Here is a 144179-nt window from a genome sequence, read left to right as displayed (position 1 = left end):
GGAGGAAATACAACTATAAGAGAGAGAAGACACAAAGTTAATGACATGCAATGGTGGCATTTGAATTGATATAGGAGAAAGGAGAGAAGAGAGGAGCTCAGTTTATCAATAAAGGTCCCCCAGCAGACTAACCTATAGCAGCAGAACTGAGAGATGGTTCAGAGTCACCTGATCCATCTCTAACTATGAGCTTTATAAAAAAGGAAACTACCTTTTCAAGAATTTTAGAGATAAAGGGTAGATTGGATATTGGTCTATAATTCACTAAAACCCCTGAGTCCAGAGTAGGCTTTTTGAGTAGGGGCTTGACTACAACTTTAAAAGCCTGTGGTACGTAGCCTATTTGTAAAGATAGGTTGATCTGATCTAATATGAACGTGCTGATCAAAGGTAAGACATCTTTGAGGAGTCTAGTCATGATGGGATCTAAGAGACATGTTGATGGTTTAGAGAATTTCATTGCTGAAATTAATTCAGAATGATCTACAGGGAGGAAGCAGTCTAAGTATGAGCGTGGTCTTACAAATGAATCTAGAGTCGTACAATCCATACCATATGCAGGGAGGATCTGATCATTTTTTCTCTAATACTTATGATTTTATTTGTAAAGAAATTCATGAAATCATTGCTGCTGAGAGTTGAGGGGATCCTAGGCTTGACAGAGCTATGACCCTTTGACAGCCTGGCTACAGTGCTGAAAAGAAACCTGGGGTTGTTCTATTTGCCTTTATTAATGAGGAGTAATATGAGGTTCTAGCTTTACGGAGGGCTTTTTTTTAATATATTATTAAACTATCTTGTCAGACTAGGCAATATTCATATAAATTTGTGGAACGCCACCTCCTTTCCAGCTTACGTGATCTTTGTTTTATATATATATATATAATATACATTCACCTCAAACTTTATCTGACTGTGAATACAAATAACTGCAATCTCTCCTCTTCTCTCTCTTTCCCTCTCCCTCTCTCTTTTCCCTCTTCCTGTCTCTCTGTCGAGCTACACGTCATTCCACCCTTTGCCCTCTGGACCTGGCGCCCAACTTCTGGCTGGAGATCTCGTCGCCTGGATCTACCCTTTGCCCTATGGGATGCGTTTGGAGACTGGATTGGTAACAAGCTACTATGATGTCGGTCCTGGCCTCGGTGGACGTCGGAAGCTGTTTCTTGGAGGTCTCGACTCAACGCTCGATAGTCAAGGAATGGAACAAGTCTGCCTGCAATAACTAACTGGACTCCATATTAACTTAAAAGACATTAACTGTTATACTGGACTGCCTGCTGCCTACACAGCATATAATCACCCATATGAGGATGGGTTCCCTGTTGAGTCTGGTTCCTCTCAAGGTTTCTTCCTGTTGCCTTCTCAGGGAGTTTTTCCTTGCCACTGTCGCCCTCGGCTTGCTCATCAGGGACAATCTGATTATTATGATTCTTACACATTCACTGTTCATGTACTGTTCCTTGGTTGTGTAAAGCTGCTTTGTGACAATGTCAATTGTAAAAAGCGCTCTACAAATAAAATTGAATTGAATTGAATTGTTTTAAGCTACGGATTTGTGAATTGTACCATGGAGCTAACTTCCTCTGATTCACTAGCTTCTTTTTCAGAGGAGCAACAGTACCAAGTATTGTTCAGAGTGAGGCTGCAGTACTATCAACAAGATAGTCCACTTGTGCTGGAGTAATGTTGAAATGACAGCCCTCCTCTGTGTTGTTACATAGCTCTGAAATAAAAGATGGAATCAGTTCCTTAAATTTATCAACAGCATTTTCACATCATCACATCTACTGTAGTGAATCTTATCCATAGGTGTAGTAAAGTTTGGTACTGTAAATTCGAATGTTACTAAAAAATGGTCAGATAAAAGAGGGTTTCGGGGAAATACTATTAACTGATCAATTTCCACACCGTATGTCAAAATAAGATCAAGGGTGTGATTAAAACAGTGAGTGGGTTTATATACATTTTGGGTAAAGCTGGAAGGGGCAGGAGTGGACGGACGACTGGCTGCATGGACAACCGACTACCGACTACCTCACCAACAGGCCACAGTATGTGAGGCTACACAACTGTGTGTCAGAGGTGGTGGTTTCCAGCACTGGGGCTCCTCAGGGGACGGTGCTCTCACCGTTCCTTTTCACCCTTTACACATCGGACTTCACGTACGACACCAGCAGTTGTCACCTCCAGAAGTTCTCTGACGACTCGGCCATTGTTGGCTGTGTGTCGGGGGGGAACGAGCTGGAGTACAGGTCAGTCATTGTGGACTTTGTGGACTGGTGTGAGCGCAACCACTTGTGCTTGAACATCAGTAAGACAAAGGAGATGGTGATTGACTTCAGGAGGAGAACACCACAACACACACCGGTGAGCATCCAGGGTCTGGACATTGAGGTAGTGGACAGTTTTAAGTACCTGGGTGTTCACCTCAACAAGAAATTGGACTGGACTCACAACACTGATGCCCTGTACAAGAAGGGCCAAAGTCGCCTCCACCTTCTGAGGAGACTGAGGTCCTTTGGAGTGTGCAGGCCTCTCTTAAGGACTTTTTATGACTCTGTGGTAGCCTCTGCTATCCACTACGGCGTGGTCTGCTGGGGAGCAGGCAGCACAGACCGGGACAGAAAGAGGCTCAACAAGCTGGTCAGGAGGGCCAGCTCTGTCCTGGGCTGTCCACTGGACTCTGTGGAGGAAGTGGGTGAAAGGAGGATGTTGGCCAAGCTAACATCCATCATGGACAACACCACTCACCCACTACATCGGACAGTGGAGGCACTGAGCAGCTCCTTCAGTTGCAGACTGTTACACCCTCCATGTAGGAAGGAGCGGTTTCGCAGGTCATTCATTCCAACAGCTGTTAGACTGTACAATGCCACAGTTTAAATATACATGTACAAAACCGGTTATCATGCATCCATAGCCCACCTGACTGTATTGTTTTTTACTTTATTTATTTTATTATTACGTATAACATATTATATATGTTAAGTCGTAATAGTGTATATAGTTGTAGATTCTCGTTAAATGTTTATTACTTTTGTATTTTTGCACACCCTTTCATTCTTTTTGCACATTACTGTTGTTCTTTTTGCACTGACCTGCTGTAGCAATTGAATTTCCCCAATGTGGGATCAATAAAGAATATCTTATCTTATCTTATCTTAAAACCAATGTAGTCTAATGGTGAATTAAATGCAGTGTTGAGTAGTTATCATCAACATCTACATGGATATTAAAGTCCCCCACTATAATGACTTTATCTGCACTAAGAACTAAATCAGATAGAAAGTCTGAGAATTCAGTTAAAAACTCAGAGTATGGGACAGGAGGACAGTACACAATAACAAACTACTCCTCCACCTGTGCGTCTAGGAACATGATAATTAACATGACTTGAGGGGGTCGACTCATTCAGATGGACAAATTCATCCTGCTGCAGCCAGGTTTCAGTAAGACAAAATAAGTCTATTTGATGGTCAGTTATCAAATCATTCCCTAACAGGGATTTAGACGAGAGAGATCTGATATTTAACAGTCCACATTTTATTGCTTTCTTTTTATTTTGTTCTGAGAGAGGAGTTGTCTTTATTTGTATTAGGTTCTTATAAATCACTCCTCTTGTGTTGGTTTTTGATATAAATAATTTAGGTAGTCGGGGAGCAGACACTGTCTCTATGGGGTTATGGTAGTTTTGGGGGGTGATGGCTGTAAGGAAGCTGCAGAGAGGTGTGCATCCTGGGCTTCAGTCTGAGATGTCAGGGTTTAGGTTGTCTAATAAACATATTTCTAGAGAGCAGAGACGAACCATCTAAAGTGGGATGGATGCCGTCTCTTCTAATCAGCCCAGGTTTAGTCTCTGTAGTTTACGCTGTTTGCGGGACACCACTTAGACAGCCAATGGTTAAATGACGTCACTGGTCAGCTTGGGAAGGGGTCCAGAGACAACTACGGAGTCTGACATTGTTTTAGCAAAGTTACACACCGATTCCACATTCATTTTAGTGACTTCCAATTGGCGTAATCGGGCGTCATTAACTCCTGTGTGAATTATCATTTTACTGTATATCCGTTTACCCTTAGACAGGAGTTTCAAATAGGATTCAACGTTGCCCGCTCTGGCCCCGGGAATACACTTGACCATGGCTGCTGGAGTCTCTAACTTCACGTTTCTTACTATAGAGCTGCCAATGACCAGAGTGGGTTTCTCAGTGGGTGAGTTGCTGAGTGGGGAAAATCGGTTTGAAACATGAACCTGATCATGGTGAATCTTGGGCGAGTGTCTAGGGTTATGCTTCCTACGAACCGACACCCAGCCGGCCTGACTTCCCGGCTGATCGGGAACTGCCGGAGGACAGCTAACGGGAGCTTGGCTAGCTGGCTTATTTTTCACGGGAAAAGAAGAGGGAGAAGCAGTCATGGCTAACAGAAGAGCTAACAGAACTCAGACATTCAAAAGAGTATTTAGAGTATTATGAACGGTCCTCAAGTAAAACAGGTGTAAAGAGCAACGGTGATCACGATAACTTATTCTCAAAAATTTAAATCATCATCTTTAGGAACTGGGTCTATTTTGTCTGTCCTTAAAAGGTTTGCTTTCTTTTTTTTATACAGCTTTTAAAGAAAGCAGGTTAGAGCTCATAAAGAGACATGCAATTTTTTTTCTCAAGTAAACCAAAATAACATATTTCATGAGCAGGTCACGAGTTCTACGAGTCTTCTAGACAGAGATCTCAGATGTTCTTCTTGGGATCTGCTGGAGCCACTCTCCCAGTTTGCGAGTTACAGCCCCCAGTGTTCCTATCACCACAGGTACCACTTGTGCCTTCATCTTTCCCAGCTCTTCTTTCAGCCCTTAGTACTTCTCAATCTTCTCGTGCTCCCTCTTCCTGATGTTGCTATCACTTGGGATTGCTACATCTATTACTATAGCCTTGTTCTCCTTTTTGCCCACCACTACTATGTCAGGTTGGTTGGCCATTACACCCTGTACACCTCAGACTTTCAGTACAACACTGAGTCCTGCCATCTGCAGAAGTTCTCAGATGACTCTGCAGTGGTTGGGTGTATCAGCGGTGGGGAGGAGACCGAGTACAGAGGTCTGGTGAACAGCTTTGTGAAGTGGTGTGGGAACAATCATCTCACCTTGAATGTAAGCAAGACCAAGGAGATGGTTGTGGACTTCAGGAGGAAGAAAACTGGCTTTGACACTGTGTCCATTCTGGGTGAGAAGGTGGAGGTGGTGGAGAGGTACAAATACCTGGGTGTTCACCTGGACAACAGACTGGACTGGAAGTTCAACACAGAGGCTGTATACAGGTAGGGACAGAGTAGACTCTACTTTCTGAGGAAGTTCAGGTCCTTTAATGTGTGCAACAAGATGCTGCAGATCTTCTACCAGTCTGTTGTAGCCAGTGTGATATTCTTTGCTGTTGTCTGCTGGGGCAGCAGCATCAGAGCCAGCGACACTAAGAAACTGAACAAGCTGATCAGGAAAGCTGGCTCTGTGCTTGGGGCTCCTCTGGAACCTTTAGAGCAGGTGGTGAAGAGGAGGATGCTGCACAAACTGCTGAGCATCATGGAGAACAGCTCACATCCTCTCCACAGCACACTTGTCAAACAGCGGAGCAGTTTTAGTCAGAGACTTCTCCAGCTCCGCTGTGACAAGGAACGGTTCAGGAAGTCATTTGTGCCAACAGCCATCAGCCTGTACAATGACTCCCTCACAGAGAGTCAGTGTCCACGCTGATGGTTTAACAATGTGTAACTAAGTCACTTTACATTCAAGTCCTACTGTGTGTTTTGTTGGTATTACTGTCTATTCTCTGTGTTATTCTTGTACTGTGTCTCGTGTATTGTTGTGTAGATCATGTTACTCAATGTTCAAATGTTTTTGTGTGTAATGGCTGCTGCAACACCAAAATTTCCCCTTGGGGATCAATAAAGTATCTATCTATCTATCTATCTATCTATTACCAGTTTGTCAGTCTGTTTCTGGAAGTCCCACAGGATCTTACCTCGGGGATTCTCAACCACCTTTGGAGGTGTGTCCAGACTGTACTCAGCACAGATGTTCCTGTACACTACGCCGGCCACTTGGTTATGGCTTTCCATGTATGCCCTGCCTGCTAGCATCTTGCATCCCACTGTTATGTGCTGGATTGTTTCAGGGGCATCTTTGCACAGCCTGCACCTGGGGTCCTGCCTGGTATGGTAGATCCCAGCCTCTATTAATCTTGTACTCAGATCCTGTTCCTGTGCTGCTAGGATTAATGCCTCTGTGCTGTCATCATCATCCATTCTAAGAGGTTGATAGGCAAACTGGAGTGGATCAAGTAAGGGTTTGACCAGAGGTCGGAGGGACTCCAGGATCAGTCTTTTAAAAGCCTTCATAATGTGTGAGGTCAGAGCCACTGGTCTGTAGTCATTGAGGACACTGGGACGTTGCTTCTCCGGGACTAAGCACAACTTTTTTAACCCAAGAGGAACTCCCTCCAGATGCAGCCTAAGATTGAAGATATGTTGGATAACACAACATAGCCGGGGAGCACAGTCCATCAGCACCCTTTGGCTCATTCCATCTGGCCCTGCAGCATTTGTTGGGTGATGCCTGTTCAGCTCCTCACCTGATCTGCTGAAATGGACATTAGCAGAGTCGTGTGGGGGACTGAAGAGCCTGTAGTAAAGCTGAAGTGCAAGGGGCTCTGGGGCTCAACCAAGAATCTGTTGAAAAACTTATTACATATTTTGGCCAAGTTCACAGTCACCTCGCTGCTGGATTTTTAGTGGTGACCCAGAGCTTGTTGTTGAGAAAGCAGCAAATAATCTTTATGGGTACACAGAATGTGTACACAAACGTCCACACAGAAATTGATGTTGTCAGTGATGCAGTCTGTCAGTCCATCAATGTCCACACCAAAAGGCTCACAAAGAGTCTTCCACTCTGTAGCTTCAATTACTATCTATCTATCACTTCCCCCACACCTTACAGTGGGGGGAGGAATTGTACAGATTGACCTCCTGTGGCGCTCTGTGGAGCACTTAATGTTAATAAGTCTTTGGCTGAACGTGCTCCTCTGTCCAGCCAACACACTGTGCAGTGGATGGGAGGGATTGAGAGGAGTTTAGACAGCATCCTCCTCTCAGCTACAACATGTAGAGGGTCCAGCTCCACCCCCAAAACAGAGCCAGCCCTCCTAATCAGTTTGTTTAGTCTGTTAGTGTGTCTGCCACCTTCATGTTAAAAAAATGACACTAGCCACCACAGACTCATAAAACATCAGCAGCATGGTGCTGCAGACGTTGAAGGACCTGAGTCTTCTCAGAAAGTACATCTGGCTCTGAGCCTTTTTGTACAGTGCTGAGGAGTTCTTAGTCCAGTTCAGTTTGTTGTCCAAGGCGACAGTGGAGAGGAAAAATTCCCTTTAGAGGAAGAAACCTCCAGCAGAACCAGGCTCAGGGTGGGCACCTATCTGTCTTGACTGGTTGGGGAAGTGGAAAGAGGAGAGAGAAAAGAACAGTAGGCAACAAAAAATCTAAATAGAACAAAAAACAAAAATAACAAGCAGCAAAAACACTGGGCAGGTTGGTAGGACCAGTAACTGCACTATGGAGATATACAGCTCCGGGGCCAAGGATACCTGCAGAAAAGTACAGAGAGAGGAAAACAGAGATAAGAAAGTGTGGAACTATGGAAGAGAGATAAGACAAATTTAATGACATGGAATGGTAGCATTTGAATGGATAGACAAGAGAATAGAAGTGGAGAGAAGAGGAGAGCCCAGCAGACTAATTAATAGCAGCATAACGAAGAGATGGTCCAGAGTCACCCGAGCCATCTCTAACTGTAAGCTTTATAAAAAAAAGGAAAGTTTTAAGTCTAGTTTTAAATGTAGAAAGGGTGTCTGCCTTCCTAGCCTGAACTCGGAGCTGGTTCCACAGGAGAGGAGCCTTATACTCCAAGATGGCGGCGCAGCAGTAGCTCGCAGCGGCCTCTCCAGAGACCAACAATTGTGCTTTTTGTGGTTTTCCGCGTTTTTAGCACGACCACACACAACCATGTACACCAACAACAGTTGTGTTCGGGTTTACGACCGCCAGACGCTGCTTCAACTCAGATATAATGCACCGACCAAGCTGCATGACGATCTGCAGGACGACCTCCGCAACCTCGAGTTACTACGACCTCGGCCACGAACACCAGGCTCCCAGTCGCCGGCCTCACCTGAGGGCTTTGAGGACAGCGGAGACAGCTGGCGCATGTGGCAGGGCATCCAGGCGATCACTAACTACAAGATAACTCCACCCGTCTGTGACAGCGACGCCTCCCTCCCAGATGTGCTGAATGACTTCTACGCCCGATTTGAGGTACAGGTAAAGAATAACACGGTAGCTAAGAAATCCACCCCTCCCTCAAATGATCAGGTGCTCTGTCTCTCCACAGCCGACGTAAGGAAGACTCTATGCAGAATCAACCCACGGAAGGCTGCTGATCCACACAACGTTCCTGGCAGGGTCCTCAGGGAATGTGCAGAACAGCTCGTGGATGTCTTCACTGACATCTTCAACATCTCCATGAGCAGCGCCGTGGTTCCTACATGCCTCAAGTCAACGACCATTGTGCCGGTGCTGAAGACGTCTACTGTCTCCTGCCTCAATGACTACTGCCCTGTTGCACTCACACCCATCATCATGAAGTGCTTCGAGAGGGTGGTCATGAGGCACATCAAGTCCCAGCTTCCACCTTCACTGGACCCTCTGCAGTTTGCATATCGTCCAAATCGTTCACAGGACACATATGTTCGAATGCTGTTCATAGACTTCAGCTCAGCATTCAACACCATCATTCCCCAGCAGCTGATTGGGAAGCTGAGCCGACTGGGTCTGAACACCTCCCTCTGCAACTGGATCCTGGACTTCCTGACTGGGAAACCCCAGTCAGTCCGGATCGGGAACAGCATCTCCAGCACCACCATGCTGAGCACGGGGGCCCCTCAGGGCTGTGTGCTCAGTCCACTGCTTTTCACTCTGCTGACTCACGACTGTAGCAATGCACAGCTCGAATCAGATCATCAATCTTGACACTTCTGCCATCAGGGAAGCGGTTCCGGAGCATTCGGGCCCTCACAACCAGACTTTTGAACAGTTTCTTTCCCCAAGCCATCAGGCTCCTCAACACACATACAACAAACTGAACTGAGCACACACACACAATCACTTGACTGTGACTTGATAATCATTTAACTTTGCTGTTATTGCACATATCTCAGATGTAAATTGTACATTTCCGCTACTGGTCGCTGCTGTTTTGTGTTTTGTGTTTCTGTTTTTGCACTGTCTTCAGACGTCTGTCTGCACTTTTTCTTTGTCTTCTTGCACTGTTTCCACTAGGTTGCACCGCATGCACTTTATGTGGCTAGGACAACTTAGCAGTCCTCAGCTCCATGTTCTGTCTGTTACTGTCTTATGTAGCACCATGGTTCTGGAGAAATGTTGTCTCATTTCACTATGTACTGCTTCAGCTATATGTGGTTGGAATGACAATAAAGCTTCTTGACTTGACTTGACTTGACTTGACTTGATAGCTAAAGGCTCTGCCTCCCATTCTACATTTGTAAACTCTAGGAACCACAAGTAAACCTGCACTCTGAGACTTCTGCTGGGAAAATATGGAACTATGAGGTCTTTAAGATAAGATGGAGCTTGATTATTAAGTGCTTTATATGTAAGGACAAGTGTTTAAGACTCTCTTCTGGATTTTACATCAGGTCCAGTGTCCTCTCCCCCCTGGTGGGACAGCTGACAAACTGGGTAAATGTTGGAATTGTCTTAGTGGGGTTGGTGTGATTAAAGTCTCCAGAGATCATAAAGAAGGTGTCAGGGTGTTTGGTCTGCAGATTGGTGGTGACCCTCTGACTGACGTCACATGCAGCAGCAGAGTTATGTTAAGAAAAGGAAACAGTAATTAATATGGTGTGTGAAAAGCCAGCAGTTCAATGTCAGGGCTATAGACATGCTCTTTCACAGTTACATGACCAGGATGGCACCACCTGTTGTGGCACCAGCTCATCTGACCAGTAATCAACTTAATGTCTGGTAACTTAATTACCAGAAACTAGACTCTAACAGTATTAGTGAGTGTTTTTCCTCCTCAGGTTATCTTTATTTCACTCTTGTAGGTTATATTTTAATGACGATAAACCAGAATGTGTGCACTGCTGTAGACAAGAATGTTTCTAATGCACAGGAAAAAAAGGGACAGGACATATACAAGTAATCATAGTTACACACATACATACAGAAGTCAAAACACCTACACACTTATGTATTCAAATCACAACAAAAATCACCTCATTTGGCATAGTAGAGTTAAGACTTGTGTAGAAACCCAACAAATCTTCTTAGAGCAGCACTACCCAACTTGAGAGGAAAAACTCCCTCAAACAGAAAAAATCTCCAGGACAACAAGTTTCAAGGGTTTCACCATCTGTCTCAATCGAATGGAAAGTGGCAAGTTAGTAGGGTCCACAACACACAGGAGGGATCATTACTGACACATTTGTTAGTTCTTGCTGAACTTTCAGCCATTTCTCAAGGACTTGGATGGAGTACTAGTCCTGGAGATGTTATTTTTTATTTGTGTATTTATTTATGTGTTTATTTACCCCAAATAGGTGGTTAAAATTAAGTGTTATCAAAAACACTTAACTTTAAACCTTAACCTCTTCTCCCTTCAACTCAGGCACCGAGTAGTGCTGTGTGAGCTGAGGGTTAACAGATAACTACCAGTGCTCTAAAAGATAAGTCCTGCTATTTCCCAAACACTAGAATGCAACAATTCCCACTGTGGTCCCTGTTAATTGTGTGGCCTTTATCTCAACGCACTTTTGGAAGATCAAGTATGGTACTATGCTGCTGGCAATGTTTTATCAAGAAAAGGATGGGAGGTAGAATTTCCTAGTTCCTCTCTATACCTCCACATTGCTATCAGCTCATGATGCAATGAGCTCAGTGGTCAATATGTTGGCGCTTTGAGCTACTTTCTTATAATTAAAACTAATAAGAGAAGCTAATATCATCCCTCGTCTTTCAGCTCTAGATCCCCTCCCGTCCACTGCTCTCAGCCAGCGAACGATGTCTGGTGGTACCAGCCCCACACAGTAGACACCAAGGAAAACTCTTCAGCTCAGTGATCCCACGATGGTGGAATGAGCTGCCAAACTCTGCACGCTCAGTGACCTCACTTTAATATTTAAAAAACTGCTGAAAACAGAACTCTTCCACATCTTCCTTTGCACTTAAAAAACAACACACTTTTCTGCTCTCTTGTACTCACATCTCATGAAACAGAAACACTTCTTTGATAGCACTTTGCTTTGATATTTTTCTCCTTGACTTAGATTTTTGCTTATTCTTTTAAGACTGGAAGGCTATGAAAACATTTTTCAATCTCCTGACAAAACTGGCAACTAAGAAATCCTAAAGCACTGAACGATGATTAAAATCAGGCCACAGGTGTTAATGTCCCTCTATTTTGAGGCCATATCCTAACTGCTAGGGGCAGAAACTGGAAATAATCAAGAGGGGAAAACTAATTGTCTCAGCTCTGGACCATAATCATAATGAGTTTCAGACTGAAATTAGCCCAAACAGATTTGGCTCCCTCTATGCTCTGCTGAAGCGACTATTCACCTAATCCTTTCTCTCTGCCACCCCCTCACACAAACACACACACACATAAAGAAACCTTAGTCTAGGTTGAGTGTCTATGACCTTGACCACCTGATTTGGGATCAAAACACCACAATTCATGTCAACCTTCACGCTGTATATTGTATGTACAGAAGATAGGTCTATGTAATGTTTTTATTATTATTATTATTATTATTGAACTAAATACACAGAATAACCATTTATTTGTAGCTGCTTGAGTTCAGTGTTGTAATTGTAAATTATAACTGTTAACAATATGATCTCCAAATGACACACATCAGCTACAGAATAAACTTACAAATAGGTCTGAAATCATTAATTATTTAGGCCTTTGTTGACTCTGGAGCTGAGTTCATTTAAAAAGATTTGGTTAAAAAGCTTAGCATCCTCTAGACTGTGGTCCTGCAGCCTCCATTCCAGGTAACCTCCCTAGAGAACCATTTGATCCATCCTTGTTCTCCCTAATCCTGTGCATGTGTCCATTGAAAACCACCATAAGTAAATTACTTTTCATGTTATCAGATACTCCCAGCTCCCTTTGGTTCCTGGAGGCACCGAACTCCGAAAACACAATTTGCTAATTGAATAGAGCACTGGGAGAATCTTGGGCTGGGGGGGGTAACCTATTTAAATTCCTGTCTCCGTGGTGCAGCTTGGAGAGTTATCCAGACCTGTCAAAGGTGCCTCAGGAATATTTAGATCTCAAGGAGGTCTCCAACAAGGTGAAAACTACCTCTCTACCTCCTTAATGACCATATGATTGTGCCATCAAGCCATGCAACAATACCTGGATAATGTGTTTGCTGCAGGGCTCATCCTTCCCTAGCTGGAGCTGGATTCTTCTTTGTAGGGTAGAAGGGTGGAGGTCTCAGACCATGTAGACTTCTGTGGGCTCAATCACATTACCAAAAGAAAAATAGGTACCTGCTTCTTATCATTTCCTCCTCATTCAAGTTGGTTAAAGGAGCCAGCATCTTTCCCAAACTGGACCCCCGCAATCACCTAGTTAGAATCAGAAAAGGAAATGAGTGGAAAACAGTTTTAAACACCCCTGTTGGACATTACGAATACCTTGTAATGCCATTCTACAATTCGCTGTGTTTCAGAACTTCAATAATGTTTTTGGAGATGATAAAAAAATGTGTGTCTTTGTTAAACTGGATACCATCCTGATCTTCTCCAAATCTGAGACCGGGCATGTCCACCATGTATACAGTGTGTTGCAGATGTTGTTACAGAATTATTGGTTTGTTAAATCAGAAAAATGTGAAATCCATTCCAGTATGGCATTTTTTGTGCTGTCAGAAGGTGAAATCAAGACGCTTTTAAGTATTGGAGTACATGTGGTCACAAAATCACTCTCACGTGCCTTCTCCCGCCGCCTGTCCCTTGCTGAGAGAAATTACAACATCTGCAGAGAACTGCTGGCAGTAAAGTTGATTTTTGAAGAGTGGTTTCAGGGGGAACTGAAGACTATCATCAGACCATAAGAACATTATCTCTCCAAAACTGCTAATTTACTTAAACCTTAGTAGTAGTAGACTAGTAGTGGGCAAAACCTCAAAATCAGATGCATCAAACCTGATGCATGAATGTTTATGTCACTAATGTCACACTATGTACTATATATCCAGTGGTGCTTGGAATTCTTTGCAGTTCTAAAACTTGATAAAAACCTAAATAAACAAGTGGGAAAAAAGACATTTTGCATTTATTGATTTATTTAAAAAAAAAAAAAACATGCCTAAATTTTTGTGTGTGGTGAATGTATGTAAACCTCTAGAATTATCAGTTTATTTGAAGAAGAAATTAGATTTTAACACATTCTAATACTCTTCATAAATGTTGAATCTAGCCGCTGAACGATGAACTGTGGAGTTTCTAGGATTTTCTACAAAAAGACGGAGAAATATTGTCCATGACTCTACTAATCGTAACCCATACATATACAAGAGAACAGCTTTTGAATAGCTGTCCACTGTAGTGACCACTATCCGTGAATGGGTTAATGTTCACCAGGATGGAAAGGGTTAAAAACATTCTGAAGCGTCTGGACCCCACCAGTTGACTGTTGGGTAGATTCTAGACAAATGGAAAACATTCTACAACCCTGTTACATCTCCAGGAGTGGACACACAAAGAATAAGGTGTGTAGCTGTGCAAAAGATTTACTAGGAATAACATTGAGAAAACCTAGCTTGCCATCATTAAGTTCAGCAAACAAATTCTACAATTAAATATCTTAGTTTATTTAGCGACAAATCACCAGAAAGGCCATCTCAAGGCACTTTACAGTGTAAGGTTTAAGATCTTATAAAAAGATCCTTATAAGATTCCTTATATAAAAGCAATGTCGACTGTCTAGTCTTAAATGTAGAGAAGGTGTCTGCCTCCCCAACCTGAACCAGAAGCTGGTTTCTGAGGTGAGGAGCTTGATAGTTAAGGGCTCTGCCTTCTACATTTGTTAACTCTAGGAACCACAAGCAGTATTGTTATACTGGGAAAATATGGTACTATGAGGTCTTTAAAATGTGATGTAGCTTAATTATTAAGTGATTTATATGTGACAGGTATTTTAAATTCAGTTCTGGCTTTTACAGGGACCCAATGGAGAGAAGCTATTGTAGGAGAAGTCTGATCTCTCTTCCTAATTTCAGTCAGAGCTCTAGCTACAGCATTTTGGATTAACTGAAAGCTTTTTAAGGAGCTACTGAAACATCCCATTAAGAGAAAATTATAATTCTACAGTCTAGAAGTAACAGAACAGGATGCTCTTAATTTTAGCAAGATGTCTCAGGTAGAAAAAGGCACTTCAACATATTTCTTTTATGTATGTGTCGTAGTTAAGATTAGATCATATATGTCTTGGAGTGCATTATATATTAAGGTATAAGTTGAGTATGTTACATCAGGAATTGTCACACTCACACACGATTCGCACAGAAGTTCTGGCAATTACCAAAAAAGGGAAAAGATAGAAGAAGAATGTATTATAAAAGAGGGGGAAGAAAAACATGGGGGAGAGAGCTCTCTGACTTGCTGCAGCAGCACCTCTTCTTGCACTTGACTGTTTTTTTCTGTTTTATTTGTATTATTTACCAGATTTAAACCAGCCTATTGTTGTTCCTTTAACTAAAACGTTTATGTAAAGAAAATGTTGTGATCTATCCTGTTGAATGTAGCATTAAGATCTAACAAGACAAGTATACAGTAGAGAGAAGTCCATTGTCTGATGCTAATAGAAGATCATTAGTAATCTTTACCATGTTTTTTTTGTGAAACGTTTTACTACTCATCCAAGTAGCTTCTTCAGTCTGAAGATAGTTGGTTGGAGCCCACAAGTGTATATATTTATCATGCTGCCCCTTTCACCCATCCCCAGAAAGATCAGGCGCAATTCACACCTGCACCAGGTTGGTCACACCTAACTGAGTATTTGAACTTTATGACAATTTCATTCAGAGTCTTTGAATAAAAATTGTTGCAATGTTGCAATATGACTTAATATGACTGACTGGGGTTAGGCAGGAATGTGACAAGAAAAAGACAGAAACAACATAGGTTTGACGTGCTGTATGTTTCTGTCCAGGTTCTATCACCCTCATGACACACTGTGTCCCATTGTCCACTAGAGGGCAGCACAGTTTTGCTCTTTCGTCAGTCTGTGACACTGCCCCAGCGAAGAGAGATACTGTCCCCTGAGTTGGTTTTATGTCAGTAGTTTATTATTTTTGTAGAAATTTTAATTTATTATTAGGTCTGTGGGACATCTGAATTCAACACTATATGCCTATGTTTGGTTTGGTTGCCTGCCGCCAATGCTGGTAGACATACTGGCCATCAGTCAGACAGACAGTGAAATGATGAGGGGCTTCCTGCTGCTGGAAACATTTTCACGTTATGCACCATGTCCAATTCTATCATCTGTGGGAGGGAAAAGTTGCATTATTCACGGTAAATTTGACATTAATGTTTTTATGTTGAAACTTTCTGAAAACACAGTTGAAGCGTAGCGAGACCCCTCACATATAGAAACCAGAGCAGCAGGGTCTCCAGGATGTGACTGACAGACCTTTGAACTTAGCCCTAAATACCCCAGGCAGGCAGCTTCAATGGATGCCTGACTACAAGTTTTGAGTTCTTTATGCTCCTCAGTTGAATATTTACAACTGAAACACAAATATACATTAAAAAAAACTATATTCATTTCTTTACATTTTTAAAGTATAGTTGTATAGTTGTAAGTAAATCTAACTTTAATTAAACTTATATATATGTAATACAATTTTCTGCATAATGACTAGTTTTATTTTTGGTACTGAGTAGTTTTCACTTATGCAACATTTTGAATGCAGAACTTTTACTTGAGTGTTTCTACACTGAGATATCAATTCAATTCAATTCAATTCAATTCAATTCAATTCAATTCAATTCAATTTTATTTGTATAGCGCCAATTTACAACAGAAGTTATCTCAAGGCACTTTACAGTGTAAGGTTTAAGACCTTACAGAAAATATTTATACAAAAAATTATAGAGAAAACCCAACAATCCCATTTGAGCAAGCTTTAGGCAACAGTGGAGAGGAAAAACTCCCTTTAGAGGAAGAAACCTCCAGCAGAACCAGGCTCATAGTGGGCGGCCATCTGCCTCGACCGATTGGGGTGAGTGGAAAGAGAAGAGAGAAAAGAACAGCAGGCAATAAAGACAACAACAAGCATCAAGAACATTGGGCAGATGAACTGGATTCTGGAGATGTACAGCTCCAGGCCGAGTATACCTGCAGAAAAGTAAAGAGAGAGGGAGACAGAAAGGAGGAAACACAAGTACAGGAGAGAGAAGACACAAAGTTAGGCAGAGCCTTTAGCTACCAAGCCCCTCTCCTGTGGAACCAGCTCCCAGTTCAGGTTCGGGAGGCAGACACCGTCTCTACATTTAAGAATAGACTTAAAACTTTCCTTTTTTATAAAGCTTATAGTTAGAGATGGATCAGGTGACTCTGAACCATCTCTTAGTTATGCTGATATAGGTTATTCTGCTGGGGGACCTCTACTGATAAACTGAGCTCCTCTCCTCTCTCCTTTCTCCTGTATCAATGCAAATGCCACCATTGCATGTCATTAACTTTGTGTCTTCTCTGTCTTTTAGTTGTGTTTCCTCCTCTCTGTCTCCCTCTCTCTGTACTTTTCTGCAGGTATCCTCAGCCTGGAGCTGTACATCTCCAGAATCCAGTTCATCTGCCCAATGTTCTTGATGCTTGTTGTTGTCTTTATTGCCTGCTGTTCTTTTCTCTCTTCTCTTTCCACTCACCCCAACCGGTAGAGGCAGATGGCCGCCCACTATGAGCCTGGTTCTGCTGGAGGTTTCTTCCTCTAAAGGGAGTTTTTCCTCTCCACTGTTGCCTAAAGCTTGCTCAAATGGGATTGTTGGGTTTTCTCTATAATTTTTTGTATAAATATTTTCTGTAAGGTCTTAAACCTTACACTGTAAAGTGCCTTGAGATAACTTCTGTTGTAAATTGGCGCTATACAAATAAAATTGAATTGAATTGAATTGAATTGAAATTGATTCAGAATGATCTACGGGGAGGAAGCAGTCTAAGTACGAGCGTGGATCTAGAGTTGTTGTATAATCCATATGCAGGGAGGATCTGATCAATTTTTTCTCTAATAGTTATGATTTTCTTTGTAAAGAAATTCATGAAGTCATTGCTGCTGAGAGTTGAGGGAATACTAGGCTCAACAGAGCTATATCTCATTGTCAGCCTGGCTACAGTGCTGAAAAGAAATCTGGGGTTGTTCTTATTTGCCTCTATTAATGAGGAGTAATATGAAGTTCTAGCTTTACGCAGGGCTTTTTTATATATTACTAAACTATCTTTCCAGGCTATGCAATATTCATCTAAATTGGTGGAACGCCACCTCCTTTCCAACTTACGTGATTTCTGCTTTAAGCCACGGATTTGTGAATTGTACCATGGAGCTAACTTCCTCTGACTCACTAGTTTCTTTTTCAGAGGAGCAACAGTATCAAGTATTGTTCCAAGTGAAGCACCAGTACTATTAACAAGATAGTTCACTTGTGCTGGAGTAACATTGAAATAACTGCCTTCCTCTGTGTTGGTACATGGCTCTGAAATAAAAGATGGAATCAGTTCCTTAAATTTGTCAACAGCATTTTCACATAAACATCTACTGTAGTGAATCTTATCTGTAGGTTTAGTAAAGTCTGGTACTGTAAATTCTAATGTAATTAAGAAATGGTCAGATAAAATAGGGTTTGGGGGAAAAACTATTAACTGATCAACTTCCACACCGTATGTCAGAATAAGATCAAGGGTGTGATTAAAACAGTGAGTGGGTTTATTTACATTTTGGGTAAAACCAATGGAGTCTAATAGTGAATTAAATGCAGTGTTGAGGCAGTTATCATCAACATCTACATGGATATTGAAGTCACCCACTATAATGACTTTATCTGCACTAAGAACTAAATCAGATAGAAACTCTGAGAATTCAGTTAAGAACTCTGAGTAAGGGACAGGAGGACGGTACACAATAACAAACAGGACTGTTTTTTTAATTTTTCCAGTTCGGATCAGAGAGGCTAAGAGTGAGGCTCTCAAATGAATTAAAACTATATTTAGGTCTGGGGTTGATTAACAAACTTGAGTGGAAGATTGCTGCTACTCCTCCACCCCGACCTGTGTTTCTAGGAACATGATAATTAACATGACTTAAGGGGGTTGACTCATTCAAAGAGACATATTCATCCTGCTGCAGCCAGGTTTCAGTAAGACAAAATAAGTCTATTTGATGGTCAATTATCAAATCATTTACTAACAGGGATTTAGACGAGAGAGATCTGATATTTAACAGTCCACATTTGATTGTTGTCTTGTTTTTTTGTTCTAAGAGAGGAGTCGTCTTTATTTTTATTAGGTTTTTATGAATAACTCCTCTTGTGTTAGTTTTAGATATAAATAATTTAGGTAGTCGGGGAGCAGACACTGTCTCTATCTCTTTACTACTACTTAAATAAGTAAAAGTGGTAAAAGTACATCCAGTGCAGGTACATTGATGTAGCAGTAGTGGTGGTAGAAGTACTCAACTCATTTGTGGTAATGACATCATTGTTTATTCATATAGTTAACACAGTTTCTCTAATTATTCAAGTCAGTCTTGAAAAAGAAAGATAAAAGAAATGACACATAACAGTTGTTGCATAGTCTGTTTTTGTTCAGTTGAGTTGTCAGCATTTGATAGACCATTATGCAAAGACAGGAATTTCAAACTGCTTGTAGTTAAGTATGCATTAACTGTTCATGTCTGGATAATGGCCCACACACACACACACACACACACACACACACACACACACACACACACACACACACACACACACACACACACACACACATTGTGCAGACACTGATGCTTCATCTCAACCTGTCAGCTGTGAATAATGCAGTGTCTTATCAAATGAACTTAAATGAATGCATGCACCACATACTATACATGCACACACATGCACATATCACACTGATGAGGATCCTGAGGCATCTGTTAAATAATGCAGAAAAGAAGCAAACCAGTATCACATAGATTTGAACTAAGGAAGACTGCTTAGTTTACAGGCCCCTCAGGCAACAGTGACTCACCGCTGTTTTATACTCGTATAAAATTATCTTTACTGTGTGATAAATCAATAACACTGATGTAACATTTGTCATGGTTTTCCTATTTGCATCAAAGACCTTTGTAACAAAATCTAGTGGTGGTGTTTGTGGCTGCTTCCCTGTAACTCATTTGCTCTGTTATGAGTAGACACACACACACTAAGTAGACTATTGGCACATCCTCACTAAAAACATTTATTTCTCTGCCCAAATTTTGCACTCAGTCTAACTAACTTTTAACCGAGCCCAGAATCAGACATTTGACCTGCCCTCTCCATCAATTTAAATGAGCTTAACAAGACAATGGGTTACCTTTGACCTTTGCCATTAGCTGCCAGTGGGATCAACCTGGACAGACAGGTATGCGGTGTGTCCTGGGACTGACCTCCTGGATACTAAAATAGAAAAATCCCTCTGAGAAGAAGGCAAAGCACAACACCACCTGGTAACACACAATCAGAAATTGAGGATACTAATATAATGGTCCTTAAGGGCCTTTGCTTTTTCCAGCTATCCCTGCTCTACTCACTGTTGGAATATACCAGTTCACTTTGTCTTTCCTACTTCACCCTAACCTAACATTGTTTCAGTTTTGGGTAGAGCAGAGACAGTTGGAAAAAAAGCAGGACAACGGACCTTGATGAATATCACTACTGCAAAAAACTGGATAGCACTGAATATGTTTTTAGTGACTTGTTTAAAGTTGAGAGTTTTCCCAGTTTTGCTCTTGCACCATATAAACAAAGGATGCAATAAGAGCAAATTAAACCTCTTTATCTCACTTGCAGACATGTTGTCTTTTCTTTCATTTTACCAGCGTTGGACGCTTCAATGCTCCGGTTATCAATCAAATTCATTTGTAATTCTGTGTGCTGCTGCTCAGCTAAAATGACATATGTAGTGTCACAACATCAAGCTGTCATTTCGATTCAAACTATATTTGTTGGTAGGAAAATAAAAAGTTGATTCATAGTTTTTTAATAATATCCCACAACAGTAAATACAGAGGTCTGTCGCATTATTTGAGTCATAACCAGAATAGCTGCAGTGATTCAGAAAGCACTTTTGTCTTGTATAATACACACACCCTAAACTGAAGATTGAATTTTTTTCCTGTCTTTATGTTCAAGAAATCCAAGGTATTTTTGGGTAGACAAAATGTGAGGTGGGGCTATCAACATGTGCAAAGCCAGAGGGCTTTAGAAGCCAGTAATCTGAAGAAATATGTTGGGCACCCAACACCCTTGGCAAAGTATATAATCCTCTGTCAATCAAGTGATGGTTAGAATTTTGAAGAAATTATAATGTTAGACTTTTGTCCCATCTTGTGTATGTGATTACCATAGGTGATGTTAGTGAGTGGCATGTTTATCAAGCCCAGCGACTTCTTTGGCCTTTTTGATTGTTACACTCACTCCTCAGTCTTTTCTTGTTTTCTGTCACAGAAAACTGCTTAATTCTGTCATCTGTCCAATGTCTAGCATCAATATCAAGAGTTACCCAAATAAACACATATCTATTAATATAACCTGATTCAATTAAAATGTATTTTACTGTGCTTTTAATCACATTAAATGCTAGAAAAAATAGTATACAGTATAAAGTCTAGATGTAGATGTGTATTGTGCTGTTTGGATTTAATTATTAAAAAGTAATAACTTTTAGTAGTCTATAAAACTGAAGAAGTGTAAGGCTAGCTTGTAACCCTAGCTAACCCAAACTCAAATGCTAGATGGGAACTGCTAAAGTAAAAGTCTTGTATTGTTTGACAACTCTAACCCTATCCCAGTCAAGAACTATGCAATAGCTAAATGAACAACGTTGTTTCTGCACAGGAAAGATGAAATTAGATTATAGAGAAACTTGACAAATATTGTACCCACACTGTTAATGCAACTCTGGAGACATATTCTTTTATGCAGAAGAAAATCATTGACACCTATAGAGGAAAGGAGCAAGGACCTATAGAGAAAGTCGATTGTTCTCTCCTCTGCTTTGTTATTGTATCCATTCATACACTGTATCTGAAGTGGGGTGGACTATGATGCAGGGAAACATAGATAAAATTAAGGTATTTAGGATGTACATATGTAAATATTGTTTAGCATTCAAGATAAATAATATTTGCTTGTTGGCATGATTGATCATAAGCAGTGGTTAACATTATAAGTTTCTCTATTAAAATCATGGAATGGTTCCCGCTTGTCCGTCTGCTTTCGGGTCCTCCATGCCGTGTTCACACAGCTGTGACAATGATGAATAGTGCATTTTACAAACCTACAATTAGGTTCTTAAAGGCACTTCTTTGATGATCCTCAAAGTTCTGTGGCTTTTAATCCCCTTCCATTCTGGGTAGCTTGCTCTTCTCTTCCCAGTATTACAATGCTCTCTGAAGTGTGTGCACAAGGGAGGACATGCATACCATTAGCTTGGCAGAAAATCCGGGGTTTGAGTTAGAAGTACCTGTTGTGGGGTGCAGAAAGGGAATATGGGGGGGTTGGCAGAACTGGAAGAAAAGTGGAGCGTCTTGACAGCCTGATGGATAAAGCGGTCCTTTAGTTTTGTCCTTTAGTTTAGTTTTGCTTGTCCTTGCCCGGCAGGGCAGGACAGTCACCAGAGACTGAGGAAAGTGTGCGACGGGTGGATGAAAACCCACTATGCTGAGGGCTTTGCAAGTAAGACGGGTCCTGTAGTCTCTCTGCCCCCAGAAGTACAATACACATAGACTGCTCATTTCTTTTACTTTATAGCCCCTAGCTCCACACCCGTGAGTACACGCCACCATTTGTGCTTCTCCCCTCAGCTCCTTGATCCTTATCACTGGTCTTGAGCTTAATTTGCTTACAGTCTGTACAGCATGGTACACCCTGTTTGTAGACCCTACAATCAGATAAGGACAAAATATTAAACAAGAAATGTAAAGAAAGGTATTTTACTATTATTTCTGCTTTATTGTGTCTCATTTTTGTTTCCACAACAATATTACCTATTTAGATAATTGTGTTAAAGCTTTGGTGTAGAGGATTAGACCTACAGCACTACACAGTTTGACCAGTCTGTCTTTTAATTTGTTTATCTCTTGTGTACAGGTGAGAAGCTACACAGTCCAACCAATATCCACATTTTGTGGTTATGTACAGTTTTTGCCATTTGCTTAAACACTTCCAGTGGCAGAATGGTATTACAGTAACAAAACGTTAAAAACAAACACCGCTTGTGGTTTATCTAATACTGTTTATTCTTTTAGTCAGTAGTATGTATGACAACAAAATCATACACACTACTATCAATATAATCTTCTTCTACCTTGTGTGAGATACACCTGTGCTTCTTGCTGATTGCTTTACATAATTATAGCATAAGACAAAAATGGCAAGCAAGCAACGTATGGCCTGAATTGTACTCTTCTCTCCCAAGCGATTCTTCTGTGTTTATACTATATTTGTGTCCATGTTTTTGGTCCATGAACTCTCATTGACCTACAGAAAGCATCCAGACTAGACAAATATGGACATTCAATATGGCCCAATTTCCACTGTATTCTTTCTACATTGACAAACAAGAAGAATAATTGCAAAATAAACTGTAATAGTACAATACAAGAACTAACAGGGGACTGGCTCAGGCTGCAGGCCGTTAATAAAGATCTTCCTAAATCAAAGACAGAGTGCTGCTTGACTAATACTCTATATGAGGAGGTGAAGGGGAACATAATCACAGCCACAGAAACTCAGGTGACACTGGTAGGTGTCAAAACAGATTTACAGATTTACATTTACATTTAGCAGACGCTTTTATCCTAAGCAACTTACAAGTGAGGTACAAGGTACAAAGCCAAAGCAGGGTAAGCATAAAGAGGTCTTGTCACAGCTGGGATTTCAACCCCAGGCTCCCGCATGGAGGTCAGCTATCTTATCACTTCACTATCCAGCCACTGCCAGCTTCCAGCTGCCTGGAAGCAAACACACCAAAGAAACTAATATATAAAATACTTATCAGTAAATTAGCAGCTGTGATGTACTGAACAGAACATTAACCTAGTTGTAGCTGGTTCCTTGTATATTTTTAATTTTGTTATCATAGTTAAACTCCCAGGTCACCGAGATTAAGTCGCTATAATTCCGAAGTCTAACAGGTGTGTTTACTTTCTATAGTTAATCTGTTTATGGCACATAGCAGTTCTGAATTACTGATGAATTTCACTCAGAACGTTTTAAGATTGAGAAAACTGGTGGATTTATTTGTTCAGCCTGTTGTTGCACGAGGCTGAATAGGATTTGGTGACTGAAAGCTCCACAAGACATGTGCATGTTGCAGAGCAGTGTTTTATGGCGCCATAAAGATGGTGGGTGAATTGTTACCATATTCAATAGAGAATAAAAGGAGTTCTCGTGTAAAGGGATGCTGTGCTGCATGGATCATATTCCATCGTGTCCAAATTGCTCTGGAATGTGGTGCCTGAATTCTTTGGCCCTAACAATTTACCACAGACAAGCACTCTGCAAGAAGATTCCTTCAGGCGAGTTGAAGCATGAGCAACACACACACACACACACACACAGAGAGAGAGAGAGAGAGAGAGAGAGAGAGAGAGAGAGAGAGAGTATCTACATACAAATGAACGGTGTGGAACCATCAAATAAATCACAGGAAGCCGACAAATAAAACAGCCTCAGAGAGTGAGAGAGAGAGTATTTGTATCTATATGTATACACACACACACACACACACACACACACATACACATACACACACTGTTAATACTTCAGGTTGACCTTGTCTCATTGTGCAGGCTAATGAGTGCAGTCTCATTAGCCTTGTGGCTTTGAACCAGGGAGGATTAATGTCATGGTCACTTTTCACGGTCTACACAGAGTCTGGTATTTGTGTTTTGTATGGCTACCTTTGTGGGGACTAGTTTGAGTTTTATGTGAAGATATTTAAGGAAAGTAAGGACATTTTGTTGAGTCCTCATGTTCTAACATGACTTCAAAGGCCTGTTGGAGAGACTTGCCTTTAGAGTTGGGGCTGCACTGGTGGGGTTGAGTTTTTTTGTGTACTGGTAAGAAAATCCAAGAGGTCCAGCTGAAGGAGTGTGTGCTAGACATCAAAACGCACTGTAATGTAATAGAAATGCAGCGTTAACATTACACAATAATCTACCAGGAATGTTTGCTGGCATCTACGGGACTGGTCAGCACAGCATCTTGCTGGATGATGAACGCGATCAACCTTGTTCTCCGCCTGAAGATGCATCATTTTGGCAGGGAGCTCCTGCAAATGAATGTGTTTTATCACACAGAGTGAAAGTCTGTCTGAACGCGGCCTAAGGGGCCAGGGAATGCATCAGTGTCCACACAAAATGCCTATGTGCTGGGGGAGTTGGTGGACTACCTGGCTCTAGTTGCTCCGATGCCTTTATACGGAATAATGCTGATATGCAATATGACAACACACACCTTTTTAAACTAAACTCGTCTTTATCAGAAACAGCTTTGAAACATAGTGCAGATTTTGTCTTTGTGTCACAGATAGTTAGGAAAGTTCTGGGTCCTTGTGAGGACTTAAGTCAGCCAGAGGGGCTGCAACTCCGGGGGGGAGGACAGAAAGCGAAGAAAGGAGAAATTTGACTGAGCATATTTTCCAGGTGTTGCATGCGGGCCCGCCTCCGCCCCTTCCCTTCCTCCATAGCCCCGGGGGCTACGCCGCAGACAGCCCAGTAGGGGGGGCGAGCCGACACACCGACACTCTGATGCTCCTGCAGTTCGCTGGGACAGTGGGAAGACAAGCACACGCACACAGAGACACCGACAGGACAAGCAGAACCCAGCTCAGCTCAGCTCAGTCGCAGCTCCCTGCCTGCACACACAGGACCAGTCCAGTTGTTCCTCACTAGTCTCTGCTCAGTGTGAACTTTGTCTAATCCCACTCCAGCCGCACCGCGGAGCCTTGTGCGCTCAGACAGGATGTCGGAACTTTCCATGAATGACCACCTCGAAGGGATTTTATCAGATTTTGAAGGTATGTAGGTTGTAATATCAAATGACTTTACTGCTACCTGCTATTGAGGGCATGTAATAAACCAAGTGTGGGGTTACAGCTGCAGGCTGCTTTACCTTATCTACTGCCAAAGAACATTTGTGCATGGGTTGTGCTTTCCTGTTTAGTAGTTTTCCCTTAAAACACAACAGATAACTTTACCAACAACAGCATCCATTCAATATCTGATTGTACCTCTCTGTTTTTCTGTTAGAACAGCAAACATTTAATCTGTTACAAGTGGATCAGTAAATGGGCAGTAAATGAAACGTCTTGGGATCTGAAATGAGAGCGGACAGTCTCTTAGTGGCTAAAGAATTTCTATGATAATTGATAATGGATGGAACTAGTTGATGTGTCCTGTCTTCTATAGCTGGGTTTTTCTTGGTCCCCTCCTGAATACCCATAGTTACATTTCATAGATCTAAAGTAATGAAGATAATTAAGATATATTTATATATGCAGGATCAGTTACAGTCATGACAGTCATACATGTTTGTCTTGACACACATACTGTCAGTACATTTACATGACACATTTACAGCACTTGCACTGATGCTTCACATCATCTGAAATTGAACGTAGAGCAAATAAAATGGCTGACACACCCCTGTTCTACACTGTCTTGACTTCCAAGTGGTTTTGTGTGCATTAAATGATCATATAACTACTGGCGTCAGCTTGGAAACAGCTTGGGCAGGAAAGAGAGCAGGACAAATAAGACCGAGCTGTGAAAAGCGTTCTGTGTGCGCAGACTGAAGTTCCTGTGTGCATGTGTATGCGTATGTCAGAGAGAGGGGTGTGTGTGAGGGTGTGTGTATGTGTAGAGGCTGGGGGTAGGAAATAAGTGTATCCCATCAGCAGACAATAGCGTCTTTTTAGAAGCAGTAAATTCAGCAGTCTGTGTGGTAAGACTCCTCCTGGTCCTCCTGACAAAGTTGAGCCTTCTTGGCTCAACTCCATTGAGAGACTGAGGGATGACTTACACTGACTTTTTTCAGTTATTGTTTTTTCAAATGTGTCTACATCTATTCTAATAATGCAGTGAATATAATATTTATATAAAATGATTAGTCTAACATTAACACACAAAAATGAAGAAAGGAGCAAAACATTTAGAAACACGGATGAATGAGGGCAATTCTTGTTTATTGGGAAAAGTGGATTTTCAAGTGGATTTTTGAAGTTAATGCCAATATTTATATTTTAACAGGGCTTTTATGTGCTAGCATTACTTTTCAGTGAATCCTTTTCAACAAAGATACAAAGAGTACAGAGTGTAGCATGTCTGGGATGAATAGAGCACTACTCTTTGTTGGTCAGAATGGAGCTGAATTGGTGCTGGTGTCAAAGCCTTGACCCCCCCAGACTTGAATATTCCTGTAACCATGTTCCACTTTGGCAAAGACAGCTCTCTGTTGACAGTGAAGTCACCTTTTTTTCTAAGTACTTTTTAATTACTGTGGCAAAAGGGCTAACATTCTTGTGTTGTTTGATAGACCTATGAGTAGTTATGCATGGATGCACCGCACCTTAGTGCATTCAACTTAGTAGTCTAGAGCACCACTATAATGATTTCTCTTATAGCGATTCTGAGGAGTTAATTGTAAAAGATGAACTGCATTATTAGAGGCATGTTATTATTATTTTATATATCACTTAATCAAAGATGAGTTCTCCTGCCAGCCTGTCTAACCTGGAACCTTTAGATAAGCATATATGGCTCCAGGACTTACACCACATGGAGTGAAGACTTGAGGTCAGTAGGTCAGGGCAGTTCAAATATTCAATCAATGTCTTTGCCAGTCTGACACAGATGGATGGTACATGTTAGTGAAGTTTATTGTTGAATTCACACAACACGGGCGTTTGGTCAAAACAAAATAAAATGAAATAGAAATGAGTCCATACTGTGAGAACTGAAACTAAGTGAACTAACAGTAGCTGACTCTGAAAACAATTTCATTATTAAAAGAAAAAAAATTTATACATGCAAAACTAATATTACCGTGTAGGGAAAATGTGAGGACGGCTGGATGGGTTCACTTCAGATTCTAACACGTTTTTTTCTAAACCATCATTACAATTGTTCTCCGTGTGTTTATTATTGTGGTTGTGACAGGGGTCCCTTACCTTAACAAAGTACCTATTTACTTTACTTACAAGTACTTACTTGTTCTTGCTCAGAGCAAACTGTCATATCCCGGGACCCTGCAGGGACACTACAACAAAAGCGTCCCTCTCTCTAACATTCTTCTGTTTAGACAGGTGTTGATCTGTTCCCCCTGAACTGAACAAATTAGTGTTGTCTTTAGCTGCAGACCACTGCTGTAGCTGACTCTTCAAACCAGAGGCACAGGACAGTCTGTGCCTTTACACTTTAAAAGTGCCAGATAGCTCAAGACAAGGGATGGCAGAGGGAAAGGGTAGGGATTCGGAAGATTGTACTTGTCTATGTCTAACAGACAAGTATACAGTATATCTCCCAGAATGATCCTGTGATGGAGTTAGTGAGTTGGTTCATGCCGAGCCTCAGCTGTAGAAGCTCATCAGATGTAACGCATCTAAATTTTATTTGGTAACAGGGGAGTGATTGTTAAAGCTGGGCTGTCTCATAGTGGGCACTTCTGTTTTAGTGAGATTGATACAAGAGCCACCAACTAAAGGCATGTGACTTAAGGAACACAATTTAAAACAGAGATTTGTTTCACACTGTTTAATGTGCATCATGAAATAATCCTGGCTTTTTAAAAAATCAAATAGATGGAGCATAACTGTCCAACATGGTTTTGCATGTCAAGAACAGAACTACCTGTATATTCCTGGTGAATCAGAACCTTAAATTTTTTTAACACAGTGGATGGTTTTGTCCAGATTGTATATAAATATCTGGTGCCTGTTGCTGTGAATATGAGTTCTCTGAGTCCTACATAATTGAATTACATGTAGCACAAATATCCACTTAGACTTATGCATAAACTTAATCTAATTCAACCTCCAGTACATTCAGATATTCACAAAATGCAAGATGCTTTATGTGTCTACCAACACAAATTATACCCTTTAGCATCACTAATTGTTGCACTAGGTACATAACTCCTTGATGCCAAGGAACGATGTCTGGCTATCTGTCGGACCTATTGTCCCAACAATTAATTACAGAGTAACAACATCACAGTTTGTTTGACTTTGTGCACAAAGACAACTGGATTCGGGTTACACATAAAAACGTCAGGGTTAGGTTAAGCTAAAAGATAAAATAACTGCTTCCTGGAATTGTCTTGTGTTTCACATAATCAGTTGACGTTGTCCATGTGTCTTAAAATGACGCCATCATGTTATACTGTGGGGTGAGAATAGGCTTACAACCTCATACTGTACAAGCTCAATGGGGTAATTCAATGTTATTGATTAGATCTTTAATTGACAGTTTAATGAGATAAACTTTGTCTAGATGTGAAGGAATAAATTATCTTGTTTTGGCTCACATTGGACACATTACAATTTTGGGATGTGTGAAAAAGTGAGAAAATTGACTGTATCAGCAAGTAAACTGGTAGCATCTAGACAAATATAATACAAAAGAAATGGCTATAACGTGCTGCATACACCTGTGCACAAGCTTCCCTGTGCAGTACACACTGTCTGCAGTAGTCTTTGTGTGTCGACGTGCATGAACTGTACTCTCATCTGCTTGGGCACTGTTGCTGCTCTCCAGCACTGGAACAGTCTCTGTGCTGATGCTATAAAAAGAATGCAGAAGGAGCTGAGGTTTTGTGAAGCCTGCTGCATGAAGCATGTTGCCACTTCAGTAAAGGCTGTGAAACTCTTGAAGGGAGAAACAGAGCATTATGACCTTTGGGTGGCTGCCCTTCACAACTCTGTCAAGTCCTGGTACTGCACTCGAGTGGGGTGCAAGCTTGCAAAGGTCAGAGAGGGTCCTATGACTTACTGACCCACGAACTGCACACACACACACACACACACACACACACACAGCTCATTGTCATTTCTCATGACACGTGGTGGTCTCCTTTTGACATTCCAGTCTGCATTAACGCAGTGAGGCATAACATTCTGGGAAGTGAGGGAATGTTTTCACTTCAATAAGATGGTTGTACGCACATGGACACACATACCCTCTCATGTTGCACAAACACTTTCCCATGCCCATGAGAACGAGTGTTTCCCACGTGTTAGCCTTAATCCCCTCTCTGTCCTTAACCCGTGATCACACACACACACACACACGCAGTAGCACTTGTTGCTAATCGTTCTTTCATCATGGATCTGAATTTGTTAAGAACTCAGTGCAGACTGTCTGGTACTCAGACATATATGAAATTGCCAGGCCCTCTAAGAAACACGTAAAGAAGAAGGTCAGATTCAGTCTCAAGAGCTGAGTTTGTAATCTTTGTCTTTAAGTCAAAGACAGACATCACAGAGGGTAATTGGAGGAAAATTCTGCTTCCATCTTCTGTGCATTAAGCACTGGTAGTTAATCTCTGTAATGTTTTTCAGGCAACAGGTGCTTATGAGGCAAATAGTAGCCACATCTAAAATACAGTGATGTAAGCACAAGTTTGTGTGTGTGTGTGTGTGTGTGTGTGTGTGTGTGTGTGTGTGTGTGTGTGTGTGTGTGTGTTCGTGTGTGTGTGTGTGTGTGCATGCATGTATGCATGTGTAAGTGAGTCCTCAGGCACTGTGTTATTTTCTGTGTTACAACACTGCAAATGACTGCTTGGAATGTGTCTTCCAGATGTGCTTTAAGCAAGTGGAAATGTTTTAATGCATTTGTTTATGTGTGTGCGGATGGATAGTACGTTCCACACAGTACCACGACAAGTGTATATGCAGTTCTGTAATGACTTTTTATGAATTTTACTTCCACATAACTCTTTGGTGTTTTCAGCATGTGGACGTATGTGTGTGATTGCACATGTCAATGTACAAGCTCTCTTGTCTGTCAGAGAACTTTATGGAATGTGCCACTTTAGGGGTGTGGTGGTGTACATGGACTTGTCCAAACTCAACACCCTCTTGTACTGTATGTCCACAGGATAGACTGGTCCTCCGGTCCCCCCAGCGCCTACTGGTTCTCAAATCAACCTTTCTCAGGCCATAGCTAGATACTCATCAGTGGGCTTTGATTTGTTAGGAACACAGAGAAACCTTCATTAAACTGACACATAGAGAGCCAAAACAAGGAAACCACACACAGATGTTGAAACTGTAAAAATTGTCTGTGAGGCTTGTGAAACTTTATAATACTCTATAATACGAGGACATTGTGGCGGAGATGTGAAATGATGTGAAAATGGTTTGAATTTCTAAAACTGCATTAAAAGTGCACTGATAACTGTTAATATGTTACCATCCCAGTCTAGTCTAAATTTCAAGATGCCAGCTGCCTGCAGTAACATCAGTTCCAACCCCAGCGGTGGTAGCTTATGTTGGGCTTCGCACTTATAATCTACGCACAAAAGAGCAGGGACACAGAGGAATCCACATTACACATGCTACTCATCTGAATACATTACATATGTCATTGAATCATTGACTCTTTATTAGCTGTATCAGATAAATGAATTGAAACGTAGTCATATTGACAAATTTGAAAAGAAAAAATATCGTCCAGCTGTAACCTGTCAGCATTTTACAGCTCACTGATGAGTGTTTATGTTGAGTAACATAAAACTACACTGCATAACAGTAATTAGATACTATACTCATGAATAGTGTCCTAATTTATTAATTTTCTTTCTAATAACCAGGTTTACTTATATTCACATTCTGCTTTTGGGGCCAAATAGGTAAGACATGCAGTGGACATGGGAATGTAAGCAAAGCAAGTGTGAAGTCTTGAGCCCAGAGTTTATTCCCTGAAAAAGGCTCTGCATACAATTTCCCTATATTTTTGTAAACATAAACACACACAGAGTCTCGATTTTCTCTTGGAGGGAATGTGATCTTGACCACCTAAAGTGGAGACCAGTTATTCCATGTTTTGCTTTCTCTGTGGTTCTGACTTTCTGCCACAATCTGTAACAAATGTAGCTCTTCACTTGTTTACAGATGTTAGAGCAACAAGACACACAGTTCCTTGCTGACACTTACATACAAAAGAGGGGAGCAATTTGTGTCAATACCTCAGTCACCTTTCTGTAAAAGCTACTACAGTAATCAGTAGAGGTCAGTCCTGTAGCATTTCTGCTCACTGCGTACCACTTTCATCACAACACAAGTCTGAATTTTTCATATGACATCAATGTGAATGTGAAACAAACATGTCATACATTTCAATTCAATTCAGTTTTATTTGTATAGCGTCAATTCACAACAGAATTCATCTCAAGGCACTTTACAGTGTTTAAGGTTTAAGACCTTACAGAGAATAATTATACAAAAAATGATATAGAAAACCGAACAATCCCATTTGGGCAAGCTTTAGGCACCTACACTGACATTAAGGTTTGACTGGTGGATTTTTACTTTGATCATTACTTTTAGGCTTATGCTACTTGTAAGGTGTCAATATGTGGAGCCAATATACTTTTACAGAATACAATAAACATCTTCTTCCATCTTCTATCCATATTGGGCTGCAATGAATGTTATTACAGTTTGCCATACCAGAATGAGAAGACAAAGAATACAGAATACATTTTTTGTAGATGCAAATGACCTCTCTGTATCTGGCTGTGACATTGCTTCCAATCTGACCGCCCTTCCAATGACTGCCACTGTGCTTCACCCTAGTAATATTATTAGCCAAGTGCTTGAGTTGTACATTTTCTGTCATGACAACAGAGAAACTTTGTACTCATCTTTTCCTTGAAATGCTGCTTGGCAAATTCGAAACAGCTGTCATATACCTTTTTACTTAAAGTGGTTTCCTTCTGACGACTGTACCATAAAGGCCTGAGTGATGGTGTGTTGCTGAATCTTCCAGTAGGTTTCCCCATCTCTGCAGAGGACTTCTCAAGCTCTCACATATGAAGCACCACATATGAACAGAAAAACACTCAATTTCTGAAATTTTTGCAGATTTATTTAAAAAGAAAAACTGAAATAGCACATGGTAATAAATATTCAGACCCTTTGCTCAGTATTTAGTAGAAGCACCTTTCAATACAGCCATGAGTCTTTTTGGGAAAGATGCAACAAGTTTTAAGTCAGGGCTCTGGCTGGGCCATTCAAGAACAGTCACAGAGTTGTTGTGAAGCCACTCCTTCGTTATTTTAGCTGTGTGCTTAGGGTCATTGTCTTGTTGGAAGGTGAACCTTCAGCCCAGTCTGAGGTCCTAAGCACTCTAGAGAAGGTTTTCGTCCAGGATATCCCTGTACTTGGCCGCATTCATCTTTCCCTCGATTGCAACCAGTCGTCCTGTCCCTGCAGCTGAAAAACACAACCACAGCATGATGCTGCCACAACCATGCTTCGCTGTTGAGACTGTATTAGACAGGTGATGAGCAGTACCTGGTTTTCTCCAAACATACCTCTTAGAATTAAGGCCAAAAGGTTCTATCTTGGTCTCATCAGACCAGAGAATCTTATGTCTCACCATCTTGGAGTCCTTCAGGTGTTTTTTAGCAAACTCCATGCAGGCTTTCATGTGTCTTGCACTGAGGAGAGGCTTTCGTCGGGCCACTCTGCCATAAAGCCCCGACTGGTGGAGGGCTGCAGTGATGGTTGACTTTCTACAACTTTCTCCCATCTCCCAACTGCATCTCTGGAGCTCAGCCACAGTGATCTTTGGGTTCTTCTTTACCTCTCTCACAAAGGCTCTTTTCCCCCGATAGCTCAGTTTGTTGGAAGGGTTCTGGTCATCCCAAACGTCTTCTGATTAAGGATTATGGAGGCTACTGTGCTCTTAGGAACCTTAGGTGCAGCAGAAAATTTTTTGTAACCTTGGCCAGATCTGTACCTTGCCACAATTCAGTCTCTGAGCTCTTCAGGCAGTTCCTTTGACCTCATGATTCTCATTTGCTCTGACATGCACTGTGAACAGTAAGGTCTTATATAGACAGGTGTGTGGCTTTCCTAATCAAGTCCAATCAGTATAATCATAGACAGCTGGACTCAAATAGAGCTGTAGAACCATCTCAAGGATCATCAGAAGAAATAGACAGCACCTTAGTTAAATATATGAGTGTTACAGCAAAGGGTATGAATACTTAAGACCATGTGCTATGTCAGTTTTTCTTTTTTAATAAATCAGCAAAAATTTCAAAAATTCTGTGTTTTTCTGTCAATATGTGGTGCTGTGTGTACATTAATGAGGAAAAAAATTAACTTAAATGATTTTAGCAAATGGCTGCAATATAACAAAGAGTGAAAAATTTAAGGGGGTCTGAATACTTTCCGTACCCACTCTATGTGTGTGTGTGTGTGTGTGTGTGTGTGTGTGTGTGTGTGTGTGTGTGTGTGTGTGTGTGTGTGTGTCTGTGTGTGGTTGTATGTATGTATGTACAGTGGCAAGAAAAACTTTGTAAACCTTTTGGAATTTCATGGTTGATCAATGACAACAATCCGTCCAGGCCCTGAGGCAGCAAAGCAGCCCCAAACTATGATGCTCCCTCCGCCATGTTTTACAGTGGGGATGGGGTTTTGATGTTGGTGTGCTGTGCCTTTTTTTCTCCACACATAGTGTTGTGTATTTTTTCCAAACAACTCAATTTTGGTTTCATCTGTCCACAGAATATTTTGCCAGTAGTGCTGTGGAACATCCAGGTGCTCTTTTGCGTGGTGTCCTCCCATGTACATGCTGAACTTTCTCCATTTGTAGACAGTCTGTCTTACTGTGGACACATGAACATCAAGGCTTTTGGAGATACTTTTTTTCTTCTTGATCGTAGGTCTTCTGAGAGCTCTTTTCTGCGAGGCAGGGTTCATATCAGGCAGTGCTTCTTGAAACCAGTAAACCCAAAACTGGTGTGAGTTTTTAAAGGGCAGGACAGCTTTCAGCAACACATCCAATATCATCACACTGATTGGACTCAAGGTTGGCTCACTCCTGGCTCCAATTAGCTCTTGGAGAAGTCATTAGGCTAGAGGTTCACATACTTTTTCCACCCTGCGCTGTGAATGTTTCCATGTTATGTTCAATAAAAACATGAAAACATATAATGTTTGTGTAGTATCATTTTCAGCAGACTGTGTTTTTCTATTGTTGTGAGTTAGATGAAGATCAGAGTACATTTAATAACAAATTATGCAGAAAACCATAAAATTCCAAATTTTCTTGCCACTGTATGTATAAATAACCATTCCACTAATGCTGTGGGTGGACCACTAATCACTCAACCCTTTACTAACACCCATACATATTTTCCAGTGAACTAACCTGCACTAGCCATCTAAGGGTGCCTCACACATGCATATACAGTCTACCCCTGAAACGCAGTGAGAAGAGTATGCTTTGGTGTGTACTGGCCTCTGTGTGTATGTGTAAAAGAGAGAGACATAGAGAAAGTTTGGGCATCTCCCTTTATCAGATAGAAGGGGAATTGTGTAACAGGAGAGGATTATGATCTGTGAGAACAGAGGGAGTGGGGCTGAACACACACAAAAACACCCACAGGTAGAACAGAGTGGAAATGAGGTGCACCCCTGCCACCATAATTATTTCCCCAGCATGTGACAAGGTGCCAGCAATTACCTGATACCTAGACTCTTTATCTTTCGTAAGGAGGGCAGGTTCACACTTGCAGTCTCTGCAAACCCAGGTGAACCACCCCTCCCCTCCTTCCCCCCAACACACATACACACCCAAAAAGATATATACACACAACCCACCCCAGCCTGCCTGGAGCCTTCAGAGGCTGTAAGCCACTAGTTCCTCTGTTAGAAAATAAAACAAGTTAGATGTTTGGGCTGCCATAGATCATCTTCAATTGATATTTTTTTACACCACTTCATATTTTAGTTTATAAATTGACAAAAATCAGTTCAAGGCATCAAATGTTGCGTCCAACCAACAGTCCAAATCACCAAGAGTTTTAGTCTACATTTGCAGGAGAAATTAAGAGATGTCACTTTAGGAGAGCTGTGAAGGTCAAGATGGGATCTGGAAGACCAAATAAACTCTTGGAGAGAACTGCTCAAAAGTCCAAAGATGCAAGCTGAACACTTTGGAATGGCCCTGTTATGAATATCACTGATAATCTACGTAGGGTTCCCAAACTTTTCTTTATATAGTGTTTTTATTTTCTTTTAATTTCCTCAGTCAAATCCATGAAAAGTAACTATGCATATTTTTGCTAGAGTATGTTTGCCATTTGTAATAAAAAATATCACCAAAATATTATTTCTCAAGTGTGAATGTGCTGCTATTTGTGCTGCAGTGGTTTTATGTTTGTAGCTCTGGCTTTCAGTTCTCTGGGCCATGACTTCATTATATTCGTCAAACAGATTGAGAAATACAAACTGACAGTAAACTGGCCTTCATCGTGTAGTGAAACTACTTTGATCACACATTGATTGATGGGAAAAATAATTGTATTCTAAATATTTAGTGATGTTGTTGTGATTATACTATCAAAGAGATGCTTAGGTGCAAATTCCTCCAAATGAAGCAGGTTGCAGCTGTGGATCACTCTGGATGACATCTTAGTTTTCACTTCTCCCTCCTCCTGCATACCACCCACCCATTCATTCTCATGGTGTGTCACATTGCAGTGGTTGTTTTTTGTAACTGAAAACCCCACTGGACATCTTGACTACAGCTATAACCTCAATCTAGCCTTTATGTGTGTTCACCGAAAGAAGAGAGAGAGAGAGTGTGTGTGTGTCTCTGTGTGTGTGTGTGTGTGTGTGAGAGAGAGAGAGAGCAACAGAGGAAATTGACACTGTTCCTATACACACAAACCCAAGAGGCTAACATAATTCAGGGCCAAGAATCCAAGAGAGGATGGGAGAGATTTTATGTGATGTTTGTGAGCACATTACACACATTTCTATTTATACAATTACTGTATTATGTGTTGTAACAGCTGTATGATTCCTAGCTTTAGTTGCTTAACTGGATGATGGTCTAAAAAGAAGTACAGATATAGATTTAATAGCTCTGGACTTGGGTACAATATTCGCTATGTTGGATTCTTTGACCTGATGGTGACATCACAAAAAATACAGTAAGTCCATTAGTCAAGAAGGGCAATCAATCAGATGATCATACAGGTTGTAATTAACTCAAAGTGGAAGCAAGTTCGTACATGAAAGAGTAGCAGCATTTTAGGAAGAGACATGTTAATGACTGATATTGGACGTATAAAAGATTTTTGGAGATATACAATATTGTCTGACAATGTATGTGTTTTTATTCCAACTGAGTCCACATGGACTTCAAAAGATGTGAATATAACTTTTGTCTAGATGGACTGTTTAGATGTTAGAACAGAGGCATGTTATTATTTAACATGTATATTGTTTCTTTCTGCCTGCAGCGTTGAAGAGATCTTTCGACATTGAAGATGTGGACGACGTACCATCCTTCTCCTCAGCTTCCCCTATCTCCACCCCCGTTTCCCCCTCTTCCTCCCATTTCTACCTCAACCACAGCATAGCCAGTGTAGGTTGTGGGGGAGGTGGCCAATCCCCTTCATTAGCCTTCAACAACAACAGCCTGGGCTCTGCAGCCCACCGCTCCTGCATTAGCCTGAGTTCCAATCCCAGTCCAGTTTTCAAGTCGCGTACAGTAGTCAGCAGCCTATCTTTTAACCGAGGAACCATAAACAAGCCAGCCATCCATAACAGTGGCTCCTCTGTGACCAGAGCTGCATCCTTTCAGAGCAGGTTAAACCCTAATAATTATTCCTTGGCATCTGGACCAGGCAGTGATAATGACAGCCTTCACAGCTCAACATCCAGCCTTGAATATTCAGGAGGGTTTGGAGGTGTACCCTATCTTACCAAGATAGGGTCATATTCTAGCCCTCCATCTCAAGGGGGGTACCACCGAATGCAGCCCCAGATACCACAGCAGCACATAGGAGGTGTCAATTTGCAAAACTCCCCCAGCCTGAAGAAATTCTCCTCCCATGGGAGTGTTTTTCATTCAGAGATGGAACAGGGACCTGAAAGGATTCTGGGTGTTCCAGGGCCTCAGGAAGTGAACCATGGCTCTATGCCCAGCTTAGACCTCAGGGTTTGTGATGGAGGAGGAGGAATGGTGGATATGCAAAGACATGGTGGCAGGATTTCTCCAGGAATTCAGTATGCCAATCCTGATTCCAACTGGAATGATCATCTTCATAATGACACTTCATCTGAGGTGGAGGGCTACAATGGCTCCAAAAACTGCCAGCAGCAAGATCCCCATGTTATTAGTTTTCCCCAGCCAAGGGCCAAAGAGATACAGCGTCTCAACAAGTTTCCCTTGGATCTGGACAGCTTGGTAAGCATCTGTTCAACCACCCCTCCCACCAAGTCACAAGGAAGATCCATGAGCCCTAACCCTCCTAAGCCTACTCCAAGAAGCACAGGAAGCCACCTTCACACCAGCCTACCATCCACCTCAGCCAGCCCTTCATCTTCCCACAGCAGTCTGGAGAGTTCTTCTGACACCCCACCATTCTCCCTCCACCATCCCTTTTTGACCTTGTCCCCACATTCTCCAACTCACTTGCAGGGATCCATTCCTGTTCCAGAGAAGAGTGGCTCCCCAGTGCCCCTCTATCCACCTCAGAGCCCCCAGCTGGGGATTCTCTCAGGGCCCCAAACTGTCCAGCTCCTTCCAAACAGCCCTTACAGCCATTCGAGCCCCAGAATGATTCGACCAGTAGAGGATGGCACAAGTTATGCTATTGATAGTGTAGGCTCAATCTTACAGAGGATTGCCTCCTTCTCCCGGTCTGCCATTGTTACAACCCAAGCAGCAATTACCCAGCCCCCTGAAGTCCAAAGAAAAGATCATTTGTCACCTGCAGTTGGGTGTCCTGCTGAGACATTGTCCATGCCCTTAAGGAAACAGAAGAAAGAAGAAGGTAAGTCCTTTTTTGAAAGTGCTTAAGAAGTAGCATTTGCTGTCTTTCTCTAAACTAGATAACAATGAGTGATTTCACATTTCATTCATTTGTCTGTGCCTGTGAGTTATGAGATGTCAGTCTTGGCAAATAACTGTTTTAGGTGTCTTTTGTGTGTAGTCAGCATTTGCATGTTGTAAACCTTCATCGTCTTTTTTTATGAGCACTCGACAGGACCACAACACTGAGAGAAATATCATACACATACACAAAAGTTAACGTGTAAATAGCAAAAAATTCACACAGCAAAGCATGACCAAACAAAACATCTTCACATAATGGATCATTATATTCAAAATAATTACTCTGAGGTCTCACCAAACCAAGAACGAAAGACATTCTCTATTACTGACTAATATACATAAATTATCAGAATTATGTCAGAAATCTTGATGATTGATCTGTTGCTTGTGGCTAGTGCTGTGAGCTGGGTGCATTATGTGGTGTTGAAGTGTTGAATGTGTTTTAATTACTATTTCATGTGTCTTTATTGGTTTTATGTACTTTTTGTACATAGTTGTGTTTGTGGGAGAGACCCTGCCTGGTCGACCTGGACCTTGTAGAAGTTCAGCATAAACTTAGTATTCCTGGGAATGGTAATAGCTGTAAAAAGGCAAGGGCTGTGTCTGCTTTTCTGCAAAGTTTAGTTAGCCTAGCTTAGCTCTAGTCTACCTACTACAGCTGATCTGCACCAACTGTAAAACATTTTTTTTTTGCGTAGTAAGGTGTAATTTCATTAATTCAAAGAAGTATTGCCAAGGTTTTTGCATTGGACCTTGGACTCTGGCTTTTCCGTTGTTCTTTTACTGGAACAGGATGTTGACTTGTTATGCACATGTCTTGAGAGCGGTCTTGAGATGCCTGTCTCCCCTTAGTAGGGCTTCTGTGGAGGTGGGGATGTTTTGCGCTTTATGGTTCAGGGTCCTGATGCCTCTTGTTTGTGTTGTAGTGGATGATGTGAGTCAAACACAGCATTCAGATCTCGGGTTTCAGAGAAGCTGAAAATGATTTTTAGAAAACACAGCATACCTGTCTATTTCAAACCCACCAACACACTGATGCAGGGACTCGTCCACCCCCAAAGACTCCTCCTGCTTCCTCTGATAAGTCAACTTTTCTCTGTCTCAATGCATATTGTTTTGCCCATTTTGATTTTATATAACAAGAAGACCTGGGTGTTAAGATGAGAATATTCTCTCATCCTGAGCATTGGCAACAGTGTTGTCAGAGTACAATATGTTCACAGGGTAAATAACACACTAATGTGTGGTAATTGGTGTTCACAGTCTAATGATTGTTTTGCTCTATCCAGTACTTTACTCAAATGGTTTGTTTCCCATAAAAAGCATGAAAACAAAAACGTGGCCCCAGGGCCTTTTCCTCTACTCCCTTCCTCTGCTCTTAGAGAAACACACAGAGGAAAAGAAAAGTCAGGCATTGGAAGAAAGCAAAGGATAATGAACCAGCAACTGTTGAGCCTGGTCAAGTCAAACTCACACTGATGTGGGTGTTTAGTTTTGTCTTGTCAGTAATTTAACTATAGCAATTACTCCTGTGTATTGCCATGTGCTGAATACAAATTATTATTGTACTCTTTGTTTCCCAAAACCCTCAGGTTATTTTCTGTCCATGTCTTCTTCTTATGTCCATATCTTCTCCACCTTGGAAAATGATTCTTATCTCTTCAGTTTCCCATATCTCGTTTCTTCATTGTTTCTGCATTCCTCATTATTTGCTAACATCACCCTGCAGGGTCCAAATCACAGCCACCACCATCATTACTTACAAGTGAGGAACAAGGCAAGCAAACAAAATCTAAGTCAAGGAGAAAAACATCAGAGCTAAGTGCTATTAAAAAGTGTTTCTGTTTCAAGAGATGTAAGTACAAGAGAGCAGAAAAGTTTTTTATTTTTTTTAAGTGTAAAGAAGGATGTGGAAGAGTTCTCTTTTCAGCAGTTTTTTGCAAGTGAGGTGGCTGAGCGTGCAGAGTTTGGCAGCTCATTCCACCATCGTGGGATCACTGAGCTGTTTATTTGTGCACTGATTCATAATATATTACTCACATGCTAAACCCAATGTTACATTCTTAATGTAAAACCTGCACACAAACAAAGTGATAGGTCCTCTTATGATAAAAAATGATAAGAAGTATCATATTTCTTGAAGTCTAGTATGCTCATCTGCCTTAGGTTGGGTGATCCAGCTCATACAAATGCTATAGATAAAGGAAACCGGATCCTTCTGTAAGGGAACCTCCTCTCTGGTTGTGTTTGTTGCTGTTTCAGCTCGCTAGTTTGTCCTTCCCATCAGCTCAGATTAGAACCCAGCTTCCTGTCCAGTTGTTTGGTTCAAGGTCCTGAAATGTGTTTCCTGCACCAGATAAGATTAGCTCACCCTCCCTGTTTATGCTTGTTATATGAACACACATTTAGCCACACACATCTCAGGACATTCAGCAATGAAGACACTGGTGACAGACTTAGACTTAGAAGTGAGGGTCAGTAACAATGACCTCACTTTGTGAAAGTGTCCTAACACAGAGAAGAGTCTCTAATAGTAACTTCTATTTTAAATATGGAGAGAAAAAAGGCAAGATAGTGAAGAGGGATGACTGAGTAGGTAAAGGTTAGAGTCAGTATATCAAAACCCCATCAATCATCACATGGTGGATTAAAAGCTTTTAAGGGCTTCAGCATTTCACAAAACCGCCATGGTGATGAGTCACACTGATGGTAAATGGTCCGCACTTATATAGCGCTTTTCTACCTAGCAGGCACTCAAAGCGCTTTACACTGCATCTCATTCACCCATTCACACACACAAGCACACACCGATGGCAGAGCTGCTATGCAGCTGACCTGACTCACCGGGGGCAACTAGGGGTTCAGTATCTTGCCCAAGGACACTTTGGCATGTGACGTGGCAGCCGGGAATCGAACCACTAATCCTATGATTGGCAGTCAACTGCTCTACCTATTGAGCCACAGCCACACTGATCATTGCGTATACTTAGTCTTACAGCTGGTGCACACATAAGTCACATGAATCAACATCTCTGTGGACAATAAAATACTGAAGATTCAGATGGTTGACTGCGAACATTATTCCTGAAATGTACTAAGTTCTTCCGATAGTCCCATTAAAGATGCTCCATGACACAGCCGTTTCCATTCAACAATTAAGGAATAACAGCATTGCAGTTGCAATTCAATGCCTCCACCATCCAGTGACACTGTAGTTTGCATGTATTTCCAGCCTCATATTCTAATACATTTATATATGAGTCCAAGTGAGCATTTGAGTCAGATGTAATTAAATTCTCTTTAAAAAATGTATTCTGACCTTGGAATTCACCTCTAATCTCTTTGGAAGTTGTTCTAGGCTCTTATCATTTCTATGATCTGTCTAATCAATTTGTCATCAATTGGCTACAGTCCTATGCACCTTAAACCTCTGAATAATATGACTGTGGTCAAAGGAACATTAAGCTGCTTTTATTTTTTTCAAGCTCTCTGTGGTCTATGTTCAGTATGCTACACAATATCATACCAAACAGCACAATGACTACCTTTCACCCTTTAAATAGGCAGTCTGACTGCTAATTACAGAACAGACTTTAGTTGTGTGTTCCCATGATCAAATTATTTTCATCTTTTCCAAGGCTACCATCATTTTTGTCCAGGTCAGTTTTATTAGTTTTTTTAAATAGTTCTGTTAAACTACAACTCAAAAGCAATGTCTAATTTTCACGAGTTAATTTTTATTACATTTTTCTTTATTATTACTTTTGTCCATTTCAAGCTCAAAGCATTTGTCAAATACTGGGTGGGTTAATGTCTGATTTAATTGAAATGCATGTGTAGCTCAAACAAATGTCTTTAATTTTTGTATTAGATGCAAAGATGCTTGACAAAATGTCAGTATTTGTTGCCATCATAATGAGGATGGGTTGAAACTTGATGAAAGGTTTGTGTTACTTCATGCTTTTGCTAGCCATATGAATTGAAGTTCTGTGCATAAATCACGAAGACAAGACTAAGAGATTTATTTTGTCTGTTAAATATATTTAAAGATTTACTTGAAAAAAAGGAAGAAGAAGAAAGAAATAAAATCCCCACAAGCTGCATGGAATCATTGAAGCACCTCACTGAGTACACTATTAAAACTACTAGCTTAATAGCAGTGTAAATGAATACATGCTGTGAGACTATGCAGCTGTTCATCACATTGTGTCTTCCTGTATAGCTGTTGTATAAAGTGAACAGCTGTTCACGTTCCGTAGGTAAATTCGTCACACTGTTGTGTTGGGAATATTCCATGCCTCTCTTTCAAAGTAGTGACAGTATTCAGATGCAAGCCTAGCAGAGCCCGTTTGTGGTGGGTGTAGAGGACATGAAGGAGACAGTACAGAGGAAACACTCTTCCCTGTTTTGCAAAACTGTCGACATGTCTCTTGTTTCACACATATTAGCTGTGTTGCTGTTTTCCTGCTAAGAGGATGGTTAATACATGTCCCAGTGGTGTTGAGAAAGGTCAGAAAAACACAGGTCACGGATGTATCTGACTCACTGCAGCCATGTGTGATGGAATGAGGGGATTTCTGGTGTGTGTGTGCGTGTGTGAGTGTGTGTGTTTAATTGACATGGGGTGGGGGATTGTGAGTGTGGGGTTACGTATGTGTGTATGTGTGTTATGTAAAGAAGCTGCAGGTGTCTTGACTTGAATTTGTTTTCAATCTGTTCAGTTATCCTAACAAAAACCCCTTGGGCTTGTCCAATTAAAAGCAAGAGCGGTGAGAACAGTCCTTTGAGCTCTCTGCAGCTACTGAGCTAACCCTGTCTAACAAAACTGCAGTCTCAGATGTGCTTTGTATGGTCATATGCACATGACAGTGTCAAAGAGTAGAGAAGAGCTATAGAACCCCGTAGTGAAAAGTAATGTGAGTCATTAAGAATATATACTGATACGCAGTATTATAAGCTGATGTCTTCAAAGCACTTTAAGTGGGATGGTTTTTGCATGTAGTAATGTAAACAGCAAGAATAATGCTTTCATTATTATTTTGTATGCAGTTTCTTCCCATGCTTTGCCTTGGTCTGCACTTATTAATTAATAAGCAGGAAGGAAGGGAAATGTACATCAGAGGAAACATGTAATGCCAGAGCAGTACTGCACTTATTAATTAATAATAATAATAACAATAATAATAATAATACATTTCCCTTTCCTTCCTCCTTTTTTTTTCTTTTTGTGTCCATTTTGACAATTTTTCCTTAATTATTTTGACCTCCATAATGTACAGTACTATAAAAATGCATAAATGATGAAATTATCTGATAAATAATCACACAGTTATAATCAGTGAAAATATTTAATGCACAGTGACTATTAAAATATTTACTTTCATGTCAAAGTGAAAAATTAACTTTATAATCTTAATTAAATAAAATGATAAAAAAAAAAACAATATATTATTACTTAAGTATTCACCCCCTTCAAGTCAGTATTTAGTAGATGCAGATAGGTCCCACTTAACTTTGAACACAGTTTTCCCAAATTCATCTCTGTAGTGTTCAAGTTGGATTTCATGGAGATCGTGAGTGAACAGGCTTTCTTCTCTTTGCCACTCTCGCATAAAGCGTAACCTTCGTTCTTTGGTGAAGAACATGGACAACAGTTGTTGACCAGAGAAGTCACAGGCACCCGCCTCCTTCACTGGTCCCCTTCTTGCAGGGCCACTCAGTTTTTGAGAACTTCTTTCTGTAGGACAATTTACACACGCTGCATTCTTCCATTTGGATTTAACTAAAAGTTACTTAACGGCTTGAAAATTTTCTTGTATGACATTTACTTTTTAATAAGCTTTTAGAGGAATTACTGGAGAGTTCTTCGTTCTCTTCATGGTGATCTTAGTGGTGTTTTGTCCAGGATATACAAATATAATATACAAATACAGGGGAAAAAAATCGGAGAAAGGAGGAGAGTTATCTTTCTCTTGTGCCACAGAGGGAGTAATGTTGTTGTCAGCAGTTGGCGAGTATACCTAGCTCTGTCGTAATCATCTTTATGTCTTTGTGGGCACAGTGTGTGTGATTTCGTACGGAAAGCTTTTGAGTGGAAAGTTGATGATTTATAATGTGCTCCAGTATTATTCTATCAGAGACACCCACTTAATGAGCTGCGAGAAACATCAACAGGCTGTCCTGCCCTCACTAATTGTTTTTATAATAAATAGCAGCTTAAATCCGACAGTGTCTCTTTTTGTTGGCTATTCGTGTTCAGAGCAGTTGTAGAAGGTCGGCTGCTGATTGCTGGGTCGCAATGTTCTTTTCTTTAACTAATTGTCAGCAAACAGGACCAACCCAGATCAAGGGAACCAGCTTGTTTTGAGCCAGTTCCTAATTTCAAACCATGTATTTTATTTTGTCAAAGAGCCAAAGAACCGGATCACAGCCAGGTAAACTGGTTCCAAACTGGGACCAAATCTTTGGAAAAAAAAGAGCTTGAATCAGGGCTTAGAGCACGATTATTGCAACCAACTAAGTAACTAGAACTATGGATGATCATAATTACTGGCTCTCTAGCAAGTGGAAAAGCAGTCCAGTTCTTAGATGATTTGCAAGTTGAACCAACTCTGAACCAGCACCTTGGGTTAAACGTTTGTATTATTTTTATTGCATATTATTATTATTACACATAGATACAGTTTTGTGGTTTTGTGTCCACAGCAGCATATATATACTTGGCAATAACTGTTTGTAAGTTAGAGTTTTTTTATACTATCCTAATATTCCAAGACCAGGTCTAGGATTTTCAAACAGTGTGCATGTTATTCTGTCTGGAAATAATAAAGGCAAAGGATGGTGCAGCTTTTGGTGAGATATGTGCTAAGTGCTCTCTGTGATCCTAATTGTTAAACATTTAGAAGTTATCCAGCTGCTGGCCAGTGTTGTGGCCCCACACAGTACTGTACTTAACTTCACATAAACAGGAAACTGTAAAGCTACAAGTACCACTTTAGAGCCTGACTCATATTTAATAGACCCCTGTGTCTGTAGAAGTCAGTGTGTTCATATTTTATAATATACTGTGTGTGTGTGTGTGTGTGTGTGTGTGTGTCTGCGCAGGAGTCCAATGGGTGCTGGAACACAGGCACATGTTTGTGAGATAACCTCTTTTGTTTAAATAAAGATTGTTCCTTGGGTTCAATTAAGACATTTAAAAGGACAAACTGGCTTCACTCTTTAACTGGTAAGCCTGGAGTGTACTTGGAAAAAGCCCATACCAGCTTTTACACTTTAACATTGCCTTACTACTTAAAAGAAGGACTACTCAATCTGTTAAAAAAATTTGTATAATGAGTTCTGTAGCTCTGGAGTCTGGCAAGTCTGAAAGGATAACACTGATGATGTCATAGTGCTATGTTAGAGTAATGTCGGCTTGGTCACGTAGAACCAAAGTGAACCAAGTGGATTAAATTCAATTCAATTCAATTTTATTTGTGTAGCGCTTTTTACAATCGACATTGTCTCAAAGCAGCTTTACACAATCAAAGTAACTATGGAAGTTTACATGAACAGTGAATGTGAATGAATCATGATAATCAGATTGTCCCTGATGAGCAAGCCGAGGGCGACGGTGGCAAGAGGAGAGGGGAGAGCAGAAGAGGAGAGATAACAGTTAGGTATGATCACAGTCACATAATGTATGAGTTGAATGTATATTTAGTGTAGACTGCAAGCAGGAACTCCCGCAGGACTAACTATGAAAGCTTAACTAAAAAGGTGAGCCAGAAGAAAACACAGACATCAGGGCTCCCTGGGATATAGAGCAGCCAGTCACTTCACAGTCAACAAACCTGAGTGATCAGTGAGAGTGGGGAAGACAGCATCTAAACATACCAGTTCACTATAGTGCCATAGTCTTTCCCTAAGGCAAATCTATTTACAGAAATGCTTGACTAAATAAATGGGTTTTTAGCCTCGACTTAAACACTGTTTCCCTGACACTATTTGGAAGGCTTTTCCATAACTTTGGGGCTTCGTAAGAAAAAGCTCTGCCCCCAGCTGTAGTTTTCATAATACGAGGTACTGACAAGCAGCCTGCATCCTTTGACCGAAGTAGGGGTAGCGGATCATAAGGCACTAGCAGTTCACTCAGATACTGCGGCGCGAGACCATTTAATGCTTTACATGTCAAAAGTAGTATTTAAAATCAAGATAAGTTAGGGGTGATGTGATCGTATCTACTGGTCCTTGCTGCTGCATTCTGAACTCACTGATGCTTGTTTATGCACCTGGTTGAACAACCAGACAGTAAGGCATTACAGTGGTCCAACCTAGAGGTGATGAAAGCATGAACTAATTCTTCTGCATGGTTTAGTGATAAAATATTCCTTATCTTGACAATATTTCTGAGGTGAAAGATAGATATCCTGGTGATATTATCTACATGAGCTTCAAATGAAAGACTGGAATCTAGAATCGCACCAAGGTCTTTTCCTGTTGCACTAGATGTAACAGAATAGTAAGGCCATTCTAGAGTTACAATGTGATCTAAAATGTTGCTTCTAGTTGCATGTGGTCCTATGACTAGTACTTCTGTCTTATCAGGTTTAAGCATAAGGAAATTAATTAGCATCCAGTCTCTTATATCCTTTATACATTCAACTTTATTAAGCTGTTTGATCTCATCTGGTCTTGATAAAACATAACCGTCTCGTCAGCATAACAATGAAAGCTAATATCATGCTTATTGCTACCATGATTCTAACCTATTCAGTCAATCAGTGCTGCGACTAAAGCATTATCAGTAGTCAATCAGACTACAATCAGTAGTCTGCAGTGTTTTCACAAAGTACTATCCACTGAGTTGAGTGGAGCCAGTTCCATGCTGTGGAACTGTGCTGTCCCTGAATGCAGCACATCAAACCTACAGGTGGCTCATACCATCTCTTCTATATTAACACAATGTTACATTTTTTAATTTAAAACTAAAACTGCACAAAAGCAAATGATAGGTCTTTTGAACACAAGAAATATCTCAAATTTTAATTTCTTACTTTTAATATGCTAATAATTTTGCTTTTAATTGTTCTTTTGGACAGCTGCAGTAGATGACAGTGCTACTGTGAAGTGTCTAAATTAATTTAGCAAACTCCATGCACTCCAAGACTACAGCATGCACTTCAAAAGTTCTTGGGAAAGTTACTTTCCAAATTCCAAATTTACTGTTTAACTTCTCAACCATTTCCTCACATACAGTGCCACCTTTGTTTTATAGGAGGAACACAGTTGCAGCAACCAATAGTCCAGCAAATTCCAGTTCAAATCAGATTCAAAATTAGCTAAACACTATGCCCCTGATAGTAATTTGAACTTTTTAGTTTATCTTTATTACTAGTGACAAAAAAAAAAGGTGTGGGAGCTATAAAACCTTATATATTCCACTTCAAGGTTACACAAGGAATCCAAAGGGATTTGAAAATTGGTTGAATTTACCCAACTGTTGTAGATGAAAGCAGCCAATCTGTGTGTGTAATGTGGGTGTGTGTTGTTTGGTTTCCATTAGACACAACCCAGCTCACTGGGCAAACAGCAAATTGACAACTGTGACAGTTTCATTCAACAAACTTGGTCATACAGGGATGTACATTTGCACACACACTCCCAGGATGTATTAGTATTTCTGTTGGAAGACAAATGGAAAGAGTGGGGAAAAAAAAACACAGAGATACAAAGACCTATGAAGAAGCCGAAAGAGGAAGTTACCTATGTGCTTCTGTCAACAGCTCATAAACCTCTTCACTGTGAGGAAATAGCCAGGATAAGAAGTTTGCTTTTCGTGTTTGTGTGCGTGTGTGCCTGTAGGTCAACATTGAGGGGCTAGCTGCATACAAACCCCTGTGTATCACCCAAGTCCTGGGTGTGTCTGTTTGCAGTGTGTGCTTTCCTATACAGCCTGATCAACTCCCTGACCCTTACAAAGACCCTGTGTCACAAATTAAGGAGGGGAACAAGGCAGGTCTGAACTGAAAAAGGATTTATTAAGCAACACTACAAAAACCAGGGAAACTAAGGCGGGTGTCACCGACACTACAAAAACAGGTAGAAACACGAGGACAAAGTAACAACTTAAAACTACCAAAATGGCTGAAAAGAAAGTAGAAAATCAGGATCTCAAAGTACAAAGCAAAACCACTGCTCAAAGGCAGGAAAACACTCACAGGAAACACAGGTAATAATGTCCAGAATTCAGAGGGGAGAACGAAGTCCAGGGAATCCAGGGGGGGGAAGCAGACAGGGCTGAGGAGGACAGGCAGGTTTAGCAACAGGCATGGAAAACAGGCTGGAAACAGGTGGGTGAACGACGCTGGAGACAGGTTGGGAGCGACGACGAACTGACAGAGGGGAAAGGGCTGAGGAGAGCTTTGTAGCGGAAAGGGGGCACAGGTGAGTCCAATGTTCAGCTGATTGCTGCGAGCAGAGGGAGAGAAAGGGCTGCTGGGCGGAGTCCAGAGGGAGAGTGAAGTGAGGGAAAGAAGGAAAATCCTAGGCTGGCCTGGTGCCAGGCCGAAACGGTGACACCCTGCTGTTAATGCACGTTTTTACGCTGTCAGCATAGAATGAGCACATTTTTTTCCTGCTAAGCATTTTGTTTTATTACTTTGACAGCTATGTTGATCAGTTATATAATTGATCGGAAATGGCTGGAAAATTCACTCGGCCTGTCTGATGATGTCTGATATACCCAGACTTAATCCATTCTCCGTATCCCAAGCCTGGCAGACTAAACATGATGGGTATTAAAGCTGAACCTTTCAGTCATTTTTTAGAACTGAGAAACCGACTTAACACCAGTTAGTTCTGTGATGGCTTTGAGAAAACTAGGGTTTGGACTTATTTCTTCAGCTCACTTATTGCAGTTGTTTCATAGCTACTTCTGACGTTTTTTATGTGCAAAACTGAGTTCCCCACTATCATCGCAAAAATGTCTGAAAATGTGCTCTTTTATCAATATATTTTGAAACTCTTCTGTATGATGATCAACTGTTCACTCAGTTTTCAGTTATGAACTTCGACTATAAAATGGTAAATGGTCTGCACTTATGTAACGCTTTTCTAGCTAACTGCTACTCAAAGTGCTTTACACTGCATGTCATTCACCCATACAAGCACACGGTTCAGTATCCTGCCCAAGGACATTTTGGCATGTGACATGGCAGCCGGGAATCGAACCACGATCTTATGATTAGGCAGATCGACACTTTTACTTTCTGACATAATTGGGCAGCATCTCAACCTTATTTGAGGTGCACAGCTGTTATCTTATTTTCCTCTTATGATGCACCTCCATGTGCGTTAGACCAGGGGAAGGCCTAACCCTCACAGTGTACACAGTAAGCACATGGAGACATGAGTACACACACAAAGGAACAAATATTACCAAATAAATAGCATATTGTGTTCCCGCTCTCAAACTCCCAAAAACAATGAAAACTAAGTATGCAGTGACAAGTTAAAAGCTGGGTTATTCATTTACATTTAGCAATTGTTTTTTTCTAAGCAACTTATAAGTAGGGTACAATAGTAGGCAGGGTAAGCGTGAGGAGGTCTTGCCTAAGGACCCCTTCTGGAGGAAGGCCATGGCTGGGATTTACACTACACTAACCAGCCGCGCTAACTGAAAAACAATGGACACAACATTCACCATGTGTTTCCTGAATGTGATCACTCAAATTGCCACATTGTTTTCCTGACATATTTCAATCAGTATGCACTTTCTTCTAATTCCAAGGCTAGTTAGAAGGGTTTGTGTGCTATGTGACTAAATTGTTTTACCCCTGGCTTGGTTAATCCCTGCAGCAGAGTTTGAATGATCAATTCTGTTTGTCAAAATCATGCTGGGATATGCTTTAGCTTCTTATGAAACTGAGTTTGAATATGCAGGTATGTGATATCCAATTTTGAATATACTTTGTATGACAGAATTACAGACCTGTCTCCAGACTTGTGACTGCGGTTGCTTAACTATGCCTATAAATAAGAGACGAAGAGATGAAAAAATAGTGTACAGCATGTGTTGTAACTGTTCAGTGGAGAGTAATATGTAATACTATGTAATTAACACAAAATAGTAGTTAAAGTAGTTTGTGAAATGTAATGTTGCTACAAATACTAAAGGTGTAAGAATTCACCAAATCCACATTTCAGATCACAACACACTGTAAAGTGCAAATATCTTATTCTATAATGAAATGCTGACTTATCTGGAAAACAAAAACATTCAAACCTTTCGAGATAAAATGTAGTTTGTGTAATGTTCTAAGTTCAGTTCGGCGTACTAAGTGTCAGTGTTCGGTTCCCTGAGTGAGACTTACTGCCAGTGTTGTGGAGTGTTGAGCTTTGTTGTTGATGTGTTTTGTTGGTGAGGAAGACTTTTGGAGGTGAGATTAACTGTTTTGCTGAAATACATGTTTGTAATGCAAACTGCGGAGAGATATAAAGGCAGTAGTTTCAGTATTGACTAATGCTTGTTAGCAGTTGAAAAACATGTAAGCACATTCATCAGTATGTGGAACATCCACAGCAAGTGTATTCAAATTCAAGCTGTTGTCTTTTTAAGGTTCTTTGACATGGAAAAAAGTGAGAAGTGATTAGTGAGAAGTGATTAGTGATAACAGTAATTTTAGGTAAGTGAGAACATCAGAATCCACTAAAATCATTAAGTCTCATCTGAAGGGGGCAAATACATGTAAACATGTGTCTCACTAGGCCAACCAATTGTATGAACATGGACTGATAAACATAGGCTGGAATATGATCACTCATCAGTCATGTAATACAGGTGTTGGCCTGCGTCCCTGAAATCATCTATTTGTGTTTAAGATGACTAAGACTTTTTATGTGTCCTTCACATTGGTGTATTTCGCCATTGTGTGCTGTATTGCATCAAAGAAAACAAACAAATCTTCTTATGTAGACAAAATCAGCAAGAACATTAAGAGTGAGAAGTGGTTTGTGTAAGACGATCCCTATTTTATCTGCCTTTGTTCTTGCTGTTGATGCGAGTGAAAGCTTAGTTTTAGTTTACACATAGTCTACATAAATGCCACATGTTTCACCTCTCATTCACCTCAGTACATATCAGGTGCAATCACTGGCATTTCTCTCTCTCTCTCTCTTTCTGTGTGTGTGTATTTTGGTCAGAGAGAGATGATGCAGGTGGACTTTCTCTCCACGTGATGGAAGCACTGAGGCCTGTAGAGCATTAGCTCTTGAAGGAGTGGATGCTTCATGTCCTGCAGGCTCAGTCACAGTTAGTCTTCTAACTGTTGTATCCCTAAGTAAATGTTCAAATTTACATTTAGATATTTGGCATTTAGATATGAGGGTCAGTGAGGTAGTACACATACAGCAGTAAGAGCAGCTTACCTCCTTAGTTATTATTTCCTTTTATATATTTTAGAGAAGGAAAAAAAGTAAACAAAACATAAAACTTATTTTTATGTGTTTCACCAATTTATCTGTTTTAGATCCAGAAGTGTTGGATTTACAATAAAACCATAGAAATGCATCTCTATAGGTTTTTACAGTGGCAAGAAAAAGTGTGTGAACACTTTGGGATTACGTGGCGTTTTGCATGAATGGGTCATAAAACGTGCTCTGATCTTTATCTAACTCACAACAATAGAAAAACACAGTCTACTTAAAATGATAGTACACAAATATTATATGTTTTCATGTTTTTATTAACAATAACATGTAAACATTCACAGTGCAGGGTGGAAAAAGTATGTGAACCTTTGGACTTAATAACTGGTTGACCCTTCTTTGGCAGCAATAACCTCAACCAAACGTTTCCTGTAGTTGCAGATCAGACCTGCAAAACGATTAATTTAGGACCACTTCTCTTCACCAAACTTTTTCAGTGTAGCAATATTCTTGGGATGTCTGGTGTGAATCACTCTCTTAAGGTTGAGGTTAGGACTCTGACTGGGCCACTCCAGAAGGTGTATTTTGTTCTGTTGAAGCTATTCTTTTGTTGAATTACTTGTATGCTTTGGGTTATTGTCCTGTTGCATCATCTATCCTCTGTGGAGCTTCAGTTGGCGGACAGATGGTCTTACGTTTTCCTGCAAAATGTCTTGATAAACTCTAGAATTCATTTTTCAATCAATGACAACAATCCATCCAGGCCCTGAGGCAGCAAAGCAGCCCCAAACCATGATGCTCCCTCCGCCATGTTTTACAGTGGAGATGAGGTTTTGATGTTGGTGTGCTGTGCCTTTTTTTCTCCACACATAGTGTTGTGTGTTTTTTCCAAACAACTCAATTTTGGTTTCATATGTCCACAGAATATTTTGCCAGTAGTGCTGTGGAACATCCAGGTGCTTTTTTGCAAACTTCAAACGTGCTGCAATATTTTTTTTGTGTTTTTTTTCAGTGGTGTCCTCCCATGTACTCCATTCTTGTTTGATGTTTTCCTTATTGTAGATGTGTCAACAAAAATGTTAGCATGTGCCAGAGATTTCTGTAAGCCTTTAGCTGACACTCTAGGATTCTTCTTTACCTCATTCAACATTCTGCGCTGTGCTCTTGCAGTCATCTGAACAGTCTCCCTAGGACGACCACGCCTAGGGAGAGTGGCAACAGTGCTGAACATTTGTAAACCCAAGACTGGTGTGTGTTTTTAAAGGGCAGGACAGCTTTCAGCAACACGTCCAATATCATCACACTGATTGGTGTGGTTCTCTTGGAGAAGTCATTGGGCTTTTTCCACCCTGCACTGTGAATGTTTACATGTTATGTTTAATAAAAACATGAAAACATCTAATGTTTGTGTACTATTATTTTCAGCAGACTGTGTTTTTCTATTGTTATGAGTTAGATGAAGATCAGAGCACATTCAATGACCAATTAATGCAAAACTCCACATAATCCCAAAGGGTGCCCATACTTTTTCTTGCCACTGTAGTTCAATGTAAATAGGTAAAATTCAAGGGGTGCTTTTTCAAGTCTTGACACAACTTGACTTCAACTGCACACTAGAAACATTCATTTCCAAGGCTGGAGAAAAGAGAGCGACAAAGTGGAAGAAGTACAACCGCTGAAGAAAGAAGACAGAAAAGTCAGTTTTACTGATCATAATTCTATGCAAATCAATGAAGTTGGCATGATGACAACTTTTACCATTGTTCCTTAAAACTACACTATGCTCTCAACACATTTTACTGTGTGGCACATTGAACAGCCTGAAATCAATGCAGAAAACTTCCTAGAGCCTCTCACTTGTCCACTCAGAAGGCCTAGATGAGACAGCATACATTAAAAAGAAGGAAATACTGAAGAAGAAAAGTGAAATGAAACCAACGAAGTTTAGTAAATGTTTGGTAAATTATAAGAAACACTGTGACAAACCTGAAGTGATTTGTTATATTATATTGAATGATAGGATAGGTCCATCTCTGGGTGTCTGTATTTTTACACAGAATATCAGGCAAGAAAGTTCATTGAGCAGCTGTTTTTTGTGTGTCGTGTAGGATGAAGGCGTAGGATGGGAATGTGAAGTGTCTGGGAATCATATATTGTGGGTGACGTAGGAATGCTGTCACCTCTCAGTATCCTGTTAGTATCCTTCAGATAGCTCTGTGTCATTTGTAGGCAGGCAACAGTGGACATGTTCAAATCACTGCAGCAGATGTGGCACAATGACGAAGAGGCACAACTGCAAGTAGTACTTTTTTCTGTGTGACAGAAATGTAAGCTAACTACTGTCTGGACTTACACGTTCACATTTTCCATCTGAGCCCATTTTAAAACAACACTTGCATGCACATGCAAGAAAACAGTTGAGTGTGATTGCTGTAACCTTTCACCCGATGCATACTGGCTAAAAAAAAACTTTACTTATTCTGTACCTCAAGTGACATCACTTGAAGCAAGTAATAGACTTTACACAGGTCTGCCTTTATGTAACTCTTTAAATAAACAGTAGTACCTGTAAATAGACTGTAATGTGTCAAATCAGTGGACTTCCTTTTTATGTGTCTCTACGGAGTCTTTGAGCTTCTTAGCTGCCAGGAGCAGCAGGAAATTTGGTTCAGTACAACGTTAATAGTAAATCTACTGTCCACGACCTGCATAACATTGAACAGCAGACCCAGTTAAAGAGTCGCTGGTGACAATAGTGGAGAATTTAGCAACTAAATAGAAGAATATTTCAAAAACACAGTAAATATAGGAAGTGGACTGATCAGGTAGACACCAAACCACTACAAGTAATTATGTAATTCAGTGTTTGCTGGCTGTAAATTCCCCACTATTCACAATAAAAACTCTATTAGCTGATAATATGTCAGGGGTTTGCAGCTTCTTCTATGAACCCCAAGTGTCCAAAACTATATTAATGCAGCTTTAAATTCTGTCAGGACAAGTGGAGGAAGAGGTGATTTACTGCCATTTATAAAATTTCTGTTTAAATTTTGCCCTATTTATCGTGTACAATGTCTACATGGATACAGGTGCACAAAAAGTGCAGATAAAAAACAGAGAACGAAATATGTAGTATTACTGTCATCTAAGACTATGCTGTTGCAAGACGAAGACCAGGAAACAGGCCACAGGCTAGGAAATGCATCATCCTCTGACACACATACACACACATACCACAATGCCACGCCCCTCTACACACACAGGCAGTTAAACGACATCCTGCCCAGTTGTATGTGTGTCATTGCTGACTGCTGTGTCTCCACACCAGGTAAAGAACAGCTCTCTCCTTCCTGTTTTCAGCTGTTAAAGCTGGAATTCAGTCCTCTGTGTTACATGAGCATGGTTATTCTTCATGTGCTGCTTTCCACTGTTAGTCAAGCACTTTCTGGTCTCTGCTGAAAGTGTTACAGGGCTGCCACATTTGAGAACTAGTTTGCATGCTTATCAGTTGTATGTTGGCAGAGAGCAGAATATATTGATACCATTGTAACATAACTTTTTAGATTTTGTCATGATTACAATTATTAACTGTGGTGCTAGGTTAGGCTGTGGAACACTGGTTATTGTATTAGTAGGAGTAAGTTGGTTGTGTAACCTCAATTAGAGGTTTGCAGCAGTGTACACAAAGAGAGGGAAATTTGCATTTGTTAGAGACTATTTTAAACAGCATTTGTGGTAGCAAGGCCATGTGTACAGTCAGTCTGCTTATGGTGATGATGGGGTACCTTCATCTGACGATGTGGATTGTTCAGTGTGGCACATTGATGTGTCGGTTGTTATATCGACCAAGCCAACGTCAAACAACTAGAGCCGACTTGGATGGAAACTGCACACTGAACACATATAGCCAAGGGTAAGGATACCTACAGAAAGGTACAGAGAGAGAAAAGAAGAGGCACAACTGAAGGAGAAAGAAGACACTAAAGTAATAACAAACAATGGTAGTATATAAATGGATGCGGAGAGGAGCTCAGTGTATCAACCAAGCAGTCGTGAGCTGCTTTCATATATGAACTGCTGTGCTGAACATATCTAGACATTACCTTCGTGAGCTACATGTGAGAATACAAACGTCCAACTCGGAGAGCTTGAAGAACTTTATCCTGATAGCCCTCTACTACAAATTTTAGGCTATTCAAGACTTTATATGGAACCAGTGGTGAGAAGCTAATGTCGGAGATATTTGGTCTTTTTTGCTAATTCTAGTCAGAAGTCTGCCTGCAAAGAACTTTGGCTTGGTTACTATTTTCACGCCATCCTTGCTCACCACATATAATTTATAGCTACTTCTAATCAAGAATAGGTCCGATAACAAGTTGTAAATGGTACTGGTATCCATTTATTTACTCATGCAGTGATTCACTAAGCTGTGTGTTCAGTCTGTGTGACAGTTGTAGTAGAAATATTTTTTATAACTTGATAGAGACAAGCTAATGGCAGACAGATGAATTTTCAAAATTCTTATTCTTATAGGGACATGTACATACAGTAGCATAGGCTGGTGCCACATATTGCAGCATGTCCATTGCTGTACATATCCACGCAGTTGCTGGTCCTACCAACCTGCCCAGTGTTTTCGCTGCTTCTTGTTGTCAATCTCTATTGGGTCAAGTCTTTCCCACAGCTCAGTAGTAAAAAGCATACAGTGCAGCTCAATTTGTTTTAATATGAGTTTAAAGTTCTGATCCATGTGTTCATGTGACTAGGTAATAATTTTATTATGGAAAAATCGTTTAATAAAACAAAGTTTTTAACAATAACATTTAGTATACTTATGATACCAGTGCCAGTGATGACTTGTCCCTGTAAAAAAACTTAGTAACTTCGCTTCGTCATCTTGCTTCCTAAGTAAGAGAACAGTCAGACTGCATGATGGGAACAGACATGCCATGATGAGTTTTTATGATGTTGAAAATGAGAAACTATTTATTGTAAGCACCTAATGGTGAGTAATCAGGTAGGATGTGACAGGTATTTTGTTGTAGGGGAGTGGTTAAATGAACTGTAAATAGGACTAAAGTTAAATGTGAAGCTGGTAGGTGACATTTATACTAACATAATTATACTGCTATGTATGATGTTTTAAAAGGGGTTTTATGTGTGTGAATGTCATTCTCTGTGTTTTCCAGCAGCTGTGTGAAAACCCCGGAAATTATTTTCATAATACAGTTACATTTCCTCATTTTTCTTCTCACTTTTTTTACATTTCTCTCTGTATCGCCACCTCTTCCTGTGTGTGAAGAGTTGTTTTCTTCTAAAACCAAATCCAGTTTTTTGTCCACTGCAGAAACTTGTCATATGATCTGACCTTTATGTCTGCCTTTAGTGAGGCTTGTTGAGTGTTGATAGTTGCTCTGACCTCTAACAAAATGGTTAAATATGAGGGCATGATTCTGTAAGTAATCATAAGACTATGCTAGAATTTTAAGCTTGTGTGGTTTCGCCAAGTGCTGTATTTAAGGTTCTCCATCTAGAAATTATTGTAGATTAAGGAGGGGTTAGGGTTAGGGTCCCTATTTCTTTTTAATAAATGTAGTGGGTTTGGCTATGTGTTGAGTTGTTTAGTATAGAAACAAGTTTTGCACACAACAAATCAGCTCTGCTACAAACTAGTCTCAGCAAACCTCTCATCAATTTACACATCAAGAAAAGTAAAAACTTACCTGTACAATGTAAATATCAATATATATCAATATATTGACTTTATAGCTGTTAAACAAACTGTTAAGACATCACATATAGAACAGAATACAGCAGATGTAAACAGAGAGAAGACAATTCTTAAACTTTCCAGTAAAATGACTGAATAGAACGAGGAAGTAAAGTATATTAACATGTGGTCAAATCACAAAATTAAACTAGCATGCTAGTTCTTATTACGGAACATGTCCCCGTATAGAACACAACAAGGAACAAACACATACAAACTATGCAGTAGAATGTTAAAATATGAACAGGACAGCCAACATCCTTGTGATATCCTGTATTCCACATCTCTTTGATATAATTCTTAATATACATACAGTATGAATGTTCTGTTTATCCAAAACTAAAGTTGATGTGGTTTGTGGTTAAAAATAAATTGCTTAGAGACAGTCTTGGCAGATGTGGTCCTTCTATACTACACAAAGCAGCAAAGTCAAATGCGCCACATGTATTGCATAAATAAAGGAAAGTATACCTACACTAGCATGGAAGCAGACAAGGAAGGAAAAACAAAGGTAAATAACTTATAAAACCTTAATAGATGGGTGTAGCCTTGAATAATAACTTTGTAGGAAGTAACTGTAGGAACCAACCAGAACTACAAGTTGTAGTTGAGTTAATGGGGAAAAGTGGAGGTCTTCTAGTATTTCAGCTGTAGTTTCTCTGTATTTACTTACTTATTACATGTGGTAATTACCATTGCATTACTATAATTTCTCATGTCTTTACCAGGTAAATGCTTAGTAATCAGGGGACTATAATAAGAAAGGGTTACTGCCAAAGGCTTACAACAAGAAAAACTAAATGAGGTAAATTTTCAGATAAAGCAAGAGCAGAAAGTGATAAAGGCAGAGTCTAATGGTGCGTGTTTTAGAGAATCAGAGTTGAATTCAGCTAATTGGTTTTATAGGTCAGATCCACTTGGAGCTTGTGGCTACAGTCCTGCACCTCAATCCACACAGTCACTTACTGGCAGTCCAGACCATGGCTAGGGCAGGGAGGGAAGCTTGTCCTTCTCCTCTCAGGGATTAGTGGAAGCTCCTTGGGCTATTTGCATGTGAATAGATCCTGTAGCTGCTTTTAGCTTACCAACACCCCCACCCCCTACCTCCCTCTCATTCTCTCGCTCTCTGTCGCTCATCCCATCTCCACTCTACACACTCCTCCTGACATCAGAAAGAACCAGATAGGGAAAGGAGAAAAGAGAAAGTGCAGGACCATCACTGTGGACAAACTTTGCAGAAATAAGAGTATAGAAGGCAAAGATAGAGCTCTTCCAACTGTCTTTTCAGAAAGCCCTCTTTACCAACGAGAGAGTCACACAACGGGCTTTTGTGAATGAGAGAAGGTAGGATTTCTTTGGTTTCCCTCATTCCCTGTGGATTTCAGCGGGGTACGCTCAGTCTCATGGGCAACAATGAAGGCTGACAGGACTGGTCCACTTTGGCGGTCTGAATGGGGCTGGGGGGTTGTTTCTTAAAGTCTGGGCTGTTGCATGAAACTGTAGCTTGCAAGAATCACAAAGTGCTCTAACTCTGGTTTGTAAATGAGGTGTGGACAGGGTTTTACGAGTTTTTAAAACATACATGTACAAAGTAAATGCTGTTGAATCTGCAAAAATACAAAGCAAGTCTTCAATCTACCACATTGCTTTTATCTGCTACTCTGTCATTTCTATACCGTTGTATGACTTTTTCCATGTGTCCTGATACCACATAAATATTGATCTTATATTTATTTCTTTATTTTTATCAATCAGCCATAGCTTTATATCTTTAGGTGCCACAACCAAAGATTTTGTAAGGCAGTTTTATTTGTTTTTGCTGTACACTGAAGACATTTGCTTTTTACACTCAAATGATGGATTTGAAATTTCAGGTTTAATTTGATGGTATTTACACCTATATATGTTAAACAACATTCATAGAAAATAGAAAATTTTAAGTGAGCAAAATAACGGGAACATGTGCCTGATGATGGGGGCTTCAGGTTAACCCTCTAGCTAATTGTAGCCTCTTAGATTTATTCTTAAATAAAAATGCTACTCTCCTCTTTAGAGGACATCAAAATGAAAACCAGAAATGAATGCCTGAATCCAACAAAATAAAAGAAAAAATTAAAAACTTCATGTCACGGGAGGCATTGTAGACCTGGAAAAGTGGAAAAGGGAGTTCAGGTAGGCCACTGCTGTTGATTTGACCACTTTGTAGGCAAGAGTCAGGGCTTTGAACCTGATGTGGGCAGCTATAGGAAGCCAATGCAGGGATCTGAAAAGTGGTGTAACGTGTCCTTTTCAGCTGATCAAAAATTAGGCGTGCTGCTTCTGAAAAAGGCAAATCTGCATGCCCTTAGGACAGAAGAGATGTGGTCGTTAAAACTCAATTGATCTTCAATGATCACCCCCAGGTTTCTGGCAGACTAAGTGGGGACAATCTTTATGATGATGCTGATGTTGTGTTTTGTTGAAGGTCTGGCTGGGATGACGAAAATGTCTGTCTTGAAGAGGTTCAGTTGAAGATGTCTGTCTCTCATCCAAGCAGAGATTTTGTGTTATATTGTGCTCTGTGTGGTCATTCATCCTAAAAACTAAAAACACGGGCATGTCCAAACAGTAACATCCAAAGTGAGCTCAAAATAGCTTCAGCCATTTTCAGCTTTAGCCATCAGACTCTTATTGACCACCATGCCTTCAGTACATCTTCATCATCATTTTTAAACTGCTTAACCTTGCTGTGGGAAAACAATAGTATGGTTCTAATGCACTATACCAGCAAAAGAACTACACTGGCATAGACTGGAATTATCCTTAAGACAACATCCTAAGGATAAATAAAAATAGCCCATCATAAAATAACTTTATTTAAGTAGATATACATTATATGATCACATCTCTAAAAAACTGCAGTTTTTTATTTATCATCATCTCACCAAATCCATTAGGTGACAAATAAGGATGATTATGTGTCTTATGTGTTTTATAATGCCAACAAGTATCAGCTAATATTATTCTGTAACTAAGGTGATATTTATATGTGAATTGTTCTTTAATTGTCAGCTGTGTTACTTGAGGAATCAGCAGTGTGCTGGAAGCAAATATATGTGTGAATCTGTATTTTTTATATTACAGTTTCTCTTATTTTTTCCTCCTAATTAACTCAAGACGTGTATTAGCAATGGTGACAGTTTTTCTTGTGCAACTCTACAAACTGTGTATATGTGTTTGCTTCCTTTCTACTCATGTGCAAGAGGAAGTCGGTTGTCAGCAGGCAAATCCTGGTTCGTTTATGAAGATTGTTGTGCAGCTGAGCTGCAGCCTGCTGAGTTGAATTTCAGTTGAAATAAAGGATTGAGGCTGGATTCATAAAGAAATTTGATCTGCATGGAAAAAAACAGCCCTCATTTATTTCACTGTGGGGTACTGTCTTTCTACAATGCAGATGGAACAATGAGTTTATAGAAAAACATTGAAATAGATCAATGAGTTGTAAGAACCTGTATTGACCAAACCTGATTTAGTGGTGGTCTAAAGCTTAAAGAAGCAAGCTTGTAACTAAAAGGTCATCTGTTCAACCCTTGACCAGTGTGATTAAATCTATGTGACACAAATGGAAATGCACTTCTCATTAACATGAATGTTGCGCCCCTGAGCAAGAACCACCACCCCAGCTGTTGTAGTGGAATTGCTCAGTGACTGTACTTCAGTGCAAAATGAATGAGTGAAAGGTTCTGCCAGTTGAGTTTAAACTTTAATGTCTTGTATTTACATCTGCTTAAAGCAGGTAACAGTCATTAGCTTTCTTAAGTATGCTAATTCTTTAACTGTCATGTAAATAAGAAACCTGCTAGTAAATGGTCTGCACTTATATAGCGCTTTGTTTACCTAGCTGATACTCAAAGCGCTTTACACTGCATCTCATTCACACGCACAAGCACACACACACACCGATGGCACCTGACTCACCAGGGGCAACTTGGGGTTGAGTATCTTGCCCAAGGACACTTTTGCATGTGTCGTGGCAGCCGGGAATCAAACCACCAATCCTGTTATTGGCAGACAACTTCTCTACCTATTGAGCCACAGCCACCCCACAGTATCAAAGAGGCGTTGCCGGACAGATCACGTGCATGTAATATTGCCTCTTCATTGTTAAATCAGGTCTAAAACAGACACTACTAATTCAATTTTATTTGTATTGAACTAAATCAGAACAGAAGTCATTTCAATGTACTTTACAGTGTAAGGTTTAGGACCTTGCAGTCAGAGTATAATTGTATATAAAAATGATATAGAAAACCCAACAATCCCATTTGAACAAGCATTAGGCATAAGTGGAGAGAAAAAAACTCCCCTTATAGGAAGAAACCTCCAACAAAACCAGGCTCATAGTGGGCGGCCATCTGCCTTGAACAGTTGGGGTGAGTGGAAAGAGGAGAAAAGAACAGCAGGCAATAAGAAAACAACAAGCAGCAAGAACATTGGGCAGGTCAACTGGATTCTGGAGATGTACAGGCCGAGGATACCTGCAGAAAAGTACAGAGAGAGGGAGACAGAGAGGAGGAAACACAACTACAGGAGAGAGAAGACACAAAGTTAATGACATGCAAAGATAGCATTTGAATGGGCAGGTAGGAGAGAGGAGAGGAGCTCCCCCAGCAAACTAAGCTATATCAGCATAACTAAGAGATGGTTTAGAGTCAACTGATTCATCTCTAACAATAAGCTTTATAAAAAAGGAACGTTTTAAGTATAGTCTTAAATGTAGATAGGGTGTCTGCCTCCTGAATCTGAACTGGGAGCTGGTTCCACAGGAGAGGAGCTTGATAGCTAAAGGCTCTGCCTCCCATTCTACATTTGGAAACTCTAAGAACCACAAGTATACCTGCAGCCTGAGAACAGAGAGTTCTGCTTGGAAGATATGGAACTATGAGGTCTTTAGGATAAGACGGAGCTGAATTATTAAGTGCATTATATACCCAGTCAGAACTCTGGCTGCAGCATTTTGGATTAACTTGGCTTTTAAGGAGTTATTGGGACATCATATTAAAAATAAATTATAATAGTCCAGTCTGGAAGTAACAAATGCATGGAATAGTTTTTCAGCATCACTGAGACAGGATGCTCCTAATTTTAGCAATGTTTCTCAGGTGAAAAAAGGCAGTTCTAGATGTTTATTATATGTATAAAGTAAAGGAGATATCCTGGTCAAAGATAACTCACAGTGCCTAAACTAAGTCATCTAGGGTAAGAATGTGATTAGACATAGTGTCTCTGAGATTTTTAGATCAAAATAACCTTTGTCTTGTCTGAATTTAGGAGAAGGAAATTAGAGGACATCCAGGCCTTTATGTCTTTTATGCATGCTTGAAGTTTGATTAATTGATTAGTTTCTTCTGGTTTTATAGATAAATATAGCTAGGTATCATCTGTCCATTGTCTGATGCTAATAGAAGCTCAGTATTGACCTTTACCGGTGCTGTTTCTGTACTCTAATGTACTCTAAATCCTGACTGGAAATTTATTTGAAACCACCTTTTCAAGAATTTGCTTTTTATTTATTTATTTTTAATTAAGCCCAAGGTAGAGGAGAAATCAGATTACTCATTGTGTGTGCATGCATGGCAACCAGGTTACTACAGTGCATGTAAACCTATTCCCTGATTACCCACTTAAATTGGTTTCTCCAAGTAACACGACTATTTAATTGCATTTAAACTTAGTCCATGACTCATCATGGGTAGACGTTCAGGCTTAGGGTCAGGTCAAGTTGTACAGGACTAAAAAGCCTTGGGGAAATTCAGGTGTCTAGTTACAGCTCACACTTAAGATACCTCAATCTGTCATTGACAAGGCTTGAGTGAACCAGGCTTGTCTTGGGTATGTCATGGTAGAGAGTCAGATTAAAGGCCTCAGTCAATTTCAGATAACAGCATCTTAATCCTTCTCCGAGGGCACAGCCACATCCACAATTTGTCGCAGGCAACAGTTCTTGTAGCTGTCTTTTGTGACTTTCAGTCCAACAGTCACACACATGTCAAGAAAGGATTAGAGTCCAACATTTGAAAGGCTTCCAGTGGAGACTCTCTGAAGTGCATGTTCCATTGTTAATTTGTACAATTCATCACATCTTTTTCAAAGTTAATCTTTGGTTTTGTTAAGTGACACACCACTGTGTGTGTGTGTGTGTGTGTGTGTGTGTGTGTGTGTGTGTGTGTGTGTGTGTGTGTGTGTGTGTGTGTGTGTGTGTGTGTGTGTGTGTGTGCAAGTGTGAGTGGGTGAGACCTCTGAGTCCCAGGCAGTATGTGATGAGTAACCTTCATGCTCTTGTGAGGAATATAACTACATGGGCTAGGGAGTGCTTTGGAAAATCATCCTTGCTTTATAGGGTCCACCGCAGCATCTAGAAATGCAATCTGAAACTCCAATATGTGAGGACAGAGCCACACATGAATTCTGTGCAGAAACATCACCACCATTTTAGATAAAGCCACAACTTTTCTGAAAATTAGTTTTGTAGTACTGCTTAGTTGTAGCTCAGAGTTCACTGTGTATTTTCTCTTTCATCAGCTAGAATATGTGTATTCTGTCTGGCAGTGCACTACCTTGCAGTGCATTTTTACATTAGAACAGGACAAGTGAAAAGAAACGTGTTAGCTTTTTTCCAGTATTGTAAAAAGATGATAAAAGTTAATCAAGTTACATATTGTAGAAGGAGATGAGGTGTGTAAGTATGGTTCTTGTCATTACCAACAAACTGCTAAATGTTTCACTTTCCTGGATAAGGGAGAATAGCCAGTAACAGTCTCCTTGTGTCTCTTTCATGCTTTCATTTGCGTTCCTCCCTCCCTGAGCAAACAATGTCTGGGGTTCTAGCTGTCTCTTTCCTATAATCAGATACACAGTTTGCCTTTCACATGCATCTGTAGTCACCACAAACTGTGAATCTGTCCTAAATGTCCTTTGTCATTTATTATTATTTTCTGTACTTTTCTCTCCACATCTCTATGGTTACAGTATAGCCAAAACAAACCATAACAACCTTGTTTAATCCTACCAATGATTAGTTCCCATTTACTGTACTAATTTATTATATCCATTCCCCTGAAAGTTCACATACACAAATATTAGAACTGTAAAATTTAATGATACTTAAAAAAAACCCAGACTGGTCTGTGTCTCTCTGATATTCACTGTTCTGACTCATGAGGATTTTTTCTATTCCAGTTTTTGGCTGTTGTATGTTGTTGTGTTGTTGTATGGCTGGATATTTATAGCTGATCAAATTACATCAACTAACACTAACCAACAACCCCTGAATGTGCGTTTATTGTGAGTGTAAGGCTTAAAATAGTGCAGCTTATTGAGCAGAAATGCACACACTCACATACATGCTTTGGCCATGCTGGTTTCACATGACTGTGCTATAATTGTATTTGAGAGGATTTATAAGCCACACACAGACACACACACACACCCACGCACCACACACACGGCCACAAATCACACAACTTTAAGTTCTCAGTGCCAATACAATCCTCTTAAAGCACCAACAACACCACATAAATGCACGCACAGGTAAGAGAAGGGATGGACTTCAGTTACATAACTCCTGAAAACGGTATGTTTCTGTGTGTGTGTGAACATACTTATGTTAGCCTTGGACAACCACTGATAGCTTCTCATCACCTGTGGTTTGATCCTTTGCAAATTTGACTTTTAGAGCCAGTTAGATGTTCAGATGTCTGTCTCTAGGAGACAGGGCATTCAAAAATGCACTAGTCCGGCCCCCCACAACTGTCAGTACCCGACCCATTACATGCACTTACCACTGCAGTAAATCAAATTCACACCTAATCTGTTAATGTAAGACTCATGACCCGACCTGTGCATACAGCCTAAAGTACAGCAGCCTGTCTACAAAGAATGTCCCAAAGGAGAATAATAAAGTATTTGTTGTTGTTGTTGTGATGATGATGATGGTGGTTATTATTATTATTATCATATTATTAAGATCATGTGGTGGTTTTAATCTTTTGGTGCACAGCAGTCACTCCACTCGAACCAGCCTCACTACGCAAACTCAGCAAGGTGTGATTCTATATGTGGTTGGACGGCTGTTGATTTTGCTATACATTTTTGTCATAAACCTAGTGTCCACCTTTAAACCACCAGGTCATGTTACTGTTGTGGCTGATTGGTGTAGTCACTTAAAAACTCATCCAGATTGTAGACAAATTGTAAGTGGCACCAGCACGTAGAATTTTCTAATGATGTCTCATTCCGATGTGCTCATGCTCCAGTTGCATTTGTAATGCAGAGTGCCACAAAGATAGTTAATTTTATGGTGTCCACTGTCTCCACATTCTGAATTTACTGTAAATGTCCTGTAAAAATCCTGTCTGATCTTTATCTCCTTCTTTGCCCACAGAACCTGCTGAAGAGCTCGAGATAGACCCACTCACCCCAATGGAGGAGAGAGAGGAGAAAGAGAGAGGCATCATGGGACAAGAGCAAGAAGATGAAGGCAGGAAAGATGGACATGCAGTCAATATGAACGTACAGAATTCTCTGACAGAAAAAGAAGAGAACTGTGTGGACGTGCATACAGAGATGGAAGAGAAAGGGAGGGAAAAAGGAATGGAGGAAGGAGAGATGAAGAAAGAGGTGGAGGCAGAGCAAAGCCAGTCGGTGCCTGGCCTCCAAATTAGTGTTATCCGGGGCACTGATCTGTTTGGCTATGTTGGCATTGAAGCAGTGTTGGACCAGATGAGGCGCAAGACCATGAAGGCTGGTTTTGAGTTTAACATCATGGTGGTTGGTGAGTGTCACACTCATTTACATTTATTCATGTAGCAGACCCTTTTATCCAAAATGATGTACAAGTAAGGAACAAGGCAAAGGCAGGGTCAGCGTAAGGGGGTCTTGTCTACGGACTACCTACTGGAGGTAGGCCACAACTGGGATTCAAACCCCAGTCCCCCGAATGGAGGACTGCAATCTTACAACTACACTATCCAGCACAAAATATAATCCCAAATGATGTTCTTCTTATTATAATACTCTATTATCCTCCCTAGATATTACCCTGCTATTTATTACCTTGTTATTTCCAAATGTTTTCCTAATCACATTAGTATGTACTGTATACTCAACATCACTACACTATATCTTATCTTTAAGATAACTTATGGTTCCTCTTTCAAGTTGTGATTCCTACATTGGAACAGTTCATTGTTCTGTAATGCACTAGAGTTTTTGAACAAAAATACCCTGTTGTCTCTTGGATACAGCTTATTCTGCTTTTCTCTGCATTCACCTACAACTGTGCCACACATCCATACACCAATTATCTGTCTCTCTTGCATCATGCCTTGCATGTGTGTGTGTATGTGTGTGTGTGTGTGAGAGAGAGAGAGACAGAGAGAGACAGAGAGAGAAAGAGACTAAAATGTCCTTTCAAACCAGCCACCCTACTGTGCCTTGGCCAATCATAGAGCTCTACAGCGAGGCCAGTCTCTTCTAAGCCAGTTAGCAAAACTCTCCACTATGGCAAGCTCATAGTTTGACCAATGGCAAGGCTCACATGATGGACAGCAGATCACTAGGATGTTCTGCATATTCATTTAAGAGAGCAAACTCACAAGTAATGTGTTTTTTACATCTGCAAAGTATCTGCATTCAATTGATTGTCACATTGGAGGAGGAAGTATAATTCTGTCAAGAGGAAGTGGTTTTGAGAGTTGGGGCTGCCTGCTCTTTCCTGCCACTGTCTCTGCTGTTTGACTGAAAACAGGAAGTTTATTCTTCATAATTAATTCAAGAATGCTCATTATTTACTGGTTTGTTGCTCTTACTGTGTGTGCATTTTGTGACCTGTCATGTCTTCCTACCTGTGTGTGTGTCTAAATTAAAATATTGGGTCATACAGAGTGTGAAATGTCTGAGGTGCTCGTTCATCACATCAAGTCTGTGGAAGCTCTTGGCAGTGACATGAGGACTTAGTTGTATACATGCCAGTGGGTGATGAAGTACTCAGGTCATTTACTGAATTGAAGTATCAATAACAATATATAAATACTGTTACAAGTAAGTAAAGTCCTGAGTTCAAAAGTAAAAATGTATTACTCCCAAAAATGACACACTCCTGATGCAGATTGATTTATTCCACTTCACAGAATATTATATTACTGGATTATTCAATTAAATTCAATTTTATTTGTATAGCGCCAATTTACAACAGAAGTTATCTCAAGGCACTTTACAGTGTAAGGTTTAAGACCTTACACTGTAAGACAGAAAATATTTATACAAAACATTATAGAGAAAACCCAACAATCTCATTTGAGCAAGCTTTAGGCAACAGTGGAGAGGAAAAACTCCCTTTAGAGGATGAAACCTCCAGCAGAACCAGGCTCATAGTGGGCGGCCATCTGCCTCGACCGGTTGGGGTGAGTGGAAAGAGAAGAAAGAAAAGAACAGCAGGCAATAAAGACAACAACAAGCATCAAGAACATTGGGAAGATGAACTGGATTCTGGAGATGTACAGCTCCAGGCCGAGGATACCTGCAGAAAAGTACAGAGAGAGGGAGACAGAGAGGAGGAAACACAACTAAAAGAGAGAGAAGACACAAAGTTAATGACATGCAATGGTGGCATTTGCATTGATACAGGAGAAAGGAGAGAGGAGAGGAGCTCAGTTTATCAGGAGAGGTCCCCCAGCAGACTAAGCTATATCAGCATAACTAAGAGATGGTTCACAGTCACCTGATCCATCTCTAACTATAAGCTTTATAAAAAAGGAAAGTTTTAAGTCTAGTCTTAAATGTAGAGAGGGTGTCTGCCTCCCAAACCTGAACTGGGAGCTGGTTCCACAGGAGAGGGGCTTGGTAGCTAAAGGCTCTGCCTCCCATTCTACATTTGGAAACTCTAGGAACCACAAGTAAACCTGCAGTCTGAGAACGGAGAGTTCTGCTTGGAAGATATGGAACTATGAGGTCTTTAAGATAAGATGGAGCCTGATTATTAAGGGATTTATAAGTTAGGAGAAGAATTTTAAATTCAATTCTGGATTTAACAGGGAGCCAATGGAGAGAAGCTAACGTTGGAGGAATATGATCTCTCTTGCTAACTCCAGTCAGAACTCTGGCTGCAGCATTTTGGATTAACTGGAGGCTCTTTAATGAGTTATTGGGACAAACTATTAAAAAGGAATTACAATAGTCCAGTCTGGAAGTAACAAATGCATGGACTAGTTTTTCAGCATCACTTTGGGACAGGATGCTCCTAATTTTAGCAATGTCTCTTAGGTGAAAAAAGGCAGTTCTAGAGATTTCTTTGATGTATGAAGTGAAGGAGATATCCTGATCAAAGATAACTCAGAGATTTCTTACAGTATTACTCGAGGCCAGAACTAAGTCATCAATGGTGAGAATGTGTTTAGACATAGTGTCTCTGAGATTTTTAGGCCCAAACAGTATAACCTCTGTCTTGTCTGGTCCAGGTCTTTATGTCTTTTAAGCATTCTTTAAGTTAATTGATTAGTTTCTCCTGGTTTCATAGATAAATATAGCTGGGTATCATCTGCATAACAATGGAAATTTATAGAGTGTTTCCTAATAATATTTCCTAAAGGGGACATATATAAAGTGAAAAGAATCGGTCCAAGCACAGATCCCTGTGGAACTCCACAGCTGACTTTGCTGTGCATGGAAGACTCATCATTAATGTAATCTATCGTAAATCTATCCGATAGATATGATTTAAACCACTCTAGTGCTGTTCCTTTGATTGCAATGACATGTTCCAGTCTGTGTAATAAAATGTTGTGATCTTTAGTGTCGAATGCAGCACTAAGATCTAACATGACGAGTATAGAGAGTAGTCCATTGTCTGATGCCAATAGAAGATCATTAGTAACCTTTACCAGTGCTGTTTCTGTACTATGATGTACTCTAAATCCTGACTGGAAATCTTCATCCAAGTTATTGCTACGCAGGTGGTCGTACAATTGCTTAGAAACTATCTTTTCAAGGATTTTAGAGATGAAGGGCAGATTGGATATTGGTCTATAATTCGCTAAGACCCCTGAGTCCAGAGTAGGCTTTTTGAGCAGGGGCTTGACTACAGCAAGCCTGTGGTACGTAACCTATTTGTAAAGATAGATTGATCTGATCTAATATGGACGTGCTGATCAAAGTTAAGACATCCTTGAGGAGTCTATTCGGGATGGGATCTAAGAGACATGTTGATGGTTTAGAGGAATTAATTACTGAAATTAATTCAGAATGATCTACGGGGAGGAGGCAGTCTAAGTACGAGCGTGGATCTAGAGTTGTTGTACAATCCATGCTATATGCAGGGAGGATCTGATCAATTCTTTCTCTAATAGTTATGATTTTATTTGTAAAGAAATTCATGAAGTCATTGCTACTGAGAGTTGAGGGAATACTAGACTCAACAGAGCTATGACTCTTTGTCAACCTGGCTACAGTGCTGAAAAGAAATCTGGGGTTGTTCTTATTTGCCTCTATCAATGAGGAGTAATATGAAGTTCTAGCTTTACACAGGGCTTTTTTATATATTATTAAACTATCTTTCCAGGCTAGGCAATATTCATCTAAATTGGTGGAACGCCACCTCCTTTCCAACTTACGTGATTTCCACTTTAAGCTACGGATTTGTGAATTGTACCATGGAGTTAACTTCCTCTGACTCACTAGTTTCTTTTTCAGAGGAGCAACAGTATCAAGTATTGTTCCAAGTGAAGCACCAGTACTATTAACAAGATAGTCCACTTGTGCTGGAGTAACATTGAAATAACTGCCTTCCTCTGTGTTGGTACATGGCTCTGAAATAAAAGATGGAATGAGTTCCTTAAATTTGTCAACAGCATTTTCACATAAACATCTACTGTAGTGAATCTTATCTGTAGGTTTAGTAAAGTCTGGTACTGTAAATTCAAATGTAATTAAGAAATGGTCAAATAAAAGAGGGTTTTGGGGAAAAACTATTAACTGATAAACTTCCACACCGTATGTCAGAATAAGATCAAGGGTGTGATTAAAACAGTGAGTGGGTTTATTTACATTTTGGGTAAAACCAATGGAGTCTAATAGTGAATTAAATGCAGTGTTGAGGCAGTTATCATCAACATCTACATGGATATTAAAGTCACCCAATATAATGACTTTATCTGCACTAAGAACTAAATCAGATAGAAAGTCTGAGAATTCAGTTAAAAACTCAGAGTAAGGGACAGGAGGACGGTACACAATAACAAACAGGACTGGTTTTTGATTTTTCTAGTTAGGGTCAGAGAGGCTCTCTAAGAGTGAGGCTCTCAAATGAATTCAAACTATGTTTAGGTCTGGGGTTGATTAACAAACTTGAGTGGAAGATTTCTACTACTCCTCCACCCCGACCTGTGCTTCTAGGAACATGATAATTAACATGACTTGAGGGGGTCGACTCATTCAGAGAGACATATTCATCCTGCTGCAGCCAGGTTTCAGTAAGACAAAATAAGTCTATTTGATGGTCAATTATCAAATCATTTACTAAAAGGGATTTAGACGAGAGAGATCTGATATTTAACAGTCCACATTTGATTGTTGTCTTGTTATTTGTTCTAAGAGAGGAGTCGTCTTTATTTTTAGTAGGTTTTTATGAATAACTCCTCTTGTGTTAGTTTTAGATATAAATAATTTAGGTACTCGGGGAGCAGACACTGTCTCTATGGGGTTATGGTAGTTTTGGGGGGGTGACGGCTGTAAGGAAGCTGCAGAGAGGTGTGTAAGACTGCGTCTCTGCGTCCTGGGTTCCACTCTGACATGTCAGGGTTTAGGTCGTCTAATAAACTCTGCCATATTCCTAGAGAGTTGAGACACACCATCTAAAGTGGGATAGATGCCGTCTCTTCTAATCAGCCAAGGTTTTCTCCAAAACGTTTTCCAATTGTCTATGTAGCCCACGTTGTTAGCGGGACACCACTTAGACAGCCAGCGGTTGAATGACGTCATGCGGGTAAACATGCAGTCACTGGTCAGATTGGGAAGGGGCCCAGAGAAAGAGTCCGACATCGTTTTGGCAAAGTTACACACCGATTCAATGTTAATTTTAGTGACTTCCGATTGGCGTAATCGGGCGTCATTAACTCCTGTGTGAATTATTATTTTACTATATTTACGTTTATAAATAAATTATAAATTATAATTCATTGATTACTTTGTTCATCACTTTGACATTGCAACTAGTAACATTGGGGCTTGATTTAACACCTTAGACACTGTTTTGATGATCACACGTTTTGAATGTAATAATTAAAAAGTCTCTGTATACTGTCCGGTAGAGTTTCATATCACTGATCAATTTTAATACACTATTTTGAAATTACTAAATCTGTTCAGAAAATGTAATAACTGTAGTGGCGCAAAAGTTAAAATATGAAATAGGTGGGGACACTATGCTGTAGCCAGATATGCAGCTTCCCAGAAATGTAACTACACATTGACACAGACCAGACAGGTCCATCACATCTTCTCTTTTTTTTTGTGTTTCAGTAATTTCAGTAAAAGCTGTTCAAGTTAAGATAGACTTTATTTATCCCACAATGATTTAGATTTATCCGTATTTTATTGCATTATTCAGTCTGGAAGTTGAGTCATGGCAACTGGACATCCAGTTCAGTTGCCATGACTCAACTTCCAAATAACTTCCAGACGACTGAGAATCTTCACCGACACGTTATTCAGTCTTTCTAACTATCATGATATTAAATTATTTTGAATATTTTCCAGGGCAAATATCCATTCAAATGCTTAACAACACTGACATTATGTATTTAATGAAGCAGGTAGCAATTAGACTGCTAACAAGGCCTTTTTATAGCCTCCTTTAGATGAGGAGACATGGCAGAAAGGACTTTGCTCTACTACAGAGATACAGTAAAAACTGCATTTACACACACAATGAGGATTTTTAAAAGTATTTGTGTTCTGTGTCTGTAGGTCAGAGTGGCTTAGGGAAGTCCACGCTGGTCAACACTTTGTTCAAGTCCAAAGTCAGCCGGAAGTCCTGCACGCCCAACTATGAAGAAAAGATCTCCAAAACAGTTAAACTTCATTCCATCAGCCACAGTGAGTCCACCCACCCCCAACCAACCCCTACCACCCCTCCAACACACACACACACACACAGGTACATTCTACAGACACACACACAGAGGAGGTGTATTATGACTCCTGAGACTGTGAAGAATGTGGGTTTGTTCATTTACGACTTTACAGGAGACAGTATTTCAGTGAATGTCCTCACAACTACAGGAAGGCAGGTGTGGTTTGTGATTTTAACTATACCTTAAATATCACCTATAACACAAAGTGGACAAAGCAAAAGCTGGTTTGTTTCCAGTCATGTGTTTCTGTACTCTCTGTCTTCCTCTTTCTACAACAGTGCATTACTGTTGCTGGGGCCAGTGCAAGGAGGTTATGACTAACAAATCTAATAGGAGAAGGCTCTCACATCCTACTTTCAAATCACTTTTTCTTTCATGTCTTGTGTCATGAACAGGTTTCTCAGCATGGACAGTGACTGCTTCTAAAATCCCATTTTCTGGTTTATACAGGTGTTCTATATCTGTTCTTAGACAATTCAGAAATAAGTTAATGTCACATATAAATGTGAAGCACAAGGTGACAAATTGTGCCAAATAGAAAACACTGTGATTTGGAAATTTGTGAATACCGAGTGATTTTTGCTGTGAATATGATGCAGTCAAAGACTTTTTGTGGTAGAATCTAATAAGCACATTTGTGTTGTAACAAGAGAAACAGGATTTTCCTTCAGGATTCTCTTGAATTCATGTTTCCCTCGATGATTGCAAATGCCCTGGACCTAAAACAGCAAAGCATCCCCACAACATTACACTGCCACGTCCATGCTTAAATGTAATTTTGATGCTGTTGTAGAATTTTAGAATTCTACTTTACACCAGATATACGAACATTGTCCCAAAAGGGTCGAAGGTTATCTAAATGTACTGGAGTAGACTTTAGAAGAGCCTTAATGTTCCTCTGGGTTAACTGTGGTTTTTGTTTTTGCCTTTCCACTCTCCCATAGATTTTTACCCAGTGTCTATCAGTTAGTAGAATTCAATTCAATTCAATTCAATTTTATTTGTATAGCGCCAATTTACAACAGAAGTTATCTCAATGCACTTTACAGTGTAAGGTTTAAGACCTTACAGAAAATATTTATACAAAAAATTATAGAGAAAACCCAACAATCCCATTTGAGCAAGCTTTAGGCAACAGTGGAGAGGAAAAACTCCCTTTAGAGGAAGAAACCTCCAGCAGAACCAGGCTCATAGTGGGCGGCCATCTGCCTTGACCGGTTGGGGTGAGTGGAAAGAGAAGAGAGAAAAGAACAGCAGGCAATAAAGACAACAACAAGCATCAAGAACATTGGGAAGATGAACTGGATTCTGGAGATGTACAGCTCCAGGCCGAGGATACCTGCAGAAAAGTACAGGGAGAGGGAGACAGAGAGGAGGAAACACAACTAAAAGAGAGAGAAGACACAAAGTTAATGACATGCAATGGTGGCATTTGCATTGATACAGGAGAAAGGAGAGAGGAGAGGAGCTCAGTTTATCAGTAGAGGTCCCCCAGCAGAATAACCTATATCAGCATAACTAAGAGATGGTTCAGAGTCACCTGATCCATCTCTAACTATAAGCTTTATAAAAAAGGAAAGTTTTAAGTCTAGTCTTAAATGTAGAGAGGGTGTCTGCCTCCCGAACCTGAACTGGGAGCTGGTTCCACAGGAGAGGGGCTTGGTAGCTAAAGGCTCTGCCTCCCATTCTACATTTGGAAACTCTAGGAACCACAAGTAAACCTGCAGTCTGAGAACGGAGAGTTCTGCTTGGAAGATAAGGAACTATGAGGTCTTTAAGATAAGATGGAGCCTGATTATTAAGGGATTTATAAGTTAGGAGAAGAATTTTAAATTCAATTCTGGATTTAACAGGGAGCCAATGGAGAGAAGCTAACGTTGGAGAAATATGATCTCTCTTGCTAACTCCAGTCAGAACTCTGGCTGCAGCATTTTGGATTAACTGGAGGCTCTTTAATAAGTTATTGGGACATCCTATTAATAATGAATTACAATAGTCCAGTCTGGAAGTAACAAATGCATGGACTAGTTTTTCAGCATCACTTTGGGACAGGATGCTCCTAATTTTAGCAATGTTTCTTGAAAAAAGGCAGTTCTAGAGATTTCTTTTATGTATGAAGTGAAGGAGATATCCTGATCAAAGATAACTCAGAGGTTTCTTACAGTATTACTTGAGGCCAGAACTAAGTCATCAATGGTGAGAATGTGTTTAGACATAGTGTCTCTGAGATTTTTCGGCCCAAACAGTATAACCTCTGTCTTGTCCGGATTTAGGAGAAGGAAATTAGTAGAGTCATGATTACTGAGCTTTGTTGAATTAACAAAGGTCTGTACATTCATGGATGTTGTTCTTGGCTTTGCTCTGTCAATCCCAGAGCTTTAGAAATAGATTTGTAACCCTTCCCAGACTGATCAGTGCAGTTTGGTAGTTTTTTAGCTGTAACAACCAACAGTGCGAAAAGTTTTGGTATTATATAAACAACAACAGCAACAACAAATGAAATACACTGTGTAGGTACATAGTGTGTGACTGTAGTACTGTGTTGTAAAGTCTGATGGCTGTGGGGAGGAATGACCTGTGGTAGCACTCCTTTTTGCACTGTGGGTGTAACAGTCTCGTGCTGAAGGAGCTGGTCAGAGCCTCTACAGTTTGGTGCAGGGGGTGGGAGGGGTTATCCATGATGGATGTTAGTTTAGCCAACATCCTCCTCGATGGACTCCAGTGTGCAGCCCAGGACAGAGCCGGCCTTCTTAACCAGTTTTTTAAGTCTCTTCCTGTCTCTGCCTGTACTGCCCCCTGCCCAGCACACAACTCCATAAAGGACTACTGAGGCCACCACAGTGTCATAGCCTTAGTCCTTAGCAGCTGTCTGCACACACCAAAAGACCTCAGTCTCCTCAGCAGGTGAAGGCCTCTGGCCCTTCTTGTACAGATCGTACCACGCTGGGCATTTAAGACCTGTCTACCTGCACACTCATTTGATCCTAGCGCATTGCCTCTCTTTGAGTTTTCATACCATCCCTTTCTCCCTGTCAACTGTGTAACAAATATGGTGTACATGGTGAAGGCAGATGACCGCCCACCCAACCTCTTCTGTTAGAGACATTCACCTTGTGCTTCTAAAGTAGGATTTGTTGGGTTTTTTATATATTTATATACATTGTATGTGTATATATACTGCAAGTTCTCTAACCATGCATTGTAAAGTGGATTTAGATTACTTTTGCTGCAATTTGGTCCTTTATAGATGAACTTATCTGAACTCAGTGTAAAATCGTCTTCTTCTCTTTTGGCTTTTCCCATCAGGGGTCGCCACAGTGAATCATCCTCTTCCACCTAACTCTATCATGGGCATCTTCTACCCTCACACTAGCCAACCTCATGTCCTCTGTTAACACATCTATATATTTCCTCTTTGGTCGTCCTCTTGCCCTCCTGCCTGGCAGCTCCATCTCCAACATCCTTCTACCAATATACTCACTATCCCTCCTCTGCACATGTCCAAACCATCTCAGTCTCTCTGACTTTGTTGCTAACACAGGCAACGTGAGCCGTCCCTCTGATGTGCTTGTTCCTTATTCTGTCTAACCTGGTCACTCCTAAGGAGAACCTCAACATCTTCATCTCGGCTACCTCCATCTCAGCCTCTTGTCTCTTTCTTACTGCTACCGTCGCTAACCCATAGAGCAGAGCTGGTCTCACCACTGTCTTGTACACCTTTCCTTTGAGTCTTGCTGACACTCTTCTGTCACACAACACTCCTGACACTTTCCTCCACCCGCTCCAACCTGCCTGCACTCGTCTCTTCACCTCTTTTCCACACTCTCCATCACACTGAACTGTTGACCCTAAGTACTTAAACTCCTGCACCTTCTTCACCTCAGCCCCCTGTAACCTAACGCTTCTACCTTGATCCCTCTCGTTTAGACACATGTAATCTGTCTTACTACGACTGACCTCTTCTTTCCAGAGCAAACCTCCACCTCTCCAGCTGTTCCTCTACCTGCTCTCTACTCTCACTGCAAATCACAATGTCATCCGCAAACATCATTGTCCAGGGAGATTCCTGTCTGACCTTATCTGTCAGCCTGTCCATCAGTATAGTAAACAAGAAGGGACTCAAAGCTGATCCTTGGTGTAGTTCCACCTCCCCCTTGAACTCCTCTGTTTGACCTACAGCACATCTCACCACCGTCTTACTTCTGTCATGAATGTCCTGAACTACTCGTACTTCTCTGCCACTCCCGACAACCTCATACAGCACCACAGCTCCTCCCTTGGCACCCTGTCATACGCCTTCTCTAAATCTACCAAGACACAATGCAGCTCCTTCTGACCATCTCTGTACTTTTCCATCAACATTCTCAAAGCAAAAATGGCATCAGTGGTGCTCTTAAGGGGCATGAAACCATACTGCTCCTCACAAATCTTCACCTTCTTTCTAAGCCTGGCTTCCACTACTCTTTCCCACAGCTTCATTGTGTGGCTCATCAACTTTATTGATGAGCCACACTGCGTGTCGCAGAACTGCAGCAACTATAGAGGAATAAGGCGTTCTGGTTCCGATTCTTTAGCTTCCACCACTTGGTCTTCTTTTCTGTCTTCCCTCTCTTCTTCTTCCTGACCTCCAGAGTTATCTTACACACCACTGTCTGGTGCTGTCTGGCTGCACTCTCTCCTACCACCACTTTGCAGTCACTCACCTCTCTCAAATGACCTCCTCTACATAGGATGTAGTCCACCTGCGTACTCCTACCTCCACTCTTGTATGTCACTCTGTGTTCCTCTCTCTTCTGGACGTAAGTGTTGACTACAGCCATTTCCATCCTCTTAGCAAAGTCCACCACCATCTGTCCTTCCAGATTCCTTTCCTTTACACCAAATCTGCCCATCACCTCCTCATCACTTCTGTTGCCCTCACCAACATGCCCGTTGAAATCTGCTCCAACAACTACTCTCTCTCCTCTGGGGATACTCTCTATGACTTCATCAAACTCAATCCAGAACCTCTCCTTCTCTTCTAACTCACAGCCAACTTGTGGAGCATACCCACTGACTACATTCACCATCACCCCTTCAATTTCTAGCTTTAGGCTCATCACCCTGTCTGAGACTCTTTTCACCTCTAGGACATTGTTCACAAACTCCCCCTTCAGGATCACTCCTACCCCGTTCTCTTACTATCCACACCATGGTAAAACAGTTTGTATCCTCCTCCAATACTACGTGCCTTGCTGCCCTTTCATCTTGTCTCCTGCACACACAGAACATCTACCTTCCTTCTCTCCACCATGTCTGCCAGCTCTCTGCCTTTCCCTGTCATTGTGCCAACGTTAAGAGTCCCTATTCTCAAACCTATGCTCCTGCCTTTTCCCTTCTCTCTCTGACCACGAACCCTTCTGCCTCCCCTCTTTCTTCGACCAACAGTAGTCAAATTTCGGCACCCTGTAGGTTAACCCGGACCTCGACCGATCCGGTATGAAAGTCTTATTGATGATTTGCATGGTTATTTTGGCAATTTTTACGCCGGATGCCCTTCCTGACGCAACCCTCTCTATTTATCCGGGCTTGGGACCGGCACATAAAGTCACTGGCTTGCAACCCCTGTGGCTAGATTAACTCAATGTAAAAAGGTACCCTAATGCTAATTAGTAATTGGCTTATTCTTCACAACACTCAATAAGAGGGAAACAATTAAAGAACACTTCTCTTTTTCTCATTTTAGAGCCTTAGAGCTAAGAAAAGGTGATGATGTAATTCCAGTAAAATAAAATGAAATAAAATCATCCTTTAAGGTGCAGGTGTGCACAGCAAAATTCAGTTTGTCTGTTAGTTAGACTGTGATATTTCCTGTTCACAAGAGGAAATTGTGACTTGACAATGAAACTACAAATGTCAGTTGGTCAGGCAGGTTGGTAAAACGGGCTCTATGAAAACAGTAGGAAGGATGGTCTGTTGCTTCCATCCAGGCAGCCATGTTTGTGAAAATATGATGGTCAGGAGGTGAGGAAGTGAGGCCTGCTCCCACATTTGTAGACTGTCAAATTGAAACACTTATCTCTTCAGTTTCTAAATGAATATGAGCTGACATTTAGCTTTTTTATTAAAGGGCATACAGTATAAAAACGTATACTAAAACTAATTGGTTTATGCTGTCTAAAGTTGCTCTCATTTATTTCACAAACTGAGATGTTAACAGTCTCTCTGCCTAACCCTAGCCCTTTCCTGAAGACACCTACAGACTACTGTAACTTATTATTTTTTAAAAGCCAGTGTGCTGTTGTCAGACCAGGCTGACCTCACTGCCTATAAATCCTGTAGAATTTGGGAAGTGAAAAGTAGTTGCCCAACAGTGACCCTCCCGCATCTGTAAAGCCTTCCACCGGCATGGATATACTTTTAATCTGACACCTTATCACATCTACTGATCACTCTATACTCCATACTCTATATAATGATTACTTATAATAATAAATAAATAGAATAATAATATTAATAACTTAAAATCTGCACACTGATCAGTTGAGTATAACTTTAGTTTTTGGAGATCAATTCAGTCCTATTTAATGAAAACTCTGCATCATAACTCCATGCATCAATCCAAATGCTCATCATTTCACATTGATGACATATACAGTCTGTGAGTTACTATCAGATATGTCAGCCTGATTTAAATGCAGTTTGTTCTTTATAATAAAGCACACACTGCATTCAAATCCAACCGTCTGCAGGAAGTTTTTATTTGCTGAGAGATTACGGCCTCTGGCTAAAGCTGTGTGAACCAATAAAACCAAGTACTGTCCTTGCTGGCTGGTCTAGGCACCCACCAAGGGGAATTTTATTGCAGGTTAGAGAGAATCGTAATGATTAGGTACCAGATGTTTGCTAACATGCTTCCACACAGGAGATTTCTATGTGCTTACTCAGCAATGGCAACAGATCAAATGATTGTATTTACTTCCCTGCACGGCTTTCCTTGTACATTCAGAAGTTGCCACACACCTGAGTGCATGTGTTGCACTGAGTCAATGGAGGGATCTCTCATCATCACAGTAATATGCACACATTTGTCTTCTGTGCTTATGAGGATTTACTCTTTCTAATCATAAACTCAGCTTTATTCCAAAATAAGCCAACATATCCTCTCATCTCATGGCGTAAATGCAAACCAGCCAGTTAAAGCTGAATTACAAACACACATGGATTAAAAACAATGACGCTGCGAATCCTCAGTGTAGGCAGTGGCTGACAGTGTTACTTCTCAATAATGTTATGTGATTGGTGAAGGACACTAGCATGTGATTTAATGAAAAATGTAGCCGTGTACTCAACTCTTGTGGGTCACTTAATTTAGCCTTTAGGGTGCATTGTTTTATCTTCATCATTGTCTAATATTTATCATTTATCTATATCTGTCTATATCAATACTTGTATTTGAATTCCCATTCATTTTTATACTGTATATGTTCTCTTAATGCACTTGCAATTTCTAAATGAAATTACATTTTCCATGATGGCCCAGGCCTCCATGTTCATGACAGTAACCGTGAAAAAGATATGTTGCATTCCTACTGTGAGGGCAATTAGGACTGGAAGTTTGCTGGATTGTCTGCTAACAATCATACTGCATACTACTGCACATGTAACATCTTTCCACTCTGTGCTTCTGTGCCTAGTAATTGAAGAGAAAGGAGTCAAGATGAAGCTTACAGTGATTGACACTCCAGGATTTGGAGACCAAATCAACAACGAGAACTGGTGAGTGGCAGGAGGGTGGAGGCAAGAAAGGACAGAGAGATGGAGTCAAAAAAGAAAAGAGAGCACTTTTCAGAACTAGCTACAACAATATTTGCAAATAACTGATTGTAATCTAGTCCAAAATCAGTTAAGGTTTGTGGGAAATGTAGTCTTTCATAAAAATAACCCTAACAATTATAGCACATACATTTAAACTTGACAGCACATGCACATTTGGCAGCTATTTGCTACACCCTCATGGCCATGCTCCATATATACCACAATGCTGCTTTTTGATCATTTAATGTACTTTTACTTCAGTTAATTTAATCAATATTATTTTTCCACTCATAAAGTATTTGCTTGTTGGCTCTGTACACTGCATATTGGAGAGCGATGACTCAGTTTTATTTGAAGGGAGGAACTAACACCATATCCCACCTGAAAAAGTCATCATATTTGGTTTCATCCACTCAGTGAGTGTGTGAATTCTTTGGCCCACAGCTTCACATTGTACTTGTTTTTGAGGTGTTCGGCTTTTAGTCTGGTTCTGCAGAAGAGGAAACACATGATCAGCTTGACTAAGACTACAGTTGTCCTGTCTGTATGCTGAAGATGATTGTACTGCACTGTAGTTGTACTGTGTGCAGCGGGACAGTGTACAGTCTAAAATCAAAAAGGCGTTTACCTTGATCTCACATTAACCATCTACTAGTACAGGATTAATACTGTATTATAGTTATTACTTGTATCTTTATGTTCAATTTGATACTTTTTTGTCTTGATTTGTTTAAGATAGTTCTACTTCTGTTATTAGTCATGCTCTATTTTTTGTTTGTTGTCTTTTTTGCTTCATGTTATGTTATATGTTGTTATGTTATGTTATGTTATGTTATGTTATGTTATGTTATGTTATGTTATGTTATGTTATATGTTATGATATGTTATATGTTGTTATGTTATGTTATGTTATGTTATGTTATGTGTTGTTGTTTGTTGTTATATTCTTTATGTAATTTTATGTTTATGTTGTTATGTTATGTTATTTTATGTTATATGTTATGATATGTTATATGCTGTTATGTTTTGTTATGTTTTGTTATGTTATGTTATATGTTGTGTTATGTTATGTTATGTTATGTTATGTTATGTGTTATATGTTATGTTATGTTATGTTATGTTATGTTATGTTATGTTATATGTTGTTATGTTATGTTATGTTATGTTATGTTATGATATGATATGTTATATGTTGTTATGTTATGTTATGTTATATGTTGTTATGTTATGTTATGTTATGTTATGTTATGTTATTTTATATTATATGTTGTTATGTTATGTTATGTTATGTTATGTTATGTTATGTTATGTTATGTTATGTTATGTTATGTGTTATTATAGATATTTTTAACTTTGTGTGTCTTTAGATAATTTTAGATTTTAGATAATCGCTTTGTGATCATATCATGTATATTTCTTTTTTTTTGTGCACAAACTGTGGTAATTACTCATCTCTTTGTTGACATTTCATGTACACTTTATCTCTGACCATCGTGTGCCTCTTTTTGAGCCCAATTCAACTGCTGTCATTTTGTGTGTCTTTTTGGTTGTTTTGTGTCAGTTAATGATTTGGGATAATTTTTCATCACTGTGTGGTCATTTAATGTCCTTTCCTGGCTGTCAAATGCAAAACATTTACACTCACTTCATACAGAAGCTCTAGCCTGGCGATCTTCAGCTCTCTTGGGCCCCTGGGCCAGGTGTGCCTTATACTACGATGCCCACATGCTAAGTGCTATAAACATCATATGAACAAAAAGTTCTGCTCATTGAGGAGATTTGTACTTTAACATTATTTGTTGCATATTGCTGCAATTTGTATATATGTGGTCAGAATACTACAGCAACTCAGTTTCTATCCGTTGCTCCTGTCTCCAGCTGGGAGCCCATAGTGAAGTGTGTCAATGAGCAGTATGAGAAATACCTGAGAGAGGAGCTGCATGTCAACCGCAAGAGGAGAATACCTGACACCAGGGTCCACTGCTGCATCTACTTCCTCCCTGCTACTGGACACAGGTCAGTACTCAGTCAAACACATGGCTGTTTGTCACTCATATGGTTTCTTTATAATATCAGTCACATATTTCGTTCACAAACCATGAAGATGTTATAATGACATCACCACAGTTAATACATTTTATTTTATTTATACTCAAAAATGTTTAAATATTTCTGTATTTCATTTCTCATTTCTGCTATGTGAAACACATTAGACACATTTCTACATGATGATGATCAAGAATGTTGCAGAAACAACACTGACGGTTAATTTATAGTCACCACAAAGTGGTTAACTTGGCTAAAACACAAATCTAGTTCCATGTGGTGTCTCATTTGCTGCTGTTCACACATCAGCACCAGTGTAGCCTATGGCTTAATTTCAGTGGCTAACACGTATGAATGGTGTAACCTCTTAATGCAGAAGTGTGAAGCTACCTACAGCCATGCAGGTGGCTGGGTGTGTGAGTAGGTATTTTTTTCAGATTGGTGATATAGGTGTGCACATTGAAAATATCAAAACCAACAGTGCATTCATCCTATTGTGTCGCTCCCTGTTGGGTTAAAACTGACCTGAGACATGTGTGTGTGTTTCCAGGTTGCGCCCTATCGATATAGAGTTCATGAAGAGGTTGGGGAAGATAGTGAGCATTGTACCTGTTATTGCCAAAGCTGACACACTCACCATCGATGAAAGACTGGAATTCAAGGAGAGGGTGAGGATACACACCTCACAATTAAAGTTACATTTTTATCACTTTATTTTCCTCCACATGAACAAAATAAATCTTAACTGCATCATCCAGATCATTCATTTGTTCAGCCCTCCTGTTATTTGCAAGTGCAACAACAAGAACAAAGTGTTAAGTCTTAAGTGCATAGATGTTGCATGTGAAATGTGAAATGTGCTATTTTGGTTCATATGCGCAGTAGCACAAAGTGCAAATGAGTGAAGTGGTTGCCTTCAGACTAAGGTGAAGGATGGTTGCAGCGATTTTAATGAAACCTTTCATACAGTTTAACCAGTTCCCGCTTTTAGCAAAATATATTGAGTTATAGACCTCTGTTTATCAATATCAAGGTTGAGATAATACCAAACCGAAAGAACTTCTTGCACTGGTTGTTACACGCCCTAGAAAACAGGACCTTAGCCTGCATCAAAAAGCAGCTAACCTGACATGTTTGACCTGTTTTTAACCTTTGACCTTTTGACAGATAAGGCAAGACTTGGCAGCCAATGGGATTTGTGTTTACCCCCAGAGAGAGTATGATGAAGATCCAGATGAGCACATTCTCAATGAGAGGATCAGGGTAATACCTCCATTCTGATGCCTAGTATTCATTTTGCCTTCTATTACTTTTCATTAAACAAGATATTGATTGTGTGAAACCTTATAAACCAAATACAGTTCTATTCTATTTTACTCTGTACTGTAACAGTTCGATTACACCCAGGCACATACGTAACAGTATTTGGTTTGTTATGGTTATCGGTCATACTGTGCACTAATACTGTAGATCTCACAAGTTATAATGAATACTCATTTGTGTGTCCAGGAAAGCATTCCCTTTGCTGTGGTAGGAACTGACAAGGAGCATCAGGTGAATGGAAACAAGGTGCTGGGCCGTAAGACAAAGTGGGGAATCATTGAAGGTGAGGCATCAGTTTAACATCACTGTGACCTCATGTTTTTTGTGAACTTTTGATAACTTAAGCGTCACTGTCGAGTCTTTTCAGCAACAGATCAGCTCTATAATTTCTTCAGAAACTGCTTTCTCGAGTTGTGTATAGGCCTGGCTTAACACAGAGCTTTCCACCAGGCTGGCATTTTAAGATAGTGGCAAGAAAAACTTTGTGAACCTTTTGGAATTTCATGGTTTTCTGCATTAATTTGTCATGAAATGTGCTCTGATCTTCATCTAATTCACAACAATAGAAAAACACAATCTGCTGAAAATAATAGTATAACATAGTAAAACATAATATGTTTTAATGTTTTTATTGAACATAACATGTAAACATCCAAAGTGCAGGGTGGAAAAAGTATGTGAACCTTTGGACTTAATAACTGGTTGACCCTTCTTTGTCAGAAATAACCTCATCCAAACATTTCCTGTAGTTGCAGATCAGATGATCTGTAGTAATTTTGGACCACTCCTTCACAAAACTGTTTCAGTGTAGACAGACATCCCCACATGGCTCTCTTAAGTCATGCCACAGCATTTCAATCGGATTGAGGTCAGGACTCTGACTAGGCCACTCCAGAAGGTGTATTTTGTTCTGTTGAAGCTATTCTTTTGTTGAATTACATGTATGCTTTGGATCATTGTCCTGTTGCATCACCCATCCCCTGTGGAGCTTCAGTTGGCGGACAGATGGTCTTACGTTTTCCTGCAAAATGTCTTGTTAAACATTGGAATTCATTTTTCTATCAATGACAACAATCTGTCCAGGCCCTGAGGCAGCAAAGCAGCCCCAAACCATGATGCTCCCTCCGCCATGTTTTACAGTGGAGATGAGGTTTTGATGTTGGTGTGCTGTGCCTTTTTTTCTCCACACATAGTGTTGTGTGTTTTTTCCAAACTCAATTTTGGTTTCATCTGTCCACAGAATATTTTGCCGGTAGTGCTGTGGAACATCCAGGTGCTCTTTTGCAAACTTCAAATGTGCTGCAATATTTTTTTTGGACAGCAATGGCTTCCTCCGTGATGTCCTCCCATGTACTCCATTCTTGTTTGATGTTTTCCTTATTGTAGATGTGTCAACAAAAATCACGTGCCAGAGATTTCTGTAAGTCTTTAGCTGACACTCTAGGATTCTTCTTTACCTCATTCAGTATTCTGCGTAGTGCTCCTGCAGTCATCTTTACAGGACGACCACGCCTAGGGAGAGTGGCAACAGTGCTGAACTTTGTCCATTTGTAGACAGTGGAAAGGGTGTTGGTCCTGATGACATACCTGTGGAGGTGTGGAAGTGCTTAGGAGAGGCAGCAGTGGAGTTTCTAACCAGTTTGTTCAATAGGATTCTAGAGAGTGAGAAGATGCCTGAGGAATGGAGGAGAAGTGTTCTGGTTCCGATCTTTAAGAACAAGGGTGACACGCAGAACTGCAGCAACTATAGAGGAATAAAGTTGATGAGCCACACAATGAAGCTGTGGGAAAGAGTAGTGGAAGCCAGGCTTAGGAAGAAGGTGGAGATTTGTGAGCAGCAGTATGGTTTCATGCCCCGTAAGAGCACCACTGATGCCATTTTTGCTTTGAGAATGTTGATGGAAAAGTACAGAGATGGACAGAAGGAGCTGCATTGTGTCTTTGTAGATTTAGAGAAGGCGTATGACAGGGTGCCGAGGGAGGAGCTGTGGTACTGTATGAGGTCGTCGGGAGTGGCAGAGAAGTACGTCAGACTAGTTCAGGACATGTATGAGAGAAGTATGACGGTGGTGAGATGTGCTGTAGGTCAGACAGAGGAGTTCAAGGTGGAGGTGGGACTACACCAAGGATCAGCTTTGAGTCCCTTCTTGTTTGCTATGCTGATGGACAGGCTGACAGATGAGGTCAGACAGGAATCTCCCTGGACAATGATGTTTGCGGATGACATTGTGATTTGCAGTGAGAGTATAGAGCAGGTAGAGGAACAGCTAGAGAGGTGGAGGTTTGTTCTGGAAAGAAGAGGCATAAAGGTCAGTCGTAGTAAGACAGAATACATGTGTCTGAACGAGAGGGATCCAGGTAGAAGCGTTAGGTTACAGGGGGCTGAGGTGAAGAAGGTACAGGAGTTTAAGTACTTGGGGTCAACAGTTCAGTGTGATGGAGAGTGTGGAAAAGAGGTGAAGAGGCGAGTGCAGGCAGGTTGGAGCGGGTGGAGGAAAGTGTCAGGAGTGTTGTGTGACAAAAGAGTGTCAGCAAGACTCAAAGGAAAGGTGTACAAGACAGTGGTGAGACCAGCTCTGCTCTATGGGTTAGAGACGGTAGCAGTGAGAAAGAGACAAGAAGCTGAGATGGAGGTAGCAGAGATGAAGATGTTGAGGTTCTCCTTAGGAGTGACCAGGTTAGACAGAATAAGGAACGAGTACATCAGAGGGACGGCTCACGTTGCCTGTGTTAGCGACAAAGTCAGAGAGGCCAGACTGAGATGGTTTGGACATGTTCAGAGGAGGGATAGTGAGTATATTGGTAGAAGGATGTTGGAGATGGAGCTGCCAGGCAGGAGGGCAAGAGGACGACCAAAGAGGAGATATATGGATGTCTTAACAGAGGACATGAGGTTGGCTAGTGTTAGGGTAGAAGATGCCCATGATAGAGTTAGGTGGAGAAGGATGATTCGCTGTGGCGACCCCTGATGGGAAAAGCCGAAAGAGAAGAAGAAGTAGACAGTCTGTCTTACCGTGGACACATGAACATCAAGGCTTTTGGAGATACTTTTGTAACCCTTTTTCAGCTTCATGCAAGTCAACAATTCGATCGTAGGTCTTCTGAGAGCTCTTTTCTGCAAGGCATGGTTCACATCAGGCAGTGCTTCTTGAAACCAGTAAACCCAAAACTGGTGTGTGTTTTTTAAGCGCAGGACAGCTTTCAGCAGCACATCCAATATCATCACACTGATTGGACTCAAAGTTGGCTCACTCCTAGCTCCAATTAGCTCTTGGAGAAGTCATTAGGCTAGGGGTTTACCGTATTTTCCGCACTATAAGGCGCACCTAAAACCCTTCAATTTTCTCAAAAGTCGACAGTGCGCCTTATGATTCGGTGCGCCTTATATATGGATCAATATTGAATCAGTCACGCAGTAGAACACAGGAATAGACGTTTGACATTAACGAATCAATGGTGCGGAAGTGGAGGCAGCAACAAGATGGCTAAGTAAAGAAGACTAAACAGAGTTTCTGAGGGAACAAAGCGAGATGGCTACAGTTGGAGGACAAACTCCTATCTTTTCTTTATGTAACTGAAAGAAACTAAATTAACAAATAATACACATCGTTACACATTTGATATGTTACACTCGCACACGCTAGCTTGACTTGAATGAAGCTAATTACAAAACACCCACACGTAATTTATCACATGTAACAGGTAACAACTAACATACTTCTAATGACAATAGACATGTTAATACTTACAAAGACAAATGCTTTCCAAGGCACTAATTATCTTAACAAAGATCATATAAAATACACAACTCTCACTATGACAAATTTTTAAGAGCAATACTATAATACTTTTTAGCTGCCTTTGTCACAACTTATTGTTATTCATTTATCACTTGAACTGAAAGGCATGATGGCAATCTATTAATAAAGTTTGACCGACCTCTCTGTGTGAGGATCCGCCGACTACCTTTCAGGCTGACCTCTTATTTTGAAGGTCCCGTTTCCGGGCGGAATGGTGTTCATGCAGCAGCTTGACATTCGTTAAACCGATTGATTGCACCTGTTGTGCACCAGACAAACTCATGACAAACTAGTGTGGAGGACTTAAAGTACTCGATGGCTGAGGATTCTGCTACATGGATTATTGCTTTGGAGTATGGACTGTGATACTTTTTCCCGGTTTGTGTTTTGTTGAATGCCGGTGTTTTTCGTTGGATTATTTTGGATTTCCTATTAGAGCTATGGGTTTGGATTATCTATGTTTCAAGGACTTTGATTTCACCAGGTATTAATATTGACTCCTTTTGTGTTTTTTTAAAGAAAAGACTGCTCAGCTGATGCTTGCGCTGTAGTTTTGTTTGTGTGCCCCAATAAACGCACTGAACTGAGTAGATTGCTTCGGCCTTATTATTGGTCCTACTAACTCCTGACACTCTAACTGTTTTGTTGACATTCCCTTTAGCGCAGCTCCATCTAATGTTGCATAACGTAACGCCAGCCTCTACTGTAGCGTCTATTCTATGCGCCTTATAAGGCAGTGCGCCTTGTATATGAAAAAAGTTTTAAAATAGGCAATTCATTAAAGGTGCGCCTTGTAATGCGGTGCACCTTATAGTGCGGAAAATACGGTACATACTTTTTCCACCCTGCACTGTGAATGTTTACATGTTATGTTCAATAAAAACATTAAAACATATAATGTTTGTGTACTATTATTTTAAGCAGACTGTGTTTTTCTATTGTTGTGACTTAGATGAAGATCAGAGCACATTTTATGACACATTAATGCAGAAAACCATGAAATTCCAAAAGGTTCACAAAGTTTTTCTTGCCACTGTACCTCTTTGGGTACTTAGAAAGCATTTCAAACACAATATTCAGTTGCCTATCATGCCAGATGCAAAAAAACCTTAACTTAAATTCAAAACTAAAACTGTGTGTATGCACAAGGACAGAAATATGCATACACAATCTTTTGATCTTATTGACAAAGGCATCTGCCTGCATATTGATACTTGTGTCCACTCCACCCTTGTTTAGGCCTGTTAGTGTGAAAAGCAGCCAGTGAAAAGAAAGAAGCACAGTTTCACCTATTGTGCACCAGTATTAAGGTTTTATAATGAATGTTACCATACGTGATGAGTCATTATTTGACTAAATGTCTGAAAGATGGTCAGTTAATAACTGTTTTTTCTTGACTTCGGAGTTTAGGATTTTAGTTTAAAATATCACATTTACATTTTACCTTTAGTTATTTAGCAGAACGCTTTCATCCAAAGTGACTTCCAAGTAAGGAACAAGGCAAGCAAACAGAATCTAAGTCAAGGAGAAAAAACATCAAAGCAAAGTGCTATCCAAAAAAGTCTTTCTTCATGAGATTTAAGTACAAGTGAGTAGAAATGTTTTTTTTTTTTTTGTTTTGTTTTGTTTTTTTAGCTGAGCTTGTCCTGGTAGTATTCAGTGTTCGCCCCAGTGACACTATGGGAGAAATATTGAATCAAATCCTGATAATCAGTTAGAGCAGGTTGAGACTTGGATTTGCGCCACTTCCTCTTAGCACTCCTGAGCACCGTGCGTTGTTCACGGATCTGGTCATTGAGCCACGAGTTAGAAGCTGAAGGACGAGCAGGTCTAGTAGATATCAGGCAGAGACTATCCAGGCAGAACGAAAGCGTATTGCAGAGCCTGTCCGTGGCTGCGTCTGTGGCAGCGCTGCAGAAACCAGGGAAGAAAACCACTCCGGGTTGAGAGATCTGAGGTTGCGGCAGATTGTTTCCAATGTAGTGGAAGAATGTGATGGTCTAGAGATGAACACTGTGAGCTGAATGAAGAAGTGATCCGACAAGTGCAGAGGAGTGACTGTCGTCCACAGTTCAGTTCTGGATCAGAATGAGGTCCAGGTTGTTGCCAGCTTTGTGGATTGGAGGATTGGAGACTAGTCTCAGGTCAAACGTGTTCAGAAGAGCGAGCACGTCAGTCACCTGTGGTTTGTCCAGGTGGATGTTGAGGTCTCCTAAGATGATGAGAGTGCCATTTTCAAGGAATTGGAACAATAGCATATCCAGCTCGTCACAGAAGTCCCCCAGCTGGCCCGGCGGTCGGTAGATCACAATTATGTGGGCTGTGATCGGTGCTGTAATCCTAATGGCATGATATTCCAGTGAAGACAGATTGCTGAAGTGTGCCATCGTGAACAACTTCCAGGTGTCGGCTACAAGGAGACCAGTCCCGCCCCCCCGACGTGATGGGCGAGGAGTGTGTGAAAAAGCAAAGCCAGTGGAGAGCGCGGCTGGGGTGGCCGTGTTTTGCGGTGTAATCCAGGTCTCCGTTCAAAATCCAGGTCTCCGTTGAAATATGGTCTTAATTGGCTACGGCTGAAACTGCTCCCTGGTAGAAACCAAACTCATTTGTGTGCCCTTTTTAGGTCAAAGTTGAAAATGCTCAGTGATTACTAAGCTGAAACAACCACCAACAACAGACCAAAACTCTCTAACTACAGTTCTTAACACTTATTGAAACAAACTGACAAACAGGCTAAATCAGCAGGCTCATCAGCAGGAGAGAAATGACAGAAACTCTGCTCTCCTCTGAAACTAACAAACAAATTTCAAACAACCCTTACATATTCAGTAGATCTCCTGTCCTAGTTTGGTGCTTGTCCTTGTCACAGCTGGTTAAGTAAAGGCTGTAAATAAAAAAAAAATAAAAAAAGAAGAACTATACAAATATTAAACAATCAGGAATATTGAGAAAACACTTCCCTCTAAAAGTATTGAAACAGTGAGGCCAGCTCCTTTATTTTTGCTGCAAACTGAAAACATTTGAGCTTGACATTAAAAAAATGAATATGAGAAAAAAACAACTGGTGTTCTAAGTAACAGACGTTGAACAGTTAGACTAAGGAAAATTACAGCAGTTAATGACAGAAACATTGTGAGTGCTGTAAAGAAAGACCCTAAATCAACTGTTAGTGACATCAGCAAAAACCTTCGGAGGGCAAGAGTGAAGGTATCACAATCTACGGTTCACAGATGACTTCATGAACAGAATAGTACAGAGGCTACACCAGAAGATGCAAACTACTCATTAGCAAGAAGAAAAGGAAGGCCAGGCTGAAATTTGCCAACAAGTACAAAATGAGCCTCAAATTTTTTTATTTTAGTGGATGTACTGAGTAGGCAAAGATTAACCTTTACCAAAGTGATCGAAAGGCTGAAGTTTGGAAAAAGAAAGATTCTGCTCATGATTCAAACATACAAGCTCGTCTGTAAAACACAGTGGAGGTAATGCCATGGCTTGGGCTACATGGCTTCTTCTGGGACAGGCTCATTCATTTTCCCTGATTATGTAACACATAATGGCAGCAGCAAAATAATCTCAGACATCTCTAAAAACATTTTTGTCTGCAATTTAAAGAAACGTGCAACCAAACTGATACAGCAAGAGAATGACCCAAAACACAATGTCAAAGGAGGTAATCAGAGGCAGGAAGTGAATGGTTTTAGACTGGAAAAGACTTAAATCATATAGAGCATGCATTTTGCCAGCTTAAGAGGAGACTTAAGAGAGTAACCACCCAAACAAACTGAAAGAGGCTGCTTGGAAAGCGTTACAAATAAAGAATGTAAAAGTCTGGTGATGTCAGTGGGTCACAGTCTTGGTGCAGTAAGTCTTATTAACACATTAAGTGTAAGCTGTTCCAATACTTTGTCTTAAATGAAAAATGGGTGGCTTCAAACAAAAGATGCTATCTTCTAAGTTGTCTATCGGATCCAGACAAATGCTGAAATGTTGATCTTTTGCCCCTTATTCATCTTTTGATGTCAAACCGAAAGGTTTTTAGTCTACAGCAAAAATAAAAAAGGCAGAGTGTAACATACAATGTTCTAACGGGGGATTACATGTCTAATCTTATTTTTAATATCTGCCTGATAATTTTATTCAAAAGGCCTCTAGAAAACATGAAACATATTTACACCAGGTTATGTGTGGATAAAGGTGTGTGAATGCTTTTAGTGCATAAACATTATATATTCATCTGGCCCCTGGTCTCTGGCCTAATCACCCTACATTATTGATCTCAACAACCATAAACATGTCTTGACAGTCTGTAATTTAGAAGGTAATTATGGATTATTCTTTAATGATTCATCTGTGTCTTTTAGGTGCTGGGTATTTTTATGTTAAATGATAGTTTGGGATGATTTTCTAACCAGATTTAAGTTTAGTGGCTTGAAAAAGACAATGACAAAGTCAAACATGTTGACAATCACTATGTACCAATCTAGATTCAGATCAAAACACACCAAATATCAAGCTGTGCTGCAGTCAAGTGCAGTTAGATTCATTTGTACTTAGACTGCTTCTTCCTCGTAGATCATTCTGAATTAATTTCAGTAATAATTCCTCTAAACCATAAAAAGGTCTCTTAGACCCCATCCCAACTAGACTCCTCAAAGATGTCTTACCTTTGATCAGCACGTCCATATTAGATCAGATCAATCTATCTTTACAGATAGGCTATGTACCACCAGCTTTTAAGGTTGCTGTAGTCAAGCCCCTACTCAAAAAGCCTACTCTGGACTCAGGGGTTTTAGTGAATTATAGACCAATATCCAATCTACCCTTTATCTCTAAAATTCTTGAAAAGGTAGTTTCTAAGCAATTATATGACCACATGTGCAGTAATAACTTGTATGAAGATTTCCAGTCAGGATTTAGAGTACATCATAGCACAGAAACAGCACTGGTAAAGGTCTCTAATGATCTTCTATTAGCATCAGACAATGGACTACTCTCTATACTCGTCCTGTTAGATCTTAGTGCTGCATTTGAAACTATAGATCACAACATTTTATTACACAGACTGGAACATGTCATTGGGATCAAAGGAAAAACACTAGAGTGGTTTAAATCATATCTATCAGATAGATTCCAGTTTGTACATGTTAATGATGACTTCTTCTTGCCTGCTGTTCTTTTCTCTCTCCTCTTTCCACTCACCCCAATGTACGTCATTATGGGAATTTTTAGTTTTAGCATTTATTTTGGTGGATCATCTGTTTAGTCTTTATTATAACATACGGAAAGCAGAATGACAACCAAATCAGTTAGTGCAGTACAAAACATTTTCATCACAATTTTATTGTATCTGTACAATATACTGTTCTAACCTAGATTAAATGTCCTTCTCTTTCCATAGTTGAAAATGTGGCTCACTGTGAGTTTGCCAATCTAAGAGATCTACTCATCAGGTGAGTTTGACAGCGCTGCTGCACTTTACCATAAAAGACATAGCATGTGAGTCACTGGAGAGGTTTAAGGGACCAATAAGCCGATCCAAGTGAGAGACACATGATTGACAGCAGCTGAAGACTTCATGCTAAAACTAAGTACATGTCTTACATGGGCTCTGGAAATAAAAATTTCAGTACAAGATATGTCCATTACAGAAAGCACATTTAGTGTCATCAGTAAATGAAGCTGGCTCAGATCTCATTGTGACCCAAGAACAGAACTTCAGTTGCATACCCACACACAAATGATAATATGAGGGGAAGATTCAATTCAATTCAATTCAATTTTATTTGTATAGCTCCAATTTACAACAGAAGTTATCTCAAGGCACTTTACAGTGTAAGGTTTAAGACCTTACAGAAAATATTTATACAAAAAATTATAGAGAAAGCCCAACAATCCCATTTGAGCAAGCTTTAGGCAACAGTGGAGAGGAAAAACTCCCTTTAGAGGAAGAAACCTCCAGCAGAACCAGGCTCATAGTGGGCGGCCATCTGCCTCAACCGGTTGGGGTGAGTGGAAAGAGAAGAGAGAAAAGAACAGCAGGCAATAAAGATCTGTCTCTTTTCAAGGCTGTATATCTCTGTTCTTGAGGAAGCCAACAGAAATTCTGTGGACAGTTTCATTTGAACTGAACTGAAAAATAGAAAATATCCCCATAAAATTAGACTTAAAATTCTGTGGATTATCTATTATCTCCATAGCAGTGGACATGCACACTGTATTTTAGATGATTGGAGCATTACAAATGAAATTCCAATTATCTTCAAACAAACAAAACCTACATGTACCAACGCTGCCTGGAAGAATAAAACCCATCAGATGTTAACTCTCATTTAACATCTGGGTATCTAATTTTTCATCAAAACAGCTGAGTACAACACTATGAATGTATTCCAGGAGACCCTGTGTGAGATTATGTACCAGTATATCCATATTTAGTAACACGTGTCCCTATCTCTGTAGCCCTTTTTATACAGAGAGCTTGTCAGATTGGTTTAAAGCTGGAACTTCCTGACAGACACCTCTGCCTATTTAAACACTAAAGGCCCTTCTAGCCTCTATAATGACAAATACTGTAGGTCTGCATCCACTTAATCTGCATCTACATTTTTTGTTTGCAAAGATCTCACCTGCAGGACCTGAAAGACGTGACACACAACATCCACTATGAGACCTACCGTGTACGAAGGCTCAATGAGAGCAACATGAACTTCAGTGAACTGAGCTTGTCCACCTGGCCACTGGAGAACGGAACTGCTGACAAAAGTGACTCAGAGAGCCACCTCTGATCTCTCCACCCAACCACCCACCCCTACCCAACCTTTCTCTTGCAGTCCCCGAGGAATGCAGATTTTCTGCATACATCAGAATGAGAGATGGCAAATAGAGATCTATTTTTACCAAATAAAAATTAGATGGAATTTTTTTTTATTGTTCTTTCCTTTTTTCATTATTGGACCAACTAGTGGATTTTTTTGAATGAGGAATTCTACTTGAGATTTTACCAGATTTTACAAGACCTGAAATACATCAAATATGAATATATTTTTTAATGTAAGCTCATATATTGTCTGGAAGGATAGTGAGCAGAGGAGAGTGGGCAGCACACCACTGTACAGTAAAAGAAAACACAACCCTAACTCTTTTTCAGTCGTATAAAAAGTATGTGGACAGACCAGACACAGATCAACAAACCAGTGCTGGACCTAACTAACGGTCATTCACACATATGGATTCAAATGCCCGAGACAGTGACAGCTGCCATTCATTTAAAAAAATAACATAAAAACAGTCCAGTTGGAGCTGAGGGTGTACATTAAATTACATGCTGAACACAACGCATCCCCAAAACTACAGACTGATCAGAGGGCAGATGCTGGCAGCTACTTTGTATCCGTATGTGTGAATGCACCGTTACACTTAATGGGAGCAAAGCCCTTGCAGCCAGATTCCAACATCTGGTGGAAAGCTTGAATCCAGAAGAGTGTTATATGGGTGGAATGTTCAGGTGTCCACATACTTTGAACAGTGTTCACAAACATTTTCATTAGGTTAAGTATAATTGAATGGTTGATAATAGCAGCAGTAATGGACTCCAAACAGCAACTAAACAGCCTATAAAGCAGATAAATTAACCTCTTCTAAAAAAACTTTCAGTATAAAACATGAACCTGCTGCCTGTTCATTTTGATTATATCTGTTTTGTAGAAGTACTCAAACCTTTTATGAATCAAGTCATCCAACAAGCTGAGGAGGGAAGAGATGTCTGCTTTTTATGATTTGGAGCTGAGTTCGTTCCCAATATAACTGACCGTGGGGTGTGTAATGTAAATGACTAAACTGTAGTGCTTTGGATGACATTCTGTATTGTACCATTCATTGTGCTGAGTTTCAAAATTTGTTAACTGCTTTCTTACTCTCAAAAAAGCGTGTCGACTAAAGTCACTGTTTATGTGTTGAACATTTTTACTACTAAAGTGTTTAACTTTTTAATACATTTTAAAAGCTTGCAATCTACATGAATGTGCACAAACAACAGATTTCTGATTCTTTTAAAGAGTAACTACACCCTAAGTGTTTTGGAGTAACACACTCACTTTTCATGCAGAAAAACTACTGATACTGGTTCAGTTTTTTCTGATAAGTCGTTGAGGCCTTAAGCGTGATTCTGTTGTGTGACAAAGCTCTTTTACCCTCTGTGCCTTTACAGAGGCTCACCACCAGCTTCACAGACATGCTTGCATACCTTTGCTAATCCTCCCGCTTGCCCTCCAACGGTCACATGCTCGCTCTTCTAATCATACTTAATTTGGGGATGCATGCACACAGACATTCACTGTACCAACCCATAGTCTTACAGGTTACAAAATGTATGTCATTGATGCTGTGACAGTATTAATTGCTCTTTAAACCACTGGTCTTATTAGGGTACAGCTTCTTTCTGTCTCCTCAGGCTCACTGAAATTATATTCAGTGTTTGAGTAGAGCTGGCCTGTTGACTTTTTACCAGTATTAAAGGGGAAAACCACCAGTACACTGACCATAATTGGTCCAAAAGTGTCATGTCTGGTGCATTCAAACCCCATCACAGGCATGCTGCTAAGTGCTGACAATGTATGCAGCTGCAATAGCTAGATTACGAGCAGAATCTTCAGCCTGGGTGTGGTTTTCTTTAAATAACAAATTGATGCATGCATTTTCAGAGTTGCTTATTAGTGCGTGCATGACCGTGTGCACATGGCATGACCATGTGCATTATCATTTCATTCCCCAGCACTGACAGCTTTCACCTCCATATTGTTGAGTCAGCTCTGTTCACTTTGTAATGACTCTCTATGTCACCACTGCTAGTTCTCTACTGGTAGCCACAGAGCAACTGGAGCTTAACATATCAAATTTGACTATCTATGATGTCATGTTTATTACAGCTCCATGTAACTTCATGTCAAAATCAGTAGTACCCAGTTACAGACTGGAACCAGACCAAGGAACATATGCTACTATTCCACAAATGCAGATTATTGGCATAGATCAAAAGTTGGAAGTAGACACACCACGCCCAGTGAGAGGAACAAAAGAGACTACATAGCCCAGCAGCTAATAACCAGGTGAAATAGCCATCAAAGCTTTGTGTCTCAGGTCTGGTTTGGATCTTAAATAGGGTAGTACAGTCATGTTCAGTCACATTGGGCCTTGAAGGTGCAGGTATGGGACAAGTTTTAGTTGCAGGTATGTTCAGAACTCTGATGGTTTGTTTCTGTTACTGTTGGATTAAGCTACAATGTAACAGGAAGATAATAAAAAACTAAAAACAAAGCCACAAGTTAAGAGAGCATGTGCATTACCTGTTTTCAGTTTTATCAGATTTATATTGAACTTAACCATTTGTATGTATTTTAAATCCCACTTCGTTTCATCAGTGTTTACTAGCCTGTAGTCTTTTTCTCGGCAATTGCTTGCATACGATACTTTAACATGCACAGTGTTGAGTGAACTTTGGTAACAATTGAGCTTTTATACCACATATTATTGTACCTAAAGATCAAGTGATGCATCTTTGTCCTTTTTGCAAAGCAGTGTCATCCAAAATGTCAGTTCCCCTCTGAAGCTACCTGTTATGTACAATCACCACACACTTCACAGTCACATTCATTCTGAATCTGATCACATACAGCAGGTCAAACATCCAGTGTTACTGTCTTCTTACCACTCAGCTCTTCTCTGTGTCCTGAAGCCCTGTGAGCCTCTACTCTTGTGTTTTATACTCAGCATGTACTAACAGATCCTGTATGATTATTGTCTTTTGTTTTATATAGTATTAAATGATACAAATGTTAACACTGTTGATTTGCAATTAAATACTTGTCACTTTCTCTGTCCAGTGTCAAATCTTTGCAATTAACTTGTTGATTCTGGTCACCTTGTTGCCTTTGCCGCTGCCATAAATATCAGTGAAGTAGTAGTAACAAAGTAACGCACCTGTGTCTTGCATTTAATTTTTCAAGCTTTGGAAAGACCCAACTGAATAAATAGCACTCCCTGAGACAAATTGAACATGGGATGTTTGAAAGCTCATTATGTGGTCGCAGCTTTTACAACAGAAGCTGTTTTGTGTTCTGAACAGTATTCTGTAATGGCAGGCACATTTGAGAAGACAACTGCCGGAATCTTAACATATATCCTGGATGTCCTGGTAGAGCAACAAGTTAGGTACGTCGACAGACAAAGGCAAGGTAAGTTTCATCACAACCAAACTTGCTGGTTTGAGACAGTCAGAAAAAAATGCAGTCATAGCCTAATCAGATTTTAATGCAACCAGAAAAGCCAACAAACACTTTTGCCATGCCATGAATGGGTATCTGTGAAACTCTGGAGGATCTTTAAACATTTCAAACCCCGCTTGTCCATCTCAAGGATAAAACACTCAAACATAAGCAGAGCAATTAAATGCATGCAGTTCAACGCAGGAGCAGGAGGAACAGACTTTGGTGGTAGTGGCTGATACCAGCTCCATTGTTATCCCTTAAAATGGACCAGATATCAAGGGCCCCTTAGATTTCATGCGCCTGCCCACCAGATAGCTTTGTACAGACCTGCATATAAAATGTAGAAAATACAGTTGGCGTACATTGTAACATTCAAGCCGTACACAAACCTTTTTGTGTGACCTGGCCTCACAAACTGTTCAAGGGTCTGATCAAGGGTAAAGCTTGAAAACCCAAATGGCGTAGCTGCAAAAACTAGCCAGCAGTAGTGTACAAATATGCAAAACAATGTATATATATGTTTTTCAGGCTTCTTTAACGGGTGTAAAGGATGCATTCATTTGAATTACTTTTGTCCATGCTTCCTGTCATCTCACATTTAGCCACTAGATGTCCTTGTCATTTTATGACAAGGACATCTGTATCACTGTATCACTTGCTCTTTAGCCTCAGTGATCCGTCTACCTGTAACTGAAGTAAGGCTCCTCATTTATAATAAAATCAACTGTTGTACCTACTGTCTGTCCTCGCCATGTGTATTTGTGTCACTCTAACTGGTTTTCTACCATATTGGCCATAATTATTTACAACCAAGGACACCGTACATTAGTTTGTCATGTTCTTCCGAGGAGGACACCTTTTTTCCCCTATGTAGATCACCCCAGAGGGCACTTAACTGTAATAGAATTCATTATGGCATTAGGGACAGTTAATTTCAGGACACTAAAATATTTCCTTCCACAGTAATAGGGGGCACTTCATCCAGACTTCACAATAACTAAGGCAGTCGCTACACTAAACATTGGCTTGTTTTCTTCTTTGTGTAGGCACCTTAGAGAACATTTATCATGTTTGCTTTACAGTAGGGGCATTAGTAAGGTATTTTTGGCCAGGTGCACTTTCATGTCTTGACAGTGAATGTGTCAGATGCCATTGAATATGTGACAGGAGTTGAAAGTTTATTATTAAATATTGGCCCATCACTCTGGTAAGTAAACCTCCTTGTCTGGACAAAAAAGCATCTTTAAAAGCTCATTGGGTTTTTTTTTTTTCTATCTTACCCTAGTTAATAAGGTAGAAATAATTATTTCCAATATGTGTTTTCTCGAGAAAATTCTTGAAACCATTTAAAAAGGTTGTTCTTCTGTTATGAAGCTTTTTTCTTTTTTCTTCTCCTATATAGGCCTATCTGTACCTGGGTGTTTAATATTTTTACACTTTCCCAAAGGTTAATGCTATTTTTCTAATGCAGGGTTAAATCCAAGAATACAAAATAAATGCTGTATTTCTTTAAATACGCCATTAAATGTTTATAAAAACATCTTTTTATGATTTGTTATGAACATAAAACCTTGGACTCACACTGTACTCTAGAGTGCTCTGGCTGTCTTTTTCTAGAAGTTGTTATTAGTATATTTTGATTTAAAAAGCCATATATAAAGTTGATATCTTTGTAAACTGATTTCACTAAGCTTAACTGATCACAGGACACGCTCCAGGGTAGCGTCACTATGCTTGTGTTACCCCAGTGCAGCTTTTGACACCACTGAACATAGTATTCTCCTTCACAGATTAGACAATGTTGTAGGAATTAAGGGAACAGCCCTCTTCTGGCTTAGATCCTATTTGACTGATCGTTATCAGTATGTACTAAATGGCGATTACTCCACATGCTCTCCAGTGGAGTTTGGTGTTCCACAGGGTTTATTAGGCCCACTGCTTTTTTCCCTCTACATGCTTCCTCTTGGCAACATAATCTGTAAGCATGGTATTAACTTTCATTGCTATGCTGATGACACACAGTTTCATCAAAACCAGATGAGATCAAACAGCTTAATAGAGTTGAACAATGTGTAAAGGACATAAGAGACTGGATGATAATTAATTTCCTTCTGCTTAATCCTGATAAGACAGAAGTACTAGTCATAGGACCACATGCAACTAGAAGCAAGATTTTAGATCACATTGTAACTCTAGATGGCCTTTCTGTTACATCTAGTGCAACAGTAAAAGACCTTGGTGCGATTCTAGATTCCAGTCTTTCATTTGAAGCTCATGTAGATAATATCACCAGGATATCTATCTTTCACCTCAGAAATATTGTCAAGATAAGGAATATTTTATCACTAAACCATGCAGAAGAATTAGTTCATGCTTTCATCACCTCTAGGTTGGACCACTGTAATGCCTTACTGTCTGGTTGTTCAACCAGGTGCATAAACAAGCATCAGTGAGTTCAGAATGCAGCAGCGAGAGTCCTCACTGGAACCAGAAGATATGAGCACATCACCCCATCTTATCTACACTTCATTGGCTCCCAGTGAAATTTTGCATTGATTTTAAAATACTACTTTTGACATATAAAGCATTAAATGGTCTCACGCCGCAGTATCTGAGTAAACTGCTTGTGCCTTATGATCCTCCATCAAAGGATGCAGGCTGCTTGTCAGTACCTCGTATTATGAAAACTACAGCTGGGGGCAGAGCTTTTTCTTACAAAGCCCCAAAGTTATGGAAAAGCCTTTCAACTAGCATTCGGGACTCCGACGCAGTCTCAGTGTTTAGGTCGAGGCTAAAAACCCATTTATTTAGTCAAGCCTTTTTGTAAGTAGATTTGCCTTAGGGAAAAACTCATGGGCGTAGAACACTATGGTGAACTGGTATGTTTAGATGCTGTCTTCCCCACTCTCACTGATCATTCAGATTTGTTGAAGGTGAAGTGATTAGTTGCTCTACATCCCAGGGAGCCCTCATGTCAGTGTTTCCTTCTGGCTCTCCTTTTTAGTTAAGCTGTCACACCTGTCTTTCTGTCAAACTACACGTCGTTCCACCCTTTGCCCTCTGGACCTGTCTGACTCGTCCTGGTGCTCTACTTCTGGTAAGGGATCTTGTCGCTTGGATGCCCCACATGGTCTCTGTGGGATGCGTGTGGTGACTGGGATTAGTCCCACACTACCATGACGACGGTCCTGGCCTCGGCTGACGTCAGCAGCTGTTCCTCTGAGGTCTCGACACAACGCTCGATAGTCCAGGACTGGAATTCCCTACAAGTCTACCAGAGCCTCCAATACCTAACCGGACTCCATAGTAACTCAAAGACATGAACTGTTATACTGAACTGCCTGCTGCCTAACACATAGTATGTGATCACCCATGTGAGGATGGGTTCTCTGTTGAGTCTGGTTCCTCCCAAGGTTTCCTTCTGTTGCCTTCTCAAGGAGTTTTTCCTTGCCACCGTCGCCACTGTTATTGTAAACTTCCATAGTTACTTTGGTTGTGTAAGGCCACACTATGTGTGGAGAAAAAAAGGCACAGCACACCAACATCAAAACCTCATCCCCAGTGTAAAACATGGCGGAGGGAGCATCATGGTTTGGGGCTGCTTTGCTGCCTCAAGGCCTGGACGGATTGTTGTCATTGATGGAAAAATGAATTCCAGAGTTTATCAAGACATTTTGCAGGAAAACATAAGACCATCTGTCCACTAACTGAAGATCTTCAGAGGATGGGTGATGCAACAGGACAATGATCCAAAGCATACAAGTAATTCAACAAAAGAATAGCTTCAACAGAACAAAATACGCCCGGTCAGGGTCCTGACCTTAACCCGATTGAAATGCTGTGGCATGACCTTAAAAGAGCCATTCACACCAGACATCCCAAGAATATTGCTACACTGAAACAGTTTTGTGAAGAGGAGTGGTCCAAAATTACTCCAGATTGTTGTGCAGGTCTGATCTGCAACTACAGGAAACGTTTGGTTGAGGTTATTGCTGTCAAAGAAGGATCAACTAGTTATTAAGTCCAAAGGTTCACAAACTTTTTCCCCCCTGCACTGTGAATGTTTACATGTTATGTTCAATAAAAACATTAAAACATATGTTTGTGTAGTATTATTTTAAGCAGACTGTGTTTTTTTGTATTGTTGTGACTTAGATGAAGATCAGAGCACATTTTATGACAAATTAATGCAGAAAACCATGAAATTCCAACCCCTCCCCGAACTGCGACCTTACCTTAGCTATGTTGCAGGGGGATTAAGCCCCTGGTAGGGTCTCCCAAGGCAAACAGGTCCTAGGCGACGGGCCAGACTAAGAGCAGTTCATAAACCCCTTATGAGAAATACAACATCAAGGACTGTTACGTCGCCCAGATTGGCGTCACCAGGGCCCCACCCTGGAGCAACGCCCGGGGTTGGGGCACGTAGGTGAGCACTTGGTGGCCGGGATCTTTCCCATGGGAACCGGCCGGGCTCAGCCCGAAGGAGCGACGTGGGCCCGACTTCCTGTAGGGTGGCAGCCGTGTGGAGGTGCCTCGACAACCCAAACCCTGGACAAGGAATCTGGCAATTGGAACATGGAATGTCACTTCACTGGGTGGAAAGGAGCCTGGACTTGTGTTGGAGGTTGAGCGGTACCGGCTAGAGATAGTCGGGCTCACTTCCACACACAGTCAGGGCTCTGGAACACAACTCCTTGAGAGAGGTTGGACTCTCTTCTACTCTGGAGTTGCCCATGGTGAGAGGCAGCGGGCAGGAGTGGGCTTGCTTATAGCCCCCGAGCTCAGCTCCCATGTTTTGGAGTTCTCCCCGCTGGACGAGAGAGTTGTTTCCCTGCGCCTTCAGGTAGGGGATAGGTCTCTCACTGTTGTTTGTGCCTACGGGCCAAATAGCAGTGTAGCAGAGTACCCGGCTTTCATTGGGTCTCTGGAAGGTGTGCTGGAAGGTGCTTCGACTGGGGACTCTGTCGTCCTACTCGGGGATTTCAACGCCCGTGTGGGCAATGACAGTGATACCTGGAGGGGCGTGATTGGGATGAACGGCCTCCCTGATCTGAACCCAAGTGTTTTGTTATTGGACATCTGTGCTAGTCGCAGTTTGTCCATAACGAACACCATGTTCAAGCATAAGGGTGTCCATCAGTGCACGTGGCACCAGGACACCCTAGGTTGGAGGTCAATGATCGACTTTGTGGTTGTGTCATCTGACCTCCGACCATAGCTCTTGGACACTCGGGTGAAGAGAGGGGCTGAGCTGTCAACTGATCACCACCTGGTGGTGAGTTGGATCCGGTGGCGGAGGAGGAAGCTGGATAGAGAGGTCTTCAACTCCCACCTCCAGGAGAGCTACAATCAGGTCCCGAGGGAGCCTGGAGACATTGAGTCCAAGTGGACCATGTTTTCCACCTCCATTGTCAATGTGGCTGTTCGGAGCTGTGGCCGTAGGGTCTCTAGTGCCTGTCGCAGCGGCAACCCCCGAACTCGGTGGTGGACACCAGAAGTAAGGGAAGCCGTCAAGCTGAAGAAGGAGTCTTATCAGGCCTGGTTGGCCTGTGGGACTCCTGATGCAGCTGATGGGTATCAGCAGGCCAAACGTGCCGCAGCCCGCGTGGTCGCAGATGCAAAAACTCGAACCTGGGAAAAGTTCGGCAAGGCCATGGAGGAGGACTATCGGTCTGCCTCAATGAAATTCAGGCAAACCGTCCGGCGCCTCAGAAGGGAAATTCAATTCCATTCAATTCAATTTTATTTGTAGAGCAATTTTTACAATTGACATTGTCACAAAGCAGCTTTACACAACCAAAGAACAGTACATGAACAGTGAATGTGAATGAATCATGAAATGAGATTGTCCCTGATGAGCAAGCCGAGGGTGATGGTTGTAAGGAAAAACTCCCTGGGAAGGCAACAGGAAGAAACCTTGAGAGGAACCAGACTCAACAGGGAACCCATCCTCATATGGGTGATTACATGCTATGTAGGCAGCAGGCAGTTCAGTATAACAGTTATTGTCTTTAAGTTGATGTGGAGTCCAGTTAGTTAAAATAAAAGGGACCAGTTTCCCTGGTCGAGGTCACTGAGGTAGTCAGTAAGCTTCTCGGTGGCAAGGCACCAGGGGTGGATGAAATTCGCCCTGAGTACCTTAAGTCTCTGGATGTTGTAGGGCTGTCTTGGTTGACACGCCTTTGCAGCATCGCGTGGAGATCAGGGACAGTACCTCTGGACTCAGACCGGGGCGGTGTGTTCCAATTATAGGGTGATCACACTCCTCAGCCTCCCTGGGAAATTCTCCTTTCCAGAGTGCTGGAGAGGAGAACTAGGCCGCGAGTCGAACCTTGGATCCAGGAGGAACAATGCGGTTTTCGTCCTGGCCGTGGAACACTGGACCAGCTCCATACTCTTGCTAGGGTGCTCGAGGGTTCATGGGAGTTCGCCCACCCAGTCTACATGTGTTCTCTGGAGAAGGCGTTTGACCATGTCCCTCATGGCATCCTGTGGGAGGTGCTTCGGGAATACGGGATTCGGGACCCTCTGTTAAGGGCCGTTAAGTCCTTGTATGACCGGAGTAGGAGCTTGCTTCGCATTGCCGGCAATAAGTCAGACTTGTTGGACTCCGACAGGGCTGCCCTTTGTCACCGATCCTGTTCAGGGACTATGTCTCTCGGCTGGCCTGGGAACGCCTCGTGTTCCCCCAGAAGAGCTGGAGGAGGTGTCTAGGGAGAGGGAAGTCTGGGCATCTCTGCTTAAGCTGCTCCCCTCGTGACCCGGCCCCGGATAAGCGGAAAAAAATGGATGGATGGATGGATGAAATTCCAAAAGGTTCACAAAGTTTTTCTTGTCACTGTATAGAGACTAGCTCAAATAATGTTCATATCTGTTCTATTTTATTAAATTTATTTTTAGTCTATTTTATTCTTTATATTCCATATTCTACCTAATTGTTTTATTCTTCTCTTTTCTTCTTTTTTTTTTCTACCAGTTTGTCTTGTCTAAGACATTTCATTGTTAACCATGTTAACCTGCATATGACAAATAAACAAATAAACAATAAATAATAAACAGAGGTTAATAGCAGAGGGTGAATATAGTCCAGAAACGTAGCAACAAATGAGCTATATACTGTATATTAAACATACATTAATAGTGACTGGCAGACTCCTTTCTTATAAAACACACTTTTCTTCTTTTCTATTTAGGCAACATAATCTTAACACAAGGTCCACTTATTGGCTCTACCTGGGACTATTCCAAGTAAGGAGTCTAACTTCTTTCTTTGAACAACCATCTCCCGTTCAATGATCTTTGACTTCTTCCCAGTGTATGGTTTTAGCAGACGTGTCTGGTGTTTGCTATCACAGCCCATTATCATTATCTGTATGAGGTTTATTTGCATGTAGTGCCAGTGCAGATAGTAGCATACCTGAGTTCATGCCCTCTCGCCATGCCGAAGGGTGGGTGATGCTTTTCCCCAAGACCCATTGCCCTGCTTGCTTTACAGCTATCCCTGCCCTACAAACTGCTGATTAACAGTGTTGTGTGTTAGAAGATACGGTGGAAGACAAGATACTGTCTTAGTACATTAGTATCTTCAGACTTAAGAAAGTCCCACATTATTGTTGGTGGTCCATGTTGATATAGGAGTGCCTTTTTTTCCCTAGATTGCAAGGACCTGCTTGGACAGTCTCTCCATTCTTTACTGACTAGATGTTGCTCTCTCTGGGCAATACCGATTCACTTTGTCTTTCCTCAGTCTTTCTTCATCTGAGATAGTATCTTCCAACTTCTGATTGACTTAACAAATCCAGGTAATCAGTAGTTGGTAGTGCTGTGTTTGAGAGTTTCACTGTAAACTTCACAGTAAGGTTGAGTTAAGAATATTTAGTTAAATTACATATCATTGATAAATATGTAGCTAATATTGTGTTTTTATTTAGTCCACCCCGTGATTGACAATGTTATATTTTATTAGCTTAAAAGCTGCAGGAAAACTAATAATACATATTTGACCACATCCATCGTTTTTTGGAACATGTTACCATGCCACTGAAAATACTAACATATACATGTGTGAACAGCACAGCTTTACCCACATCAGTTCATTACTATTCTTACCAGAAATCAAAACCACTTGCTGACCACATCTGGCTCTGGCACTTGATGTTGTGTATATATAAGTCAATGCTTTTTTTATGGTCTAGAACATCTGCATGTACCAAAACATGAAAGCTGCTGGTCATCAGTGCAAACATGGTCTTCAGTCAAAGTAAGAGCAGTACAGGCACCAGTTGGCTAAACACACTGAAACTGCAAGGGCACACAGATTCTGCCAATTTCAACTTTATCAGTAAGCTGTCATTATTTATTTTACTGCTTAGTTAAAGTTGTGCTGTACAAGGGTTGTAACAAAATGGTGACATATGAAGACCAAAGACTGTGGACAGTAATAGAAGTGATTAGGAATTAATTACCTTAGAAAATGTACCTTTGAAAGTAGTTGTATTGTTAGCTGTTTGTAGCTGAGAAATGCATGAGCATGTGATATGTAAACATACATTTAAATCCTTTGGAAGCTCATTAAAATAAAAAAGATACTGAAAGATCACAAAACACACTTGGGTTGATCAGTACTCAAACTGTGAGTCAGGGCTTTACAGCTCATGGACAGAGCTGCAGAATACATTTTTAAATATATGATAACAATATATGGTAACCGATGACTTCTCCATTAATTAATGAGAACGCTGCAGTAGATATGAAATATGACTACAACATACGAAAAATGTGTCCATATTCTGAAACTGGATAATAATGTAAAGGACTGTTAACTTTGGTAAATGGAAAGCATTTATCCAGTCACAAAATCTGTGATTTGTTAATTAGCTTGAAACTTTATGTATCTGACCAAAGTACAAAAAAATTTGTTTCAATGTTTCAACTGACCAACTTAATTGTGTTTTGTAAATATAAGCTAATTTACAGTTTTATGCCGCAACACACAAAAAGAATTGGGTTCCAACACACACTGTGTCTATGAAGCTCATGCACCAGGCTTAATACTGTTGAAATATCTAATGACTTCCAGGGAAATTACATCGCCTTGATGGCACCATATGTCTCTCTGAAATCCCTATATACACCTTCATGTCAATGGTACCTTTGGTAGCATTTCTGCACAGAATTGATGCATGGCTTCCTCCTTGCGTATTAAGGTTTCAGATAGTATTTTTGTATGAAGCAACAGATTGTATAAAGTGACAGTTTACCCTAGTGTGTGTGTTGTGTTGTGTGTTGCAGCATTAAACTATACATTTGTTTCTATTTACAAAATACAATTAAGTTGTACAGTGAAAACTTTTAAAAGAAAAATTCCTATTATACTTCTCGTCAAGTTTGGTTTGGATTTTTCTCTCTAATTGGATAATTATACTTGCAGCCAATAATATATATATATATATATATATATATATATATATATATATATATATATATATATATATATATACTTCATGCTCCAAATTGGTTTTAATTTATTTCGGGTTAAAGTTTTGTCGTATCAAGCTTCCACTGAATCTTCATCTGTGTTATCAAATGACAGGTGTTGCCCTTTGTCAGTACACAGTTTAAACATTGCTTTGTCATGACAGACTTCAACTTCTCTTATGCATATTATTTTGCTGCCACATTCAGGACAATGACAGTAAAATTGTTACTGTAACTTGTCACCATTGTCTGACCCTTTTACCCCTTTTTGATGAACCAAACAGTTATACAAAGTTGATACACATTTTCACAGAAGGAAATACACTCTTACATGTTAGACTTTAAGTCAGTGCTACTGATGTTAATTGCCACTGGTGTTTAAAAGAGTGCACGTTTAATGTGTAATTAAATTATTTCACATGGGGATCTGAAATGTTACAAAATAATATTTAAAAAAAAATCAATTAATGCAAAAGCTTATTCAAGTCCGTATATGAAGCAAGTCACATAAAACAAAATTTCATTGAAAATGTCTCTTTGATAAATAAGTCACGTAAATAAGACACAAATTAATTTAAATAAATAAATAGATAGATAAATTAATACACTTATGTACAATGAAAAGATGCAGAACAACCCCTAAAATAAGCCTCCTTGAAACAGAAGCGCAGACCAACTAAAACTATGCATGGTCTGCCATATCTGTAGAGTACACTCTCAATTCATTTCAGTGTAGTCAGCGATCAGTTACAGGCAACCAGACACATTTTATGCACTGCTGCAGATGCATTTGGCACAACATAACACTGGCTGACACTGACACCAATCCCTTAAGTTGGCAGTCAGCACGTCAGGACACATGAGAGGCAAAAAGCAGCACAGTAGCTCATCTGATTGCTTTTCATATCAGATGACAGCAGGAGAAAAGCTCACTGGATTCAAAGGTATTTTCTTTGTAACATCAAAAACTTATTTCAAACGGTAAATAAATTCTTCATACCCGGAGTCAAAGACACTTTCAGACACTGTTTTGTATAAGTTTAGCAGTACAAAGCCATGCTGAATATTAGCCTAGGTTAGCTCAGATTGTACTGTATGTTTATGGGAATCTAAGGTTTATCTTATCACCTGCACTTTTCTAAATAAATCCAACCAACCTGTAGGTTTGTTTCCAGTCTCTCTGCTCATCTGACTGCTAATGTCAGCTACTGACTTTATTAGTCAGTATTAGTCGGTGTTATTATTATTGTTAGAAACAATTTACTACAACCAGAGATGTCCATTAAACATAGTCAATTGTACTGTTCCGGCCGATTGTCTATCCTGACTGTGACTGGCCCACAACACAGTTTAGTATCTCACTGTGCAGTGTTTCAGTATATAACTGTTGGAGGGGCTCATTTCCTCTTCACACACCCTACAAAAGAGGACTAAAACCATCACCAACCAAGCAGCTGCAAAATGTTACAGACAGAAAATCCAAGTAGACAAATGTAGCTACACTGAATAAGAGTGAAAAGAGCTGTTATTGTCATCATCCAACTGTCGTCAAATAATTGAGGTTAACTAGGCTAGATTAACTGATTCCATACATTAACATGAAGTATGTCTGACTCTGGGTTAGTAGGAAAAAATAAGTAAAATTCCCTAAATGAAGACAGTTATCTTTTAAAATCTGTTGCATTTTTTTAAGCCTTGCTTGTAGTGGACACTGTAAGAATGGCTCTAATCTCAAATACTGACACTCCCAAGCCTCCCTTTTTACCTTTGAAATAACCTGACTTTAGCCAAGCAGCCACACAATGGTTTAGCAGCTTCAAAACCATACAAGTTCAAGGTTCACCAAATCCCAGTTTTTTGTATTAGCAGTAGATTCTAAGACAAGACTAAAGAAGAAGATTATGTCTCAAAGTGAAGGATTGTTAGAAAGACTCACTCTGATAACTGAAGTTAATTATTTCAGAGATATGAAGTCATCACTGTCTGTGTATATTAATTAACCATGACTCGCTATTATTTATCATCTGAGCAGAAAAGCATGTTATCGTCAGCAAAAAGAATCTCCAGCATTAAAGTCAAACGTCTCCTGCACACTGGACTGCTTGTTCATGTAGGGCTGCTTCACTGCTGCAGCGTTTCCCACTTTAAAATCACAACATTCACAGTTTACAACAGCTTCTCCTTCAGATCTGTAAATTAAATCATATGTGTACAAAAAAGATCAAAACAAAATCAAGAAGAAAGCGAGGGAAAAGTGAAACAATGAGTCAATCAAGCGTGCAACTCCAACACAAAAGAACAATGTAAACAGTTGTTTTTCAAATTTTCCTCTTTTTTGTTTGTTTGTTTTTGATTTCTGATAAGACACAGAAATGGAAAAAGGTGGTAGTATCCCTAAAAGACGGGAACCTGTGAGTCCATGACACACATTTCACACACGGAGGAAGGGAGGAGACACAGAGAGAGATGTCCCACCTCTGTGATTCATTTCCTGAACTGCATCTTTAGTTCTCTCTGATTCCTGTTTCTCCAGCTGGCATGTGGTGTCTCTTTCAAAACGAGAGAAACATGAACCTTTGAACCCTTCTGAGAGAAAAAGAGTAACAGGAGTTATAGTACACAGAGTGATGGAAATAGAAATGTCAGCACTCATGGTCTTGAGAACTTACATTTGTTTCACTTACCATATACAGTATGTGTGTGAGTGTGTTTTACAGTGTATGTGCGCATGTAAGAGTCCCATCATATCAGCATATAACTTTTCTGCACTGTGTATGTACCTGTGCATGTCATTTCTTTTACGATCCATTTCTCTCCAAAAAAACAAACAAAAAAAACTCAATGTCTGCGGAGAAGCTCTCCTCTGTAAACAAAACCCTTTGTCGATTCTGAAAAAGAAACTTGCTGCCAGACAAGACGTCACGCCAAGCTCTTCACTCCAGCATCTTCTTATATGAAGCTCTAACACTATGCCGTCACCCTGTGGGTCTGGCATGTACCATCACCTGCCATCCTGCCTCTCTGTCCGCCTGTGGGTCATATAAACAATGGGATGTGGAGGAAGACTGGGGCGGGGGCTAGGGGGAGGTCAGGAAATCCGGATTGGTGTGGTACAGATGGAGCCGTTCAGTCTCCAGGTTAGCATTTGAGAAAAGAGTGAGGAAGAGTAAAGAGGAGGAAGGTTGAAGTATGGCGGTCGGTTGATTGGTTGGCGGGATGGGTTAGTGGTCTTACTCGATGACCATGCAGTGGGGCAGGTGCTGGGAGTAGTACTTGAAGAGCTCGGCAGTAGCTCCAGGGCAGTTGGTCAACTCCAGCTCCTCCAGCTCTTGCAGCTGGATGAGACCTGACAGACCAGTGGTGGTCAGCAGGGGGCAGCCTGGCAGGGGCACAGGAAGAGGGAAAATGCTTAGTTATCAACTGGACAACTGTTAAAGGGTAATTCATAATTTCCTCTTGCTTTTAGACACGCATAAACTGGCACTGCTATTCTGTTCATACTGCAATTAGCGATCTGGGAGTTGCGTCATGACAACTGGACTGGCCGTGTACAGTCATTCTCAAACTTCTCTAGACAGACCTTCAACTCAACACAACATCAGCATTAACATTGGATCTGCGGTGATTGTCCCTACTAAGTCAGCCAGAAACCTGGGGGTCATCATTCATGACCAGCTGACCTTCACAGATCACATCGCCACAGTCGCTAGGTCGTGTAGATATGCCCTCCACAATATCAGAAAGATCAGACCCTATCTGACGGAGTACACAACCCAACTCATTGTACAGGCGTTGATCTTATCTCGCCTGGATTACTGCAATGCACTACTGATGGGTTTACGGGCATCCACGACCAAACCCCTCCAGATGATCCAAAATGCGGCAGCACGCCTCATTTTTAATCAACCTAAAAGGTCTCATGTCACACCGCTCTTCAGATCTTTGCACTGGCTTCCTGTGGCTGCAAGGATCAGGTTCAAAGCTCTGTCTCTTGCCTACAGAGTGGTTAACTCCACAGCTCCATCTTATCTCAATTCAATAGTTCAGGTCTACATCCCCTCCCGTCCACTGCGCTCAACCAGGGAACGTCGTCTGGTGGTACCAGCACCACACAGTCGACACCAAGGAAAACTGTTCAGCTCAGTGATCCCACGATGGAGGAATGAGCTGCCTATCTCTGCACGCTCAGCCACCTCACTTGCAATCTTTAAAAAACTGCTGAAAACAGAACTCTTCCGCATCTTCCTTTGCACTTAAAAAAAATAAATAAATAAAAATTCTACCCTTTCTTTCTAACATCTCTTGAAACAGAAACACTTTTTCGATAGCACTCTGCTTTGATGTTGTTTCTCCTTGACTTAGATTTTGTTTGCTTGCCTTGTTCCTCACTTGTAAGTCGCTTTGGATAAAAGCGTCTGCTAAATGACTAAATGTAAATGTAAATGTAGACTTTACTTGACTTTAGGGGCAGAATATGAGAACGATAAGTCGGCACAGACATTAAACAGACATTACGCTACCGGCTCAGAGCATTCACAGTGAGCAGGTGGGTGCTCCCTTTCAATCAATCTGCTCAGTACAATACCAGTATGGGAAATATTTACCATCATTTCTGGTATTGTACCAAGCTTGTCTCCTTCTTGAAACTGTGGTTATACATATATTATGCATTGTTTCTAATCATGTGACCTGCGCCTCCTGCGCACTTTACCCCAGGACCACCCCTCACTGAAATCAAACAAACTGTTTAACCAAGTGAGACCCCATCTGCCATAAGCAATCTCCCATCCAATCAATGAGTGAGGACGTGTGTCTAGAAACATTATTTATAGTTCATATCTGTGTGTATTGTTCAAATCAGGAAAATGAGGGCATGAAGGATTGTAAGAGTTATGCCCATTAGATCTGATTGAATTTTCCATTGTCCAACTAACTATTAGGTAATCAAGTAACCTCCACGTATGAAGTGTCTCCACTTTCTATGAGCAAATAGATATTGCTCAGTTTCCAGTTTTTACAAAAAAATAAAAAAATAATAATATTAACTTCTGATTTAACCTGCTAAAATGGAATGCAATGTAAACGCAAATTTAAAGCCAAACTTCAGGTCCTGTATTTAATTAATTAATTAATTAATAACAGTGGTGTGGGCACTAGATGGCACTACAGGGCTCCCCGATAGAGCACATGTAAGACAGGGTGTATAAACAGCAAAGACCTTACCCTTGACTGCCTGGCATGTGAATAAGTGACTATGACAAAGTCAAACTAGATACTGAATCACGTATGGATAGAGTACAGACAGGCTAAGTCACATTTTAATATCAGTAGGCACATTTGGACAGGAAACATAGGATGAGGAATCACACCTGCAAGAGACAGCAGACGAAGACTCCTCATTCCAAACAAATGCTGGAGTCCAAAATCTTGCACCTGAAATTACATACACAGTATATACAATCCTGAATGTTAACTGTGCTGGATTACAGGACATAAGCAAGTTACAAGTTTCATTATATGAAAATGAAATCCTAAAAACTACACTGCCTGCATGCAGTCATGGTCAGCAATAATGTTAGGAACATATAATGGTATTTAAAAAGATGAACTTAACCTCAATGCACTTTGTCTGGGTCAAACAGTGGCCGGGTAATTTAACAAATGCATTCTTCAATAAATGACAATATTTACATTCAGTCTTTATTGTAGTTCATAATATAGAAATTGGTTGGTCTCAGCTACAATATCAACTGTTCTGCTATTCCTTGATCTATTGTACAAGTTAGTCATAAGCTACAGGGCATTTACCCTTTATTCATCAAGACCATGAATAAAGGTACTTTCAAGTCAGTAGCATCAATGTCTTGTTGAATATTTCTTGCTGCTGTCCAAAGTCCTCTCAATCCTGGACAATCCCTCCCATCCTCTGCACAGTGTGTTGGCTGGACAGAGGAGCACGTTCAGCCATAGACTGATTAACATTAAATGGTAAATGGTCTGCACTTATACAGCGCTTTCCTACCTAACTGGTACTCAAAGCGCTTTACAGGAGGAAGGAATTAAGTGCTCCATAGAGAACCACAGGAGGTTCTTTTTTACCAGTGGGCATAAATCTCTTCAATTCCTCCCACCTCTGTAAGGGTTGGGGGAACTAATAGTTTGTGTTTTATATTTGCTGTCATTCCACCATGGACTATAAATACTAAGCCTTTTTTATTCATCTACTTTACATGTTCTGTATTTATATTGGGTTTTCTGTATTGATGTTATTTTGTATTTATGTTGGTGTGGATCTTTCCTGGTTGTGGTTCTCTTTCTTTGTTCTCTGTCTGTGTTGAGAACAACTGTAACGAGGCAAAACAATTTCTCTTTGGGATTAATAAAGTTTTTTGAATCTTAAATCTTAAATGAGAATCTAAACTGCATCAAGAAAATCAAGAAAAGTGTGTGTATGTGTGGGCATCATGTATTATTCACTTTGTGGGGACCTGGGAGACCTGTTTACACTGTCACTTAAATCATTACATTTTAGAATGATGACTTAGTTTAAGGTTAAGGTAAGAATACAGTTAGACTACAAATAATGGGGCAACTCACCAGGAAAACAGTGTAAGTCAGGTTAATTCCCAACAAGTGACGAAAACAAACACGTGTGTGTGTGTTTGTGTTACCTGACAGCACCAGCGCAGATACAGGCTTCTTAATGATGACATGGTGGACAAGTAACCCAAGCCAGTGTCTGTAATCCGCACACACCTGAAAGCATGCATAACGCAATTACAAACCTCATTCTCAAGTTTGGAACTTTTAAAAGCCAATATTTAGTGATTTGTTCATTTGTACGTACCTTTAATTATCTGATAAGCACAAAGAAATTGTGTTCTCATGACTAACCTAATTGCACCTGTTAAACAACTTTTGAATTTGGTGTCTAGTGTAAAACGAGCATCTACCAAAGACTCAGTGTTTGATAGTACAGATGTGTTATGGCTCCACATTCTGTGCCTAACTTTATGAGAGAATGATCACATCAGTTCAGAAACAATATTTGTCATCATAAATGTGCAAAGTTTGGGTTTGTGTAACCTTGGAGCCTTCAGGGAGCAGTTCACATTCCCCTGTCTAGCACCACAATGTGTTAGCATGACAAGACTCTGTAGGGACTGAAGTAGACCGGTATAGTCCTCTGTGTATCTACTTAAACAAGGGCTAATCACTCTATGAGTGTCATGATGCATTCTCTCACACCACACTCATGTGTTTACTGCTTTCAAATTCACATGTTTTCATTCACATGTACAGATCCTGCTTTCACAGTATACTTCCTACAGTCTCAAACACATACATGTGAATCTGAAAGCAGTAAACACATGAGTGTGGTGTGAGAGAATGCATCATGACACTCATAGAGTGATTAGCTCTTGTTTAAGTACATTGTCTTACACACACTGTGTGACCTCTTCTAGGAAGTCTAACATTCAATGGTATAACAGCAACTTCTTTTGTAATTTAGATCTTTCTTAACTGCTGTGATGATGGCTGTCTAGGGGTGTAACAGTTCTGAAAACAAGGCTGAATCCACAACACACATGTCCAAAATCAAAACCCAATGGGTAATCAGATTGGGAAAGATTCATATAGTTTGCTATTCTAAAGGAGAAAACGTAACACAACATTGGATAGTTCGTTTTTTTACAACAGAAACAGCCTTACTCCAACATATTCATCCGTTTACAGCACTTTACAGACAACATTTTTGCACTTTGTGGAAACTTTAGGATGCAGCAAAACAGCTGTATTCACTTGAATGTGTGTGATTGTATAATGCCTAAAAGAATGATAGCTTAGCACACTATTCTATGTGCCTAGCAACTATATTCACATAACTATTTATGTTCTGTTTTCTCCAGGTACTTCATTACTCTTATTTTAGAACATAAACCTTTACTACGACTTTTTTCACATTTGTGTAACTTTTGTCTTACACATATACATCAGTCATTCTCAAATTACATTGGTCTCTATCAGCTATTAACAAGGATGAGAGCACCACATCATAAGCACACTGACCTGTCCAGCACCAGTTCCTCCAGCTTATGCAGGTCACAGGCAATGTACTCCAGGGCCATGTCAGTGATCCGAGGGCACCAGGACAGGTCCAGGCTACGGAGCTTACGCAGGTTCTCAGCAACCAGCTCCACACCATCATCAGTGATCTTGGAGCAGCCAGAGAGACTTAGGGCAGTCAGGTTGGGAAGGCTGTGCACCATGTTAACTACACCGTGATTGGTGATCTCCCAGCAGGAGTGAAGCCGCAGTGTATGGGTGGTGTAGCCCTGTGAATGGAAGGCAATTTAAGGTTTTTTGATTATGTATGTGAATACAAGAAACCAGATAACAATATGGGGCAGCTTTACTATTAATACCGATAAGCCCTCAGCAGGGCGATGGTCATCATAAAGGCATAAGGTCATAAGAGACACACCAAACCACAAAAACTAGCAGCAACAAAGGTTGACTATCACATCAGCTTTATCTGGGTTTATCTGTGACACTTAAATATGCTACACTTCCTCTTGTGCATTGTGTGCAATCAGAGTAGTTTTTCCAACTTACCAAGTACCACTGCCAATTCAACATGCTGAATCAGCTAAAAAGCCACCAACTGGAGCCGACAAGCCAATAGTGCAGAACATACTACAAAAACTAGGTACCCTGTGTGAAAGCTGCACAGCTCTCTGTTAGCGTAAGCAATTAATGCTGGTTTACATTTACAAACCAGTCACCTGTACACTGTACACTGGTTCTTTAAAATGAATCAGTTTCTTGGAAACAGGCTCAAGGCTCACCAACCTTCCACTTTAATGCATCATCTTTTAACTTGCCCCATGATATGTTTAAATACTTGTTTAGGATTCATTTCCATTCCAGACCAACTGAACATCAACAGATGGTTTTCCTCACATTGTCACCACCACTGGAATACTTCATAAACATACATTTAACATTCTATCATAAATGTAATTATTGATGGAAGTAATAAATGTATTAATAACTAAATAATGCTAAAATAAATTATTACAATATGACACAAACTGCAGGTGATGAGAATTTTCATTATGAGTGCTGTCACCGACCCACTTCTATTTTAATACTGAAGTGAAGACTGAATAAGAGAATTGTCTACAATTAGTCTTTGTGAAACAAATCGCCTGGCTTTTTGTTTTCATTTCAGTGATCATTCTTATTAATAATATAGATAAGATCTTTATAGAAAACTCAATAATACAAAAACTCATAATATGTCAACTTAATATACATGTCCATCGGCCAGAATAACATGTAATTGTGATCAGCAAAACTCAGAGTTAGTTATTTTTGTTTTTCTCTCACACCTGTTTGGCTGTGAAGTAGGCCATGGCCGTGTCAGTGACGTGGTAAGCCTGCAGACTTAATTCTGATAGATTAGGCAGGAGCTGTGAGATTGCGGCAATGGCGTCATCCGCCACATTGATGCAGTCGCTGACGCTGAGGGAAGTTAGGCGGGCATTCAGACTGGACCATAGACCAGCCTCTGTGAAGTCGTTGCAGCCCGACAATTCAAGGTGCATCAGGCCTTGCATTTGCTCCAACATTACCTGTAACATAAAGATCAGTAGGTTGTATGACGTTGCTGAAATGTGTTCACACAGCGATAAAGAGTAATCAGACAGTACCTGACTAACCAGACTTGAAGCTGGATTCTAGATTTTAGGTATTGATGACCTCTGGTTTAAAACCGAGTGACCCAGCATGTGCATATTAGTATCAACTATGTCTGTCCAGTGAAATGACACATGAATACTAGGTACATACATTGGTTATTAATACATATGTTATCTTGTCAGTGGCATCCTTTTGTGTTATCAGACAGCAATTTAAAAATATTTGAGTACACCCAACATGTTTTCAAACTCGATTTCAGATTACAAAATCACTTTGACACAAGTGATTTTGTGTCAAAGTGAAAAAGAAATGACAGACTTGCTGTGAAGAAGGTGGCATTGTGAAATAAAGCTCTGATCACATTGAAAACATTCTGACATGAATACTAATCAAATTCAATAAATGTGTGTTGCTATAGACTCTTGTTGTGTAAAGAATGAGGATGAAATAATATATCATAACACTGAGCTGAAATTATTCATTTCTATTCAATACTGGATCTACGTTTTCTCCAAACTATTATACAATATTGTAATGAAAATCTAAAACTGACTTTTTTCCCATTTGGTTTAGAGGTGCAGTAAAATGGTAATGTACAAATCAGCACCCAGAGGAGTCCATATATAGATCATGCAGCTGACAATTTTATCTTTCTCCATAGCAACTATCCACTCATCCCAGAATAGCAGCCTAGCCTAGCAGGTATAAAGTGCAATCTGAGAAACACTCTGCAAGCATTATGCCTCTTTTGTTACTAGCAATGGAATATGAAAAACTAAAGACAAAGTTGATAAGAAAACACAAGTGAAAGCAAAATAATAGAGGTTGTTGCTCTCAGCATGTCACTTAGTATCTAACTAGTTTAGCTGCCATTTAGATAAACTAAAACTGCAGTGACACGCATTGTGTTCTGCTTTACTTTCCACTGCTGTTCCCATTTGCACACTTTAATATGGATCAAAGTGATTACTCTGCAAGTGATATTGGGGACATAGTTATTTAGACTTCACTCTAATACCTGGTGCTACACTGTTACCAGTGTGTCACATCACATAATGCTACACGATACTGTTATGTTTTCATCTTAAAGCCTTATCTTCATAGAGCATGTGTACTTGCACTTGTGATAGTTGAACTGAGTCCCAATAATACTAATTATTCAGACCGTTGGCATTTCTTTACAGTAAAGCTGAGCTGGGAATTGATGTGATAATGCATATGATTATTTATTTCTAAAAGCTATGAAAGACAGGCCACATGTGCTTCCTGTATAGAGGTTAGGGAGCCCCTCAGTCTATGTCGGTGTTAAAGAAAGTAAAATCAGAAAAGGACCAATAAGAAATATGTACCAACCATAAATAAACAAAAAATTGTTATCGATGTTACATGCATACTTGCTTCTATACATTACAAGAGGAGATACAGACCAAGACAAGTTCCACACATTTGTACTAAAAAACAAAATGGCAACTCTGGACAGTAGCAACAGCAAGAGGAAGAGCTACTTTGTGTGCTTTATATTACATGAAAACATGTAAAAGTGTAACCACTTCACAAGATCAATGCAAATATTCCATATTGCATATCTTAAAAGTATACAACAAATGGCTACTTTACTTTCTCAGCACATGCTCAGGCCATATGCTGGCACAGCAGACAGTAAATATGAGCACAAACTTCTGTCATGGATACCATAGCAAACATGTGGATGCGGACAGCAGGAATTAATTTTGAGAGTTTGATAGTTGGAATGACAGAGCATAGTTATGAATGCTCTATTACCAAGCACCCCCACCTACTACACCTAACCTAACACCTAACCTACCCACTGTTGAAATCTGAAAAAGTAATAACACACGCAACTCACCTCCAAACCAGCATCTGTGATGGTGGACCTCTTGAGGCTGACTGAGCGAACGCCCTTCTTTGACAGTGGGTAGTTATCGATGAACTCACAAATGTCCAGGTCTGACACACCCACTAAACAGAAAGACTGGAAGCCACGTAAAGCAAAGGCCTGCAGACTGACAAACTCCTTTTCTCCATTGGGCAGCATGGTATATAGCTCCTTGGCATGCAAGATGGGTGTCACACCCTCCCAGAACTTCGGTTGGTACAGCACCTTACGCCATGTCTTGCATACCTGTGCCAGCACACATTTTTCTGCTGTGGTGAAGTACCAGAGCAGTCGGTTAAGAAGCTTCTCATCAAGAACAAGCTGGCGTTCCAAAAGGATTGGTTTGGGCAGAGTGAGAGGGGGAAGCTGGCGAAGGGAAGGTTTCAAGCCCAAGTGAGGTTTTCCAGGTTCCAGGTCAGAACCCAGGAGAGAGGCAGCTGAGTGGGGCATGCCAGGGCCATCCAGGTGGTGGTGGTGGTGGTAAGGAAGGGAAGATGGAGGAGGAGGCAGAATAGAAGGTACCGAGGAGGACTGGCACAGGCGGTTCTTGGCAGCAGGTGTCCCCTTGGTGATACTCGCGCTGCCCAAACCATTGGGCTGGCTCGGGGGCAACTTCACCATTCCATTACGAGTCACACAAGGAGACTTCAACTCGCTGGGGGTGGACATGTTCAACATTGGGACCTGAAAAATGGAAAAAGAACCATAGTGTGCTGTTGAACACTGAAAACAGTGAAGATTAATAATACACTGGTACACATGGAGTAATTGTTGAACGAATGTGACAATTATTTTACACCTTTCCTAAAATTACCATAGAGACTCCTTCCTGACTAAGCACATTGGCCCCAGGTATGTCCCATATCACAAATTATGCTGGACAGGAACTTCATCAACAGCCAGGACAAGATAACCAACGCAGGGGGCTGTTAATTGTATGAGGGCATATGGGCTTGTACACCGTAGAGAGTGTTTCTGTCCATATTCAAATCTGTCCAGACCGCTGGGTTCCAACATTGGGTTCAGTTCAGGGTCCTGTTTCATGTGGGTCAAACGTTAGATGACATAACTGCCGCCCTCGGCTTGCTCATCAGGGACAATCTGATTATGATTCATTCACATTCACTGTTCATGTAAACTTCCATAGTTACTTTGGTTGTGTAAAGCTGCTTTGCGACAATGACAATTGTAAAAAAAGCGTTATACAAATAAAATTTAATTTAATTTAATTGAATAACTGCACAACCAACTAAAAATAAAATATTAAGTTGGCTATGTTGCTTCTAGAAGAAAAACACAAATTGTGACAGGTTTGAGTCTGGTTTAAACATGACATACAATATGCGTATCAGGTTCAAGTCAGGTCAGCAACCACAGTCACAGACTCACATCAGGAAGCCTGAGAAAACTGCAGCCCAAGCCATGTTTCACTTGCCACTAGGTTCAGTGGGTGACTTTCATGTGATAGCTGGCTGAATAAATGCAAAGCAAAAAAGTTCTTGTATTCACGTTTATATCTGTTTACATGGTTAGATTTTGGTGCAAAAAATAGTTGGTTGGGTTTAGGGAAAGGATTGTCATTATTGTCAACACTGACTAACAGTTAGTCAACAAATGTGTGTGTCTAGTTTCAAGGTTCTGTATTTTATCTCCCACTACCTACTCATGTTAACTATGTCCATTAGATGTCAGCAAACTACCACTTATTGGCCTACTGGTAGATCAATAGATGCTTTTCTGAAACATAACTATTGCCGTAATAACAACCATTAAATTGCTAAGATTCTAATTGGTAGGACAATGAAATGAAAAACACTGCTGATACAGCCTGAGTCTGCTGCCGAAGGGTACCTGTGTATTTCCATAATATCTGTAGTTATGTTGAACTGCTGTAGGAAAGTCCAATAGTGGATATGAAGGATGCAGTATGGCACTGTGTGATTTATATTTTTTATTCAATGTAATAAATCATAACCTCTACAGTCAGACTTCTAATTAATTGTGAATTTGACAAAAAAAATCTTAACCATAGGTCTAACTTTATCTAGGAATTGACCTGACAGTTGAGAGTTGTCAGTGAGGTGTGTTAAGGGGTAAATGATAAAGTACCGTCTCCTCCTCATACTTTGGTTACATGATGACAATACTAGATCAATGGCAACTGAAAAAAACTCCACGGGTTGGTTTAGAGACAGTGTTTAATTTTGAACTTTTTTTGCATTTCAACAGCCAAAGAACTGTCTCTAGGCTGCAAAAACGGTTCCAGAGAAAAATGCTTGGATCAGCTGGGGAATAGATTTATATGACAAACAAGATCAAGTAACATTTTGTTGTAAAGCTAAAAATCAGTGCATCATTCATTAGGTCTGTTAAAGTGCAGTGTGACTAATAACAGTATTGTTGATACTGTAACTGTCGGCATGTGGTTCAAATGGCTGCTTGTCTTTTGTTGTTTGCATTCAACAGAGCTAGGCGTTGCAGTGAAAACACATCATGGTATAATTGAATGCAGTGTGCATGGCCTCATCTAGCCTGTTCTTTGTGATCTCACTGTATCAGCAGCAGGAGGACAGCTCACAGCTCAATCCGCTCTGTTATGTAACATGCTGACTATAGGGCTACACACACCACAGCATCTCTTTGTCCCACTCTACTGACACAAGCAGCGGCACTATTAACAACTTATAGTTTATTTACATGTACACGTGCATCTACTTATATATGTACGTATTGTCAACACTTTTCTGTGAGACTAGCATTTGTTGTCAGTCCTTTAGCAGATGTGGACTGGCTCTGCTCTGCCTTCATCCATTACATAATACAGCAATGTTGTAAACCAGACAACAACTAAAGCATGCACTCAAAATCATTGGAGAACCAGCAGACATACTTCAGAGCAGGGACCAGAAAAAGAATATATTCGCTCACATGTCATAGGCTGAGCTAAAATAAAATGTTGCAAGTTCATCATAAGCTAATGAATGCACAGCTACAGCAAAATCTATATTTACCATTGCTCCTTCTGTTATGTCATGTGGCTGTGTTTCTGTCAGGCAGGGAGACAGGGATACTGAAGCATCTGCAAGCTCTGCGTGGCTATCTGTGAGCCACCAAATGCAATAATAACAAGACATCCAACTCTTCATAATGAAAGCAGCATCCCCTATATACACTGTAAAATTCTTTCAAGGATTTTATGTTAAAATATGTCACCAATATATGCTGAACAGCAGGAGATGTAGCAGGTTGTGTATAGCTGTCCCATAATTGTCAGCTTATGAGTCGACTTTTTGTTGTCACTGACTTTCTCTATGATCCTCCATGACGATACAGCTGATGATACAAAACAGCTTGTCATTAACCCAATCTTATATAATAATGTAATTGTTTGGTCAGTTGGGGTGTCTGCCATAGATGTTTGCTGTTTCGTTGTTTGTCAAATGGAGGAAGAGGCAAAGAAGAGGTAGCTTGTTAGGTGATTCACAGAGAACAGAGGAAATACTATTGTGATATCAAGTCATTTATTATTTTTGAGGCCTCAGTTAGTGGAGCAAGACACTGAACACCCAATGTTGAAGCACCTTAAATAGCAGCTGCCATGAACATCAACATTGGATCAACAAATAATTTCAAATCACATGAAAACAGCATTTAAAAATGAAACAGCAGATGCCCTAATGTAGTCTTTAGGGCAGAGTTTCTGAGACGCCCCCTTAGCGGCTCCCTGACAAAAATATGTATATGATTAAAAAGTACACTTTGTAAACAAAATAATGGCAAAAACTACTGCAGCTTGTGTAGAACATGTGAAAACCATGCTGCAAAAACCAGACCTATCTAACTGGAAAATACTAACTGATGCTGTGATTCAGCTCCTTCAGTTTTGTTTTGAATGTCACTGGTTTGAGACTCTCACATTCAACAAACAAATGTAGAATGTAACTCTTTGTGTCTTTAACCTTAGTAATAGACAGTGTATATTATACTTTACTGTAATACGGTACAGTAAAAATTTTGAACAATAGGCTGTGCAACCTGCATGTACAGGGTGCAAATAAAAGAAGCACTAGACAAATGTAGTTTTTCTCTCTGGTTCTTAAGACAGTAAAGGTTACCAACCCCAAAATAACAAATTAACACACAGTTAACCTTGATCAGCCATGAGACTGCAGGACAGTTAACTGCTGTGCCCGCTTGGTAATCACTCTTGTCTACAGCTGAAGCAGTTTCAACTGATGATTCATTACCTCTATAAAGACAAACTATGAGAACTGTAGGACTTGTTGTTATGGGTCAATTTCTGAGAAATAAAAGATGTATTGCTACTTGCTACTGTATGGAAAAAACAACTACATGACACTAAATACGCACACACATTCTTTCACTACAGTTCCAGCATTTTAGTGTGAGATCCATCTTTGCATTGTCACATTGATGGTTTGATACTGAGGTAACACTTTTATTCAGCAGCTGTGTCTGTGGCTGTTCTCCATTACCATCCGTAAATACAGTGTCAGCTCAGCCTTCAATAACAGGCCACAGAGGTATACGTTTGACAAGTGGAAATGTAAAACCTGCAAGAATATTTGTTGTGATGAATAAACACTCAATAGAACATTAGCAGGAATTTAAAAGAAATCAGGGAAAATTCTGAAAAATGGCTCTACCTAATTTTTAAATTTTACAACAAACAGCATAATAAGCCCTATATTCTGTTAAATCCTGCTGATATTTAGCCATAATCAATCAATTATCACCTGGGAACTACTCCTGCCCCTTCCTGTTTTAACTGGAAGATAACTACAAATGTATCTGTTTCTACCAGGTACAGTACAAGGAACTGGTCTGTAAAGTAACTTCCATGTGTAATTTCAGTCAACAGGTGATAACAACTTCCAGCAACATATTGTAGTGAGGCCCCTCTAGTAGTTGTAGCATTTATAGCTATTAGCAAATGTAGTATTTAGAGCGAGAAAGTCAGCATAGGGTGATGGCCGAGGTGGATGGTTGGATGTCAAAACCCAACCTTACTAAAGGAGATCCAAGTCCAGTATTTTTTTTGTCATTGTAACAATGATAGTATGTGGCCCTGTAACATTAAAAATGAAGTCCTAATTAGAACTCTGACATTTTTTTACTAACCATAGCCATGTACATATAGGTGTTGTCCTGATCAGTTGTCTTTGTGTCAAAACAACCCTTTGTCCCTCAACACAACCAAACCATCATGGTTTCGTCGAAGATCAAGTACACCAGCCACATGGTGTAGGAGTCCTTTTTCAGTCAATGTCTGTTGCCATAGTGGTGCTGTTTGAAGACGTTATCCTATTGGTTATATGAGAGGGTAGAGACAAACCACCTTAAGGTGGAGGGTTGAGGTTGGAGGATTTATCAGTCCATTCTACTCTGATCAGCCCCCAGTCTACCTGCTTTACAATGCTCTTCTACTGTATGCTACACTTTTCCATGCTCTGAACAGTCCCTGAGGTATTAGTCATTATAAACTTAGAATAAATAAGAAGTAGCAAAATGTACTAATTAAACAGAAATTGAAATTCTAATTGGGATAAGCCTTCCTCAAAGACTTCTAGAAGCATAACTGCTGTAAACAACTGGCAACATTTGTCCACATGTTCTGGACTTGCCCAAAACTGTTTGATTTCTGGAGATTAATTTTAAAGTTCTATTAAAAATATGCAACATACCGTTAGAACCATCTCCCTTTGTTGCCCTGTTTGGCGTTCACCCAAGAACTGACTATGTGAGTGGGTCGCAGACCAATATGATTGCATTTCGTTCCCTTCTTGCTAGGCGGATGATTTTGTTTAAATGGGAAGAGCCATTACCTCCAGTGATAGGTCACTGTTTTTTTTTCTTACCTTACTCTTTTCTCTTTGATAATTCTGATTATGTTTATTTTGTACACTTTTGTCAGGCTAATAAGTTCTTGTTGGGGAGGGCATGGGGATAAAACTATGGTCATGGGGAAAAAACATTGTACTGCAGATATCTATACTTGTTTCAAAATTGTTTCAATAAAAAGTGTATATTCAAAAACTACAAGCAAGCAAATATTACAGAGGAGGATTTAACTACACATTTCCACAATAAGTTGTTATAAAAGCATATTCAAAAAGAGTTACATACAGTAGATTTAATTGCAATAATTTCCATTCTATTATTTTCAGTTTTCAATAGCTAATATGCAGAATGTGTAATGGGTTCACATTGGCATGGGGAAAAAAGACAAACAGAGACATGCACTATGCAGTCACTTTTTGAGCTTACTACCTAAATGTACCCCACAGCAATTAAACAAATTTTAAATGAGTGAGTAAAAGAGATTTCTTATATGAGCTATCCTTTTAGAACCACAAACATTACAAAGGTGAAGAATACTATTTATAGGGCACAGAAACTCCAGCACAATTCTGTGTGTTGTGGTATATGAAAAGCAAACTTAGTAGACTACAGTGTAGAGAACATGCATGCAGGATGTTGGAGCTTGAACACAGACACTTTCTGCCTGCTAATGTTTTCTTTTTGGCAGCTTTCACTGCTAGCCTGACCTTTTTAGCTTGTCAGAGTCTGTCACTTTCTCTATAATTTCCATTTAAATTTTTTACTATAAGATATCTTCACCTTAAGCTGTCCATGCAGAGCTCAAGCCAACTGGCCAGCTGCTTTATGCATAACAACAACAAGCAGACCAAGCTTCCCCTTTCCCTTAGCCAACAGTAATAGTCTGTAACCATACATCTTCTGCACAGAAGATCTCTGATGTATGTGCAGCACATGTACAATTAGTTAGAATTTCTAATCAAAAGCCCTAATATCTTGCACATACAGTGCTTTACGCTGTACATTGTTAGCTGCATGCAAGTGTTTGCCAGTTAGGTCAAGCTTACATTAAGTTTGTTTTCCAAGAAAGTTGTGTTAGTTAGCTGTTCTCACAACCTTCATACATGAACACGGGTGTAATCGTTTTTAGGTCAGTAGCCATGTTTTTGCTTTGTACATGTGTCGCCATTTTGAACTGATCACCCACAAGTGTGGGAAAGAACCCTGATGATGTCACTGTGATGTCACCTGGGTTAGGTGACATCTCAGTTTGGGCTCTACCTTAACAACCCTGTCTTTACACAGTCTACTGTCTTTACAAACTCATGAATGGCAGTCAAACCCTGCTCCATAGAATCCAACAAACGTTGAAGTTTTCAAACATCCACAGAGGGAATTTTACCTCTCTAACATTAGAGGGTGTAAACATGTCTTGGAGCCCGATGAGACAGAACATCAGAGGTAGTACCAAGACAACAGCAGCAAAACAGCAAAGTACAATAAAAAGACTAAAAAGAAGGAGATCATGATATCTACAAGCGAGAACGAAAGAGGTTGCGTCACTGACAGACGCTGACGTCATTGTGTTTGTTAATAATACGCAGCTCGATGCGGGTGATGTGCTCTGTCTCCCAAAGGCCCCACCGTGCACACAAAGAGCTGGAACACCCAGCGCCATTGAGCCACGTCGCCCGGATCCCTCTGCAGTCTCCTCCTGCGGACGAGCCGCAGTGTGGATGCTGCTGCTGCCACAACCCAACACCTAGTCATCCATCACAAGCACACACACACACACATGCGCACGCACATTGCACCCATGGACACATCCTCGTCGTCGGGCCCATTTTTCGCAGCATCCCTTACCTCCTACCTTTGATGAAAAACCACCTCCAGTATTAATCCATGATCTGTTATTGCTGCTGCCTCTCGATCACGGTTCCCTCAACGCTGCGGCGCAGAGAGCGCGAAATAAATAATTATCAGGAGGCAGCCCTGCCCGTTATGTCCTATCGGGAGGCGAGAGATGCAGCTATGAGCCCATAGATACCAGAGGAGCACCGGAATCCAAAACGAGAACCATTCGACCGTAGAGAAGAACTGGTAAAGCACCGGGGCAGCGCAACCGTTCAAATCGCAGGGAAAGCGCTGCTGGGTTGTGTTTTCGGTCGCCTGGTCCTCCTCCACAACAGAGCGGCCCTCTCGGTCTCGTAATTTCTCCTCCACACACGCGCACACGCAGAGCGCAGCAGTTTCTTCTCATTTAAAGAGATAGGATGGAGCAGCTGGAGCATCGCTGTGCACACAGTGTCTGTTTCTTATGTAACAGGAGGTTGTGTAGCCTCACATCAGAGTGACTTCTTCACTGTCTCTGTCTGTGTGTGTGTGTGTGTGGATTGACCTGTTTGAACTGGAAACAATGTGAGTGTGCACATTTTGGTCATTTCTCTTTTGTTTTTGGGTTCAGGTTTCAGACTTAACATCAAGGTTAAGTATATGGTGAAAGGTTAGAGAATGTATTATTTCAGCAAGTGTTCTCACAAAGACAGCTGTACATATGTGTGTTCACCTATGCCTACCTGCACTGGTGACTGAATGTGCACACACGCTGTGAGGGCAGAGCTGAAATCAACAAAGGGCCCCACGCATGACCCACTACATACTGTAGTTGCAGTACATGGTTACAACACTAGACGGTGTGTTTTAGTATTTAATGAGATGGAGTTACATGTGATAAATGACTACCACGGGTTATTAAATGAACACACCTGGTTCACATGGATCAAATCCAAAAGGATCAGCATTTCTCTGTTTACCCAGGGAGTGTGGACATGAACACAGTTTTCTGGCTTCCTGCTTTAGCTTTAGCTATATGAGGCTCGTGCTAGCGTCAAACTTCACATAAACCAGCACCAGTGAGCACAACTCGAGAGAACATGTTGGGTGATTCTGCATCATCAAAGATCTCTGACACTCAACTTGACAATTCACTTCTACATAAATAAAACACAGCAGGGTTCAATCAAAGTAACGTGTTAAACATAAACCAGTGTGGTAGTGCTGCTGGAAGTGTTAAAATAGTCAACATTTCCAAATATCCAAGTAGATAAGTTAAGTTTTTTCTTTTATTAGGATGAAATTCTACAGTCATTTTCAGAATACAAAATTGTTTACAACATAAACATATATATATTTATATATATAATAATTCCCCACTCGCTCCTTTCTTGGAGCGGACTTATTCCTACAAGCTCAGGTCCTCTACCAGAGGCCTGGGAGCTTGAGGGTCCTGCGCAGTATCTTAGCTGTTCCTAGGACTGCACTCTTCTGGACAGAGATCTCAGATGTTGTTCCTGGGATCTGCTGGAGCCACTCTCCCAGTTTGGGAGTTACAGCCCCCAGTGTTCCACAGTTAACGGTGAGCAGTACACACTGCAATTCAGAATTCAGCAGAAATATTCCACCATTTACCCCATTACATCTATTTGGCAGTTTAGTTGCTGGTAACTTTGCAGATACAGATCCATCCATCCATCCATCTTCTTCTGCTTACCAGGGGCCAGGTTATAGGGGCAGCAGTGTAAGCAGAGGTGTTCCAGGCCAGCCCTCAACATGTCCTGGATCTTCCCCGAGGCCTCCTCCATCAACCACCATGTTCAGGAGTTGCTGCCAAGTAAGGCATCAGAGACCTTACATCCCCAGCTCCAAACAGCCGCTTCGACAAGAGAGGTGGAGAACATGGTCCATTCAGACTTAATGTCCCAACCTACCTCAGGATCTGGTTGAGCTCTCCCAAAGGTGGGAGTTGAAGACCCCTCTAACAGAGGGTTCCACCTGATGTTCCCAACAGACCCTCACAATACATTTGGGTCTGTCAAGTCTATCTACCTTCCTCCTTTGCCGTAGGGCCGGTGACTATGGTCACAAACTATGACTAGCACAGAAGGGCAATAACAAAACCCCACTTGGGTTCCGATCAGGTAGGCCGTTCTTCCCAATCACGCCCATCAATGAGAGTTCCCCCATGTCAAGGCACTTTCCAATGACTGCCACTCAATCCACAATGCACTGGCCCCTCAAGCTTTTTCCTGCGGGTGGTTGGTCTACAGGAAGGTGGGCCTATGTCACTCTTTCGGGCTGGGCCCATGCTGGGTCCTGTAAGCAAGAGCCCGGCCACCAGGTGGCTGCCTGCATGCACCAACCCCAGGCCTGGCTTCATGGTGGGGTGCAACAGGCGACATACAGATTCACAATATAAAACATAATTAACTGATAAATTTTGATGCATGAATAAATTATTATGAAGTCATCTCTACATTTATCAGCTTATGCATCTCCCCAGTAAAGTAACTACTCATCATGGTGATGCAGACTGCAACAACTATGTTTAGTCAACTATCCAGCATTGCAGTGGTCATTCATTGTCTTCTCTGTTTTCTGTTTTGTAGTGATTTCAGTAAATGTACCTGCTCTTCAACATCTATTAGTTTTAATTCCTATGTGATCTGCTCACTGTTAGTCACAATTGTTTGTAGTACACCAAAATAACTCAAGACAGTGGCAAACAAGTTCAGCTCAGTGGTGTAGAAACCCCACTGCCAACAAGCAATATGGTTATATGAATGCAGAGGGAAGCAGACAGATAGAGGTTTAAATGCTCAGTGTAGGCCATTTGCATATATTCAATGCAGAAGCATAACGCACCAATGATTAGAATTGAATAGCTATCCAGTAGTATATGATTCTGAAATGAGCCAGTGTTTTTTTACCTTTTCAGACTTTGGTGATGTATTTTTACACTGTAGTAATGTTTCTTGATTTGATGTCTAAATACTTCTTTACACAGTAAAACTGTGTAACATGCTGTGTAACATAAACAAAATCTAATTTCTTTATTAGGGAACCTGTTAGAGCTTTATATTTGCTTCATATTGTAAAATTTGACCTTTCACTTGTGGGATTTCTTTGAAATGAAACCATATGAAAGTGATAACAGGCCAGCATCTGTGCGATGTGTGTTCATAAGAAAATGTTGTTTGAAATATGATGAGAAAATCTCATTGGGAATCATTACCATAAACCTCCTTCCTGGGGTTTGTCCTTCTATGGGCATCATCTCACTAAGGAAGTGGCTGTCCTCCTCTTACTGAGTCTCTCTTTCTGATTCTTGAGCTGGAGAGTTTTCTATTTATAGTATCCTACCCGCATGTTCAGTCACCCCCTCCATCCCCAGCACAAAGAGATACACCCACACACACACACACACACACACACACACACACACACACACAGACAAACACACAATACAATACACACAAAGCATCCACGGACAGCATTCATGCAAACACCACACATGGGGAATTGCATGATTTCGAACAAACCACATGCACACACACCAACTGAAAGTGAATACACATATTTACTTTGGAAATACAGTATGCATAAATGTAAGCATAACAATGTGGAGCGAAAAACCTAATCAAAACCTAGAGGTCCAGATCATAGTACACATACCGAAGCATTAATAATGCAGGGGGTTTTAGTGGAAAAAGAGGAACACTCCCTGTCACAGACAGAGGGGGAGGGGGCTTTCTTTCCTTTGCAGCTTCTGCAATGTCGCATGACAACATCCATCTATTTCTTTATCTCCTCTGCTTGTGTGCATGTATGTGTGTAGCAGTCATAATAATTCATTTACTTATCACTTATTACTGTCTGACACATCTACTTCACATAAACACTTGAATGTAGCACATTGCCTGTGTTTTGTATGTGTTAGCCCACCGTGGATACCCTGTGGAGTTCCCTGTAAACAGTCACAGTTGTGTTTACATTCAGAATTTCCCAGCAAATCCACCAGGCCTCGACTTTCATGGTGGTGTGGTGGTATGTGCAAAGATGGCGGTTCTTGAATTTTCATATTCATCACAATTTTACAGAATAATAATATGCATAATAATCTGCTGCTGCTGAGATTATTCTGAAAAGAAATTCTTGCCCTCATCAGCTACAAGTAAGGATATGTGGAATATACGCGGATTGTTTACACTGAGCTCCTCTACTCTCTTCATTTATTTGCCACTATTACATGTCATTATTGTTGTGCCATCTCTTTCCCGTATTGTGTTTCTTTCTCTCTTTTTCCTTCTCTCTGTACTTTTCTGCAGGAATTCCCGGAGCAGTATGTCCAGTGTTCAACCACTGGCTCTACCAACATACTTAGTGTTTTTGCTGTTTCTTGTTGTTGTTGGTTTTTGTTGCCTGCTGTTCTTTTCCCTCTCCTTTTTCCACTCACCCCAACCGGGCGAGGCAGATGGTCACCCACCCTGCGCCTGGTTCTTCTGGAGGCTTCTTGAGTTTATGGGAGTTTTTCCTCTCCACTGTCACCTGGTGCTTGCCCAAGTGGGGTTATTGGGTTTTCTACATAATTCTATATATAGTTATATTCTGTAAGGTCTTAAACCATACACTGTAAAGGTTATTGACATGACTTTTGTTGTTTGTTTGATTTGGAGCTAAAACACCATGAAACATATAACAGGAATGTTATTATAACTAAACTTGTGATAACTGACAGATAAGCAATAAAGCTCACGATAAAGCTCCAGGTTTTCTCTCCAGGAGATTCAGCTGATCCTTCTCTGAAGGCTCATCACCATGAGCAACCACAGCAGTCAGTCACAAATATTGATTATAAGTCTCTTGTATCTACAATTAGTTTTATAATGTATATTTTATCTCCTAAAGTAAGTTTTGGCATTTTCCTCATCTTTATCTTTATCGTTATAGCTATATTGGACAGGATATACAACTAAATGTTGTATGTCCTGTTGTTGCTATTCAACAGTAGGCCTCACCTTTAAGGAGAGGGGAGTCACTGCAGCTTTGGTGATAAAGGAGCTCTGCTGTGCATCATTTGGATATAATAAACAGAGAAGACATTGGAACAAGCATTGGAATTAAAAGTGACACGCTGCTTTACACTGATGCAAAGAAGACCTGTCAGTCAAAAATGAGGGTACTGTGGTTTCAGCTGACGCTAATGTTCCACAGACATGATTAAATTATGTCGTTATTTGGGTTTGAAGAATTCTAACTGCAATGTTAAAAACTATGTGAATGGAAATAAATGAGCACAAGCACAAAAACAGACAAACACATGTGTGCTTGTTTAAGAGCATGCACTGCAGTGAAGATGAGTCAGCCACTAATGTTGCCATGGAAACACTGCCTCTTTGCAATCAGTCTCTTGGTAACTGTGCAGTTACCGAGGAAGGAACCTGTGTGTAGAGTTGTGTGTTTAATTTTGTGTGTATTTATGAGTGAGTGTGCACATCATAACACTCAACTATTGATGTAACTGCCTCCTGCATTAAGTGGATACTAAAATTAGAGCAAATATCAACAAGAAACTTTTCAAGTTTTCACAATAATTCCCCTAGTCAGTTTTTATATTTGTCATGTTTTTAGGAAATTGCCACCACAACCTCTTACTGTAGTAAGAGGCCATGAACTAAAAACATTTGCAAGCAAAGACATAAGCCCAAGTCAAATGTACCAGAACCTATTTGTCTAATAATAACCTGGAAAGCAGTACATGGCCACCTTTTCTTAATCCCTAGAATAGTTTGAAAACATTCACACAAATTCTGAAGGTATTTCCTAATACCTAATATAGTCTTCTAGCTTATGTCATTTCGATGTGTCTTTATAGTTAATATGTCTAATTTTATGCAAGCCAAGTATAATCAATTTTTTTCCTTTACTTCAAAGGGCTAGAAAAAGAGAGTCTATAACATTTCTGGTAATACTGGACACGGATTTAGAAATTGTTGTCATCTGAGTCTTGGGGTAATAGAAGGGTTTGCACTGTGACTCAAATGTACAGTATATACACTGCCTGTCCAAAGAAAACATCTCCACCTCGATTTAACTAAGCAAATAGGAAAGAGCCTCCCATTGGATAATTACTACATGGATGATTATTTTTCAGCTGGCAACAAGTTATTGAACCCTAACTGATGCAGTGAGTAGCGTTTCATTTCTTAAACAACCATGTCAGAAGACACACCCTATAGCTGTGGAAAAGATGTTAATTTGGTTCAGGGTCAAATTATTGGCATGCATCAAGCAAAGAAAATAGCTAGGGAGATTGTTGAAACTACTAAAACTGGGATAAGAACTGTCCAATGGAAGAAGGTCATGTGGTCTGACAAGTCCAGATTTACCAGAGTGATAGGCACATCAGTGTAAGAAGAGAGGCGGGTAAGGTGATGCACCCATCATGCCTAGTGCCTATTGTACAAGCCTGTGGTGGCTGTGCTATGATCTGGGGTTGCTGCTGTTGATCAGGTCTAGATTTAGCAATGTTATCTGCACAAAGAATAAGGTCAGCTGACTGCCTGAATATACTGAATGAACAGTATTTATTCCATCAATGGATATTTTCTTTGCTGATGGCACAAGCATATTCCAAGGTGACAATGCCAGGATTCATCGGACTCAAATTGTCAAAGAGTGGTTCAGGGACAATGACACATCATTTTCACACAGACCACCACACAGTCCAGACCTTTACCCCACTGAGAATCTTTTGAATTGAAGATCAATAGGGGGAGGAAAATTAATACAACTAATATATGTTGTGACATTGCAGAAGATTATTGAAACGATGCCACAGAGAATGCTTAAGGTAGTCAAATGAAATATTAGAGTGTGTGACTGTTTTTTTGGACAGGCATGATTCTGATCATGTGACTTGTTTTGTTTCACTGTGCTGTAAACAAACACAGTGATTGTGTGCTGCATGTCCAAAAGAGTAAAGAGTAACTCTGGATAATGTCTAGACCTGATTCTACTGTAGAGATGAGTTCAAATGTGAAAACTGCTTTAGTATCCTATGTGGACAAACATCCTTGACACTGTTGGTGCATTCCATTTGAACTGTTTAGATGTCTGATTTGCCTGTCTAGACTTGGAACACCCTGTGAAATTCAATTTCTGACTTCTGAAATTTGGACAAACCTCGCCAGTACTGACATTAGTGCAAGATGGCTGCTTTGTGCATTAACAGTGTAAAAGTTGTAGTGATATGCTGTTTGTCTGCACTTCTTGCATGTGTTCTTCTTATGTGTTTCTCATTACCGTGTGATGTTGAGCATGTTTCTATAGTGTTTGTATGCTCAAAACCAGTGTATGTATGTATTCTTATAAGTAACTCTGTGAGAAATCTTAGAGTTATCTTTGACCAGGATATCTCCTTTACTTCATACATATAAGACATGTCTAGAATTGCCTTTTTTTTTTTTACCTGAGAACATTGCTAAAATTAGGAGAATCCTGTCCCAAAGTGATGCTGAAAAACTAGTCCATGCATTTGTTACTTCCAGACTGGACTATTGTAATTCATTATTAATAGGATGTCCCAATAACTCCTTAGAAAGCCTCCAGTTAATCAAAAATGCTGCAGCCAGAATTTTGACTGGAATTAGTAAGAGAGATCATATTTCTCCTACATTAGCTTCTCTCCATTGGCTCCCTGTAAAATCCAGAATTTTAATTCAAAATTCTTCTCCTCACTTATAAATCAAGCTCCATCTCATCTCAAAAACTCAGACTGCAGGTTTACTTGTGGTTCCTAGAGTTTCCAAATGTAGAATGGGAGGCAGAGCCCCTCTCCTGTGGAACCAGGCAGATAGCCTCTCCACATTTAAGACTAGGCTTAAAACTTTCCTTTTTTATAAAGCTCATAGTTAGAGATTGATCAGGTGACTCTGAACCATCTCTTAGTTCTGCTGATATAGGTTAGTCTGCTGGGGGAAATCTATTGATAAACTGAGCTCCTCTCCTCTCTCCTTTCTCCTTTATCAATGCAGATGCCACCATTTCATGTCATTAACTTTGTGTCTTCTCTATCCTGTAGTTGTGTTTCCTCCTCTCTGTCTCTGTCTCTCTCTCTCTGTATTTTTCTGCAGGTATCCTCGATCAAGGCAGATGACAATCTTGACCCCTTGACCCACCCTGAGCCTGGTTCTGCTGGAGGTTTCTTCTTATAAGGGAGTTTTTTTTTTTCTATACAATTATACTCTGTAAGATCTAAAACCTTACACTGTAAAGTGCCTTGAGATGACGTTTGTTGTGATTTGCTGCTATACAAATAAAATTTAATTGAATTATACTAGTATTGCTACCACTGGTTAACCGGGCTAGAACTGGTCTTAGTATGATTAACCTGGCTGGAGCACTGAAGTTAAGGTGTGACATCATTTCAAGTTAAGGCAGCATGTATCACTATGTCACATCACCATAATCTGCTGTAGCAGGTGTCATCAGCATTAGCATAAGTTTTTGTAGGAGCCATGGATGTATTAACAGAATTTTATCTACTCTCTACCATTATACTGTACACTTATCTGTACAGTATAATGGTAGTCAAGTAAGTCAAGTAAATTAGTTTATTTACTTTTTCAAATCATGAAAATAGATAAAGGTTCACAACATGGATTGGTAAGTTAAATTACAATTATAAAATCATATTTAACTTTAGGAACTTTAGGAGATTCTTTTCATAGGTTTACAGGGGATAATTCACAAACATAGATTGTTTCTGTTGTTGATCATCTTTATAATAAAGAGGCATTCTGCACTGTTTTTGTGCTGTTCATACACAGCATAGACATTTCTTGATGCATGATGTAAACCCAAGAGATGTTAATGTTGTGGCTGATCACTCTATAGTTTGTTAGAGTATTGAATTAGGATTGTAAAGGAAGAAATCTTCATTGCTGAAGTAAGTTTCATCAATGAGAAGTAAATAACAAAATGTATTTAGTTCAGCAACACACTTTTTTAGTAGTTTGATTTATTGATTAAATAGCTTGTTGATGTGAAATGTCGTCATTAAGCGTAGGCCCACATCAATATGTTGATGGACGTCTGGACTAGTGGGTTGCGCAATAGGCCCAAAAAACAAACCAAAGAAGCTAAATTGCAATGGAATAGGGGACAATAAATTGTTTCAAAAAAAGTAGGCCTGTGGCAGGTGTTACAGGTATTAACAGTCTGCGATACATGAATGAATCAGATGTACCCCAAAGGTCTGTTTGGTCTTCTTCAGCATATAGGGCTGCAGTTCAGCAGGTACTGAAAAGTCATGTTTGTATAAGCCTAGAGTACTGAACAGGTATAGAGGTTAGTCAGACACTAAGAGCACCACTTACAGCAAACTAAACTGTCACACACTACTCAACCTAAGTTCTATTCCTTGTAAGCTGGCAGTTTGCGATCAGGGTTGAGAAGGTGAAAGCTTTTGAATGAGTATGTATTTAATAAATAACTTTATTCATATTAAACTTACCAAAATACCAAACTCAACTTGTGAACTACAAACTATGTTATATCCAAAGTTTAACAAAATATTTAGGACTGCTAGACAGCAGCTTTAAAATTGAACAGCAGGGCTACAACCATGTACTGGACTCCAAACACATACATATTGAGCTGACAGTTCAGTTTCTTGGTCTACACTTAATCACATGTTTGAATGTAATTGTTACACATGTCATATGACTAAGCAGACTTTTCTTTGAGGCATAAATAGTATAAATATAATGATAACCAAGCACAACAAACAAATTGTAAAGCTCCTCACTCTGTGGTATGCTCCTGATCCCCCTCCCTCCCTCCTGTCTAGCATGCTCCATTGATGCTCCATTCATGCATTTTTTTTCCACAGTGCTATGCTACAGAGCAAAGCAGGCAGTACATGCACTGATGCAGCAGCTACCCGGCTGAGCTAACCCACCCACAGCAGGCTTCTCCTCCACACAGAGCCCCGTGTGTTTGGATGCATTGACGTCATAGCTGACGCACGATAGCCTGGAGTGGCTGGCTCTAACAAAGGACCGTATACTCAGGATTGAACAGAGGTATTATTAGCTATTGCTATCAGAGAGTCCCACAAGGCAGAGTTTTTGGTCTTGTATTCAGTGAGCTGAGAGGATGGGAGACTGGGAGGCAGGTCAGGGGCTTTTCAATGAATAGGAGAATAACGTGCTGTCAGTGTTTGATCTCTGACACTATCACTGAAATTACATTTATACACAACACATTTTACATTTCTGTGTTATGTCTAGGTACTCACAGAACTTTGGTTAAAGTTAGAAACAAGATTGTTGCCTTACATAGACATAAGTTCAAGTTCAGAGTCAATTCAATTCAGTTCATTTATATAGTGTCAAATCACACTCAATCATCTCAAGGCACTATACAGTGTAAGGTTTAATATAGCTACGTATAAAACAACAAATCCTATGTGAGCCAACAACAGGAGAGGAGAGGATAGAAGCTCAGTGTATCTAGGGAGGTCCCATCTATAGCAGCATAACTAAGAGATGGTTCAGAGTCACCTGAGCCAACTCTAAAGAAAAGAAAAGTTTTAAGCCTAGTCTTACAAGTAGAGAGAGTGTCTGTCTCCTAGGTTTAAAATAGTGTAGGTTAGAGAAAAACTGTGTTTTGTTTGTGAAGTTGAGTGAGCTGCATCTCATCTCTTGAAACAGAAACACGTTTTTGATAGCACTTTGCTTTGATGTTTTTCTCCTTGACTTAGATTTTGTTTGCTTGCTTAGTTCCTCACTTTTAAGTTGTTTTGGATAAAAGTGTTTGATAAATGACTAAATGTAAAATGTAAATTAGAAGTGACTGTTTTATCTATTATCCCAGCCCAGAAAATGTGATGTTGTAAATGAGGTATTTTGGTGAACATAAAAAAAAGTTACCTATGTACGTTCACTACAAATAATCCTCAGGATGAAGTTTAGTTGTGTAGAAATGTCATTTTCAGAAGACTGGTGACTGGGATGGTGTAGAAACTATCAAGCAAACATGTTGGAGTATAACAAGCAGTGCACAGCAGCTCCCCATCCGCTTTTTTTTTTTTTTATCTTAACCACATCTGGAAAAGGCCCCATGATGCTGCTGGTAATAGCTCAGAAGGTGGAACTGAAATGCAACGAAGAGGACAAATACATGTTTTGACTAATGTAAACACAGCCTGATACTGTAAGTCATTTGTCACAATGTACAGTTGTAAATAATTAAATTTATAATTTATAATAATCTATTTATTCATTTTATTTTTACATGTATTGGTGTTTAATTAATTTGTGTGCAGAACACTAAATTTGCAAGTTTATATAAAACAAATAACTAAAAAAGGACACAAGGTCAAAGTGCCTGCTAGACTTGCAGAGTTAGCATGCCAGCTATCCCAGAATTACAAAGCAAAACAGCTTTTTGAAAAATGACCAATGGAGAACATAATACTTAATGTCTCAAAACAGAAAAAAAAGATTTATCAGGCTTCACTGAGGCAAGGGATAAAGTCAAGATTGAGTTTGTCATTTGCTGTGGGAACTTAGCAAATGAAAGTAAACTGAAATAACGCCAAACCACTAAACACCCTGAGATAGTGGGTAAACCCTAAAGCAAATAAACAACATTAAGGACGGGGAAGGCTTTATCAGGGATGGAAGTCAGAATGGCTGACTCTGATTCTACAATGAGCATAGATGCATACAGTGTTTGCTTGTGAAAGGACCAGGCATTGCTAAGATGTGCACTTAAACATATTAAACATATTCATAGGTAAAAGGTTGGGGACCACTGTCCTATTTGTCCTAGAATTTGCTAACATAGAGATCTTTAGCTAACAGGCTGTCAACAACATCAAAAGCTAAAATTCACAACTACACGTCAAGCAAGTACAACAATGCAAAGCATGACTTAATTCGGGCAGCCAAATAGCGAAGGTACCAGATCTCACTTTTGGCCATTAAATATTTTAAACAGTAGTTTGTCATGCGGTAGCTGTGGTTTGGGGGTAGAGCAGTTGTCTACCAGTCATGGGCTCAGTGGTTTGATTCCCAGCTTCTCCTATCCAAGTGTCATAGGGCAAGCTATTGAACCCCATATTGCCCCTGGTGAGCCAGGTCAGCTGCATGGCTGCTCTTCCATTGGTGTGTGTGAATAACGAGCAGTGTAAAAGTGCTTTGACTACCAGCTAGGTAGAAAAGGACAATATAAGTTTAGGTGTTTTACCATTTGCATATTTCAATAAGTTACCTCAACTTAGAAATTCATATTTTGTTGTGTTTTTGTTTGTTTGTTTGTTTGTTTGTTTTTATCTAAAACATTCAAGAATTAGATAATTCCCAAGTGAACTCATGTACCTGCAGTACAAAAACCTCTTTAATATAAATTCAACAACAGTAACAACCTGTGTTCGTGAATTATCTTTTGTAAACCTGTAAAAAAGTTTTTAAAAAGTCTAAAATCTAAATGCTAAATATTTACACACTAACGCTAACAAGTACTAAAGGTAGGCCTGTGGCAGGTGTTACAGGTATTGACAGTCTGTGATACATGAATGAATCAGATGTACCTCAAAGGTCTGTTTGGTCTTCTTCAGCATATAGGGCTGCAGTTCAGCAGGTACTGAAAATCTCAGGCAGGCATAAGAATGAACAAGAGCTGATACCAGCATCAATTGAGCAAGTCATGTTAGTATAAGCTTGGAGTACTGAACAGGTATAGAGGTTAGTCAGACACTAAGAGCACCACTTACAGCAAACTAAACTGTCACACGCTACTCTAGAAAAAAAAAGTTCCTACAGTTAAATATGTGTATTGTAATTGTAATTTAACTCACCACACATTCATGTTATAAACCTTTATCTAGGTTCAAAAACACATTTATCCTTTTCTTTTTTCAAAAAACATATATGCAGTTTTCTTATTTAGACAATTTAAATGTGGATTATTGTATTTGACAGCTTTTATGCTGTTTTTCTAATGTGAAAACCAGCTGTATCAAATGGAAATATCAGTATAACAGTGTGAAAGACTGAGATAATTAGAAACCTACAGAGAATTATCAGCTGAATCTGCAGTTCTCAGATTTACACAGCTTGCTCTCCCATTGTGGGTGGTCAAGCTACTTCAACCTTTGGTCTCCTACTGGCCTAGGAGCCAGTCTTTCTGGCCTAGTCTTTCAATCCAGCTTTCTCCAGCCACTGGTAAGCTTTTTAGATTTCTTCAACTTTGCGAGCTGGAGGTACATGCCACGCAGCGGTTTCCCTTCCATGATGGTTCCTGTTCTTGCACCTCTTACTCCTTAGGGGTCTGTTACCTGAGCATCAGTTGAGGCCATCCTCCTGATATACTCATAATTTCTTCAATGTTTCATCCTGGATGTTGGCTCTAAAGCCAGGCCTCAGTCTCCTTACTTCCGCTTAATGTACAGTCTCAGGTTGCTGGATTTGGGGTGAGACCCTCCATGTACCGACAGGGCATAGGCGTTAGTTGCCCAGATCTTGTTTTTCCCATTCAGGTGACTCCTCGGGACTTGCCTTATTCTCTGCAGGTATTTGACAGCATCCAACTACACTTATCCAATCCGAACGACATTCCAAAGTCTTTCCTGTAGATCTTAGTGATGTGTATCAATTAATCAATGTCTTATTCACCACCAGTATACAGCTTGATGTCATGCATTTAATGGATTTGGCTGATGTTGGCGCAATTTTGTAGTCAATATTCGTAACCGGTCTTGTTGATGACAATGCTGAAGGGGTTCAGGCATATGCAAAACAGCAGTGGGGACAGAGCATCTCCCTGGTGACTTGTGCAATTTGTTTGAAGAGGGCATCTATGGTGGTTTTCCACAGCCCCATTGAATTCCTGATGAAGGCTTTTAGAGTCAATATGATCTTGTACAGCTCCAAGCATGCCAGGATACATGTGTTCGGCATAGAATCATAGTTAGTCAATCCAGGCAGTGCACAGGTTGGTTTGTTTGATGTTTATTCTACCACTAGCTGGTGTTTTGCTCCTTGGGTGTTTCTGCCAATTCCTTTCCAGGCCCCCCTCGTGTCTTGACCCACATGGCTTTTTATCTTAGCCACTATGATTCCTGACAGGAGCTTCCATGTTATGTAGAGGTAGGTTATTGGGCAGTAGTTTGATGGGACTGGTCCCTCCATCAGAATCAGGACTTTTCCACCCTCCGTTAACAATTAGTGTTGGGTCCCATCCATTAGCAGTTGGTTCATTTGTGGGTCATCAGGGCCTGGCCTTTGTGATGGTAACTGAATCCTGTTCGGTGGTCTGCTCTTAGGTCCACTGTGCATTGTTGTTATATGATACCTCCCTCTCCAATATGCTTTTCCAGTATTGCTCTGTCTCGGGCCTTACCGGGTCTGCTCTCATGTTATTACCTTGCCACTGAGTCTTTGCTTGGCAGTCTAAGGCCTCAGGCATGCAATGTCCACAAGTTTTAATTAATATTTAAAAAAAAAGATATTTTAATAACTGACTTGTTTTATTCAGTGATTTCTAATTGTTACTATATAATTACAGTTTGAGAAACTTAGTATATGGTGTGGGACTGGTTGGAGGGGGCAGCTGCCCCATTTTCCTCTTGTAGAGATGCCCCTGGTTAGATTTTAGTTCAGAATACACAATTTTGTTGACTCGCAATTCTAAAGCTCACTGAATACAAGACCTACAAAACTCTGCTTTGGACTCTCTGATGGCAATAAACACCCTCACTCTCCACATAAAATTGATGATCATTTTTACACCTTCTGATCCTGATCACCTAATTAGTTCTTCTGTTTCATTCCTTTATTTACTGCTTCGCTGATTTATTCCACAGAAAGTGGGTGTGCTCTTACAGCTTGCCATGTCAGATATGTGAATGTTATCTACTGAAGTTGGATCCCCTCTGGTGGTGGCAGGATGAGACGCAGCCCTGATCCTTATACCTCTGCTGTCAGTCATGTGAGAGTCAATTATTTGGTTCTACACCAGCAAATTGGACTTAAAATGAGACAAATGACTAAAGGCTTCAGGTTAGGTCTGTCAATATTAAGTGCACTTAAGATTATTATATAGTGTATATGTTCCACATAGAACTCACTCAACAGCCATTTGGACAGTGTTACAGAAGAAGCAACTAGTGATTGTGTGTTATTTATTCCATGTAGCATATCTGAACTGACAACATCAACTACCAAATCACAGGCTAGGAGATGAGAGTGAGGATAGACAGCTCTATAAACAATCAAGATATTAAGCTGTCTACACTACAAATGAAGCTGGACATCATCAGGGAAGACACAGTTTTAGCAGAATATTAAATGTGGTCTTTATTCACAGTTGTTGCTTTCAGTAAACAGAATTAAATAGAAGTTTGTTTATGGTTCTCAAAGCATAGATAAACAATATTTAAAATAAAATAATAAAATAAAAAAAATACAATTTTTATAGTATATTAATTATATATTAAAAATATTATATTATAGTACATATATTTATAAGTATAAGCCACAGACTGGATAGCTGTTAAATCTGGAATTAATATGTATTTGTGCACCTTCTAATGCAGATTGTATGTTAGAACTGTAGCCCACCACAATAGACAAGGCTGTAAGAGGAACAGACCACAGATTGAACAGGATAGGGTGAATAGTAGATACACTTTCAAGAACAACTTGATACAAATGCAAATACAGATACAGCAAGGCCCAGATATATCTTAAGGTTTTTTATGTTTTTTTCCCATCTCTTTCAGTTTAACTTGTAGTCAATGTATTCACTGTGACACATGATCAGCACATAGATTTCACAGGTTTTACATCAATTCAATTTAAATTCAAATTTATTTGTATAGTGCCAAATCACAACAGAAGTAATCTCAAGGTACTTTACAGTGTAAAGTGTTTGAGAGCTTACAAAATTAAACTGTATACAGAATTATACAGAAAACCCAACAACCCCACTTGAGCAAGCACTAGGCGACAGTGAAGAGGAAAAACTCCCTTCAGAGGAAGAAAATTCCAGCAGAACTAGGCTCAGGGTGGGCGGCCATCTGTCTCGACCAGTTGGGGTGAGTGGAAACATGAGAGAGAAAAGAACAGCAGGCAACAAAAACAACAACAACAACAAGCAACAAAAAAACTGGGCAGGTCAGTATGACCAGTAACTGCACTCGGGAGATATACAGCTCCAAAGCCGAGGATACCTGCAGAGGAGTACAGAGAGAGAGAAGCAAAAAGGGAGGAAGCACAAATATGGGAGAGAGAAAAGACAAAGTTAATGACATGAAATGGTGGTATTTGAATGGATAGACGAAAGGATAGGATAGGGAAGGAGAGAGGGGAGGAGGAGTAAAGAGGGGAGGAGCTCAGTGCAAAAGTAGAGGGCCCCAGCAGACTAATCTATGGTAGCATAACTAAGACCTGGTCCAGAGATACCTGAGAAAAGTTTTAAGCCTAGTCTTAAATGAAAAGAGGACTTGGAATTTGATCGCTAAAGGCCCTGCCTCCCATTCTACATTTGGAAACTCTAGGAACTATAAGTAGACCTTCATTCTGAAAACAAAGTATGAAGGTCTTTAAGATATGACAGAGCTTGATTATTAAGTGCTTTATATGTGAGGAGAAGTGTTTAAAGCTCATACCCAATGGAGAAAAGCAAATGTAGGAGAAATAGGATCTCTTTTGTTATTCCAGTCAGAGCTCTGGCTGAAGCATTTTGGATTTTGGAGGTCATTCTTCTTCCTACAGCACAATGTTTTTCTCCTTGGCCCAGATATTTTGCTTGTCTTGTAAGTCAATATGGATAAAAGCATCTGCCAAATAACTAAATGCAATGACGTGCAACCTCAGTGGCTGGGTTTTTGTAAACATATTGGTGTTCAGTGACTTGTCCAGGGACAGTCTCATTGTTCCTTTTGCAGTATGTTTAGGGTGATGCACTGTGAAGTCGCAGCCTCTCAGTTTTGTAGCATTTGACTGTGTGAGCAGAGAGTATAGCCCTATACTCCTAAGAATTCATCTTGCTACCTTTATCAGCAGTCACATCATCAATAAATACAGATGAGCCCTGTCCACTGGCAGCTATACATGCCCATACCATAAGACTGTCTCCACCATGTTTAACACATGATGTGTGGCTTGATCATGAGTTGTTCCTTACCTTCACCATGCATTTCGCTTACCATCATTCTGGTACAATTTAATCTCAATTTGTCTGTCCAAAGAATACTCAGGAATGATATTGCCTGGAAAGATAGTTTAATAATATATAAAAAAGCCCTGCGTAAAGCTAGAACTTCATATTACTCCTCATTAATAGAGGCAAATAA

The 144179-nt window shown here is 40.3% G+C and overlaps 2 protein-coding genes across 6 annotated transcripts; one reads left to right on the top strand and one right to left on the bottom strand.

The window, feature by feature from the left end:
• Window positions 1-25133: 25133 nt before the first annotated feature.
• On the top strand, window positions 25134-97661 carry sept12 (septin 12). Of its 3 annotated transcripts, XM_026344904.1 has the most exons (11): window positions 25134-25411; window positions 36877-38415; window positions 66080-66469; window positions 72658-72786; window positions 80501-80582; window positions 82500-82637; window positions 83218-83335; window positions 83835-83930; window positions 84177-84273; window positions 93192-93243; window positions 94413-97661. In XM_026344904.1, the coding sequence occupies exons 1-11, from the start codon at window positions 25357-25359 to the stop codon at window positions 94576-94578; spliced, it is 2862 nt and encodes a 953-aa protein (XP_026200689.1). In that variant the 5' UTR covers window positions 25134-25356; the 3' UTR covers window positions 94579-97661. The 3 variants fall into 3 exon arrangements, with proteins under 3 accessions (XP_026200689.1, XP_026200699.1, XP_026200707.1); XM_026344914.1 differs by lacking the exons at window positions 25134-25411; window positions 36877-38415 and adding an exon at window positions 55134-55215; XM_026344922.1 differs by lacking the exons at window positions 25134-25411; window positions 36877-38415 and adding an exon at window positions 58899-59001.
• Window positions 97662-107545: 9884 nt separating this feature from the next.
• On the bottom strand, window positions 107546-127191 carry fbxl16 (F-box and leucine-rich repeat protein 16). 3 transcript variants are annotated; one of them, XR_003299624.1, is made up of 8 exons: window positions 126839-127191; window positions 119105-119818; window positions 116928-117170; window positions 115603-115868; window positions 114204-114288; window positions 112902-112965; window positions 110313-110911; window positions 107546-110118 (listed from the first exon to the last, which is right to left on the bottom strand). XR_003299624.1 is itself a non-coding variant. In XM_026372056.1 (7 exons), exons 2-7 carry the CDS (start codon window positions 119810-119812, stop codon window positions 110763-110765), a joined length of 1515 nt encoding a protein of 504 aa, XP_026227841.1. In that variant the 5' UTR covers window positions 119813-119818; window positions 126839-127191; the 3' UTR covers window positions 107546-110762. The 3 variants fall into 3 exon arrangements, 2 of the variants coding, with proteins under 2 accessions (XP_026227841.1, XP_026227923.1); XM_026372056.1 differs by having other exon boundaries at window positions 107546-110911; XM_026372138.1 differs by having other exon boundaries at window positions 107546-110911; window positions 126846-127191.
• Between the last annotated feature and the right edge of the window lie 16988 nt (window positions 127192-144179).

This window comes from Anabas testudineus, chromosome 8 (assembly GCF_900324465.2).
Source record: "Anabas testudineus chromosome 8, fAnaTes1.2, whole genome shotgun sequence".
Lineage (NCBI taxonomy): Eukaryota > Metazoa > Chordata > Actinopteri > Anabantiformes > Anabantidae > Anabas > Anabas testudineus.
The sequence above is the reverse complement of the archived record's forward strand: the minus strand, read 5'-3'. Positions and strand labels throughout refer to the sequence as shown.

Excerpts from the sequence above, each read along its gene's own strand:
- sept12 (XM_026344904.1), top strand. The coding sequence starts at position 25,357 with ATGTCGGAACTTTCCATGAATGACCACCTCGAAGGGATTTTATCAGAT. Across the intron at positions 72,787-80,500 it reads ACTTCATTCCATCAGCCACA|TAATTGAAGAGAAAGGAGTC; the intron begins GTGAGTCCACCC and ends TTCTGTGCCTAG. Across the intron at positions 93,244-94,412 it reads CTAAGAGATCTACTCATCAG|ATCTCACCTGCAGGACCTGA; the intron begins GTGAGTTTGACA and ends TTGTTTGCAAAG.
- fbxl16 (XM_026372056.1), bottom strand. The coding sequence starts at position 119,812 with ATGTTGAACATGTCCACCCCCAGCGAGTTGAAGTCTCCTTGTGTGACT. Across the intron at positions 114,289-115,602 it reads GAGGAACTGGTGCTGGACAG|GTGTGTGCGGATTACAGACA; the intron begins GTCAGTGTGCTT and ends GCATGCTTTCAG. Across the intron at positions 112,966-114,203 it reads ATCTGCGCTGGTGCTGTCAG|GTGCAAGATTTTGGACTCCA; the intron begins GTAACACAAACA and ends ATGTAATTTCAG.